The sequence below is a fragment of the Scleropages formosus genome, chromosome 23, assembly GCF_900964775.1.
Source record: "Scleropages formosus chromosome 23, fSclFor1.1, whole genome shotgun sequence".
Classification (NCBI taxonomy): domain Eukaryota; kingdom Metazoa; phylum Chordata; class Actinopteri; order Osteoglossiformes; family Osteoglossidae; genus Scleropages; species Scleropages formosus.
Genome location: NC_041828.1, coordinates 18,466,312 through 18,573,047, shown reverse-complemented (window position 1 = coordinate 18,573,047; position 106,736 = coordinate 18,466,312). Strand labels below are relative to the sequence as shown.

The 106,736-nt window shown below is 42.9% G+C and overlaps 2 protein-coding genes across 2 annotated transcripts; both read right to left on the bottom strand.

The window, feature by feature from the left end:
• Window positions 1-4,535: 4,535 nt before the first annotated feature.
• LOC108919315 (collagen alpha-1(XIV) chain-like) lies at window positions 4,536-75,753 on the bottom strand. Its single transcript, XM_018727229.2, has 48 exons — window positions 75,499-75,753; window positions 73,417-73,533; window positions 70,420-70,536; window positions 67,001-67,144; window positions 64,528-64,617; window positions 54,084-54,239; window positions 53,559-53,678; window positions 53,081-53,245; window positions 52,546-52,707; window positions 52,240-52,397; window positions 50,909-51,038; window positions 49,500-49,645; window positions 47,396-47,525; window positions 46,905-47,044; window positions 45,827-45,953; window positions 44,390-44,529; window positions 43,071-43,203; window positions 42,941-42,976; window positions 41,803-41,945; window positions 39,526-39,655; window positions 38,935-39,057; window positions 38,677-38,826; window positions 36,853-36,969; window positions 34,593-34,739; window positions 33,414-33,488; window positions 32,672-32,811; window positions 32,362-32,485; window positions 31,786-31,929; window positions 31,517-31,681; window positions 31,364-31,402; window positions 29,740-29,878; window positions 29,290-29,432; window positions 28,352-28,461; window positions 22,515-22,673; window positions 21,925-22,002; window positions 20,297-20,383; window positions 18,439-18,492; window positions 16,626-16,721; window positions 15,720-15,773; window positions 14,627-14,680; window positions 12,929-12,982; window positions 12,563-12,634; window positions 11,088-11,123; window positions 10,628-10,694; window positions 10,338-10,526; window positions 9,185-9,262; window positions 7,254-7,409; window positions 4,536-5,588 (listed from the first exon to the last, which is right to left on the bottom strand). The coding sequence occupies exons 2-48, from the start codon at window positions 73,484-73,486 to the stop codon at window positions 5,305-5,307; spliced, it is 5,571 nt and encodes a 1,856-aa protein (XP_018582745.1). The 5' UTR covers window positions 73,487-73,533; window positions 75,499-75,753; the 3' UTR covers window positions 4,536-5,304.
• A 5,957-nt stretch (window positions 75,754-81,710) lies between these two features.
• Window positions 81,711-88,616, bottom strand: LOC108919285 (DEP domain-containing mTOR-interacting protein-like). Its single transcript, XM_018727156.2, has 5 exons — window positions 88,566-88,616; window positions 85,811-85,921; window positions 84,003-84,073; window positions 83,805-83,909; window positions 81,711-81,888 (listed from the first exon to the last, which is right to left on the bottom strand). The coding sequence occupies exons 2-5, from the start codon at window positions 85,896-85,898 to the stop codon at window positions 81,760-81,762; spliced, it is 393 nt and encodes a 130-aa protein (XP_018582672.1). The 5' UTR covers window positions 85,899-85,921; window positions 88,566-88,616; the 3' UTR covers window positions 81,711-81,759.
• Window positions 88,617-106,736: the final 18,120 nt, after the last annotated feature.

Here is a 106,736-nt window from a genome sequence, read left to right as displayed (position 1 = left end):
GCGGAGACACAAACTGGCCAACAGCGCCCTCTGCTGCTCGCCTCTTGTACGGAAACGCCTCTCCCGCATTGCTTTCCATGGAATATCTATCTACCTTACATGTATTCGAATATTCAGCAGACGCCTTTCTCCAAAGCGACGTATGAACCAGTATGCATCACATGAGACGCTGCATAAAAGTTTATCCATTAATCGACAATTTCTAATCACAAAGTTATTAAACAAACATTTACCTGTTTATCAAGCACTTAAGAGATCATGGGAGAAGTGAGTTCCAAGGAGGTGTCTTTGAAGACCCTTCTTAAATGTAGAGGGACTCAGCAGTTCTGAGTGAGAGGGGGAGGTCATGTCACCACATCGGAACCGGAGAGGAAAACATGCCTGGTTTTGATTTTGGACCTTTTCTGTGTGTGACCACTAAGCGGGGGGAGGTGGATTCGCAGTGCGGTTGGTCAAAACTTTAAGGTTCTGCACATCAGCAATTAACTGAGCGATGATGGAACAGTGATCAGTGACCTGCTTTAAAAGATTCAACTCCACTTGGAGTTGATTTATTGTATGATCCTAATTTTTGAAATTATTCTCATAGTGAAAAAGTGTATCAATTAGCACATACTGATTACTTAATATCGATTCTGTTGACTTTTCTGTTGAACAATTTACCGATTAATTACATTATATAGTAAGAGGCATTCGATTTGCATTCCTCTGGTGTATCTTAGTTTATTGACATTATTCCCTACTGTCTTGTAGGGACCCAGCAGCATGCTGGTGTGCAGGTAATGCATTAATAATATCGTTCTTTGCTGTTTCATGACAGCAGTAAATCCCTGTAACATCCCCCCATACCCCCTTCTACTCACTGGGCAAGTGTGTCTCCCTGGTGCATGTACAGTCCACAGGTGGCCAGGCGTTATTACAACATATCACAGGCAGTGGAGGGGCGCTAACTTAATCAGACAAAAAAGCAACATTAATCTACAAAGTGAGTAATTCAGCAAAACCAAAAAAAAAAAAAAAAACTAATAGAAGCATTGCATAGCCCCTTATTGTTCCATAGTTCAATCCCATTCTCTCCAAAAAGTCTACCGAAATCCCTTGGAGCTTCATTGGCCGCACCTGGTACTCGTCTCCTTCCAGGGTACAGCTGACAATACAGCAGGCAGGGCGATGGACTGAACTCTGAGTGTGGACACATCTACTCTTCAGCACCATGTATGGCGCCACAGTGGCACAGCGCCTGGGTGGTGCGAGAGGATGTCGGTTCGATCCCTGCTCAGTCTGTGTGGAGTTTGCATGTTCTCCCCTTGTCTGAGTGGGTTTCCTCCGGGTGCTCTGGTTTCCTCCCACAGTCCAAAGACATGCTGTTCAGGTCCACTCATAGTGTGTGAGTGACACAAAGTGTGTGTGTTCCACTGATGTATGGATGAGTGACCCAGTGTAAGCAGTGTATCTAGCAGCATAAGTCGCCACGGTGAATAAGGTGTGTGGGTTGATAACACTACATAGTATCCATTGTAAGTCGTTTTGGAGAAAAGTGTCTGCTAAATAACTAAATGTAAATATATGTTCGGACGAGACCTTCAGTGAGACCCTAGTCCCAGCATGCTCTGTGGTCTAACCAGATATGAGCCTTGGCACCTAGTAGTGCTTTGGGGGCCAAGGGCCCTGCAGGGTTGTCCAAAAGCCCCCCCCCCAAGGGTACATGGACAAGTTCCAGTGCAGTCAAAAACCCTGGGGCAGTGGGGCAGTTCTGGGCAGGGGGCACAGGCTGCTGCACGGCTCCCTCGGAAGAGAACCACCAGCAGCGAGCCCTTTGCGGCCGAAGGAGCCGCTCGCTGCGAATCACAGCTGCTGCAAGAAGTTAAGGTCCTGCAGTTCTGGCAGAAGAACAGTGGAGGGTGTGAAGACACTGTCTTCAGAAAGCTGCTTCGCTGCAAGTATTTCATGAACCTGCACCACTAGCATCAGTGAGGTCCATTAATGATAATATCACTGGGCATTTTATATTGTTTATGACCTTTTTTTTTTTTTTTAAAGGATACCATTTAATTGTTCACTTTCTAGTTTTCAAACTGATAGTATAGGAGAGCTCAGGGGAGAAATACAGTGAGACCCTGTTTTTATCTTATGAGTGATATGATTGTGCAACGCCTTGTTGGAAAAATGGCTCTGGAATGAGCTTCGAAATGAGCTTGGACAACTTTTTAGGGGACGATGGAAACATCTGCCTCGCGGTACCAGTCTGTGAAGGGAGACGTTTTTTTTCTTGATCTGACCTGAATGCTTGTAATTGTAGATTTAATCATGACATGACATGCCTGCAAAGAAACAAGAATGTTCCAGAAATCGGCTCAGGGACCTTTTGTTAAATCACAGCACTATGGTGTGACTGACTGAAAGAGAGAGAGAGACACCAAAAGGTGGAGGACATGGTGCATTTTTCCCAGTGTAATTAGAGGTTTAGGGCTGAACATTTCGTGGCCCTCGATACTGAACAGAACATTCTAGATGCCTGTCACGTATTTGTTATCTGAGGTCCGTCGAACTGGCCTCGTACAGGACGTTCATCCCAAGTTTCTCATTAAACCCGCACTGCAAAACTTTCTGCTGCAGCCTTAAAGCCTTGAGACCAAACGTTTTTCTCCTTATTTCCACAAATCCGCTATTATTCTAATTTCCAGAATGCCAGTCAGGAGTGCAACACACGTGAAAAACGGAGAAACCTTCCTCGCGTTTTGCACACCTCTGTACCCGAGAACAGTCCCTCGTTACGTTCCGAATCCTGTTTTTATACTCGCATTTCTTTCTCTTTGCCATTATCTTTGGAAGGCACAGACGGCACCCAAATGGTAAATTCCCCCAAAACGCACAGCGATATGTCCGAGTGCCTGTGATTCAGATCCGTTCCAGGCCTTAATTTCTCCAGTGTCATATTCATAATTGTACGCACACACAGCGGCGTGTTAAGAACCCCTCAGATTTGGCTTGATCTTCTGCGGATGTTCGTTTGAACTGAATGGAGAAGGAAAGAGGCGCAGAGCACAGGTGACTCCCCACCTCTCACTGGGCACGTAGCGCTTTCCGAAGTGTTTCCATCACGCATTTTATTAGAACCGGCTCCGGTGGGGCAGGCTCTGCGGTAAAAATGCACACAAGTTTTTATTTTTTCGTAAAGTTTTCCACCGGTGTCACTCACTCGTCGTCCTCGATTTTTTTAGAGGGTGACAGATGACGTTCAACGTAAGCCCATCACACCTGATGAATTCTTGATACAGCGGACAGCTTGGCTGAGAAATCCCGTGTCGGCTGGCCTGCTTCGCCAAGTCGGCCACATCTGGATCCGGTTTTTTGCCAAAATGAATATTTGTACACACGAGTCCGCCTAAAGAGCGTAGCAACCTGTACAAGATGCTGAGCTCATGGACCACGAGGGCTGAATTATAATCAGGTGACCCCAGGCAATCGCCCAGGGGTTGGCGAAATTTAGGGGCACCAAATTTTACTGCTAAAACTGGAAAACAAATTATCTTAGGAAAAAAAAACAAAAAACCTTGCTTAATAATAAACAGTTTTATCAGTAAAGTGAAGATCTACCATTTTACAGTTTATCGTGATATAGGCGCCTTTGAACCCAAAGGTCACAGGTTCAAATCCCACCCCTGGCTGTAGTACCCTTGAGCAAGATGCTTACCCTAAATTGCTCCAGTAAAAATGACCCAATTGTATAACGGCTAAGTAACTGTAGGTAGATTAAGATTGTGAGTCACTTTGGAGAAAAGCATCAACTAAATGAATAAATGTAACCATATGACACATCACTGCTCTATTGGAACTTTGTAGGTGAAATTTTCAATGACTCAAACTGTCCTCTGCATAGTGAATAAGTGAATAGTGTTCATCTACCTTTTCCCTTAAGTATCTTCAGTGCCAAACATAAGTTTAGTTTTCAGCCGTTAAAGCATAAACTTGTGTTTTTTGCATATATCATGCTCAGAAACGTATTACTGTAATTACAGAAAAATTTGTCTATAAATTCAGGTTTCACCAACTAGTTATCTGCCTCATTTCAGTGTGACACCTGATTTTGTGGTGGTGTTTGTGGCTGGAAGAACATGTCAGATCCCAGATGTATAACTGGGTAAATAATTGTAAGTACTTAATGCTGCGCAGTGGGTTGGACCGGGTCCTGTTCTCCGGTGGGTCTGGGGTTCGAGTCCCGCTTGGGGTGCCTTGCGACAGACTGGCATCCTGTCCTGGGTGTGCCCCCTCCCCCCTCCAGCTTTACGCCCTGTGTTGCTGGTTTAAGATCCGGTTTGCCGTGACCCTGCTTGTAAGTTGCTCTGGAGCAAAGGGTCAGATAGATGAATAAATGTAAATGTACATATAGTAGCATCACAAAACAAAGAGCAGCCAGAATGTCTCAAAGACAACAACTAAAATGTGTAAATTACATTTTATTTGTAACAAAACAGTTATAGAGTACATAATAATTTACTGTTTTAAGATGTTTAGACACAAGATGTTCCACTGAGGTCAGTTCTGCAACATTAATTCTTCTACATCACAGGTCTCAGTATATAACACGCAACGTGTGTTCAACTGGCGACCTCAAAACTAATTTCGCCGTTACGCCCATTGTTTGCTTCAGTTCTTTTTCCTCTCAAGAAGCCCTATAGACCTAGTACTGTTTCTTCTCTACTGTGCATATTACTCATCATATAAAATATCGATTATAACAAAATACATGCTATAATGTTCTTATTAGTCATGAATTTGATATTACGCTTATTTGGATGCTCTTCTTTTTAAATGCAGGTATGCTTGAGCTGTAATGTGTCATTTTTGTTGAATTGAAAAAAATATCCCAATTAAGAATATCTCAAAAATAAAACCTCAGGAAATGAAAAACAAGTTGCCATGGCAGCAGCCAAGCACTGAGGGATTCTTTTTTTTTTTTTTTTTTTTAAATAAAATTACACAAACTGTACAAATGCTCCTTGCTGGTCACTTACAAAAGATAACTACACGTCGAGGAACAAGACATCACCCGTTTACACATTCGGAGTTCACGCTGCTTCCGTCATGTCATGCACCTCGAGAAAGGAATTACGCACGATGTCTCGTAGATATTGTCTTCTGTACTCAACCACAAGCAGCTCCTTCCCACACCCTCCCAAATTTTCCCACTGAAAGCAATTCCGGCACTTTCCTGTCCTCCCAGGCAAGACCATGGGAGAGTTTACAGAAATCGTTTTCTCGGTCGCGCTGCGATTCCCAGCCCCGTGTGGGTTCATCAGTACTTCAGTTGGGGGTCTCTCCCATCCCGGCTTTGCTGTCCAAACTTTTCCTCTGCCTCACGGCGCCAGGGTTTCTCTTCCTCCTCGAGAGGCTCCTGGCGAAGCGGTTGACGCCGGGTGACCTCACCTCAATGGCGTCGTCCGTGGGCAAAGGTTGGGGCCCAACGGGGCGAGGGATGGGGTAGTTGGGCTGGTAGTACTGGTGAGAATAGCCCCTGTATCCCTCGTACGGGTCGTCCTCCTCCTCTTCGTTGCCGTATGTCTGGTAGGACTCGGGGGGCAGTGGTACTATGGGAACATCGTGGTCAGTTGGGCCACCTTCACATTGACCGTACAACCACCACCGCCAAGTAGAGCGACCGGGTTAGTGACAGACAGAGAGGAGTAGAGACACAAAGGGACAATGTTAATGACCACACTGGAGCGGTGAGCAACTCGAGGACGGTGACGCGTTCCACCTGCCCTGTACAGCACCGGTCATTCTGTCAGACGGGTCAGTCTGTTTCTGACAGTTATGGACACCTAGACCCCCAGCAGACAGACTTGTATCAGTCAGTCAGATGCTGGGTTACATTGAGAATATTTATTTACAGACATCGCGAACCCTGTACGGATATGCGGGTGCTCATTCCCGGGAGAATTTCTCAGAATGCGGGTCGAGGTGTTCGTAGAAGAGTGCGCTCGGCTTTCCTCGCACCGCGTGTGGGCGGTGGGCGGGGCCATCGCCCGACTCCCTCGCTGTTGCGCGAGCAGCTGCTGTTGCTCAGCAGTCACTCCGATGGGGTTGTTGCTCATCGGACAGGAAAGCGCAGCACACGTCAGCGATCGCAGACAACGTGGCGCCAACATGCTACTCGGGTGTTAACAAGGGTGCGAGGCTCGCTGTCAGCCAATCACAGCCACCAACAGTGACAGAATACCACAGTGCTATGGCGCAGGCTCTGGCTGGCAGCTCTAACGCTCAGCCCTGCCTGGGTATTTCTGCAACTGTCACATCACACACATGCGCATGCATGTCAGGCTTCGTTCACACACAACATTTAGCGTTTACTTAATTATTACAAAAATACAGAGGGGTCTTGTTGAAGCAGCACTGTTTCCCAAAGTGCTAATTTCGAGAACTTTCCGGGTGGCCAAAATTGTTCCCGCCCCATCACGGCCACTGCACATGGCATTTATTAAAACAAGCCAAATGAGCATAACAGTTATCAAGTTTCATTTATTTAGAGATATCCTAATTTGTTAGTATCAAGACACCAATAAATGAAGGCATCTGTAAAACATTTAGAGATATTTGGAGATATCTTTAAATGATGACATTATTTTAATACATATGAAATACTGTATATGACTAATCAATATATTTATTAAGGGTTAGTGAAGTAATAGTAGTAGTTCTGGCAAAACAAACTGGAAGTATTGGCCACACTGGAAATTTGCTTCAAAACAGACATCTGCATCTTTATAATATTTCTGTTTTAAGGCACTGCTGCTGACAACAGACACGGGGGTCTCTGTAAAACACGAAAATGAATTTATTAGCCATCTCTGCTGCATTATTACTCCAGGGAAATTAAATTTTCCGTACTCGACGGATTCCAAGAGGTTGTAATGAGTTTAAAAATGGTGGAAAAAAAGGCTGCATTGAAGCATTTACGTGCCTCCCGTGTCCACTGTCTGCTCTGTGTCTCAGAAGAGTAAAATGAGGTGAAGACATTCATTTTACTACATTGGAAGGAATGCGATTCAAAGACAAGGGACAGAGAAACTAGAAAGAATGAGCACATTAAGACGTAGACATTTTCAGGGTTAGCAGGTAAAAGTTTTTCTGTAAGCCGCAGGTTCTATGTAGCAATGCACAAGGAATGATGCGAAAAGTCATTTTCAAGTAGTGTACACGAAGGTGTGGTGTTTGGAATCTACAGTCAGATGCAGGGGGCGAGTGATCACTACCTCCACCATTGTAGCCCAGGCATGAGTTCTGGTCACAGTAGCCAGGTGGTCCAGCAGGACCGGTGGGGCCAGGGATGCCGGGTCGTCCAGGTGTCCCTGGGTTGCCCGGCCTTCCGGCTGATCCCTGGCTGCCAGGTCGACCTTCTCCAGGCGGTCCTGTTGGGGAATGTCAGTCAACGACTCTGAAGCTGAGCGGGCCAAAGCCATGCGATTCAACAACAAGCTGACATGACCCAAGTGTTCAACTAATAGAACCAATCAAACTTTGTTATCAAGTCCATGCATCATGACACCTGGACAGTACTGGGCTAAAACAGGATGATCAAGTTCTGCAGCATTAGCACCACTAGTGGTCCAGGGCTTTACACTGTCCATTGCTTGTACACTAGCAATGGGCGTGGGAGGTTGGAAAGGAAGGTTTCCTCTGGCCGCGTACTGGAAACAATGACTGGTTTCTTTCCAGAAGAGAACGGGAGTGGTGCTGCTATTCAAACAAACAGGAGGCTCTCGCTCCAGGTTGACTTACAGTTTACCAAAGTCTACATCTGCCTTATGAAGGTACTGTAGTTTGTTAAAAACCCTTCGTAAGGCAAATTCTCAGAAATCAAAGATACAATACTTGGTTACAACTGCAAAATTTTTTAGTCATTCCTGAGTCCCAAAATTGACACCCACTTAGGGTAAAATATCACCAAATCTCATTGAAATAGACTAATTTAAAACATTAATTATCATAACGCAATATAATAGCACAGTTTCCCTTCATTAATTATTCTTTAATACTGTATGTCTGGCTACTTGCTATCGTTCGGCTCTTTCGTATCTATTGCGCAACATGTTCTGAAAACTTAGAAACAAAACATACATACATTTGACAGACAAAGTTTATCAACCTTTATGCAAATCAAAAAAGAACAGTGAAGAAAAAATAAAGCAATGAAAACAATGCAAATGAATTCACGTTCCCTGTGGTTTGGATAGATCAAACGGTGCCCATAATTACCAATATAACAACGGATGAAACTACTAAACAAGGGCTAATGGAGGGTGAGAAGTTAATGCAGTACGAGCCAAACTATAACTGTGAAGAAGACCGCATGGGGCCTCTGGTCTCCTGCCGCTCAACAATCGGGTGGCATGTGAAAACCGAATTGGCTCTTTGTAAATATGAGGAAGTGTTTTGAAAATTGAAGCGGGGGTATTAAAGAAACCATTTGTACGTTCTCGTGAATCCGAACACTCGGCTCTCGGGACATGACTGTACACTGCATGCTAAGCACTTTTCTGTGACACCACAAGCTCAGAGCTTCAGCCTTATTGAAAGCATAATTTCTGTAGACGGCATACATGCAAATATTCTTTTTAGAGATATTGATGAACACAATAATTTCTTCGTCATCAGGGTATCCAGAGGCTCAAAATGCATTTTTTAAAGTCCTCAGACCTTCATCTTCTGCCAGATTTCAAATTAATCCCATGGTATCACGATTCTAATTTTACTGAATCAATAAGAGGCATAAGGGGCGGAACAGACTACAGGGCCTAAAGATGGCAATTTTAAATTTAAAAAACATACCCTTACGACAAAAAAATCCCTATGGTGTACAATAAGTGGAAATAGGACTTTTTATCCATGTATGTCATCACAATTCAACTAAACAGCATTTTTTCTTTTCAAACTCCTATATGCCCAGATAATATGAAAGGATATTCCTGCAGTTTGTGTGGAGCAGTAGCTACAAACGGCCGTGCAATAATGCCACAGTGCAATTCTACTGCTGCACTCTGGTTTAGCTCCTAAATTGTTCTCCTCCTGATGAAATCTGTTCTGACTGATGAAATTTGCTCCTATTGCCACACACTGTTCAAATCGCTTACCTCAGTTTCTTTGTGCTGCACTGCGATTTCAAAAGGGAATAAAGCATTTTTACCTGGGGGTCCCTGAGGTCCTCTCGGCCCCTGAATCCCGACCCCTTGGCTTCCCTTCTCGCCCTTCTCTCCGGGCAAACCTAGTAGGAGAGATGTCCAGTAAGCAGGGCACAATGTGATGTCCGAAGCAGTACAGATTCTGAATTTTCTCTAACAGGGTTACTAAAATAGACCAGTGACCATAAATCAGCCCGGGAGACACACCTTCACGCCCACAGGCTGTTTTCAGAAAGGCCGTGCGAGATCAATTACTTCCCTAAGTGCACGGCAGAGCAGGATATAGATTTTTTAGTGGGTTTCGGTCGGCACCGCAGGAAACTACACTTCTAAGTACAACAGGTCTGTGTGTGGCGGTGCTCTGTCCTCTGAAAAAGATTCCTCTGGAAGACAGAACGGCATCAAAGCGAAGCATAAGGGGAATGGCCCCGCAGGCTACGTTCACTTCGACAAGTCAAATCAAGCCTTTACGAGGCAGAGCTGTCTAGATGCACATTAAGTCATGAAAATTAAGTTTGGCTTCCATTTTTAAAATAATTTCTCATTGCACTCCTGATACATAATACTTTCAAAAGGGTACAATTTGAACATGAAAAGAATGTTTCATGTCATTTTCCAAATCCTCTAGTTTACAACAGTAGCGTATAAGAACACAGGTGCACAGTAACACCAGACTGCCAGACTCCACAAACACTCAGTAGTTACGGTGACCTCTATTGAGATTAAATGTTAATGATTATTCTAAAGCGGTGATTTTTCACAAGAACAATGGCACAAGTAGATAGTGTGGTCAAAGCATTCACCTTGCAATCTGATGATCAGTGGGTTGAATCTCACTCCTGCTACAGCACCCATGATATTTTGAATTGGTACAGTAAGAATGTCTTGCTGTATAAATAGGCACATAAATGTGAGCAGCCTGTTGTTGATGGAGCCCTAACATTCTACATGTCTTTGGGCAAAGACATCAGACAAATGATGGCTAATCTGAAATAAATTTTAAAATTTTCCATTCTTTGTATGGTCCAGAAAAGCTTATTCTAAATCCTGGGTAAGAACAGCTTAGTCTAACCTCCGAAGATAGACTGCTATTGCAAACCTCTTTGTGTTATGATGACGATAATTTCACATCAGATGAGTTGCAACCATGTAGTGTACCTCTCTCCCCTGGCCGCCCGTTCTCCCCGTTGCTCCCAGGGAAGCCTGGTCTGCCAGGAGGACCCTGCTCTCCTTGGGATCCTCGGGGGCCCGGTCGACCTGGCTCTCCAGGGGACCCTGGGACAGTGCGCACGGACACTGGCTGGCTGGGAATGTGGTTGAGAATGGAGCTGTAGCGAGCCATGTGACCTGGGGGAGAAGATACAAGCATCCCGTGGTCACGCACTGTCCAACAGGATTAATGAAAGGGCACGGCTGAATTTTCAGGCAGCCAGGTGGACGTGACTCACTCTGAATGAGCTGTTCGCACACCTGCCGAGCAATGGCCTGCACAGCTGCTTGAGACTGCACGTCACCCTTAAAAACAAACAACAGCCACTGAGATCGACAGTCTTCTGGCGTTGGGTACCAGACTGGCTGGTGCTCCTTACTAATTACACCAAATAATTACACTCTTCCATTAATATTATGCTCTGTAATTAACTAGAGGTGCGGAACAGCGGTTCCTACAATAGACCTAAGAGCATCCTGGTGACAGAAGCAAAAGCCAGCTCTGTCTGCATTGTTTATTCATACTTTATATTCCAATTATAAATCTTAAAAGGATGTGTTCGAGCACATGAGAGCTGCACGCTGAATAAAAAAGATGGTAGATCCAGAAAGTGCTGTGTGAGGTTGTTGGAAAGCTGTCTTCTTACACTTCCTATACAATGGAGTTATACAACATGTAGCATTGAGGACCAGACTTACTCTTTCACCCTTTTCACCTCTGGCACCGGGGGGACCCTGCATGACACAACGCACAGTCATTGTAGGGTATAAACACACACATCAAAATGCACCCGAAACACTGTTCTGCATTCCTAGCATTTTAAAATACCTCTTTGAAACATAAAGAAACTCTGGTAAATCCTCTGCAGTAGGGTCAATGAGTTTTACATCATACTTTCTTTTTTTTCTACACACAGTACGGAACAGGCACGCAATTCATTTACATTTATTCATGGTCATTTAATTCATGAATTAATTCTCAGTAAAGACTGCACAGTCACCGTGTAACGTGGTTTCTAGCACCTAGGAGTTGGTGGACTTTCTTTGCTGATTGAATCATGTTTAGCAGCTACTAGAGGGTTATTTGACCCCATCTATAAGTAGCTACAGATCAAGTATTTATGATAAATGAAAGAAGTGCGTTATAGTCATCCTGAGATATGCCCATTCCGGTGACAGCAGCTTGATTTTGAATAACTGAGCAGCACAAGACATTTATATTTACACTGATTCATTTAGAAGATGCTTTTCTCCAAAGCGACTGAAAATGATTAACTAGTACTTAGGAGACACCTTTATCCAAGGCGACTTACAGTGCTAGATACGCTACACTAAACATTGCAGAGTTATGCACCTATTTGAACGATGAACCTCGGTGCAGCAAGTGGTAGGCAACAAACTAGGTTTACTTGAGTCACATGTCTGCAGCTATGTCTTTCTCTTTCTGTAATGCATAAATTGTACTTTTGCTGAGATGTACGTTGCTTTGGACAAAAGCGTATGTTAAATGAATAAATGTAAATGTAAATGTATTCAGTGATCTGCACAACACATAGAGACATGTTCACACACTACAGGCAATTTGGTGTCAACAATTTGCCCGAAACACATGTTTGGACTGTGAGAGGAAACCCACACAAACCCAGGGGGAACATGCGAACTGCACACAGACTGAGCAGGGGTTGAACCCATGTCCAGCCGCTCAGCCCAGGTGCTGAGAGACACCATGTCAATGTGTTCATGAAGAATAAATTTGCAGTATTTTCACTGATACATATTGGCTCTGCTGTTCTGGTTTTGCATTAAAGTTTGAGTTAATACACAGACACCAAGTATAATATGTATGTATGTTTTGCTTGAGGGCATTTGTTAAGTGAACGGTATATAATACCTACAAAGAGTTGAATAATAATTTCATCAAGTGCAATGCTTTTTAGAAGACCCTAGAGACTATAAAATGGCAATAAGTATTTATTTACAATGTAACACATTTTTCTGGGTATTAGCAAAGGATCATTTTATACATGTCCTGGTATGCAGATGACTTAAACACAGTTCTTCAATATGTTATATTGTAACATTGCCCTGAAACTAATTATGTCTTTTAACAACATTACTGACATTGTGACTATAAATAACCAGGGAGAATTAAAAAAAAAAGATCTTTGACTCACAGGTGGTCCTTGGTCACCGAGTGCTCCGGGTGGCCCGCTTGGACCAGGCAGTCCAGGAGCTCCAGGCGGGCCCTGTCGATGTCGATTCACACAGAAGCTTAGACATTCCATGAAGATGATGCTGTAGAGCTCTCCTTGGTGAAACACTTTGTAAATACAACACAGATACTTTCTTTTCTTGACGTGTCCTACAGCAGGTTCCAGTAAATGGGTTTGTGTTTATAAAGACCTTGGATCAGGCAAGTAATCAGAATGTTTGGATTAAGTATATTGTAAGAAAGTAGAGCTGGCTTTCATTGCCCTTTCATTGCCCTTCCATTATCTTGACCCTTCCATCACCCGATACACCACTCTTTGGACACTTACAATGGTTCCGGTGGGGCCTGGCCGCCCAGCTGGACCATCTTTGCCTGGCAGTCCCTGCGGCGAGGAAACAAACAACATGTTTCTTCTATTATGCTTACTGGAAGTAAACCATAAAGCAGCATCAATCCTTGCTGCTTCACAAGATCAGGGGATTTCATGGAAACATCCAGCCTGAATGCAAATCCTTGCATTATTTACATACAGTATGATTCTCTCAGTACGCACATACAGAAGCTTCATTTGAAGCTTAGGTTAATTTTTCAAATGTTTTTTGTTCCTCAGTGCAACATCTTTCACATATCTTTTCATAGCTGATGGGTTAAACTTCTGTAAAACACAGATTTAATATCATTCTTCAGTCAAAAAACGGTTTGTAGATCTGGTGGTATTTCTGATGGCTAATCATTGTTCATAAAATGCTCGCACTAGGTTTTATAGTGCTAAAATTCTCCATTATGGGGATAAAGTTGGAAAACCAAGCAGTAAAACAGAGGACTCCAGCTAAGTCTTACTGTGTTTAAGGAGAAAATTGCTTTTTTGCACTCTGTACTCTGGCTGAGAAGTGATAGATCACTGCCAAAGCCAGACTCCATTCCCAGGGCCTAGCTGGCTTTTATCTGCAATTTCGGGTAACGCGTTCCTCCTTACAGATGGCAGACTAGCAATTACTGCAGCAGAGCCGATTCAGAGAGTTGCCCGGGGGCTCGGCCCCAAACGGTTTGCAATGCCGTGATTCATTTACTTGCACAGATACAGGCTCCAGCTTCCAATTCCATCAATGTTGTATTCATTCCACCAATGTTCTACCCATTAAAGACGTGGGGCATCCTGGTTCGTATCGCTGGTCCCTGCGGCGCACCTTGGCCTTCTCTCTCTCTCAGTGGAGTGTGATTGATCACTGTCATTTGAAGTGAACCACACACAGTGTGACAAAGGTAGACGTCTCCACACACGCTACTGAGGGAATGCGACAGGAGCAGCAGTGACCATGACTGCAGAAAGCGCTGAAGTAAAGCGTGCACACGCACACATGTGCAGTACACATTCCATTGTGGAACATCACACACCAGTGACTACACCTACTTACCACCCTAACACATGTACCTATTCGTTAAGCATGTAGTTGCCATGACTCAACTATTTAAGGCCCTACTTCCTGTGGATGGTGAGACAGAGAAGAACCGGAGACCATGAATTTGGGAGTCTGAATCTCAGTCTGCCGTTCTCATTCCGATTCCCTTCTCCCCAACACCTCGACAGACCTAGGGTTTCCAGAATAAAAACTGCTGAATGCAGAATCCCTGAGTCATTGTTCTCTTTCGCCTGGCGAACCAGTCCGTTTGTCACTCAAAGGAATGAGGAAGTCCTTGGAGAACTTTCATTTACTTAAAGACTTACAAGCCAAGAATAAAGGTGCAGAGATCCAACCGAAAGAACCAACTTTTTGCAAAAGATAACTTGTGTCGGCTCACTAAACTCAACAAAAGGGCAGAAATAAAGGCATTTTCAGACTGGAATTGTATGCAGCGAATAAGAAAGATAAACAGTGAAGAGCATTAAAAACAAAACTGGGAGCCAGACAGCAGATTGGAATATTGTACACAGTACGGCCTCTTACGCCCACTGTTATTGGAATAAAGCGACAGGAAAGAAACGAAAGAAGAGAAAAATGTAAAATGAAAGTAAAGGAGGACTTACCCTTTGTCCTGCTGGACCGTCACGTCCTGGTGAGCCAGAAGCACCGGGTACACCCTGAAAAACCGCCACCACCCTCAGGAAAGTGCTTTACACAGGAATTCAAATCCAAAAACTATTTGACTGAGCGCATTCAATTTTTCTCGCTTATGTCTAACATCATGAGAGAAAACTGAGCAACATTTCATTCGTATTAAAAAGTTTCCTCTTCATTTTACAAGATATTTGAACAATAATGTCTTTCTGCATTTATTACCCTCTGGTTGTCGTGTATCGTCCCCGCATTTTTTGCAAACACAGCATTTATGGCGAAGAATAACAATTCCCAAGGGACAGTCATTTATTTTGGATTTACCAGAACACTGGGCTGATTTTAGTGTTCGTTTCAAAGACAAAAAAGCTAAATGGCTGTGTTTTGATGTAAACTATAATGCTAATTTTGACACCCTTCTGCAGCACAGAAATCATAAAAGGAAAATTTTATGCCCAGAACTGATTGGCTAGGCAGCAGAAGATACGATGCTTTTGTGGGCAATATGAGAGCTTCGCTTCAAACGGTTTAATAAGAGACAACCACACACAGACACACACTGAGCTCCTGATTCCACTGCTTACCAGCAAATAAAAGATTCATTACTGAGGATGTATGAACCCCCCCACACACAGACTCACACTCTATGGAAGCATATAGACTGTACCACTGATAGCAGGAATTCACCAGAAACAACCCAATTACAGAGCCAACACACACACACACACACACACACACACACACACACACACACACACACACACACCCACCCTGTGTCTAACTCCAGTGCTTACAAAGGATTTAAACACTTTAATTACAGCATCAACACACGTCAGGGATTAAGAGTTTCAGCATGTAACATGTCTAATTATAAATTTATATTACAGCTTTCAGTCACCGGGCAGCTGAAATGGACCGGAAAGTAAGAGCAGTTAATCAGACCCTCCCTGTGTACCTTGGGAAGGAGCGCAAGGCTTAGACATTGTCCTGTGGGAGCATATTGTTATTCCGGGTATTTAATTTCCAGATTTAGAGCAGAGACAAAAAAGTAATGTGTAGGATTACCTGAGTCCCCTGAGGGCCCACATCACCCTTGACACCTTTCTCTCCAGGTGGGCCCTGCAACGGAGGAGCACACATGAACCGTTAGGTCACCAGTTCCGTGAAACAACTCAGCCGCCGCACTAGAGGGCAGTACACGCATGTCTGTTGCTAGGCAGCATTTTAGAGGCTCTCTTTTGTAAGCAGCCCTATTTCTTTCAAGCAGAGCAGTTTTCTCTTAATACATTTATTAATTTAGCACACACACTTTTCTCCAAAGTGACTTTGTTAAGCTACCCACAGTTATTTACCTGGATTTTTTTTTTTTTACTGTATCAGTCCAGAGTTAAGTACTTTCTTCAATGATAGGAGAGCAGGAATAGGAATTTGAACCTGCAACCTCGCAGTCCAAGGCAGCCACTCTAACCACTATGCCACCTGTGTTTAAATTGCTCCAACTGTTTCTGTCACCAGAGTCGGTGTATTTATCACCACTGGAGCTGTGCACCCAATCTCCTTTCTGCTCCATAAACGGGCATGGGCAAAAACAGTGGTTTTGGACTAAGTGACTGTACTTCGAGTTGCGAATCTGTGTCTCTGTCTGTTGTGAAATGGACTTTTGTTTACTCTGAGCAGCGTATCACTTTGGAGATAAGTGTCTGCTAAATGAATAAATATAAACATAAATGTAAATGCGGTGTACCAGTAACCAGGATTACTTAACACAGAATAATATTTGCTGAAACAGCCCCTGAAGCACAGATCATCCTGGGGACATACATGCAAACAAATATTCATATTGCAGGTGCTGCATGTCCCCAGAGTGTTGCAAATATGTTATGATGCATTATGATGGCGTGGAGGATGTTGAGTTCCTAACTGTGATTTGGTCCCTATAGCAGTTCTGAAATCTGCTGCGCAGAACAGTACCTTTGGTCCCTGGATGGACAGCCCACTTGGGCCTTGGGGTCCGGGGAGGCCTTGAGGACCCGGTGGCCCAGGATCACCTAATGAACCTTGGGGACCCTACCAGACAGGGGAGAACAAGTGGAAACTGTATTAGAATCCATACCAAGAAGCCTCACATGAAAATAAAGTTAAGAGAAATCCATTTCCTGCGATGTGGTGATAAAGAAGAGGAATTTTGAGCATTACACAAAAGTTGGAAAAAATAGTAGACTATTCTGTCCATCATTTCCAGAGATACACCTGCTGTTAATGAGTTACTCATGACAAGACCGATGTGGTCTGATCTCATCACTTTCAATAGTCTTTCACTTTCATTGTTCTCTTAAACTAAGTATATGTCAATGAGAAAGCCTATTAATCACTGCAAGTAAAAAATGATTCAATAGTATACGTAAATAAAAGTAAAAATAGCAGATATTTCTTCAAGCCACACTTCTTCCATAACATAACATACTTCCTCTCCATCACTTTGACAATCTCAGCTAATCACAATCATTGATTATGGTAAATATAAATCACAGCTGAAAGAGCAGAATCAATAATATTACTGAGATTTATGTGACATTTCAATTCTGCAAAGCAGCTTACAGTGATTTATCAATTCAAACAGCAGGGTTATTTTTACAGGAGCAATTCAGTGTAAGTACACAGTTTAAGGGTACTACAGCAGCAGGTGGGATTCAAATCCAGGTGTTTTCAGCACAGGACAGCAGCTATAAACCACTACACTATCTATTGCCTCTTACCTACTTTTAGAGATAAACTATGAACATGTAACTATTAACTCAATAATATAAATCATGTCAAAAGATTTATTAAAATGAATACCCATACACTAGTGTAAATAAAGCCTAGTCCCGCAATCAAGTGAAGATCCTCTAGTGTCAAACAACTCTCCATTAGGACAAGTGATTATCTACAAAAAAATTAATGACTGAAAATATAACATGAAGAGACAAGCCAGAAATAATATATACATATATCATTTCTATATATATATATATATATATATATATATATATATATATATATATATATAGATTTTTCAAATAATTTTTTATGAAACATAGTGTTATCATCATGAGTAACAACTGTCATGTTGACAGGCTGACTGGAGACAGACAGGTAAGAAGTGGCCCCAACTGCGAGTAGTTTTATTCTTTCGACAGGGTTTGTCAGGCAAGACAAACTCGAAGGTCAGGTACAGGCAAAGGTCTACGAGGTGCAACCGTCACTATCCAGGCAAGACGATACTCCATGGTCGACGAGGAAAACAGGCGAGGGTCGGAAACCAGGAACAAGAGAACAAAGCAGGATGCGAAGAGCAAGACGAGAACGCCGAGACTGCCAAACCACAAGGGCGTTTGCAAGAATCCGCATCGTGGTGTGGACACGGAGCTCCTTATATCCCGGGTGTCATCAATTAGTCGCAGGTGTTGCCGCTCCGCTTGTTCCCGGGGGCGCGACAACAATAGCTTCTCTTTCGGTAATTCAAATGAATTCTGTTTGGCATATGTTTTGTCCTGGAACCGACTACTTTTTCCAGAAGAAATTCTGGTAATTCGGTTCCCTCACAATGGAATTTTGCCTAACTGCGTCATTTCACAGAACAAACGAACAGTGCTGTGTGAGGGGATGGGTGTATATGTGTTAAGCATTGCATGTAGTCTGGCACTTGTGTAAGACCAGTTCTCATTTCAAAGCCATATTTTAGGCCCACCACTGCACCACCTGGTACAGTCTGAGCACTGACAGCAAAGTGAAAGACACTTACCACCGGACCTGGTTCTCCTCGCTCTCCTCTCGCACCTCGGATGCCTGGTCCGCCCTGTCCCCATACACACACGCATGGTCATGCGCAGCAGTTTTCAGTGAAACACAAGCAGCAAGTGTTGTGTGTTCAGTCCTGCAGAGATCCTGTAATTGGAATCTCAGTACCGCAGTTTACTCACAAGCAAAAATTAGAAAAGAGCACGTGTGGGCTGGGTTGGTTTTGCTGTTTTTGCCATAATTAATCCATTGCTTACCGGACACTTTTATCCAAAAGTGATTTATCAAACGGTATTTCATGATTTATACCAACTAGGCATTTTATTGGGGACAATCATGCTCAAGTATGCAATAGCAGCTAGCAGAGATAATTACATAAACATCATAACATATTATCTTTTAATTTCCTTATTTATTTAGTGTTTTTTATCTTTGCTTATTGATTTAGTGGTTGCTTTTATTAAACAGCACTTAAACAGCTCTCAGTATTGACGCATTACTGTTATGTTTCTCTGCAATGGACTGGCGTCCCGTCCAGGGTGTATCCCCCCTCCCCATCCCTTCTGTCTTGTGCCCAATGTCTCCGGGATAGGCTCTGGCTCGCCGCGACCCCACTCGGGACAAACGGTTCTTGCTTGTTATGTTTCTGATAAATAGTTGATACAATGGATTATTCTGTGCTATGGAGTATCATAGGGTAAAAATACACTGTAAGTTAGAAACTGCACATAAATACACTGACTCATTTCTAATAACAGTGTCCATTACTGTGCATTATAGATTTCTGATGTTGGTGTAGGTGCAGAAACACATTTATCCATTTATATAGCCTCTTTTTTCACATGGTGTTCTTTGCTCATGGGTGTCAACATGTATTCGTTCCTGACTGCGAAATGGGACCTGGTTTTATGGGCCCGGTGACTCCGCTTTCTTCGCTGCCTTTAATCTGACCATAAAGGGCTGAAGGAAGCGCCTGGCACTTTACTCAAGGAGGTACTCAAAAGAGCTTGAGGAAGACAGTTACTAATCAAGACATATAAAGCCAAATACCTGTTTTTAGACAACCATACGTCCTAAAATTAAAAATGTTCAGATAATTGACGTGTTATTCATAGGCATTTTTTCATCTTAATATTCACAAATTAGGGGGGTGCGGTGGCGCAGTGGGTTGGCCCACAGTCCTGCTCTCCGGTGGGTCTGGGGTTTGAGTCCCGCTTGGGGTGCCTTGCGATGGACTGGCGTCCTGTCCTGGGTGTGTCCCCTCCCCCTCTGGCCTTACGCCCTGTGTTACCGGGTTGGCTCCGGTTCCCTGTGACCCCATATGGGACAAGCGGTTCTGAAAATGTGTGTGTGTGTGTGTGTATTCACAAATTTTCTGCAGGGGAAATAAGCAATTTATGGATATCAGTAATGGATAATCCAAACATCTGACAGGCACAAAAAACACGTGCAACTGGAGCTAGCAGTGAATATTAAATGCTAGAGGTGAGGAAATATACAGTATAACTGTTGAATGAAAGGGGGCAGAGAAATAAATCAATACACATATACTAAGTTTCTCTATGCTGATGCTTACACCGCTTGCCTTATGCTGTTGTGAAGGATTCCTGCCTTTCTCAGCGATCACAATAAAAACCTTCTTGGTCTGGACCATTTTTTACGCTGAAAAAACACCAGTTTTCTCTCCCCTTTCTCATTCTCACCGCTTCATAGGGGAGTTCATCATTTCGTTCATGTTCCCTGTCTGACACAATCCTGAACTAAATCGAAAGCTATTTCTATCACAGTTCTATATTCGCGACAGCTCCGTTGCATATGACTGCCTTTTAGATCATCTGTTCATCTTTCAGAAGGTTTCTTACCGGGGATCCCGGGGGTCCGGGTGGCCCTTTACTGTCCTGGGAGCAGGTACAGGCATGAGGTAAAGCGGGGCAGTCCTCCTCCACCCTCTGAAAGAAATATCACATTTCGACATAATTTATCATGATTGATTACTACAAATTTCTGCTCAAGACACCCCCACAAGTACAGTAAACACTGGTCTGAGACTATACACATTGAAAGCATCAAGGTAACACAAACGATCCCATGGTCTATAAGGGGAAGGCAAACAATTTTTTATGGCCATTTCTACGGCCAAAAAAAAAAAAAATCATAGAAATGGCGACGCTATTATTAAAAAAATGCTAAATAAATGTAGACCTTTCAGAATGACAAAGTCAGATATATACACAACATCTGAGCTTCTTATTTATTTATTAACTTTTTATTACACCAGTATTAGTAATACTGAACTCACAAAGCTATTTCACCTCATGAAAAATTACACATTATGCTGCACATTACACACACACACACATTTTCAGAACCGCTTATCCCATACGGGGTCACGGGGAACCGGAGCCTACCCGGCAACACAGGGCGTAAGGCCGGAGGGGGAGGGGACACACCCAGGACGGGACGCCAGTCCGCCGCAAGGCACCCCAAGCGGGACTCAAACCCCAGACCCACCAGAGAGGAGGACTGTGGCTCAACCCACTGCACCACCGCACCCCCTTGCTATGGCAAATATGAAATACCTAATAATAAAGCAAACAACAAAAGCAGTGAAAATGAAAGTGTGGATAAATACTCCACCAATCCACACTCGTAGGGCAATCCACACATTTTCTGAGATATTTATAACATAATAATTTTGTTGAACTAAAACGAGTTGGCTGCACATTTTTACGAAATCTCCACTTACAACCACCGGCCAACGCGTTGCCCAAAGCTGCTCTATAATTACAGCCCACAAATATGACGACGGTACAACCTTGACTACATGCCCAGCATCCTCCTAACTGGATGGACAGTTTGAAAACACAACTAAAACCAGAAAGCCTGAAAGAATCGGAAACAAAATGTCTTGTTCTGTCAGTAATAAGGTAAAACCTACTGTCCCCTCACTTATCGTATGCACAAGAAGTGGTTCATGTGCAGGCTGCCTGCTACCGAGCTCTCATGAGTGAGGGAGTGTGTGTGTGTGTGTGTGTGTGTGTGTGTGTGTGTGTGTGTGTGTGTGTGTGAGAGAGAGAGAGAGAGAGAGAGTTCTGCCGGGAAGCTCTTGTCAACCTCAGGGTATCATCATCATCCTTCCAGCAGCATAGCAGAGCACCACCCTGGAGCCTCAGGCACTAAAATAAGTCCGGCCTATCTGCGAAGGAACAAACCACATATCTTCCATCCATCTGTCCCTCCGTCCATTCTCTAATCCGCCGATCCAGCGGAGGGTCAAACCAGCAATTTTGTACCAAAAATAAAGGGCAGCAGATGGACGGAATTGCATCCGGAGTGTTGGAAGCCTTCCAGTAGACGCACAGCAGAGCAATGGGACGACTGCGGGACACTGAAAATTCAGTCCATTTTACTTAGCTGTCTCTACTGTAGACAACGTCGTACAGTTATGAAAATAGTTCAGCTATGGAGACGAAGAGACGCCCGCTCTTACCAGGCCCGGGAGTTCACAGCACTTATCTCGGCTGGGCCATGAGTTGCTGCACACAATGTCGAACATCTGGAGCTGGAACTGCACACAAACACACGGCTGAAACACACTCGTGTGAACGGTTAATATCCACAGCATATTGGAATACACACAGTCGGCAACTGAAAAGAAACACGTTGAGTAACTGACCACGTTGTGGATGGTTATCACAGCTGCACATCTTTTAGTGGTCACTGAAATTAACACTTCCAATATCAATATTAATGACCAGCTTCTATAATACTAATTACTAATGACATGATTATCACAGTTTCAGATGCTTTGTGGTCACTGAAATGAATGCTTTTAAGAGCAATATCTAATATCAATACTAATTACTTACTATTAATACTAATTACTAATGACATGTACATCTTGGTTTCAGATACTTTAGCGGTCACCGGACAAAATACTTCTAATATCAATACTAATCACTACAGGCTACAAATACTAATTACTAATGACATATTTTTCAAAGCTGCAGGAGGCTCAGTGGTCCCTGAAGTTCACTCTCCGGGATGAGGTTTCACGCGGAGGATCTGGCGCAGACTCACAGGAGCAGAGTTGTCCCTGGTGCCCCGCGAGCGGACCATCCTGCCCAGGACCTCCTGCCCATCCGCACTGACGTTGCCTGCCGCGCTGATGGGCTTCTCGCCTACTTGCTTGCAATCCACAAACGCCTTGGCTGTGATCTTGCTGATGGCCACGTGCAGCTGCGGGAAGGACGAGAGGCCTCGATCTTGTACTATACCTGCACGTTACCTAGGTGAAGTTCCCTGTTACGGGTGCCAGGGAAATAAACACTAAGCGTGTCATGTCCAGTTACATCGGTGAGACTTGGAGAGAGATGGAGAGGGAACGTGTGTCTCATTCTGGCACCAAGCAGAACAGGAGATAATGATGAAGATGACGATGAGAACATCGCAGCAGCCTCTTTCACACCACAGCAGCTCTGCAGCTACACACACGCTTACCTCCATGTCATCCGCAGAACGAAGCACACTGCGTCTGTAATGTTTAGTGCATTCTCTAAAATCCAACGTAAAAGTGTTGTGTGGAACAAATGAGTAATTTGCAATTTAGCATCACTTTCCACTATGTGCGGAACATTGTTTACCATACCATGATTTACCATGGGAACTGGGCTGTGGAGACAATTTGCTGGATTTCTCCATGGGCTGTGAATAAATGTGAGACCTGCGTTTCCTTCCTCACCCAGGTGAAACCAAACACATCAACAAGTCAGCTGGGTGCAAAGTGTGTCCTTCAAAATCTCCCAGTTCTGCCGTAGAAATAAATATCGCCCCGCCTCTGTGACATTTTGGGAACAGTAAAAAAAAAACAAAAAAAAAATAGAAAAAGCTGTCATTTCACAACTTCAGAAGAAACCCTGACCAAAATGAGTGCTTTTCTTGCCACTAACTCTGTAAAGAATTCAGCAGTGTGAGGGGCCTGTGCTCCTCTGAACGCTACCATCTCAGTAAGCCTGGGCGAGCGGCAGTTGGAAACATTTCTTAACTGCGTTTAACACAGCAGGAAATACACAGGAATAAACACCGTACCGCGGTTTTAACTCGGCACCTTCGGCTCAGAAGTGCTGGAAAGAAGGAGGTGGAGAGCAGCCACTTAGGTCCCTCGCTACAATGTTGACGTAGCAGTAATTTCGACAGCAGGTGGTACAGCACTTACAGGTGCCACCTTTGAACTCAGAGGTTGCAGATTCAAGTCCCCCCCACCTGCTGTAGTGCGCTCGAGCGAGCGGTGATGATGATTCTGGGGGCCCGCAAATGAAAGACTTAAAAATATCGCTGCGATTTCCCTGAAAATCCAACAGGATTCCAGGTTGCAAACGGAATTCTTCAAAGTTCCGATGCAATTTTGTTCGCGGTTTAAAAAAAATTGTTTCAATAAATGCACACACACACACACATTTTCAGAACCGCTTGTCCCTTACAGGGTCACGGGGAACTGGAGCCTACCCGGCAACACAGGGCGTAAGGCCGGAGGGGGAGGGGACACACCCATGGACGGGACGCCAGTCCGCCGCAAGGCACCCCAAGCGGGACTTGAACCCCAGACCCACCGGAGAGCAGGACTGCAGTCCAACCCACTGCGCCACCGCACCCCTCAATAAATGCATTTCATTCAAAAAGTTAGGGGGAGCAATATTCTTCTGGGGGCCCAGGATTCCCCTAGAAATGTTCCAGCCACTGAAATTGCTCTCATTACCCAGCTATATACACAGGTTCAGTGAGTACAATGTATCCCCCTACTACATTTGTTCCCGTGTTGTATTATGTGTCTGGGGTGTAAATTATCACTGGTGCAAAATAGTTTTGTATTAATATGGAGAGGGTTATGGCTTTGTAAGCTGATGCGTTTTTTTGTTCTCGTATTGTTTTTTTTTTGGTGTTTATTGGACAGGAAAGTGTCATTTAAAGATTAGCCAATCAGTGGTGATTGGGGAAAAGGCTTGTGATCTTCCGGGGAAGGGAGTTCCGAGGAGAGTTCGAGAAGAGTCGAGTAAGAGAAGGAGAGTTTCCCGAATCACACGGAACGGTGAGTAACAACAGTATTTCCTCACGGTGGACAAATGAGCTCCAACAAGTGTGCCAACGAGATGGTACCATTGACTGTAATAAAAACCCCGGGTATTAAAATATTCACTTTCTGTAGTTGAGAGTACTATAATGTTTAAAGGTGGGAATTACTAGTTTTTATATTAAATGTTCTTTGCTTTTGTATTTAACTCGGATGTTGTGATATTCCTTTATGTGTGTTTGTAATGTTCTCTGGGAAAGAAAAAAGGGCTGAGGTTACTAAGTGTGACGCATGGGAGGTCTAATCTCGCAATATAACAGTATAGCTTTACACTTCGCTAACTGGGCCTCTCCTCACCCTATCAAGAGTCATACACCTCGAACTGGAAAGCAACAGTAGATGCATCCCAAATTTATATGTTGTAGACACCACCAATTCACCTCCCACGCGATGGGGTTTTCAGAGGTACGGTGAGACAACCCCGGAAAAAATCAGAATTGAGCAGGTGGGCTACAACAGGTCGCTTAACACTGTAAGTCACTTCGGAGAAAAGTGTCAGTTAAATGAACAATAAAATATACTTCACCTGCATACTCATATTCTCATATTAATGCCTTCTGCCATTTTCTGTAGTACTCATCTAGGACACTTGGCACAAAATGTAAAAGTTACTGTACTGTACTCTATTACTGAAGAGTCAAGACAAGCTGTGTTTTGCATCAACAGACTGAACATGAACGCATGACAAGCTCAGTTTTATTGTTTAGTCTGTTACTTGCTACTGTTTATTTATTTTCTGGGTATAACTTTGCACTTTGATATCACATTTCATGTTAAACCGCTGTGTGTGAATTTCCCTGCAGAGATGAATAAAGTATTATCTTTATTATTCTGTAGCATTCTTTATTGATATTTATTTACAGTGTGTAACTGATACTTTTCTCCAAAATGACTTACAGTGTTAAGCTACTTAAAGATTTTACCATTTGTACAGCTGGGTAACTTTTATTGGAGCGATTCATGGTGTCACGCCCTCCACCTCAGCGCAATGACGGACACCTGCAGCTGATCAGGGAACGAATGTATAAAAGGAAAGCGCGGAACGCACACATATGTGGAACCTTGTTCAGCCTCGCTATTCACTCGCGCTTCTTGTATTAGATCTCCTGCTCCTCGTCAACAACTTCTTGGTTTACCAGAACTTCTCGCCCGTCTACTGGATTACGGTTCTCGGATTCGACTTTCGGATTTCGTTTGCCCTTCGGTGACCGTTTTCCCTGTTTCCCTGACCATGTCTCTTGGATTGCCCCATGAGTAATTTTCCTGTGCTCCACACTTGGGTCCGAGGCATCCGCCTCGGCGGAACACCGTGACACATGGTAAGTACCTAACAGCAGGAGGTGGGATTTAAAGCTCCTCCTTCAAGTTCTTCAAACCACTATACCTCTGCTGGCCCAGCACAAAGCCACATGCTTCTTTGAGACCATGCTCACTGTAGTGTGAAGGGCACCCTGTGCTGCCCCTATCTCGCCCGGGGCCAAGCCTCATTGTGTGGCTGAAGTGGAGTTTGTCTTGGGGGCTCCCTGCGTGGTTGGAGGCGGCAACATCGTAGATGACGACAACCTGGATTTCTTGACGTCATAGTCTTTAAAGAGCACCGGTAACTCTAAGCTGCTGAGAGAACATCCAGCTTAATGAGTTGGCTGAAGGGGTGAGGTTGAGCTGAGCCAAGTTCTCCCTGTCTTCCTCAAATTAGTCCCCGCGTGTTGGAAACTCTCCCTGCCGATCGAACCTCGGAGCTGACAAGTGAATGTGTACTTGAAGGGTTTTCAGTGTGAATTCACTGGAGAGTGGAGCTGAAGAGCCTTTTCAAGGGGCAGTTATTCAGTCATTCAGCCTGTCAGCAAGTGCCTTTATCCAAAGTGACGTGGTGTACTTTACTCCAATTACACACTTTTCTAACACGGCGATTTTCAACCTTATTTCACGGATGGCACCATCGAGTACGTCCTGTCCTGTGTCAGCCTGCTCAGTTCTCTGCTGCCGCATCACATTTTCACAAGAACACTTAGTCAATAGTGCATTAATGAGTGATAAAGTGACTCGTTAGGTCTCAGATGAGACAAACACATCAACTGACAAAAACTGATCACGTTGTTGACGGCAGACAACTATAAACAAAGATCCAGATGTAAAGCAGACAGTGACTATTATATTTGTTTACTTTAATTTATTCATTAATCATGTATGTGAATCAGTGTAAAAGAAAGCCCATGTGTCCAAGAAAATTATTACATCCCTGATACAGTACTTAATACATAGCTAGGTCATTTATAACCATAATACTGTTGTCTTCATCATTATCTCCTATTCTGCTTTATTTCTGGCAGCTTTGAATAAGTGAAACATATCAACTGATCAACCAGTCATGTGGACGACTATAAACAAAGAAAAGGATGTAAAGCAGACGATCACTACTGCATTTGTTTAATCACGTATGTGTATCAGTGTAACAGGAATGGCATCAATTAAAAAAAATTATTATGAACTCTACTGCTGATGATCATAATTAAGATGACCAATCCAAGGCAAAATTACTGACAACGCTGTGGTGCCCTGGGTGAAAACTGCTGTTCTAATGTATGTACGGTTCTGATTCTAGCAAAGGTCTAGAATTAGTACAATTAGTACATCTAAAGGGTCCGTGTACGTTGCGCTCGTCTTTTCAAATTCATTTGAAAAACAAATTATGAATTAACTATGTTTAAAAACCATTTCTTGCTCAAAATGTAAAATATTTAAAATATGCCTCATTTATACTTTCTTGCCATTTTATTTTTGGACTTTGAGTTATTTTGTTTTGTGGTATTCCTGAACAACCCGGATGTAAACTAACTGAAACCGCGCATAATCCATCGGTGGCTTCATCACACATGCTGGCTTCGCTCCGAATTATTCATAAATTAATTCGGATCGCTACGTGCTTTTCAAAAGCAGCACGAGACTGACACTAAGGGAGGATTTATTTATTTTTCAGGTGGTATTTCTTAAGAATCTCATTACTAATTAAGTGCAGTTGTTAAAAGTACCGTGAAGTTCTAGGTTCTAGTTCTAGGTTAGAGTACTTGTTAGACTGGAAATATTGTGCACTTTAGAGCATTCATCAAAGTTGGTATTGTGAGATTTTGATTTCTACACTTTGTGTGATTAAACAAAAAGAGAAAATTAATGAACAAGTCCTTTTCTTTTTCGTGTGTGCTCAGAAACAAAAAAAAGCCGTTTTTTTTCATTTTTCTGCTTTCAATATTAAATCAAAAAATGAAAAAAAATGAATGAAGGCATCGTAATTCACATTTTGTTTTTCAATTTCGAGTCAAAAAACAAATGAATGCAACGTACACGGACCCTAAAGTCACAGTGACCAACATTGGTCCAAAGCCTTGTTTAGTCTATAAAACAGCAGATACCATCAGCGGGCAAAAAGTTTCTGTGGATCAGGGTTTTAATAAACATTTTATTCATTTAGCTCACTCTTTTCTCCAAAGTGACTTATAATGCTAAGCTACCTACTATTATTCACCCACTTATATTGCTAGGTAGCTACCAGGTTCTCTCCAGTAGTCAATAAACCAGTTGAGTTTATGTGCGATGACGTGAGGAAAAGAAAGTGGAATCTGAGAAGAGGAAACTTGTCAGGGGGCCAAATGAAACAAACCATCAATGCCAAGTTGCATTATGGTCAACAATATAACCATCAGTAGTAGAACTACTTTATTAATGTGTCAGTGCAACCTGACAAAAACACTGTTTACATGAATGCTGCTTTGGGTTCTTCAGAAGAAAGACTGACCTTGTGGAAGCTGCCATGAAAGATCTTCCTGATATCTGGTCCCTCAAAAGTTACTGTCTGAAAGTCTCCTTTGTAGTCGTAGTTGAAGAACGTCAGGGTTTTCCCTCCGTCTGAGGATGGACAGAGGCCGGTGCTTTTCGGTTACCGCAGTTCATGGTTTTTCACTTTATCTCACCAAAGTGTATTTATTCATTTAGCTGACACTTTTCTCCAAAGTGACTTACAACATTCAGGTACCTACAATTACCTGTTTATAAAGCTGGTTAATTTTTACTGAAACAACTGAAGGAAGTATCTTGCTCAAAGGTACTGCAGCAGGAAGTGGGATTTGAACCTGTCACTTCTAAGTTCACTAGCAGCAGCTCTGTACTGCCTCAGAGATCCCCTGAACAAGGTACTTGGATTGCTCCAGTAAAAATTACCCAGCTGTATAAAGGGGTAAATTACTGTAAGTACCTGAACGCTGCAAGTCGCTTTGGAGAAAAGTGTCAGCTATGTGAATAAATGTATTAGTATATTACCTGCTACCCAGCAGCTTATCACTGTTAGTAACCTGGCAAAGAACAATACCATGTCTATTTCAGTTTCAGGTGCTTTTTCATATTGACTGATTTCATTAAAAAAAAAAAAAAAAAAAAAAAAAAAAAAATCAGTTATATGTAAAAATAAGGAGAGAAATGAAAATGAATTGTTATGCATGCATGACTGAACCTACCACACAATATGAATGGTGCGCAGCAACTTGATAGGGTACATGTTCTTCTGAATTGATAAAAAAGCTTCTTCAATAGTATGAATCTGAACCTTATGGTATCATTTTACATTTTTCTTGTTCATTTCTCCAATAACAAACAGGTTCAAAACTTTGATCTGTCCGGCCTCCGATAAGCAGCCTTTCCAGCGTCTGACGAAACAAACACACAAGATCCAGTACTCACTATCCAGGATGAGGCCAACCAGAGGTTCATTGTCTTTGTTGAGAATCTCCCACAATGCAAAGGGCTCCTGCGGTGTGTCTGGCAGCAGACGGAACAGCACAGTGATGGTGTAATCAGACGGCAAGCCTTCTGGGTGGAGATACCTGGGGCGTGAGAGAGGCAAGAACAGGAGGCTGTTGTGAAACAGTACACCACCATATAAGACCTTCCCCGCAGGACACATTGTAGGAAGCCTCCATCCATCCTCTTCCAGAAGAGCCATTAATCTGTCATCAGCCCACAGGTTATTGCCTTTCCCACATAAACATAAATGTGTCTGGTGTCCCGCCTGCAGCTCTGGCTTCTGGCGAAGAATAAATGACCACCTTATGAGGAACCATAAACACATTATTGGCTGTCAAATGAAAGAGTTATGTTTTTGGTCGCAGGGGTCAGCAGCGCTCTACACACTTGGTGGGCTGAGAGACGAGGGCGTCCTTGTGCAGGCCGTAGCTGGCGAAGCTGTTGAACGTCCCGGGCTCCATGGACACCCCATCCATGCTTCCGTACTGCTCCTCCGTCAGCCCAAACAGGTCCATCATCCTGAAGCCTAGGGGGCAAAGGACACCGTGATGGATGTGATGTGCTCATGAGTGTGGTCACTGATGAAATGATTTGCCATAATTGTATTTTTTTCTGTCTTTCTGTTCTTTTTTTCCTCGAGTTGTTATTCCCTTAAGGTACAATAAATCGTTTGCAATTTCAATGCAATTCAATTCAGCTCAATTCAATTCAACTCATTATTGTCATTATACAAGTATAATGAAATTCAATTTCTGCAGCTCCCAGAATGTAATGCAACATACAAATACAGAATTCATGGTACCGAAGAATACAAAGCAATAAAAGAATAAAAAACAGAACAAGCAGTTGAGTAAATGTAAGTGAAGGTTCACACCACTGCTCATACAACACATATCCTGGATAGTGCAAGTGCGCAAAGAGTTCAATAAAAAAGTAACAAAAAATAAATAAATAAATAAAAATACCCAGTACAAAACAATATAATAAACCCAAGGTAATGCATTTCTTTTTTTATTCTCCCAGAGGTAATCTGAAGTGTTGTCCCAGTTAACAGGCACTCAGGGAGAGGGGGCTGTGACAGCAGTGCTACTGTGTTTATCTCATTGTTAAAGAGAAACCAAAGTAACACCTGAAAGTGTCCTGTTCTCACATTCTCCAGCGTTAAAAGTTTAGTACGCTGTAAAACATGGTCCTCACCGCAGATATTAAACTAGGATAATAATAATCATAATTCTAGGGCTGTATGGATACCAGTGAGATTCCCGTTTCGTCTGTAATCCACAGGCTTGTATTAATGTCACTTCTGATGGTTGTTGTATACCTGTTGTAAGATTATTATTTTACATTATTAGGACATGTTTTCCTCTTTTTAAAGAGTGTTGGGGGTTATCACCTTAGATGGGTTATTAGCTTGTTTGACAGTTTAACCTGAAGTGTGCATGTTACATGGGTCTTTCTATTTGTTTTATCACCTTTTCTGTAGTCTTTGGTGGAAAATGTTAATTAAGAGTGAAATGTTTCCCAAAGAATCAGTGTAAAATGTAAATTGTCATTATTAAAGAGAAGAAAAAGCAAGCAAAATGATGTCTCTTTCTCACTGCTATATACAGGTTTACACACGATCTATACAAGGTGCACACTACTGATGTAAATGTACTGGAAACAGGGACATTCAGTGCAGAACAGACTGAGAACAAAAATTTAAAAAAGGTACAAAATTCAGGCTGTTGCAATAACAAGTTCAATGAAAAAAGCTAAAAAAATGCATGTTCTGAAATGGGTCTAATTTATTTTTATTGCCATTAATATTACTGATACAACTAAAAAAATCACAATGAATTTTAAGAATGATAAGGATCATCACTGTGCACTTTAACCTATCTGAGCGTAAGCAGCTCCACGTTGTAAGCCATTTTGGATAAGACTGTAAATGAATAAATACAAATACAATCTTAGTCACTGTGCACTTTGGATGCAAGGTTTCTATGGACCAAATTTTACAACTTCTCACCTGCTAAGGTGCTCCCCTTCATCAGGACTGATGGACAAGCTAAAATACAAAAGAAGACAGAGTTCAAAACCTACAAAGCAATGTCTCATAATAAACAGCAGAATTAATCGATGAGGATTAAAAGAAAAAAAATTGCTGGACTGAAAGACTCACTGGCGGTAGCTGCCTCGCAGACAAAGGTCACCAGCTTCTCCTCGATCTTCTTGAAGGCATCCAGGTCATCCACAAAGAACACATGCCTCTCACTGGGCTTGCTGGCGATGCTCACCAGTTCCCCATAGTCCGCGTCAGCAAAGCCAATGGCGAAGATGATATAGCCTGTGGGGCACATGTGTCAAGGAGATGTGCAGAGGGCCACAGCAGATACCCAACGCATACCCAACCCAACGCCGATATGGTGTGATCACTGCTTGATAACATACCCTCCATCTGCATCTCTTTGGAGATCATGTTGACGTCATCCTGGGACCGGCCGTCTGTGAGCACCACCAGAACTTTTGGGATCCCTCTCCTCGTGCCCCCTTCCACTGTGAAAATTGACTCCTTCACATGCTTTATAGCCCGACCTATGGAACAGCAGAGCAAAGGAAGAAGCAAAAAATAAGAATGACAAAGAGTTGAGTCTTTTTTAATTCCTCAGGGACTCTACAGTTGCACATGGAGATACTGTATATTCAGATTAAGTGACCCTGGTTTCTTCAGAAATTCTGTCAGAAGTGATCATCTTTGCCTCACACTTAGCTAGTACTTCAACTACAAGCTGAGCACAGAACACATCATTCAACATTTAAATTAATGTTCATGTGATATTACAGCAAATAAAAGTTTTATTATTTTGGTTTTTACTTAGACTCTATTCTTCATAATTAAGTCTACACTCGATTTTGAATGTCACACTGACAGATGTGGATGCTCACTATGTAGGACTGCATGTGATACGTGTCTTCATTAAGGAACAATAAAACAGACACAGTGTCTGGAGAGGGTTCAGCTCTTGCCTGTCTTGGTGTTTCCTCCTTTGTATGAGATGCTCTGAATGGCAGCCAGCAGCGTCTCCTTTTCTTTGTAGGAGTTGAGCTTAAACTCTGTCCGGGCATCATCACTAAACTGAGCGATGGCCACCTGGCAGGAGGTGGAAAGGCCATCATGTTGAAGGGTTTGTTTTAGCTGCCTTTGGGCCCAGCCCGGAAAAGCAGCGCTGTACAAACCATAATTTCTTGCATTTACTCACCTCCCAAAGTTTCAGCAAACACTGTCTCCGGCGTCCCATTTAACGGACTCATTTCACAATCAATTTCGAAATCTCACCTGAGTGCCGTCTGGGCCAATCTGGTCCAGAGCTCCGGTGGTGCTGTGGAGGAAGCGGATGATTTTCTGGAAGTTGTCGTCCCCGATACTCCAGGACCCATCCACCAAGAAGACCAGGTCGGCCTTGGCTGCTTTGCACACTGCAAGTAGAGGGACAGATTGCAAACTCAAGGTTGCTGGAAAGCAAACCTCAGGATGAGAGGAAAGCTGTCATCACAGCTGCCACATTACTGGAGAAGCTAATGAATAGTTTACCAGCTGTCTCTGCCTGTTGTCCAGCAAAGTCAAAGTAATGATTAAGGGTGTTTAAGTATATGATTTTTATTTCAATGCAACACTGTTCACCAAAGGACCTGTAATTGAACCGATCACATTTCCCATACTGACAATCGAGGAAATATTCTCATCTGTCATTTACTGTAAGAAACATCAGGTTGTCTTTTATTAAAACAGCGAAGACAAAACAAATAAATGTATATACAAGCAAGTAAATAAATACATACTGTACATTAATACCTGGTAAATGTCTATCAAACTGTAACTGGGTATATTTATTCATTAACATTCATATGGTATTTATGTGATTCTGTTCTATGTAGTTAACAAATTTATGTACTATAAATCAATTGAAAAAATGTTACAGTAAAACATTAATTTTTACCAGTATGGAAGAAGGTTCCCTATAAATATTAGCATAGCACAGCTGGAGCATTAGACACCCAGTGAGGTTCTGTTCCTTTACCTTCTTTCGCAGAGGGGATGGTGGATTGAGTTGTGGTTGTTGGTGGCAGTGTCGGGGGCTCTGTCGGAACAGGAACTACACAGCCAGCGAACAACCTTAAATCATTATTTCACCAAAATATTTTCACCTACATGTCTACTACAATATGGACACTTCACAACAGTGGGGTGGTAGTGTGGTGGGTTGTGGGAATGTGTGGGAGGTGGTGGTGGGAAACTACTTAAGAGGACTTGTACTTCATATTATCAACATCTAAATAACACATTTGCAAAGATACATACATTTCTGAGGCTATTCTTTTATTTTTAATCACATTTTATTAAATGTTCTTATTTGTAGAATTTTTGCAGTGAAAATGGCCAGCGTTTCTATTATCTGCCACTAGTTGGCAGTACAAAGCACTCAAAGGAGGAGGAATTGGTCGAGTACTTGGTTTTTCAAACTTTCGTTCAGACTTCTACTCCCAGATGTGCGCAAGTTGAAGTACAGCTGTATAGTTACTGCATGTGCGATAAATATGCTAACCACTTCATAAAGGTGTTCTTCACAAGTGACTCCCAGTGATTTTAGTCAGTGTGTGACTGAATATTCCGAAATTAAAATTTTATTAGTACAAAGATGATGATGAACTCCTTGACTCATCCCCTTTATGAAAAATGAGTATATTTGATGCAAGAGAGTGGCTGTTGAGCCATTTAGTATGCAAACTTTTGACATAACTCACAACATCACTCATTCAGCAAGACAGGGCTGATCCTGTATTTTACTGTTGCATGTTTTCTGCTGAAAGCAGAAAAAATACTGAAACTGTAGCAGTAAATCAGAAGTTGTTAAAATGTATGACTGGTAGAAATTATTTGCTCAACATCACAATTTGCCAGAGGGCATTTGGAGCAATTTAGACAGGCTTTAGATTTAATTCGTGTCAAAACAAGGCAATAAATCAGGGTTTATGCCACTCTTATGTATAAGAATTTTCATGCAAACAGAATGCCCAGTTATGGGAAATGACAGTTTCACCGTAACCACCATGAAGCATCAGGAACTTCTGAGAGACAAATCCACCCTTTTCCACTATTCACAGTTTTCTTCTGCTTTCAGTAGATGATACTTTAAACTGGACAGAGCCCTGTGTAAACATGTGGACTGCAGAAGAGGGGAGATTGGAAGGGTACGAACGTGTTTTGTCTATGACGGTGACAGCGGGGCCCTCGAGGTCCTGCAGCTGGGCATAGACGCTGATCTTGTACTGGGTGTTGGGGGAGAGGTTGTAGAAGCAGTGCTGGGAAGCCCCACCCCCAAGGGTCACTTCCTGTTTGTGTCCATCTGAAATTTATCAAATAGTGAGCACTTTCGGGTTTAACTTACTCTATTCTGAATAATGAGATCTACATTTAGTGTTGAATATCACACTGGCAGCTGTGATTCCTCACACTCTTTTTGGGGGTCCATTTTCAAAATCCTAGCAGATAATAACATGAGGTGGTACTTGGGACCAAAATGAAAGCATGTTTCAGGCCTGCACTGTAATAATTGTTAGAATTCTACGTATATTTTCAAAAAACCTCTGCTCACAACACATATGCCTCTTACATCTATATATTTCATTTTGCACTGCGGTGTAAGTTTGACTTTTCATATAACTAGCCATTCAGGACAAAGACAAGGTTGGCTCGAATCCACAACCTCAAATAAAAGACTTCTCGGAGTCACTTTTTTCCTTCTTTATCATTTCTGAGCAGTCATAATAAAACATAATTACTGTCATTCTTACTATAAATATATCCTGCCCCAAATGAGTCATTAAGTCTGTAATTTTCCATCTCTTTACTTCAAACCCTCAAAGTAGGTGTTAGACTCTGCACATTTCAGCCAGGCCTGTCTTTGAAATTGTGTACACAAATACATAAACACACACGCAAAGAGACGGAAATGAGTTTTAAGACCACAAAGGAAAAAAAGGAATAAAGACAAAATGCCATGCTACACACACACACACACACACACACACACACACACACACACACACACACACACACAAAGGCTTGCATGGCACTGGCAGGATGTGGGAGATCTGGATTTGAGGGCTTGGAGATTTCAAGCCTTAGTAGATGGGCTTTAAGGGCTCAGTGGAGGCTGCAGGTCAATGACAATGGCAGTGAAACAGGAGTCACTCTGACCACCTTCTGAATTATAACACGACACAGAAACAATAAGCTGTCAGGAGCTCTCTAATAAAAATAAAGCTGTTCTTCAAAGATTTAAAATTTCTCATTTAAACTAAACAGGACAGACAAATGGGGAGATACTGGATATAATATCTGGATATGCAGGTAATCCTCAATTTACAACATTTTGGTTATGACGAACTGGATTTACCACAGTAGACCCATTAACCTTATTATATTAGTTTTGAGTACTGACGTTTGGTTGTAATGTCTGATGGCGGTTGCTTCATCTCCCGTACAATACCACGTTGTTATTCATTTTGCTTGTTTGTTTATTAGTTTCTCATGCGACAGAATATGTGAGTAATGACTGGTTCCATATGTTGCTTTAGAGGAAATTGTATGGTTTGTGAAAAACAGAAGTAGTTCAGGTGCAAAAATAAATGAATCCCAAGTTGCCCCAACCCCAAGTAGGTAAGTAGAATTAGGTGTGTAAATCACAATCATTTATTCATTCTATACATTTAAGATATAAGATTTAGATTTATAGGTTTATTTTAATATTTAATGCAAGAATAAAGACCATCCCAATAGGGTTAATGTTCTTTCAAGCAGAACTGTAATTATAATACTGTACTGTATTTATATTTTTACTATAATATCCATATACATAATGCAGATAATAATATAACAGGTAATATAAATAATACTATGATAACAATCTATTTCAAAAGTGTACATTTTATATATAATGTTATATAAAAAATACCTATATACTAATCTATCAATATTAGAATTATTTCAACAGGTAATGTGTGAAAATTTGTGTAAAACGTGACAAAGCCCTATTGCACAGCACTCCACTCAAATATGTTAATTGTTGATATATCCTCATGGCTTATATAAGGGGGTTTTTGGCTAAAAAGCAAAGTCAACTTATGACGGGGTCATCAGAACAGAACTTGGTCATAAACTGAGGACCACTAGTACATACACAGTACCACGAACCACAGAGCAAATCTGTTGCTCAGTAAAATATAAGTAGGAGTTTTCATTCTCTCCCACCCATGCAATGTAACATGTGGAAACAGTTTCATGCAAACAATAAAAAGTGGAACTTATACAACAGCAGGCGTGACCCATCTGACCCGTGAACTCTCAACCCTATCATTTGACCAGCCGCAGCCTTCACTGCAAGCCAACATTTTCACTGCTTTGCCACAAGAAGCCTTGCCCTGGGTGACCCAAAAGCTGAGGGAAGGACGACTCACTGAGCAGGGATTCGATGACGACCCGGTAGAGGTTGGCGTGGCGATGGGCCTGCCACTGAGCACACATGCTTTTCATGCGCACCTGGTAGCTGCCGAGGTTCGACACGCCCAGATACACTGGAAGAGATGAAAATCCGAGCATATGAAAAAATGCTACTAGTCATCATAGTGAAATTATGATGGAAATGACTATTATTACTACTCAAACTCAGTGCAATGGGAGAACAGTCATACAATGATTAACAATAAACCAAAATGTAAGGCTAGTTAATCCTGCTTTTAATCTCGTTTTTAAATAAAACACCCAGAACATAATAACATAGCAGCTGAAACCATGTGAATTGGTGCCCACATGATAGTTAATATCCATATACTGTGATACAGACACTCTCTGCTTGCTTGTTCAGTAAAGAATGGATGCACATAAATAGCTGCAGCTGTTTCCAGCAGGTTTATAGGATGCACATGGGTTTGGTCCCATATATTGTCTTTTCAAAAACAGTAATAACTGAGACACGGAAACTTCTGACAGCAACATGTCTCTATCTGATTCAGTCTCCTATGCTTCAGCAACCTCAGCGAAACGCTGTTTTTCAGCTCCAGCCCTGAAAGCATCAGCAAAAATAGGGAATTATACACAGGGACTCTGACAAAGTGCAATCAGCTCAGCCATAAATTAGATGGCTCTGGAAGAAATACATTTTATGATTGTACAACACAAACCCACTATTTGAATAAATGTAAATGAACTCACATGCTTAATTCTCAATTAAAATAGACCATACACTATATTTCTACACTTAGCATTTATGCATAAGGGAATTTAATCTTAGGTTATACAATCTGTGAAAGAATGACAATACCTGACTAGGGTATAGTTTATATAGAAAATACAGAGATTTTTAATATGTGTTTTTAACTAGAAGCCGAACACTTAGAAAACTGGGACTCGATCCGGTCTCTGTCTGGAAGGAGACTGACCTCAGGGTCACCACGGCACGGGAAAAAGATGGGACATTCCCTGTCAGAGGAAGGGAGCCTCAGTTGACATGAACGTAAGGTGAAAACGTACATTCTCTTAATTTGCTCAGTGACTGTGCTCCTTCCTGCTTCAAGGCAGGCGGCATCACTGATACAGCCCTACATCCGACCGGCAGATTTGTCAACACAATCTGGCTTGTCTCTTACAATAACACGACAAAGATGCTGTGACGAATTGGCGACTTCACTGATGCTTCATCTGATGCCTTTATGGGAATGGGGTCTCGCACAGTCCATGTGGGTTTCATAAGGTGATATAACAGATCATGTTGAAAGCATAACAGAAGCAATCTTGAGCATTTACTCATTTTGCAGACATTTTTCTCCAAGCCCACTTGCAGTCTTAACTTGCTTACAGTTATTCACCTGCTTATACGGAGCTGCGAATTTTCACTCTCAGCATTTCAGAGTAAATAGGCTTAAGAGCACTACAACAGGAGACCAGATTTGAACCTCTAACCTCACTGCCCAGAAGCCATCACTTTTACCACTACACTACTTACATATGTGAACCACCTCTAAAAAGCAGTAAATAACAAATTAAGGGGAGAAAAAATTTACCTGATGTTTCTGCCTCAGCTGAAAGTAATACTTGTTTTTATATAGAATTATGCTCCATGTTAATCAAATTATTGACCTTTTAAGATTTCACAAATATAAGAATAATATCACCCTGATTCAGTCAAAGCAAGAAGCAGAATGTCTTTATAATACATGCACATTTCCCTTTATGATAATTGTGAAGTGCTGACTGGTTATGGGCTCAGCGCCCCGCTTGCTTACGCGTCTTCGCTTTGCCGACAAGTGCCTCGCTGGAGCCGGTGGTGTAGGACGAGATGACCTTGACGCTGTACTCGGTCCCACTCAGCAAGTTCAGGATCAACATAGAGTTGACATCATCCCCCACAAAGGTCTCCAGGGCAGGACCTGGAGCTGTGAGGACATACCATCAGACTCCTACACATGGGAATGTGGACATAATATCATTAAGGAAGTAGGCGAGTGACAGCTGCTTCACTGCAGGTGCGTATAGGTGGGTACCTGAGACCGGCTGGTACACGATCCTGTAGCCCATGGTCGGCGAGGGGGGCGTGTCCCATGTGATGCGGAAACGGTTGTACCATTCATCCGATACTCTCAGATTCTTGGGCGCTATGAGAGGCACTGCACGTCCGAAGGGACGTGTGAAAACGCGGACGGCAACACGGGTGCAGATATAAGGAGGCAGAGAGAGACAGAGATGGTTGTAAAGAAACTTACGACAAATCTACAGCCCTTTAACATAATGAGTAACGGAAAAACACACCAATATTTCGCCAGGGTTTCCTTGGCGTTACATCTCTGGCACACAGCTGGAATTTACTTAATTTAAAAAGTGTTGTCAGTTAGAATGTGCTTGAAGCAAAATTCAGTCATTTTGAGCAGCAAGCGTTTTGTGTAGCTATATTTTTTAACTGTAATGCAAATAACTGTGGTATGCACAGAATAAGCCACCCCAGGATGTGTTTAGAAAATAACATGCACTGGGGGTTCAGGAAGGGTGGGGTAAAGCCTGCATCTCGATCCATTAAAGCATTATTAAGGAAAGCTTTCGGGACCGCGACATGATGGCAATGGAAACGGCACGCTTACAGGTGCGGCTCACGCGGGACATGCTCGGCCCCTCCCCGCTGGCGTACACAGGGGTGACGGTGACCTTGTACTCGGTGTCGGACAGTAGGGGTTGCAGCAGCAGGTTGTTCTGCCAACCAGGAACTATGACCTGAAACAGGACGTCTCCAGAGGTCAGACTCAGAGACCAAAACATATTTCTTTGCATCTCCAATGTATTAAGAGGTCTTAAGATCTTTCTTGCAGTGGAGACACAGAGCTAGAAACCGCAGGTTTGACACAAAAATAACAAAATGTTTGTGACATCCTTGGGTGACACACATAACTAACCCTTATAAGCTCGTAGGAAAACTCACACCAGCAGCTGACTTGCTGTATATGTCTAACTGACCCACATTTTACCTTGACCAGTGCATCGCAACAGACGTGTGGTAATCAGCAGGTAAACACATTTATTCTGTGTGCGTTCTCTGTTATTTGACAGCCGAAAAGCACTTTCAGTGTGGGATTTTACCATTTCTGATCGCATGTCTAAGCACATCTTACTTTAATTTGTATAAATTCTTTGTAGAAGGCACATCAAAGCTCAACATGGATGAGTAAGGGAATCTGAATAGAAATGTACTTTTACATACACACATGGTGTATCATACTGTCATTAATTACAATTTTTCTTCTTCTTCTTCTTCTTGTTATTACACACACACACACACACACATTTTCAGAACCGCTTGTCCCTTACGGGGTCACGGGGAACCGGAGCCTACCCGGCAACACAGGGCGTAAGGCCGGAGGGGGAAGGGGAGACACCTAGGACGGGACGCCAGTCCGCCACAAGGCACCCCAAACGGGACTCGAACCCAAGCCCCACTGGAGAGCAGGACTGCGGTCCAACCCACTGCGCCCTTCTTGTTATTATTTATTATTAAAAATACATACACACACTGGCTGAAACTGCTTGTCCCCCCCTTGGGACAAGTGGTTCCAGCCAGCGTGTGTATGTATTTATTATATTTATTTTTTTTAGAAGCTCTAATGAAAGATATAAAGATTAGGGAGCTTCTATGTCGGAAATTATGTGGAATGTGCGGAGCTGTTCCTGAAACTTGTGGTGCTGAAATGTGTTATAGCGGTAAAACATATAGTGAAATGAAACACATTATCTGTCTTGCAGAAAAGAAAAACATACAATATGAATCAATAACATTGTACTGGAGGTTGCGCACGCACGCACACACAGAAACCACTTCTCCCACACTAGGTCACAGCAAACTGGAGCCTAACCCGGCAATACAGGGTTCAAGGCTGGAGGGGGAGGGGACACACCCAGGACGGGATGCCGGTCCATCACAAGGCACCCGAAGCAGGACTCGAACCCCAGACCCACCAGAGAGCAGGACCTGGCCAGGCCTGCTGCACCACTGCACCCCACTGCGCCCCACTGGAGGTTGCAAACATGCATAATAGGATTTTTCTTCAGCTTTCCCACAGTACTAGAGCACATTTTAGCATGGCAGAAACATGTGGTGTGTGTGAAAGTCAGGTTTTATTATCAAGCTCTGATGTATTTAATCTTTTTCTTTCAGTTAAAACAAGGTGACAAGAAAAATGTAATGAAGAATGCAATGGGATCTCATTGCCCCAGGCATCATACTGGGTGATCTTCTCCAGTTGGAAAAACATTTTGATAAGGATGTACAAACTGTGCGGGGGGTGCGTTGGCGCAGTGGGTTGGACCGCAGTCCTGCTCTCTGGTGGGTCTGGGGTTCGAGTCCCGCTTGGGGTACCTTGCGACGGACTGGCGTCCCGTCCTGGGTGTGTCCCCTTCCCCCTCCGGCCTTACGCCCTGTGTTGCCGGGTAGGCTCCCGTTCCCCGTGACCCCGTATGGGACAAGCGGGTCTGAAAATGTGTGTGTGTGTGTGTACAAACTGTTTCCAGTGTTGACAGCTGAGTCTTCAGCAATTATCCTACTATGTTTCCAGTAAAGAAAAAAACAGAATGGACCTATACATGGTACTATAATAAAACCTCTTGTGAACCTTAGAAATACAGGGTTACACAAAATCTTAAAATTAATATCAACAAAAAACTAAAAATGAAACGTTTTGCAGAAGTACTACATGTACGACTCAGTATTGCCGCACACGCCAAATGAATTTTCTTGTTATGGTTTATTAACAGGTACATTTTCTGCTGTGTGGAAAAGCAATAACTCATGTCATCACCGGAAATAGAGCTTGGAATCCATGATACGCAGTTCACCCGCATGCTGACACCACAGTCTGACAGCTGCTTACCGACTCCTCGGCACGGTCACCTCTGGCAGTGACGTAGGAAATGCGGTACTGTCGCACATTGGGGTCTTGGAGTTGCCAGGACACCTGGAGGCTGAAGGTGGTTTCCTCACCAATGAGCAGGTTCTTCACAGCCTGGCGCACCACTAGGGGACAGGCATACCGCACTGTTACCACTCAAATACAGTGACCACATACTGTACAGGACACCATTCAGAGGTACAGCATGCAGTACAGGGGCCACGAAGAAGCAATACCCTCCAGTCGCATATAATGAGTACACACCAGAAGTACAGTACAGGTGGTCCTCCACTTGTGAGGGGGTTCTATTCCAAAAACCCAGTAATATCCAACTTTAATTACACACATTACTCATGTTAATACTAATACATAATACTAATTGCAGCACAGTGATTACAAAATAAAAAACAGTACAGGTAATGATTTATGAAAACTAACTATGACTGGATAGTATTTATTAATGAATATTGATTTCTCACTTGATTGCTTACTAGCAAAAGAAATATAATATGGATTTGGAAGCATGTATTTTTCATTAGTTTCACACATTATATGTGTTAAAGTAGTAATAATAATAATAATAATGTAAATACAGTACATTATTACTATACTGAGGGGATCTGGTGGCACAGCGGGTTTGGCCGGGTCCTGCTCTCTGGTGGGTCTGGGGTTTGGGTTTTGCTTGGGGTGCCCTGTGACGGACTTGTTCCCGCTCAGGGTGTGTCCTCTCCCCTTCCAGTCCTGCTCCCCGTGTTGCCGGGTTAGGCTCCGGTTCGCTGCGACCCCACTTGGGACAAGTGGTTTCAGTCTGTGTGTGTGTGTGTGTGTATTACTATATCTTCACACTGTACTTTTATCACTTTTGTTGGTATAAATCTATTGTCTTTTTTTTTTTTTCTTTTTAGCACCACTTTTTTGCTTGCTAGCTATTTTAAATTGAAAAATTCTAAGTCCGGGTGCTTTTAAGTCGTATATGTCATAAGTTGAGGAAAATGTGTACCCAAAGTAGCCCTATCTATCAGTCAAAGAGAGACCTAGCAATCAACAGGTTAATTTTTATACCACCATCAATGTGAACACCAATCTTCAGTTAAAAAAGTTAAAAAACAGTGGGCTTTACCTGCTGTTGTGGTTGCAATGGTTGTTGTCCTTTCCACTGGAACAAAAAGCGATAAAGATTCGTGTCAAATCGATTTTGATCAATATTTGTTTTGATTTAGCTAATCCCCGTAAGAGTTGGGTTTTCTTACTTGTCGACTCAAAGGTGGCCACTGCATCACTCTCTTTCTCGTCACTGTAGATGGCAGCCAGGGACACCTCGTACTCTGTCAGCGGCCGAAGGTCACTCAGCAGGATGGTGTCCACGTTGCCATTCAAAAGCATCTTCAGCAGAAAAACACAAGTGTGCAATCACATGCAATGCAATGTTAATTTTTGAAACAGCACGAAGCAGGTCAAATATCTTTCATCCGTCTGAAATTTTAAAGACACTTGCCAACATCCAAGTTATGAATTTTTGAAGAAAGACACTTCCTAATTTGTTTGTTTTCAGCTACACTTTCTTGATCATTCTCTTTTCTAAAATTCAGCTTGCATTTATATGGCTGAAAAACACACGCAAGGAGTCAATGGAAGGCACAGATTCACAAAGCTGTGCAGTAGTGATTCATCCAGGTTGTTTTTAAAAATAAAAATGTAATTTATTTTTTTTAAAAAAAAAAATCACATTTCAGAAAAAGCAACCAGTGAATAAATGGAGGTATGTGTCTATTATTACACTTTATTCATGGTTAGGATTAGACCAAACACTGACAAATCACGTTTATGTGATGAATCGTTTTCTTCCTTGTGGCCAGCAAAATACAGTTGGGATTTCGAGTGAAACATTTTTTAACGCTTTCTCCACTTGGCAGTTTTTTCTTTACTCCAGCATTTCATTCTCCTGTGGCACCTGAAGTGCAGAAGTAACACGGGAAGTAACACTGTGAACAGGAGATGGTGAACATTTTTAAAGAAGACATAAGTTTAATGTTGCTTCATGTTAAAAACAAAGTAATCTGGTGTCCCGTCCACATTATATCCTGCTTCACACCCGATGATTACATAGTATAGATAACACTAAGACTGTGCATTGTATGAGCGTTTGGTGAAAGTAAAACCAGTGAATGTTAAATTCATTACATAATTTCATTATCTGATGTTCTAATAAAACCGAACCTGTGAATAAATTGAGGGATTAACATGTGCTTCTAAAATTTTACTGATTGTGATATTGTGGTTGGACTTGAACGATTCCAAGTTATGAACAGACTCCCTGTCCCAGTTGTGTTCAAAAGCTGAGGTACAAGTGTCCATTTTGGGTAGCAAATGAATCATACCTTGTCAATGGAGTGAGTAATTCCTTGTCAACAAGTGGCTGATGTCCATTGTTGCACAGATTGTTATGTTCCCAAGTTCTACATGCTGGATACTATACAAATCAAACTTCCTGAGAACTACACTTGCATCCCTGTAGTCCACGAGTGTAGTTTTTTAAACTGTGTTCTACCATCACTCGAGCAGTTCTGACCTCTTTCGACTCCCCTCCTTTGACAGGTGTCCAGGACAGCCTGTACAGCACAATGTCCGAGGCAGCGTGTGTCCAGCTAACCCGGAAGCTGTCTGTTGACACATCGCTGATTCTGAGGTCCAGGGGTTCTGGAACCAGCTCTGAATGAGACACACATAGTCATCAATGATGGGTTTAAGCCAGGGTTCACTGTTGCGCTATAGCACAATATCTGACCACAAGAACGCAAGAATGTGACAAGTGCATAACGGAACCATACTGAACTCTGTCATTTAGCCCAGGCAATGTATAATCTGAAGCATAATGTATAATTCCCTATACTTCCCTATGACATAAATCAAGATGAAGACACTTGCAGGAATTCTCCTCAATCCCTGATGCATAGTATCCATGGACTGCCAGCGACACAGCCCCAATTCACGTTTTTTTGGAGTCTCAATAATGAGCGGCAACAAAACTTAAGAAAAGGGTTTGTTACAGTTGAGCAGAATGTAATATGATACAAAGCATAAGTAAATATCACATCGAGAATAACGTAACAGAGAGTCACTAAAGAAAAACTAAGAGTAAATCATAATAACATAATAAAGAATAAATAATGATGAAATTTTAAAAAAGTAACAGATGGTGAGAGGCTCCAAGCAGCCCATGGGTGACAGCCCTCAGTTCTTTGACTCTAGCACACTGTGAACCAGTAACTGCAGGCACGTGCGCTGCTTAGCTACCGTTTCTACAAATCGCCTGATTTTCTCAGCCACTTCTGTCTGGTCACTTTTCCGTTCAAAAGGGTTTGAAGGAGGCTTTGGGATTACCTGAATGTGTAGAAGGCAGACTGGATGCCAGCGAGGTGGGGCCATGTACTGACCGGGAAAGCCGATCATTAACACCTACACAACACCTGAACTCTACTCTGTCTCCTATTTCAGGTTCGGTGAAGCAAAACCAAAGGCTGGGAGACGGTCCTCACTGGTGACAATGTTTTCGGGGACAGAGTGTAAAGTTATGCTCCTTAGTTAAAACGTATACTCTCTCTTACATCTCTATTACATCACTCTGTGCTAACCGAAGGTGCTTAATTGAAAATAAGTTGCACAGCAACAACTTACATGTTTAACGTATAATGTCTGGAAAATCATGCAAAATTTCACAGTATTACATGTAACCAGCTATTGCTTTAGTGCAGGGCTGGCATTAGTCATCACAGGGCACAATCTGGACCTTTTTGGCAGGGCATCCAGGACTTCATATTATTTCAGATTAGCTATAAAGAGTACATGCTATCACATTATACTGAAAAGAAAACAATGTCAACATTTCTTAGCTCATACTTTGAGATAAAATGTGATGAAAACAAAAGCATAAAACGTCTGAGTTTAAGCACCCACAACAAAGCAAAGCAAAGTGACAACAAGGTATGAAGTAAGGACCCACACTTACTGGTAGTGAAGCTGCCTGTGTGGGGCTCAGCTTGACCGTCGTCATAGAGGGCAAAGATGGCCACCGTGTACTCCGTCTGGGATGTCAGGTTCCGCAGCTGTAGGGTAGTGACCGGACCCACCTCCACCTGGGTCACACCACAATGGGCACAACTTCAGTCAAAGCACTCCTTCTCATGCCAGCATTGAAGGAGCAATGAAGGAGGGATCAAACACTCTCACAAGAGTGATGCACGTCATTATTAGTATTATTGCTCATTTGTGTATCTTATAATATTTAATAAAAAAAAAAAAAATAAAAAAAAAAAAAATTGGTGTGGGTATACCGGGGGCGCGGTGGCGCAGTGGGTTGGACCTGGTCCTGCTCTTCAGTGGGTCTGGGGTTCAAGTCCCGCTTGGGGTGCTTTGCGACGGACTGGCGTCCCGTCCTGGGTGTGTCCCCTCCCTCTCCAGCCTTACGCCCTGTGTTACGGGGTAGGCTCCGGTTCCCCGCGACCCCGTATGGGACAAGCGGTTCCGAAAATGTGTGTGTGGTGTGGGTATTGGGATTTGTCTATCCTGTGTCTTATGCACCTACTTGAACGATGAACCTCGGTGCAGCAAGCGGTAGGGAACAAACTAGGTTTGCTTGAGACTTTCATGTCTGCAGCTATGTCTCCTTCTCTCAATGTAATGTATAAATTGTTCTTTTGCTGAGATGTACGTCGCTTTGGACAAAAGCGTCTGCTAAATAAATAAATGTAAATGTATTACAACTGCAATAACAATAAAAATTAAAGATAAATACTGTACTACTAGATAGTAGTAGATTACACTTTTCTTCAAACTAGTGCTTTCAGTTATTGACCCATTAATAGCCTGGGTAATTTTTACAGGAGAAATGTATGGTCAGTGCCTTGATCAAGGGTACTACAGCAGGAGGTGGGATTCAAACCTGAATCTTTGAAAATGCCTTTTTCAAGAGCACTAAAACCTTAATCCGTATGATTATATGTTTGGCCGTTGACGGTGGTGTGGCTTCCGGCTTCGCTTGGTTGGGCAGTGAAGAGTGTGTGGCAATGCGTGTGCTATGAGCGCACCTCTTTGGGTTGAATCCCGTTGGTCTTCACGTACATTATGCGGTAACCCTTGACCTTTCTGGATGCGGCCTCCCAGGTCAGCCTGGCGGAGCTGTGGTCGACATCTAAGAACCGAAGGTTCCTCGGTGGAAGAAGGGGCTCTGCGGACAGACAACTGTAAAGGTCAAAGTCTTGCACTTTCTAGCCTTTTTAAAAATTTGTTGCCTGACATCCATAACTATACGCAGACAAGAAATGCTTCTTCTCTTATCAAAAAGCAATAAGAAGCAAAGAAAATAATCCCAGTTGAGCACAAAATAATAATTACATAACAGAACAATAAACAATTAATCCAGGCTATCTAGAAAAATCTACCGGTAAGTCTTAGTGGTACGTTTTAAAATAGAAAACAATAAACCTGGGTTATAAAGTGGGATGATATATTAATAAAAGCTTGAGAGTCCCACTCTCTGAGCAAACATGTGACTTGGCTGGAAGAGGAAAACACTCACCTGTGGTTTTCTGACTGGTCATGGGATCGCTGGCCTCCTCCCCATACATGGCATACACAGTCACGGTGTACTCTGTGGCAGGGCTGAGTCCCTCCAACTCAATCTCATTCACAGACCCCTCAACCTTCACCTGTGAAGGAATAGGGGGTGTGGGGTCACATGGAGCAAAAAGGCCTTTGACCTTAAAGCAAAACTCGTTTTATTCAAACAAATACCAATATACATTACTAATGAGCTGTGCTTTGTTATCAAAACCAAGTAAATTGAGGTACTTGATTTTTAAAAGCAATGAAGGCGCTCCTGAAGTTACAACATGTGCAACTTATAACCACCCATATTTCTGACAGCCATCAGCTCAACCGTATAATATTTTTAAGTCCTGATGTGTGGAGGCAACATCTAGGGATGACCTCTCCATCTGCCCATATCTGTTATTGTGCCCAACGGTGATGGCGTTTCGTTTACAAAACTTTTCATATGATTTCCTTCAAGTTACAAGTTATAAAAATTAACCTGTTGGTTGCTGGACCTCTCTTTGACTGATAGGTAGGGCTACTTTGGGTACAGATTGTCCTCCACTTATGACAAATGTGATTTACAAGCACCTGGACTTATGACGGGCATCCCATTAACATTATTATATTATTTTAGAGTCCCGATGTTAGATCGTAGGGTCTAACACCGGCCTCTCCATCTGCTGTACAATACCATTGGCAGTCAGTCAGTGTTCAGGTGTTTAGCAGTAGCTGTTAACGTTACAAAACTTTTTGTGATTCAGGTCAAATGACTTTATTTTAATAGCTAGCAAGCAAAAATAAAAAACAGAACAACAGATTTAAAAAAATGAAAGTGTAAATAACAGTGCAGAACGAAAATATAGTTATTATACTGTACTGCATTTACATTATTACGGTTGTATACTGGCGACCCCGTATGGGACAAGCGGTTCAGAAAGTGCGCGCATAGTTTAAGAAGTAATTGATGAAATTACTGAAAAAAGTACTAACAAATCTCTATTATACAACAAAGCACTTGTGGATGTTAATTGCTTATATACTCCTATGCTTCACACACACACATTGTCTGAAACCGCTTGTCCCAAGCAAGGTCACGGCAAGCCAGAGCCTAACCTGGCAACACAGGGTACAAGGCTGAGTGGGTGGGGACACACCCAGGATGGGATGCCAGTCTGTCACAAGGCACCCCAAGCGGGACTTGAACCCCAGACCCGCCAGAGAACAGGCACAGACCAAACCTGCCGCACCACCACACCCCCTCCTATACTTCATGTAAGACTATTTTATTTACAGTGAGATCATTGGATTGGACCACTGTTATCAATCAAGGACTACCTGTCCTGTGCATGAGTGCACGAGGAAAGGTAGCTCTGCTTTCTCAAAGTGAAGCCTCCTGCAACCAGAACAGCCATCACTTTCACCACTATGGATATGCTCATGGGAGGGGTTTCATAGTTGCCTTCAAAGCAACTTACATTTACATATTCAGCAGACACTTTTCTCCAAAGCAACTTCCAGTGAACTCTATATAGTGTTATCAGCCCATACACCTCATTCACCAAGGTGACTTACACTGCTAGATACACTACTTACAATGGGTCACTCATCCATACATCAGTGGAACACACACACACACACACACACACACACACACACACACACACACACACACACACACTCTCTCTCTCTGTCACTCACACACTATGGGTGAACCTGAAGAGGATGTCTTTGGACTATGGGAGGAAACCAGAGCACCCAGAGGAAACCCACATAGACATGGGGAGAAATGCAAACTCCACACAGACTGAGTGGGGACTAAACCAATATCCTCTTGCACCATCCAGGCACTGTGAGACAACAGCACTACTCAGTGTGCCACCCTTACAACTACTTACCTATTCAAACAGCTAGATAATTTTACTGGAGCAATTTAAGCTAAGTACCCTGCACAGGGGTACCATAGGAATGGGTGAGAGCTGAACCAGCAACTCTTAGAACCAAAGGCCACAGCACTAACCACTACACCATCAGCTGCCCCTAGACCTCAGCCCAGGATTTTCCACTGCTGCCTCCATCTCCCTCCTCACCTCCTTTTCATCGGCAGAGCCGTCGTCACTCAGGGGGGCGTACAGGATCATGTACCCGGACGCACCTTCCACTCCGTTCCAGCTTGCCCGCATGCTGTTGTGGGTCACGTCGTACAGCTCCAGGTTGTTCACCATGGGTAGGGCCACTGAGACACACACACACAGAGCTGGGACTGAGGTCCTCATTAAGGACATACATTCCTGTTCCTGTAACGGGTTTGCACAGCCTCCTGGAAACTGAGATATCGCTGCTTTTACACTCAGTGGTCCTGCTGACATTTCAAAATCGCTGTACAGTCAAGGTTGAGATACATCCATTCAAGTTATGAGAATTTCACTTTATGAGGGGTTTTACATTTATTCATTCAGCACATGCTTTTCCCCCAGAGTGACTTACCGTATATATCGGACACCTTTATCCAAGGTGACTCACTGTGTTAAATACATTACAGTACACTACCTACATGTCTTTGGACACAAACAACATGGACAGGGGTAAACATGGGGGTTATTTGTATCCACATTTATTCCATGTATTTTGGTGTTTTTACAGCTCATCATAAATTATTACAATTTTTTTACAAACATGTTTCGTATATGTTTTATTAATTTTAGTGTAAGTACTACTTTATTATAGCATATCTCATCTCGAGGTTCATGTGGTGAGTGGGTTAGACAGTTTTTGGCTTATGCGTGATGTCAGCAGCAGCACAATTTAACACACACACACACACACACACACACACACACACACACACACACACACACACACACACACAATACAGGCAATGGGAGGAAATGGGGAAACCCACACACTGTTAAGTGCAACAGTACATGATGGCCATGAAAGATCTGAATCAGACAGTTAAACAGTACTTTACAGTAATTATTGAAAGGAAAAATAATTACCTTGTTATGTTAGGATAACTGATATTAACTACTGACCCGAATTCATCCATTTTAAAGGGATCTGGTCATATTTTAGCAGAAATGTTTGTCACTTCTATGGCTCAGGATCACGTGAAAATCTTTGCCATTAAAAATAATAATTAATTACATCTTCAAGTTATGAGATTTCACCTTATGAAGGATTTTTCAGGAACACAATGCCTTCACAAGGAGGGGGGGAGACTACCAGAAATGTGTTACAACAGATGTTTGAAAACACATTTATGATGTCATACTGTATGTCACACATGATCATCAAATAAAGTCAGATTAAAAAAATCGACACATTAAAAAACGGAATAATGCAACTCTTTTTGATCCCAGTGGGTCTCTGGAAAAACTATATGTGTGAACACAGCCATTGTCTCCTGAACAATGCACCTGCGATACAGCATAGTCGCCTTAGGCTCCTTGCCCCAGGGAGGTGACAATGTTAAGAGGCTGGGTTAGAGTGCACTCACGGGTGGTCTCCCTCCCCCTGAGGGCTTCGCTGGCTGACGACGTGTACACAGCAAACACAGCGATCTGGTACTCCGTCAGCGAGTTCAGGTAGCTCAGCACCACCGAATTCTCACTGCCATCCACCACTACCTAGAATAGACAAACATACAGTGTGAACAGGTTCCAGCAGTGGCCAGCAGAATGAGCAAGAGCAACACTTTTTAAAAAAAATATTACTGTATTTATATGGCTTTTATGCTGTAAGACTATTAGTATTCAGCTGGTGAAATGTTCCAAGCTGGTGTTCCAATTACAAAAATTACACCAACTGGTCCACCTGGGTTTTTTTTACTTCACACTCCAAGATAGGCCCATTCCAGTCCAGAGGATTTGACTTTACACGGAGCTTCCTTTAATTTAAATTTCAGCTTCCAATGTGTTTTTTTTTTTGCATTTATGAGGACTAAATTTAGATCTTGTGGTTCCCAACAGCTGGGCAGCATCAGACATTTACATTTATTCACTTTGCAGATGCTTTTCTCCAAAGTGACATACAGTGATTGTTAACTACAGTTTAGCTGACACACGTATTAAAGGTGATGTACAGTGTTAGATATGTTGCAATAAACCCCTATTATCATTCACACATTTGCACCATACAGCAATGTAACATGCACACACACATAAACACTAAGGGAAAACTGGAGTCATCAGTTCCCCTGAAACACGTCATACGACTCTAGCATGGTGTCATACTTACGTACATTTGGTTTGTAAGTGTATATTGTGTTATGGCTAAACAGTTGCCATACAGTTATACAGTATTATACAGTAATTAATAAAGGCAAACTGCCTTGTTATGATAACTACTATCTCTTCAATGAATTGTGTCCATTTGATTGGATTTGTAGGGGGTGCGGTGGCGCAGTAGGTTGGACCAGGTTCTTCTCTCTGGTGGGTCTGGGGTTCAAGTCCCACTTAGGGTGCCTTGCAGTGGACTGGCGTCCCGTCCTGGGTGTGTCCCCTCCCCCTCCAGCCTTACGCCCTGAGTTGCCGGGTAGGCTCCGGTTCCCCGCGACCTCGTATGGAATAAGTGGTTCAGAAAATGTGTGTGTGTGATTGGATTTGGTGATATTTTACCATAAATGAATGTTCATTCTGGGGCTCAGGAATGCATAAAAATTTTTACCTTTGAAAGCAATGGTAATTTTGTCTTTGAGTTATGAGAATTCACCTCATGAAGGGTTTCTTAGCTACATGTTACCTCTGTAAGGCAAAGGAAGCCTACTTTCAGCACCACTTTCCCACTGAGAAACTATGGTGCAGTGCTGTGACATTTTGTGGAGCTCACCTCATCTGGCTGGCCCCCTCTGGTCGGGTAGTAAACAACACGGTACTTCTCCACTGTCCCGGGCGGATGAGTCCAGGACACGCGAAAACTCCTGGCAGTCACCTCGGATGTTACCAGGTCCTGAGGGGATGCAACCATTGTCTGACCACCTGAGTCTCCTGCAAACAGAAATAATTGTTATGTCAATTGTCATTTTATGAAGTGCCGCAAATAATTCATCAGTCTGCTCAATAATAAAATCTCACTCAATTCTGCGAAGTGGAGCACACACGATCCCTTCTCCTGCAGCTTCTAGCAAGGCCTCACCTTTGATCTCCATGTCTTGCTGCTCGACTCGCTCGCACAGTGCCCTCGTGAGGCTGTCTATGATGGTGCCCATGGCACTGAAGTCGGCAACGTTGTAGACATGCGTGTCCTCGGGCGGCGAGGCGATGGCCTTCAGTTCGTTTTCGTCAGCGTTCTTCACACCTTGGCTCAGGAAACACGAAAGGTCACAACAAGTCTCCTCCTCTCTCGCATACTGGAGCTCGACAACTTTGCAGCTCACTTTTTCCCTTGGCATTACTTCTGATTCTTAAAAAAAATCTGATAACTCAACATGAAGAGTGGCTTTTTTCCTCAGTAAAGATTTTAGGAGTTATTTTTACAACTACTGTATTTCCAAAACACTCGTCTTTGTCACTGCAGACTTCTCACAAAATGAGAACCTCACACAGAGGACTGTGTTCCAACATATCCTGTCTAATTTTTTCAAAATGTTGTTTATGCCACATATAAATGGAAGAATTTAAAACACAAAGTGAAGGCATGTGAATGAGTTTTGAGCTGTGGCTCTTCATACCAATAGAGAAAACCTCAATGCCGGCCTCCCGTAGACTCTGTGCGGGAGGGATGACATCATCCTGTGACTTGCCGTCGGTGATCAGGATGGCAATTTTGGGAACACCCGGCCTGGCTCCAGACTCGGGCTTGAAGCTGTACTCCAGGATGTTGTTCAGAGCGAGACCTGAAGACGAATGAGCACGCTTTGATCCGAGCAGCTTTGGACAGTCCCACCTAGAATGTCCCCATGGCCTTAATGGATGCACACAGGCCCTGGTCCAGCACCCAAAGTGTCCTCTACTGGTCTTCAGGAACTACAGAGTGTGTGAATGTAGCCTCAGTCCTCCAAAAAAGGATGTTTGTAAATGCTCTGGCTCCTGCTCCTCTCAGTGGTGGTGTGCAGCTTTAATAGTTTGGCATTCCCCTCCCAGGGACATCAGAACTCACAGCTGCTAATGATAAATTGTTAGTATACTCAACATAAAATATCATAGTACCTGTCAGTGTGTTTCCTCCCTTGTAAGGCAAGTTCTTCACTGCATCAATCACAGCATCTTTGGTGGTGTAAGCATTGAGGTGCCACTCAGTCCTGGGGTCACCGCTATACTGGGTCAGTCCTAGACAGGCAAGGTCACTATTACTTGTACATGTCCTGTATTCATTTAGTTGGAACTTTTCTACAAATCAACTTACAATGCTGATTTATGTACACTGATTTACTAATTTTTACCACTAGGTAATATTTACTGGAGCAATTTAGGGCAAATACCTTGTTCAAGGGTACTACAGCAGGATCTGATATTCGGATCTGAAAGTGGCAACTCTAGACACTGTGCTACATTGAATTTGGAGTTCCATAGAACTTTAGGGATGGTGTGATAATTAGCTTGGTCCTGAAGATGCTGACATTGAAAACGATGGTGGGAGCAGTGGTTTGACACATCAGTGAAGGTACTGAAAAGAACGATGAAAAGGATGGAATAGTAGTAGCAAGATCAATAGTAATGGGTGACCTCGCTCACCTATCCGTGTCTTGTCGAATCCCACGTTGAAGGCGCTCACCAAATTCTCCAGGAAAGTGCGGACCAAGCGGAAGTTTATCCTGCCGATGCTCCACGAGCCATCGACGAGGATGACAATGTCTGCGATGGCTGGAGTTTTACACTCAAACTGCTCAGCTGCAACAAAGCAAAGAGAGCAGTGTTATCACACCAAAGAAGCAGAGTCTTGACATATGCTGTATTATTAAAACAATGTCATTAACACTTTGATGTGCAGATTTGGGTCCAAGACATTTCAGTTGAAGAATAACAAGTGACCTATAAAGGGCATTTTCAAAGGAAAAACACTAAACTTTTTCACTTGTTGAACTGCTTAGAAAATATTCTTTATTAAAACGATGGGACAAAATTCATTAAATTCAAACAGAAAAAAATACCAGAAAGATCTCTGAAAAAGAAGAACCTGAAAGGCACAAAACTGAATGTCATTCAGTAGATGTATTTAGGTTTTTGTTGGCCTTTTGGAGGAAGCGAGAGAACAGCCCTTTTGTGCCAGAAGCCATAAAGTACTTTGATGTGACGTGAACGGTTGGGAAGCTGTCCAGATACAGGAGGTGCTGGGAGAGCAGAGCGAAGGGTGACCTTTGTTGAGAAGCCAACACTTTGGGGTAACAGGAGCAAATACGCATCGCCACATTGGAATGAATGTGTGTTTCAACCCAGAAAAAAGGACTGCAGGGTTTGTGAGGAGGGAGCTGGGTAGTTTTGTTGTAAAACCCTCCAGAGATGTGAGATGGAAATGATTGCAGTGTGTAGAGGATTTCTTTCCGTTTCCAGGGCCTGTGCTCCGGTTCCTGGAGCCCCTGGGCAAGAATCAGTTTAGCACCCTGTAGACTTTTATCTCGACATTAACAAAGGTACACATACATATATAGAGAACAAATTAAAACTGTTTTTATTTTATATACATAGACTATGTAAGGATCATGAAGAAGGGAAAATAAAAATTGAATTTATAAGCAACATGCTATTTCTTATGTAATTATTCATGATAACATGTATATGAACAATACATGTGCACATAACCCAAATGTATAATTTAACAAATCAAAACGAAATCAAAACTATTTTCACGACTGAAGCCGATTAAGGGAACAGATAGATATACATTATTTGCAGTGTAGAGTGACAGTTTGTTTCATAGAAAATGTCACCTACAAAGTTAGAACATTTCAAAGACATGGGGTGCTGACATGTCACACCATGTTTGCATCATACATAAGGATTCAGTTTTCTAATAAAACTGAATATTATTAAGCAAGGTTTTAAATTAGATTAATATTTATTTCCAAGATTACAATGTATTTTTCTGCTTTTGTAGCAAAATTTGTCCCTAGGAAATTGCCCAGGTTTTGTTCATTATAAACTCGGCCCTGCCTGTTTCTGAAAATCGTCTGTTCAGCTTCTCCAAGAGCAACAGTCTCTTCCTGCTCTCGGTCCCTTTGGTTATTGTAGACGAGCTGGATAAGGCAGAAAGTCCTAAAATAGATATATGATATGTTCTGATAACTCACGCACAGTGCCTGTGTTAAAAGTCAGATGTAGCCCACAAAAAGGATGGTGTGTGCAGCATGAGAAATGGAAATCTGTTTCTTTCAAGCAGATGCCCGACATCCTTTGTCTTCAGCATCTGCCCAGGGTGACGTTAATTTTACCCCATAATACTGCCTAAATGCAAAACCAGTCTAAGAAACAGGAACATTCATTCTCGTTCTAATATTCAAAAAACGGTAAGATCACAAACAGGTGGTGTCCAATGAGTGCATTATAACTACATTTAGCATCTTCACGGTCCTGATGGTGGAAAAAATGCGTGGAGTATGATTTCCACTCTGACATTACAAGACAAACTGAACCATCATGACAGGCAGCATCCGGCCTACACGCCTTTGACTTGACTGCTCAGCATTCAGCTGGCATTCTGGTCGCCTTCAGATGAGTTTCCGGTTTAGTCGTGGTCAGTCAGCACATGCATGCAGCACTTCTCAGGTGGTAAAACACGGCAGTTTCCGTGGATTTCGGCATGCCGACTCTCATCATGCTGTTGGACAGGAGAAATATCTTCGTGGAGCTTTCTAGTTTTCCTATACGTCCTGACTGGGGAGGGGGAAGAGAAACATGAGTAACATACTGTATGCTTTCGTATCAAAGGACACAGACAATACAATTAAAGAAACCCCACATTGTTCATTATTAATCAGTCAGCATAACCGTAATATGTGCATCACTTTGCCTGTTTTATCCCCAAAAATCACAATTTTCTCGAAAAATAAGCAGAAATTCACCACACACACACACACACACACATTTTCAGAACCGCTTGTCCCATACGGGGTTGCGGGGAACCGGAGCCTACCCGCTAACACAGGGCGTAAGGCCGGAGGGGGAGGGGACACATCCAGGACGGGACGCCAGTCTGTCACAAGGCACCCCAAGCGGGACTCGAACCCCAGACCCACCGGAGAGCAGGACCGTGGCCCAACCCACTGCGCCACCACGCCCCCCAGAAATTCACCCATCTATCCAATTTCAATAGCCACTTGCCCTGAATAGGGTCTCGGCGAACTGGAGCCTAACCTGGAAGAATTGAGCTGAGGTGGGGTACACTATGGACAGGGTGTCAGTCCACTGCAGGGTAGCCACACACAGCCACCAAGGAGAATTTAGCATCACCAATTTACCTGAACTGGATGTCTTTGGACTATAGGAGGAAACCTACAGAGACATGGTGAAAACACACAAACTCCACACAGACTGGGCAGACCGATCGAACCCACGTGCTCTCACATTAAACATGCGCTGTGAGGCGGTAGCAATACTTGCTCCACCATCATGCCACAGGCTGAAACTGACCAAAGTATTTAGTCTCGGCTGTTGCTTATGTCACCGTTAACATTATAGTTTGCAGAAGAAGAGGGTGTCAGACCGCCAGTGCAAAGGTGCAGGAAGCTCACTGAACACTAAAGGAAGCACTTGACTGCAGTTCTTCTGACCAAAGACTGTGCTACCAAATATTGAGTCTGGGGTGTCACTGATTTTTGTCAACGCCATTCATTTTTATTTTCAGATGTAAGAAGATATATTAAGTTCTAAATGAAAAACAAAGCCAGATATGCAAAAAATGTAAACATAATACTTTCATCGCCATATAAAATGAAACTGGGTCTGTTCAAACACTGTTTTTCTCCTTTTAAATTTCATAAACTTAATAAAATTTTAATGCAAATGGATTCGGACTTAGGTTTTTGTTTTCTAAAAAGCCCGTCTTCCTGTTTTTATTCATTGTATTACATCATATTCCTTTCCAAGAATGCTTCTAAAAGCCCGGTAAGCAGGACGGTGAAGTTCAAGCTCAACTTGCAACTTTGAAGATGATGTTTTGGACTTCTAAGGCAATGAAGCACAATGAAAATGCCACCTTTGTGAGTGCTGTGAAAATCCTGAATGTAAATCAGCCGGAGCCATTCAGAAAGCAGAATGTCAGTGGATATAGTTCACACTCGGCCAAACTCGGGGAAATAAATCGTCGCTTCCTTCGGCTGCAGTGCCGAAAAATGCCCAGAGAGAGAGAAGAAAGAAAAAAAAAAAAAAAAAAAAAAGAAAACTCTCCTCACATTCTTGCATGGCACAACACAGAGGCACATTTGTCCTGCTTCCACATCCTAGAAACTAGGAAGCGGTTTTACTGAGTTTATTGGAACCTGATGTCTTGAGGACTCATGGATTTAGTCACAAGTCCTTTTAAGTCAGGAGATGAACATCTTGGAATTGTTCTCTACTGGGCCAAGCTGGAATGGTACTGTAAGTCTATCATGTATCCTCATTGGAAATCACCTATCAGCACATGAAATTCTCATCCCTGCTGCTCCACACAGCTTTAAAAATGGCACTTCCTAATGTTCACACTCTTTGTGATGCTTTTCCTCCACTTAAGGACTGTCTGCCTCACTTGGATGGCACTTCATGGTATTTTTCCCTGCTTTCTTCTCAACAGCATTGCTTGATTTATAAAGAACCTCAAGTAACTTTTATGTCATATTCTGGCATGATTAAAAGTCAACAAGACCTGTGAAGGCTGTAGAAGCTTATGTTGGAGTAATGTCACTGGTTGACCCAGCAAAGCCACAACAATAACCAAGTTTCCATAGCGCTGTGACATTGTCATCATCACTTCACATCAACACAATGATATTTTACTTTTCATATTTACACTCTCTAGCAGCACAACTGATCTTAAATCATTGGGTGGACTGTCTGTTGAGCAGTCTGCTTAAGCTATACCTGTTTCTATATTTGCTGAAAGATGCATATTTCTTGATCTAATCTATGTAGATCTCGTCCCCCACATCACGTCGATGCTGGTCATCTATAAAATAAAATTCCTTTGTAATTTAAAATCTACAAATTAGTACAAAGCTGTAGTGAAAATTAAGTAATATAGCAAAGGAATTATTTAATATGAAAAATGTAATTTCATTATGCTGAGGTTCTCACACTAAGTCAGACACATATATACTATTAACCTTTGATTGCGACTTTGCTAAAAGTGACTTTGAATTTACGAACAAATTGAGTTATGAACAGACCTCTCTCCACAGGTGTCTCTGTAACATGAGGAGCTACTGCATCTGAAAACTTGTGCGAATTAGATTCAAAACAAGACAAACCCTACGACACAATCTCTAATACCTAAAAAAATTAGGATTAGTGGAATTACTGTCACGCGGAACACAGGGAGCCGGGACAGCTGAACCCAAGTGCAGCATTGTTCGTCTAAAGTTGAGGGAAGAGGCAAGTTCTCAGAGCCAGGGACAGGCGAAGGGTTGGTCGAGCGGCGAACAGGACAGGAACGAGGATCCATGGACGTGGTCGGAAAACGAAGCAAGGAGTCAAAAACCGGAGATCGTGAACAGAGAATAGAGTAAGTGTGTGTGCGAAGTAACGCGAGGAAGGGCGGTTGTCCCAAACGAGATTCCGCAACGGTATGGGAGCTGAAGAGGGTCTTTATAGGGTGAGCAATTACTCAGGAGCTAGTGCAGAGTCAGGTGTTGTGGCTTGTGTTGTGGGCGTGGATGTGACAATTACCAATGAAAAAGAGTACAGTAAGCACGTAATTAATAAGCAATATATTCCAAAACAGACAGCTGAGATAATTCTTCCTGTTTATACCAGCATCACTAAATTTTCTTCAAATGCCTCTTCCAATACTCCACCAAATCAAAAAGTCAGACTATATGAACCATAAGCAAAATCCAAGTTATTGCATTTAATCTTAATGCACATGATTACAAAAGAGTAAAAACAATTTTATTGCCTCCTTTTGTTAAATTATTTTCAGGGCGTGACAACATATTTTGAATCCTGTGCTTTAAATGAAAATCTTATATAGCACCAAACCTTAAATCGTACAAAATACTGTCAAACTGCAGATAATGACGACCAGCTGCCTTTAATGAGGCAATTGAGATATTGCATAAAGCAGCTTGTTTGACAGTAAGAAGTGGAAAGGAGAGGCATTGAAAGTAGAAACACAACACATTGTGGGTGATGAAGGCTCCTGTAGGTTCAGTACGGTATTTTTGCGGCCCCTTTGAAAGGATTGTAGGCTTCCCTCTTTGCTCTGTTGTGGCCTTTATTAAAGTGAACTAAGCCATATTTAGTGTTATTTGATTTCTGTATAGTAGCAAACCCAGGACCAGCCTCTCTACCCTGCACCAGGGATGGTACCTCTAGCCTTCAAAAATAAGGAAGACTCTACATCAGAGGTTGTATAGCTTTGTTTCAACACGTTCATTTGCATACTTAGCTGACATTATTCACCAATGCAACTAAAAATGTTAAGCTACCTGCAATTATTTACACAGCTGAGTAATTTTTACTACAGCAATTCAGAGTAAGTACTTTGCTCAAGGGCATTACAACAGATGAGACTTGAACCTGTGAATCCAAAGGTAATAGCAGCAACCACTATGCTATTAGCTGTTTTATTATGTCAAAATATAATCTAAAAAAACAGGTTTTCTTTTGTTTTCAATACAACGCAAGGGCATGTATTCTTGGTACCTAATCTGAAAAAATCTTGAGACCCCACCAAAATGGTCTTTACTGGGCTCCGCTATTACAAAGGTCTGGCCTGAAGAAATCTTTATGGTGTTTGCTGCTCCTGCTTTCCACAGACTCAATCCAAGCCACGAGACGACCTGCAGTCCATCGGTTGTCTCACATACATGGACATGGGGTGAATGGCAGCTGCCAGATGAGAACATGATGCTTTCTTATCCCATAGGCCATATGTCAAACTGCCTTTCACTCTTTGAAAAGAGGGGCTCACATGATGCAGTTTGTCTCACAATCTAACAATCTAATGACCTGAGAAACTCTTCATAGAGCTCTGAGTTAAGTTTGAAATGACAGCGCTTCCTGTGCAAGGCTGACCCCGCAGGGGCAGGGGCAACCTGGACGGCCTGGGCCCACCTGAACGCCCTCCAGGATCTGCAATATACAGACAGGGATTTGAGAGGGAGACCATTGGACAACTCGCAGGTATTTGACAAGTGTGGGCAAATACCTGTGCTAGGGAGCCACGCATGTGCATCAATCCGGCCCCTGTCTGCACATGCTTGCCCGTGCACATGTACACTTTACACTGTTGACACACTGGCACTCCAGAGAAACACACCTAAGACACCACACCCAGAACGAAGGAAATCCTTATTAATTCCAAACTTAATGTTACTCATTTCATAGGCTACAGTCTAAAATGTTGATGGACAGTACTTTTTAATTATGCTTTTAATGAACAATTTAATATTAATTGAATGTATTTATTGTTATAGTAATTTATTAATTATATTTTACTCTTACTTTTTATCTTTATAACAATTTATTTTCTATTTTGTCCTGATCTCTGATGGGTCTGGGATTTGAATCCTGCTTGGGGTACCTTGCGACGGACTGGCATCCCGTCCTGGGTCTGTCCCCTCCCCCTAAAACCTTGTGCCCTGTGTTGCCGGTTTAGGCCATGGTTTGCCGCGACCCACTTGGGACAAGCGGTTTCAGTCAATGAATGTGTGTGTGTCTCTTTTCTATTTTGTAAAGCACTTTGAGCTGCAAAATATGTATGGAGGTGCTATATAAATTAAACTGCTGTTATCATTTCATGATTATTATAGGTGGAGCATGGAATTCACTCTGAGACTTTAACATACACTTGAAAGCTGCTGGAAAGTTCTCATTCAGCTGGTTTTACGCAGAGACCAGAATGCCCTACCTCTGTGCACAGAAACCAAGTTCCCCATCATCTTCAACAATATTTCACTTTGGGGTTTTATTGGGGTCATGCAGGTTAAAGAGCAATTAGAAAGCACTAAGCACTATTGAGGACCATCCATAATTTTAAACATAACTTATGCATCATTTATAAACTGCTCTTTCTCACAGCCAGTAAGAGACAAGAGACAGTGGGTTCCATTAAAATCAAAATATAATCATATGTGGAAATACAGTATAATATAAAAATAATAAAATAATTAAGCAAGTGCACAGCTAGGAACTGCCTTGTAATATCATTAGTAACAGTCATTTTAGTCATACGGAGTCATTTATGCAGTTAATTGCCTGTTTTAATTAGAATTTGTAATTGTCTGCTTTGTTATTTTTTATTATGTGTTATTTGTTTGTTCATTTTGTCTGGGTGTAACAGTGTTCCTTGAAGTCATGTACCATATGCCAAGCAGTCCTGGGGATTAATAAAGTACCACACACACACACACACACACACACACACACACACACACAGAACCGCTTGTCCCATACGGGGTCACGGGGAACCGGAGCCTAACCCAGCAACTCAGGGCATAAGGCCGGAGGGGGAGGGTACACACCCAGGACAGGACGCCAGTCCGTCACAAGGCACCCCAAGCGGGACTTGAACCCCAGACCCACTAGAGAGCAGGACTGTGGTCCAACCCACTGCGCCACCGCACCCCCACCAATAAAGTACCATTCTATCCTATTTACATTATAGGAATACAAAGTGCATATATGGAAGAATGCACTTTTTCTTTTACATGGCAAAGACATTTTGTAGCTCCTAATTTTGAGATATAAGATCCCTCTTTCTTTGTCTAATATTACAGTTAATTTTACAGTGTATAAATAAATCCGATGTGATAAACGAGAAATACAACATACAGAACGGCCAACAGGATTCCCTGTGAGTCAACAGGCCTATATGTAAAGGAAATAGTTATTTTTGAAAACTTCCATGTCTCCAACCTCTATGTTTTTAAATGTTTGTACACTGAAAATATTTACACTAATTTACACTAATGTTGTCATGTTTCAGGCCTTATCAGTATTAGCCTGTGCTAACTGTCGGCCCTTTCTGCAGAATGCAGTCTCGTGAAATGTACACAAAAGACTGTGTTTCACTTTTTTCTTGGACATGCTGTGCGTTTGCATGTGTGCGTTAAGCCGACACTGGCTAGAGCTCTGGATGATGGCTTCTCTCAGTTCACCTCGCCTGAACTGTTTCAAAATAACGAAAGTCTTGCATGAAAAAAACAGCACACCCATAATTCTTCTGCAGAAAAGGATATCTTCCTTCAGACAAATGTGACGTATCCTTCCTTCCTACCGCTCTTTCACACCCTCAGCTTGTGGAAGACTTCCATTGGAAGCATCTCTGCAACAACAGTGATCAGTGCTTTGCTGACAAACATGACCCACTTCCCCTCTGGCTCTTGAACAATGAAAGTGGGCCTCACCCCTTTTTTGGCCTTTTCTGGTCAATGCACAAGTGAAAAAGGGGTAAGCGACAGATGTGGCCTCTAACCTTTTAGTGCAGGTCCAGACAAAGGACATGAGATGGTGTTTTAACAGACTTTGTGCTTCGAACTTGTCACACATGACACAGGAATGCTCCTCCTTTGGGTAACATCTCACACATCCTGAGGCCTGGACAGCTCCCAGTCACTGAGAGAAATTCTACAACAGAATTCTACAGGATGTTTGTCTGAGATCTAAAACCCAGAACACGCTGGGTCGTGCAACATGGCAACGATCTAAAACACAGGAGGAAACCAACAACAACAACAACAATTCACACAGAAGAAACTCAGGATATTAGAATGATCTTAGTTCTGGCCTCAGTCCTCGTTGACATGCTGTGGTGTGATGTGAAGCAGGTCGTTCAATGAAGACATCGCGAAATATGCATGAATTAGATGAGCTTTGTACAGAGGAATGGGCCAAAAGACCTCTTAACTACTGCACAGGTCTGATCAGCAGATACAGAAAGTGTTTGCTTGAGGTCATTATTAAATAAAGGAAGTTCATATACTTGTTTCATGTATGACCTTCATTGTCTAAACTATTTGTTTAATAAAGATGGAAGCTAACTCACAGCACCCACTTCCATTGTTTCCAAGGCAAGGGAAGAACAGAAGCAGGTCTCCACCATCTACTTTCCTGCATGTCTACTGGGACAAACACACAGCTTCCACACACCCTGAGCTCTACTTGAACCCAACAACTACTGATTTTTCCATCATCTTTTTCCATCACCAGCTCATGTCACTCATCATTTCACTTCACTCCTCCCTCCCTTGCATTGAAATATGTTTGTCTATTCATTCACTTGCTAACCTTTATTTTTCGACCCATTTGTATGTTTGTTTACTTATATGTGTATGTTTGTACGTATATGTTGTGTGTATGTACTGTGTGCTGATGCAACCAAAATGAATTTCCCTCTGGAAATAATAATGCTCCATCCATCCATCCATCCATCCATCCATCCATCCATCCATCCATCCCCAGTGCAAGCACTTGAGTTCAAAGCTTATAAGCCACACTAAATCTCAGTGTCCTCACTTCATGTTACAGCAATTCTACCAAGAAAAATTTAACGATGATCACTTACCTTGACTGTTCTGTACCCTTCTGTTCTTAACAGCATATTCATCTCTCAGATACCCAGTCTCCTCGAGACAGACAATTACGGCCACAGATCCATTCCAGACTCGATCTTGAAAGGTTGGAGATCGTTATCTTCTCAGAAGGATGTGGGCCTGTTCTGAACCACGTGCCCCTGTACTGACGTGACGGCTGGGGCCAACCAGGGTGCACACCACCAGGGTCAGTAAACGAAACTGAAGAGTGCTTTTCATTGAGAAATGCAGAAACCAGACGAGCAAATTGGCGCTCAACAATCTTCCTCGGGACTGGAAGGAAGTTTTGATCAAACGATATTCCGCCCTTCCGTACACGACTGCAGTGAAGATGGGTTTCTAATTATGCCGTGAAAATTAAGAGCCTTGGCCTCCTCAAGATTGCACAAAGCACTCACAGCCGCCCACCACCATGATCCCTGTTGAACGGCAGGTGACACTTGCCATCATACCTCCAGATATCTCGTTGCTCTCCTCAACCACACTCGTGTCCTTCATTCCCTGCGGTGCGACGGCTTCGCTACCCGGCTCTCGGTGCTGCACTGAAATGGACCGAAAACAGAAGGCTGAATGAATTAGAATTATTTTGATATATAGCTGGCAATTTACTAAGTGTAGAGATGAAAAGGATCTTTACCGTGATATGTACAGAACATTTCAAAGTGAAAACCTACATATACTCTGGTCTCGCCCACGGAAGCAAAGAGGGAAATACCACTGACTTTAGTGTTAATTGAAATTTACTTGCTTTAACAGCATTGCTCAGATTATCAGAGTACATTCATTATATTGACCATTTACTCGACAGGTCTTCCCTCGTTGTTTAGTTCTTCACACTGTTAGTGCCCATTTCAGTTTCCCCAAGAAGTGAATGCAATATATCGTGGACACTGGTGCGGTAAGCAGTGCTGCTGCCTCACAGCTCCTGGGTAAATCTGTCTGTGTGGAGTCTGCGGGTTCTTCCCAGGTTTGCAAGGGTTTCGTCCCACAGTGCAAACATGTGTGTGACTGATTGTATATATTGCATGACTCTGTTGTGGGGCTGGGCTGATAACTGTAAGTACCATAGTGTAGTGTATCCAGCACTGTAAATAACCTTGAAGAAAAACTGCAACTAAACAAGTACCAGGTGGGGTGGGGTTTGAGCTGTTGGCTCTGGGCTCAGAGGTCACAGGTTCATATCTGTCCTCGTGTTGTAGTACCCCTGAACAAGTCAATTACCCTGATTTCATGTAAAAGTTACCCACTCATATACATAGTTAAATCACTGTATTATCAGCAGCTATGTTAAAAAAAAACTGTAAGCTGGTAAATGTAATCATAGTAGATGTGATGAGGGTATGGTTCAGCTGCCCTTCACTTCATGCGGATAGGCCTTGTCTATTTCCTGCTGGTGAGCTGGAACCCAAAGACTTCAATTTTGTGGAATTACGACCCAACAGCTGAGAGATGTTGGTGACTTTGTATCTGTGTTTCTCAAACTAAGCTGTACTGGATACTGGATTATCCTGGAAACAAAAAACAAAGCTCTGCAGAGAAGTAATCACAGGACAAGGTGCATCATGGCATGCCAATTACGGCTTTGAAGAGCGACCCAATGAAACACAGCGCTCCCTGTCATTAGGGATCAGCCAAACCACTTCCTGTGGGACTCACCTACTTAGATCTCCTGAATTCTCGGGGCTGTCAACACATATGCATAACTGCACCGTGAAGGGCATCTTGTCACCACCGATCGCATTTATCAAGTAAAAGCACTGACATATGGAAAGCAGCTGTGCTGCTGCACACCTTTAGCCCTGTGCACATCACTTTCCTGCATAACCTCCTTGTCTGGGCTTATGGACTGATCACGCAAGTGGAGACTGTGCTTCTACATAACTTCAGGATCTGATCTGAAATTATGGGATGCCCCTGTCAAAGGTGATACAATTTGCCCCTGAGGCATCAACCAAGCATGCAGAGACACAGAGGTGGGAGTGATACCACACTGACTTAATTATCTAACCCTTTTCCCCAAAGTGACTGACACTGATTTACCCCTTTATACAAGTGAGTACTTTGTTTTTACAAGAACAATTCCAGCAAGTGCCTTACTGAAGGGCACTACAATATGAGTTGGGACTTCAACTTGCAACCTTTCAGTCTAAAGGCTAACCACTATGCCACCTGTTAAGTTTGGAATAAAAGGAAAAGTTATGTGCAAAGCAAACAGAAGGAACATAACCCTTTGCACCCATTTGTTAACAAAACTGGGAGATTAAAATGACAGCAACTACAGACACATTTATGACATGATTTTTTTAAAACTAAACATCTTACAATCCACAGCTGAGAAATCATCAAGTAGAAGACTGCACAGAGAGCTCCATGGCAGAATACCATCAATTCACCTGCATAATTACACATACTTCACAAATCAATAAAAAAAACACAAGCTGCTCATGGAACATGGATAATAAAGCTAGCAAACTTTTTATATAAGTTAGAGTAGCTGTTAAAAAATCTTATGACTTCTCTGAAAGACTTGGGACAAAGGCAGCAAGGGTGAAAGCATACAAAGACCTTGAAAAATACACTACCTATAAAAGCACAGGACAGCTGCTGTATTTTTACTTAAACCACATGAACACTGCTGAGCTCAGATCATGCAAAAAAAAAGTCTGCCATAGAAACTGAAAGGCTTGTTTGCAACTGCACATGGAAATTCATTTTGAAGAAGAAAAAACAAAACTTTCTTGATACTTGTGAAGTTAATCCTTAATGGTGTTTTCCAGCTATGGCTGTAATGATATGTATAATTCGATTTCATCGTCAGGTAATTTCAGTGTTCCTTTCAGGAAATCACATTTTTTCTTTTTTTTTTGCTGCTAGGTTCTACAGTGATGAATGTGATGGGTTTTACGTGATGAGTGATTTACATACCTGCATAATAGCCTTCCAGGGGTTTACTGCGCTGGCTACCACTCACTGCAATGACTTTTACTCTGTATTTCATGCTGGGATTGAAATGCTCTATTACTGCTTTGCTCTCCGCCTTGGACATGTGCAACTCCTTTTCCTTGCCATCTGTAATTGAGGTAAAACAATTATATATATGCTTGGGCTGGTAAAGTTATAAATAATTCATCACATTCAGAATCAAGCTTAGCGCAGTGGTGTGTTGCAGAGGTGTGGGATTATGGCTGCTGGGGGATCCTGTTTGGTTTAGTATTGATGATATTGGAGGATTGTTGCAGGTGGTGAATTATGATTACGATTAAATAGGGGGCTGTGGAACAAGATTACCCACAAGGACAACTCCCCTCGACAGTGGACTGGCACCAACTCATGGCAGTAAAGCAAAGCATAAAGCAAACAGCAGAACGCTGGTGAAACACAAGCTAATTCTCCCTCTTTTTAAACCTAATTTCTTGTTAATTTAATATATGAAAACATTTTAGAGTGTCTTTTGTTACCAGCAAAGATCAGATAGAAGCCCAGCTATTGGACACCTGTCCTGGCCTCATACAAGGAGGACAGGGAGTGGCGTTATACTTCTTCATTTTAACCCGTCTCCTGCTCCTTTAATCACCGTCCTGCTAATTACACTTTAGGAGGACATCTTGCAGAAATGTGCTGGATTTCTACACTTCCTAGAACTTCTACAATTTTCTACGGATTTGCAAAATTATCAGAATACAAATACTTCCAGTTTTGCGCAATGGCTCAATATGTTGTGTAAAGACAGGAAAAAAAAACTGACACTTGTGTTTCGCATTCACAAAATCTTTTCTGACTCCTTATATTCTGCACCTATAGTGTTGGTGAAGTGTTCTGTAAATCCAAATGCTCCCGCTGCTCTTTCTGCACCGATAATTGGCCGATCGCAGTGTCTGGAGGGAAGGAAATGTGCTTTATCAGCACTGCTTTGACTGCGCAGGAAAGGAGGATTTAGCTCCATGGGAACAGAGAGGTAGCTAATTCAATACAGAAAAGTGGGATTAAGGGGATTAAATGAAGATATAACACAACTATAACACAAACTAAGGGGTCATGCAGTGACTCGTAATAAACTGCAAGCTCTGAATACAAATGAACAGGGTCTGGCCCGATTCAGCATCTACATACTGGTCGAAAAAGAAACTGCTAAGATTTGTGCGAAAATGTGGACTCACAGGTCAACCTGAGAAAGGAAGTTCTGCTTTTTCTTATTACGTAGGACGATAGTTCAGCATGTCAGAACAAGAAGAACATATACAAAAGTCTAAAAATTCCTGGACATAAGATGTAATAATAAAAATAAGAAAAAATATGCACTAACACTGAGCTGCAAAAGGCTCTCGGTTCTGGCCTCAGTGGGGTTCCAGTGCATTCCCTTGTCTCTCAGCACTGCTGAATCCCTCTCAACAGCCAAGAAAAGTCTCAGAACACCTCATTTGTATCCACTTTTCTCCCGATCTCCAATCTGCTCCAGAAACTTTAACCACATTACGTGTTAAAAATGCGCTCCACAAAAATTCTACAGTCATTCGGAATATGGAAACGTAATGCAGAACCACCAATGAAGCCATAGGTGACTTCTACCCATGATGCACAGAGACATCCAGGTGGTGACTGTACCCTAATCAAATGCCTCTCACATCAATTTATAGGGTTCCCATAAAACAGAGAGCACTGCAGAAGAGAAGCAACCATGACCTCCCTAGTTTGAGGCAGTGACTCAGTAACCCTTAAAATATCAGTTACTGTCAGATGTTGGTGATTTATGCCCACAAAATACACAGTATAATTTCCAGTCATACAACACATTTAACAAAATCAGAATGCAAAATGAAAGTAAATACAGTATGTGAAAGTGAAAATTCTTTATGTGGTTTGCCATTTTGCTGGCACATACAGGAGACGTTTATTTTACTTATGAGTTATCACATACTGAAATGTGTACTTCCGTGAGGGCAACAGTTAAGGCAACCCGAAATGCAATTTGTAAAGCAATGAAACAGCATGTTCTGTAAAGAAGACCGTGGGAAAGTTAGCTGTTAGATATACATGCAATGGGAGCACCGAATCCAGATTACCACATAGCACGGCTTATATACATACGGTATTCGTTCATACGTAGACTGAGGAAGACAACACACACACTATTTCAGCGTTGACGCGCTGCACATCAAATAAATAAGAAGTATGATTACATGACTGCTGGTCCATTTGCATTTCTCTAAAGCAACATAACTCAGAGTGAACAAAAGTGTATTTCGCTAACAGATAGAGGGAAATAGATGAAGACACACGATTCTCCAAGTATGGTCAGTCTGTCTGATGTCACTATGTAAAGTAGCATTTATTACATGTGTAGCTGCATTCACAATTGGTGGAGTATAAAATTTTAAAACCAGAAACATTAACGATAACATTACATATGTTGCAATGTGTAGAAGTGGTAGGAAACACAAAGGTCTTTTTGACAAATGATATAATGTAATCTTGGGGAGTAGACAGAAGATCCAAGGAGAAGTGGGTTCGAAAGAGATGTGTTTTGAGACCCTTCTTAAATGTTGCAAGAGATTTAGCAGTTTTGAGTCACAGAGCAAGATCAATTCACCACACCTCTAGCCAGATAATGCAGATCAAATTTATGGATATGAGAGCAGGACAAAAGTGGATCTGAAAGAGATGCGTTTTGAAACCCTTTCTGAGCACCGAGAGGCATTCTGCACTGTCTGAAATAGGAGAGGGTATGTTCCGTGGCAGCCCTGCACCCTCCCCTCCCGCGACAGGTGAACATGGCCAAGCGATATCTGTTCATCGCAAGCAAAGGCCCCCAGACACCTGTTGGCAAACAGCTGTCTGACACTTAATGCTTTGCTTTTGAAGAAGGGATCAGCTGGCAGATTATGCCTGTATGTTGTCTGCCCTCAGATCTTCGAGCGGAGCTCCCACCTCAGCCCACCCCTTTATTCTCTGCTAAAGTTTGTTTTCACATTTGACTTAAAAGTACAGTACAAAAAAAAGTACAGCGCTTCTCATCATTCCCTATTTTGAGATTAACGCTTTAGCAAGAATATGGGGGGTGCGGTGGGTTGGACCACAGTCCTGCTGTCCAGTGGGTCTGGGGTTCGAGTCCCGCTTGGGGTGCCTTGTGATGGACTGGCGTCCTGTCCTGGGTGTGTCCCCCTCCCCCTTCGGCCTTACGCCCTGTGTTGCCGGGTTAGACTCCGTGACCCCGTGTGGGATGAGCGGTTCTGAAAGCGTGTGTGCGCTTTGGCAAGAATAATTTTTTTTGATTGTTGACCTTCAAGGTCTATCCACGCATGTGTGAACTTTAGGTAACTGGAAAAAAGAACAAAGATCCGACATACCTGGTTCTGTGTTATAAATAATTACATAGCTGTCAAAATCTCCTCTTGGCTCTTTCCACGATACAAGCAATTTTCCCAAACTCGGTACTTTAAAACGTAACCTTCGTGGAGGTGAAACTGGATAAAGAAAGATAACAAAGAAGATTTTCTTGTTAATGTTGAATCCTACAGTAGACAGCAAGCTGATGATATCACTGACTCATCACACATTTTTCCTCTGATTATCAAACATCAGTATGGTTAGTGGCACAAAGGCTGGAACTCAATCACTTGGTAATTTTGTCCTCTCTGGTTTTGTTAATGTAAAAGTGCCTCTTTATGAAGTATTTGCGTCTTGTGATGGGAAGTCGATAAGCATTTTGATTGTTTTCCAGCCAAAATGTGACAAAAACAGCAATTCCCTCTGGACTTTAACAATTGTAGAACAACAGCACAGCACTGTGATGGAAACAGAAGCAAACACATGCCACAGATGTTACAGAGGTTGAAAGCCACATCCTTTTTCTGTTCCTTGAATAACAAATCAAAGGCAGCTTCGTGAGCCAAAGTCGATTCTTTTATATTTCCTGAGTGCGCAAAAAGCATCTTGTTTATTCTCAGGAAATAGTTATGGTCACAGGGGCTGAATGGACTGCCTTTCGGACAGTGGGTTTTGAACAGTGAATGAAGAATGTGACTTTCTTCTAGACAAGAGACACAACAAGCGAGAGGGATACTGGAATAGTGTCGCAAACATCTATTCCTGTTGCTAGTAAACTCGCAGGGTCGACATCTAGAGCAGGAGAGGCACACCACACACACCATTCCTGTCATCTACATCAGTGAGCCATGTAGACGCAACGAGGCCCGACTCTAGTGCATTCCCATTCCATACTCAGGCAGTTTGACTCACACATAAGAGAATAAATAAGCAAAAATAAGATACCGACAGTTTCACAAACCATCAAGTTTGTGTCTTTCTTATGCAGATAAGAAATCTAGTGCCAGTGCATTCTTTACATACCTACACTTTTACCCTAATAAACCAGAACACTACATCTACAGTATAGCATGATGTCTACAATAAAAAGCAGTGCAGGTATGTAAATAGTAGACAGGTTGGCACATCTAAAGGATTAAACATCTTCTTAGGAAATTCAGTATATGCAGATAGGTAAATGATAAAAGCATACAGTAGTGTACCAAAACTCACCAATCTGAAATAAGAGATGGAAACTCAAGATCTCTCTTCTCGGGGGAGAACTGACTCCCAATTCAGTCAGGGAATGCCTGCATGAGTGTGTAAGTGTGTGTGTGTGTGTGTGTGTGTGTGTCCAGGGAAGGGATGCAGTGTTTTGGAGAACTTGTACAATCCATGAACACAATAAAACAACCTATTATTGATCAATCATTTACATCAAAGAATTTTATCAAATCACATTGTTATTTTGTGGGAAAATGGTTTTTAGAACCAAACAATGAGAATAAAAATGTGAAACTGATATCAGTGGCACAAGAGTCATTATACAGGAAAAAATCCCTTTCTGGCAACAGACAAATCAAGCAAAATCTCTCATCAGATTATTTAAGGACTTTTCTTCAGATCTCATGGTTGCTTATTTGTGCTTAATAATATTAAATAATACTAATTAAGTATTATTTCATGCACATTCAGTATGAAAAAAACAAAATGTTTGAGATCAGCACACAAAACATACATACTGATGATAATGCATCCATTTATTCATAACAGTTAACCACTAATACAGGGTTTCAGTGGCCCAGAGACTATCCCAGAAACATAGGTTGTGAGGTAAGGATCACCTTGGATGGGGCACCAGTCCATTGGAGAGCAATCACACACACTCTCTAAGTGCAACTTGGAGTCACCAGTCCACCTGAAACACACATCCAAACTCTACAGAGAGCCAGATTTCTTTTAAGCAAGATTTGAACCCACGTCCAAACCCTTAACCCAGGAAGTGTTAGCCACCTTTTCTATCTGCTGGGATGCCATACATGCAGAAGACAGTCATTGTCATAAGCAGTGCTGATGTTTAATACTGACGTCCTCCATGTCAAGCAAACTTTCTGATCTTATTGTAAGTTTTTTTTTCCTTCAAATGTTTTTTCCGGCATCTTCCTTCCTGGCAAAATATTACTAATCCACGTTAATTAAAATACAATAACAATTGACCATGAGTGTGATGGAATAGAGAAGGTGAATCATGCCGTCTATGTGGAACTGGGCCATAGACAGGCTAAGACAGATCTCCGCCTGCCTCTGGGGAAGGATTCTCAGCTGTCCCAGAGTGTCTTATCCCAACCAAGGGCCTAAGGGTAAACACTCCTCAAGCACCTGCTAAAAGCCCTTGGAAAGGGAGGGGCTGGCAAACACCTCGCTTTGTTTGACATGAAGGCTAGGTGTTACCAGAAAGGTCACTGTCTGAGCATGATAAGGCAGGTGTGATGTGAGTCCTTCTTATTTCACAGACAATGGAATCCTTCTCAGTTGTTCTCCCAACAATAGAGGCTGGCGTGTCCTGTGTCCTTCCAAATGACATTGAGCAGAACCCGACAGACAAAATGAAAGACATCACAGATATGATGGCACATTGTAGGCGAACCAAAACACATCATGCACTGTTAAAAGGAAGCAGCAGCTCAGGAGGAACCAATGTTTGGTACAATGAACATTCAAAAGGGGCTCGATGGATTGTTTTTCCTTTCTTTATTAAACGGTATCGACTTTTTTCCAGAAGAATATTTTGTGTCACAAATTCCTCAAGTTGTTTTCTGAACACCAGCTGGCATTGCTGCAGCACCCATTGCAGAGACAATTTCATGACCGTTTCTTTTAACAGTGCGTTGCACCTTGAGCGCAGCTGCATGATGTTCCATCAGGAGATAAACGAGGAACACCGAAACAGCAACACAACAGAAATGACTGGACCAAACTTGCACATCAAAGTGGTGCGAAGGGGGAAGTGACTGGAGAAGAGCTAATGTGACACTTACCTTGACCCTGGGCTGGCACGGTAAAAAGTGCAGCCAGAGCCAGAAGGAGAAGTGGAGAATACGTCTTCATCCTGAACCTTGAGACTGACAGTTGCCCCAACTTTGTGATCAAGAAGCCTGGAAGAATAGTTCAAATGAAGAGAAAATCTGAGTGGCAAGGAGACGGGTGTATGAAAGAATAACGAAAAAGACTACGATGAGTACTGATCACAGTAATGACCAGTGTCCATCTGCTAAAACCAGTTACGATCTTTTTCAAAGTTCTTAATTATGCTGATTTTTTTGCGTTATGATTAAAGTTTACTGATTACAAAAATACCACTAGTTCTTCTAAAGTGTCAGTTTTAGTTTGAAACTTTATAGCCACTGAAAGATTATAGAAGGAACCATAACATTCAAAAAAGTACCAAAGCATTCCAGAAAGCATCAGATCTCAAAAGGTTTCTGTTGCATTGAGTAATATATCTAACACTGGATGGAATAAAGAGGTATGAGCTCCAACACTAGATGTGGTGTAAGATAATTAAAATAAATACACACATACAAGAAGGCAACAGATCTTATTTAACCCTTAGGTTGTGTAGGAGATGGCACTCTATTTTTGGTGTTCCAGTCCAAAATTGGGAGGCGCATTACAATTGTTTATAAAGCAAATATAAAAACAGATCATCACCTAATGCTGTGTTACACCTTTTATTCAACGCAATTCTTAGTCATAGTCACTTGTTCTTCACTTCTTTTTGGAATTTATAGTCCATTTACCTGAAATGATACCACTCCTGTGTGTGTGTACTGCTGAATTTGCTTTTCAACTCTTTGCTCTTTATCATAGTCTCACCCATTTATTTCCTACACCCACATGTGAACACACACATCACAGATGTACAATGTGTTAATAAAATAGGTAAAATTAAACCAAAGTGCAACATGTGTTCAGGTATCTAGTGTGGAGGATCTCATGGAGTCTTATGATGCTCAGATGAAAGAAAAACGGTATTTTCGACAAGTAAAAGTAGAAATTGGGTCAAATTTCACTGGCGCACAACGTGATGATTTATTTTAGTGAAATAGATTAACATTTAACTTAAAGGTATAGGCTATATATACTGTTTACAGAACTGCACTAAATCACATTTGCCTTTTAATCACATTTTTATTTCAGGGAAATTAGGAGCGATGTATTTACTTTGAACTGTCAGTGTCACGTGGGATAATATTAATCTCTTTCACACTTATGAACTGTTTTTGGAAACTGCATGTTGTCTCATCAGGATTTTATTTTTGAGGCAGTCCAAATCCATGCAAGAGACTGTGCAGCGCGTCTGACACGTTTCTCCCGCCGTTTTTACTGAGGAAATGGGATTACAGTGCAGCACAGCGGAGGAGCGCAGCGATCGCGCAGCTCGACGCCACGAACGACCGTTTTCTGCGCTCTGCCGCCGCAGCGCAACACAACAAACGCAACAGAAGCGTCGAGCGGCCACAGTTACTGTATTCCGAAGGCAGCGCCAGCCCACACACATATTTACCTTCCACATAATAAGTAGCCAACAATTTATTTATTATATTATTTTTACTGAATTTTAAAAGTCTTCGCATACACTGCACCGCACGTATGATATGATGACGCACGTCAAGTTCAGCAATGATGAACTGATTCGATTCATCATCAATGCGTCTCAAATGCATTGTTATTAATACCCGACAAACTAAACTATATTTAATGATTAATCTATATAAATTCAATAACATTTTTTTTTACATTTATATAAGCACAATCTTATATATATATATAATATATGCTGACCATGATATTTATTTCATGATTTACCAGTTTAATTATGTATTATGTAAACGATCATTGCCCACACACGCGGTAAATGGCTAGTCGGTAAGTAACCGAACCCATTCTCTGAGTCCTGGCTGAGTTTTTTGTCCGCGCGGCTGTAAAACTCAAAGTTTCCCCACTTGGACAGTCTAAGTTCTCCTGTTTTCTGCCCCTATCGTTCGTCATTTTTTTCCCCGAGAGTTTTAAACGCCCTGACGTGAGGAACTCAGGAAGTGAGAGGGAAACGTACCTACCTTTAAACTCATGTATCCTCTGTTCGCCTGTCGCGCGCTGCGCTCGGCTCGGGACGCTGAGCACGAGACGTCGAACCTGCACTTGGTACCGCTGTCAGCGGAACTGGAACCGTGTCTCACGCACTCAGTCGCCCGTTCACGCGTTCATCCCTCGAGCTACTCATTCCTTCGCGTCACTTTCATCTATCTCTCTCCCGCTCGCTCTCACGCACACACGTTCACGCGCTGTCTCGCGCACCCATCCCTCGAGCTACTCCTTGCTTCGCGAGTGAGAGAGAGAGAGGCGCGCGACACCACCAGGGCGCTCGTTTCTACCTGACGTTGAACTCCATCAGAATCTGAGCTGAGGAAGCGCCTCTGGTTACAGCTTCAGTAATTTATGGCTCTATTTGTCACTGCATGAGGGTTTTTTAATGTAATTTAATATTTCTTGAGGACGTTTGGTGATTTACTGTTTTAAAAAAAAAACAACAACACGCACATTCGGTTGAAAGGTTCAAACGGACGCAAAAGCAGCACTGGATAAGCGCAGTTTCGGGCGGGTGACGTCACAGCCTGGGAAAAAGTAACTGCTCTCATTCTTAAAAACAAAAAACGGCACAAATTCGGATTTTTCTAAGAACAGCACAAACGAAACATGAGGGATTTTTTTTTTTTGTTTCAGCTGTTTGTTGCAGGTTCACAGAGCTCCTCCAGTGCACATTTATCAATATCAGGCGTGTTGCTCCGCATGATTCATGTAACTCTACCCGGCAAATTCGTAAATAAAAAATTAAAAAAGCTAAATAATAATTCCTTATTCTCTACGCATCCTACATTTGTTAAAATCGTTACAGCATAGCTTAACTACTAATAAAATGGGTGTGTCACCTGGCAGATGTGAGTCCACACAGCACACGTCCTTCTCCAAGGACACAGGTGGTACGAGTCAGTACACTGACAGATAATATTGTTTTAATCATTTTTAATGACTTTACAGATTCTAAAACAAAGAGTTCTTTGCCTTTCAGCTCTTCAGTTAAAGAGGACCTTTGAACACTTTTCCTTGGACCTTCTTCATACCTGGCAGGTGATCTCTCAACTACTCTGAATCAGGTCAGAAATGATGAAGTGATGACTTTAAGGTCTGGGGGGAGGGGGGATGGTGCGCTCATGTAGGGTGCAATAGAGCCATATATCAAACTTTGTGGGGGAGCACACTGCAGAGAATTTGAATGAATGAATGAATGAACGAACAAACAAACAATTAAATGGAGGAATGAATATATGGGTGGATGGATGAATGAATGGATGTATGACAGAACAAATGAATGAAAGGATAAATGATAGGAGGAGTGCGGTCATGTAGGGTGTAATGGTGCCATATGTCAACTCTGTGGGGAAGCACACTGCACATAATTTAAATGAATGAATGAACAAACGAACAATTAAATGGAGGAATGAACATATGGATGGATGAATGGATGAATAATAGAACAAATGAATGAAAGGAGAAATTATAGCAGGAATGCGGTCATGTAGGATGTAATGAAGCCATATGTCAGCTCTGTGGGGAGCACACTACACAGAATTTAAATGAATGAATGAACAAACGAGCTATTAAATGGAGGAATGAATGAATGGATGCATGGACAAATGAAAGAACAAATGAATGAAAGCGGATGCCGGTCATCATGCTTTTGATGAGAAGAGTCTGCAAGTTCCAGTAACCGTCCTTCCCTAAAACATGTTCATACCCAACTCAGAAATGTCCAGCCCTTGCTGTGCAGCATGCTGCTAATGCCTCAGCCCCCTTTTGAACTGCAGTTTCTATTTTTGTTTTAACTTGCAGTTTGTATAGCAGCTTTTCACAAGACCCAGTGAAATAACTGATCCATCTGAAATGGTTTAACAAGAACACATAGCCTTGCAGTAGAATTTTCCCTGCAATTTCAGTTTATTTTGTGCAGAATTCTGAACCACTCTCTCATCTGAAATTGTGCAACACACACATTTTCAGGACCGCTTGTCCCATACAGGGTCACGGGGAACCGGAGCCTACCCAGCAACACAGAGCATAAGGCTGGAGGGGGAAGGGGACACACCCAGGACAGGACGCCAGTCCGTCACAAGGCACCCCAAGCGGGACTTGAACCCCAGACCCACCAGACAGCAGGACTGTGGTCCAACCCACTGCGCCACCGCACCCCCTGTGCACCACACACCATTTTCTAATTATTCTTAATACAGTAAAGTCCTTTGTAAGCCTCCCAGGACATACAGTATATGCACTGTAGAACGTTACAGATGTAACAGCCTGCAGTCGCACCCTGAGATTCGACTTTGCAATGAATTTGATTTAATACTTGTATTTTGTCTTAGGGGGCGCGGTGATGCAGCGGGTTTGGTCGGATCCCGCTCTCTGGTGGGTCAAGGGCTTGAGTTATGTTTGTGGTGCCCTGTGACGGACTGGCGTCCCGTCCTTGGTATGTCCACCTCCGCCCAGCCTTGGGTCCTGTGTCGCTGGGTTAGGCTTGGGTTCACCTTGACCCTGCTCGGGACAAGCGGTTTCAGACTGTGTGTGTGTGTGTGTGTGTGTCTGTTTTGTCTTACGGGTAATTTCTTCACAATTAAAACAAATATTCTGTACAAGTAATTACTTCATGTTGATAAACGTTTCTTAAGCTGCACTTTGCAAACTTAGATTTTACACCACATGTTGGATTTATTTTCATTTTCTGAGAGTCCTAAAGTCCTAAACCATAGGTCTCCTCCTGTAAACAACACTCTCTTTGTCTGCACTCTGTTCGTTTTCTGTCTTGCTGCTTACTTGCATGTTTTTTAAGGAGCAGGTAAGTTCTATTTGCCCCCCCCACAAGCTGATGTATGATCATCAAGTTGTGTAAAATCTTGGATATGGAGCCATTTAAACTGCCACTGTCCAGAGAAGAGCTGGACAGTGGCAATTTAAATGGCTCCATATCTGAAATAAGAAGCATGGAAATACTATGAAATGTTTAAGTTGACTCTTTCAGGAGAGGCATTCGACCGTGATATCTCAAGTGGTGTATAACTAACTACCTGATGATCTATCTGTATGATGACTGACATATAAGGCTTGGAATGTCCCTTTAGGAATTGGGATTTTCTGGTGAACACGTCTCTACAGGCACTTGGGGGTTAGTGAGGAATGCAGCCGAGCTGTGTCAGAAAAGGGGTCAAAGCTGTAATAGAAATGGTAAATGATTTATTTTCAGTGACTCTCATATCTGTGCGCCTTGCTTGCTTGCGATACCTGGGTTAAAAAGTGGAAATACAGTTTACTAACTTGCCGCTGAGGTCGAGAGCTCCACAAATCCCTCGAATGCAGAAGCAACAAGCATCATGATTCCACTTTCATAGGATTATAATGACCTTTGAATAATTTGATTGCAAAACTGTCACCACTAGTGGTACAAACAACGAATCACTTATAATATAACACTGTAAAGTATTATACTACATACAAATTGGTGCTTTTGCCTTCAGATCCAAAGTTGCAGGTTCCAGTCTTACCTACTGCTGTAGTACAATTGAGCAAGGTGCTTGTCTTAAATTGCTGCAGTAAAAGTTACCCAGCTGTATAAATGAGTAAATATTTGCAGGTAGCCACATACTGTAAGTTGTTTTGGAGAAAAACACCAACAAAACAAAGAGATTTTAATTATACTGTATAATAATTGAAACTTTATTCATCCCAGAGAGAAGTTTGCTTTGGATGCAGCAGCATACAATGTACAACAGATACACATACAGCACATAAGTGCATACGTAAGCACGTAAAGTCACCAAACATACAAATGAGCATAAAAAAATGATAACGATAATAATAATCATAATCTCAGTTGACAGGTGTTATAGAATAAAGGAAGAGTTATTTTAACACTTGGAAAAAAATGACTTAGAAATAATGTTAATGTAACCTTAGTTTCCTTAATTTGTACATACATGCTCATCTTTTGTAGAGAATTCAAACTGCATTTAAAATTGACATTATAAGTGCAATTTTAATGTTCTGCAGAGAAAGATTATCCTTTATGTAACACTGCCATCTACTGGAGATTTTATCAGATAGCAGGGAATTGAGGGATTTTATTCTGTGCTGTGTAATAAATTTTATTAGTAACTGCTTGGGTTAATGCAGGGTTGTAGTGGTCCTGAGTGTAGTCCAGAAGCACAGGGTGTGAGACAGGTTACACCCTAGGTGGGACACTACTTCATGGCAGGACAATCATACACAGACCCACTGACACACACCTTTGTACCATGTAAACCCTTCAGAGTAAGCAGGTCCCTGAAACACACATCTTTAGACTGCAGGAGGAAACTGGGGCACCCAGAAGAAGGCGAAATAAAGACTGGAGGATCATACGAACTCTGGCCGAGCTAAATGTGAACTCATGCTTAAATGCGCTCCTCCAGTGCTGGCCCCAAGCCCTCAAATAAAAAGAAGAGGCTTGGGCATGGGACACACACCCCTAAACCATAAAAATTCAGCTTGCTACAGACACACCAGCAGAAGTGATACCAAAGGCCTCAGGCCTGGTTGGCACGGATTTGGCAAACTACGGCTGGTGACTTATATCCCACCCAAGGTGATGGGCAAAACTAACTAACTAGTTAACCAACCAACCGCAGAGCCAGAGCACAGTGGGGGAGGACAGTGTCCTCACGCAACAAAATTTGTCATGAATATTACTTTCAGCAAATAACCAGTTGGTGACGCTGTAAACATAGATACAATGATGTGTTTGTCCTCAGAATCTCTGCATTCTCAGTCCGCTGCTCTGGTGACGGTTACCGTGGTAGCAGGCTGAGCAGGGGGGCCCAGACCTCCCTTTCCCCCAGCAACAGTCCCAACTCCTCATGGTGATACAGTGATAATGAACTTCGCAGGAGCTGGAATGTATTCTAGCAGCAGTGGACAATTCAAGACACCGAGGTAAGCTTAAAGCTTTGGTGTATCAGCATGGTAAACTCTGGTCAGGTTTTCTGGACCAGAGTGTCTCATGCTGAAAGACCTGAAAGACCCAGTGATGCTTTTTCCATCACTGATAATGAATCCTAGGGCATCACAAAATGTGTAAATTAAAAATCTACACCATCTGATTTTCAAAAGTAAAAAAATATATTTGCAAAATATCTGCTTAATGGTGCAGATTTATTATGATGAAATGGTGCTGGAAAAGAACAAAAATTGATTCAAACTTTTATTAAAAGTTAATGAATCACTGTTTATTACTCCAGAGAAATATGATGTTTTATTGAAGGGCAACTGGTAGTGCACTGCTTAGAGATACTGCCTTTGGATCCGATGCTTGCAGGTTCAAATCAAACCTCTGGCTATAGTTCTCTTGAGCAAGGTACTTACCCTAAAATTACCCAGCTGTATAAATGGGTAAGTAACTTTATGCTGTAAATAGCTTCTGGAAAAAAGCATCAGCTAAATGAATACATGTAAATTTTGTACCTTGACAATAGTTTCAGACCTTTAAACAACCATTTCTGACGCTTAATGTACTGCAACCTACAGCTGTGAGCTAATTGTTTTCAAACACCTGATATGCATTCATTCATTCGCTGCAGAAAGAATAAATCGTTGACTATGGGACCACACTCTTCAGGCACCGCCTTCCCAGGTACTTATATTAAATGGTAGAGGTAGAAAAAAGGGATTCAGGGTTTCAGGCCAAAAGGACAGCTGTGCTGTCATTGTATGTCACTTTATGTACCTCTCATGTTCACCGTCTCTCCAAGAACTGAGGACACTTCCCCCAAGGCGCAGGTGAAGAATGAGGGCTGCTAAAGAGTTATACTGCATGCCAGCATTACCTACCCATGTCCCTCGTTAGACATAAACGTTGAATTATGAACGCTGAAATGTTAAAAATGTTTTTGTTTGAACACTACAATATGCTGCCCACTCACAGCAAATGTCAGATTCCATTTATCTTTGATGGTACTATTGACTTGTAACCATTGCTTCTTCTTGCAAGACCACCATTACTGCTGCTAAAAAGATAGACCATAGTGTTTCAGATGAACTGTCTCCAGGTTTTGATTTCTGTCACTGATTAGCCTGTCCTGCGCAACGCAGACTAGGGGTGAACACAAGACCTTTACGTTGCCCTGTGCTGGAGTGGACATTGTAGGGCCAGCATCCCTGAATGACAGCGTGAGATTGGTGGGTGTATGCAGCCCAGTAACTATGGATGGCCAGGGCACCAGATCTGTCTCATTGGCTCAGAGGCTTGACTCCTCCATGACTTCCATGACCATGGTTCGAGGGCCAGTCAGAATGAGGTTGCTGACTTTCCTGTAGTCCAGAGTTAGGACGTTCATCCCATTGATGGAAAGGACAAATTGACAAACCTACAAGAAAGATTTTCCCGTCAGAATATTTTTTATACTACCCTTGTTTACTCTTATTCCCCAAAAATAGTTGGTGTAAGATCACAGAGCACTACTTCACATCACAATTTCAAAGGAATTGCATGCTTTCAGTAAGCAGAACTTATGATCACACCCCTTAACGTAAAGAAGTACCAAATGTGACCCATGAAATTTTAAGAAAATAAAAGACTCTGCTTTTAATGGAAAGGAAAAATGAGTTATTGCATGGATTTTCTCCACTAGTATAAACATGGCTTGAAGAAATATGCCAAAGAAAGGTGGCACGTGTTCTTCATTACAAATCAGACAGAGGCTGATGTGAATACTGAAGTGTCATAATTAAAATGAATGTCACAATACTGTGGGGGGGTTGCGGCGGGTTTGGCCAGGTCCTGCTCTCTGGCGGGTCTGGAGTTTGAGTCCTGCTTGGGGTGCCTTGTGATGGACTGATGTCCCGTCCTGGGTATGTCCCCTCCCCTGCCAGCCTTACACCCTGTGTTGCCAGGTTAGGCTCCGGTTCACCGCAACCCCACTTGGGACAAGCAGCATCAGCCAATGTGCGCGTGCGTGTGTGTGTGTCACAATGTTGAACGCACTCTCAACGAAAATGTAAATGGGGCAGCGGGTGACATAGTGGTTACAACTGCTGCCTTCTACTTAAAGGACCAAGGATCGAATCTCCACTTGCTGTAGCTCTCCTGAGCAAAGTCACTTGCCCTGAATTGCTTGAATAATGTACTGAGCTGTGGAAATGGATAAATCACTGTGAATAGTTTAAAGTTATGTCACCCCATCTGTGATACCAGCACTCCGTTTTGATAAGAGCTGATGAGTACATGCAAACCTATGTGAACCACAGCATCACCTGATTAGTGTCTAGTGATGTTGTTTTAAGTGGCTGTAAGTTGACTGCAATTTTTTTTTTTTTTTTTTAAATCTAGAATCTAGACTTGGACCCATAGAGGTTTTTTTTCTCCCTTGACTTTTGGTTCTGAGTTTTTTTTTGTTTTGTTCCTCCGTGGCCACTTGGCTTACTTACAGCTGTAATAAGTACATCGTTATTGTAGTAATTCAATGTGTCGCTGTGCGAGAAGAGTTATAAAAACAAATTCAACTGAATTAGAATAAGACACCCACTCTTACCACTATATTATGTTCGGCCCCAGTTTATTCATCTCTGACTCTCCAGAGTGCTATTCAGTTTATTTTTATGAAGTGCCCTTCTCACCAGAGTGACCTGGAACACTGAACAAAGTAACTGTGAATGATCCCATATTACAGGGTACGATAAGCAGCAGTTAAAGTTCACTATTAGGAGAAGCCAGCTGGCAGCTGAGGAGAGGAAAACAAAAACTCCCTCAGTAAAGAAAGAGAGAAAAATAAACCTGAGGGGTCTGAGTACCAGTGGCTGCCCAGCCTCCTGGGCATTGTACTGCAGTGACAGGGGATCCGTGTGGACATGTCTGATACAAAAAAGATCTGTGCAACTGTCAAGACTGAGCTACAGCGTAAGGAAGCTAAATCTGTGCCCAGTCCCAAGGTTGCTGATCCCATCGATCGAGGTATTCAGTCGTCATACATCCAGTGCTCTGAGTTAGTTGTGACTTCTGTGCCACCACAAGGTACCAATAACATACTTTCACACAATACTTAGATGCAACCAAAATGGGATGAGGTGAAACAAATGCACAACAACGCAAGTCTGATAGAAAAGGGATGGAAAAAATGAGACTGTGTGCACATCCACTGCATCTGTTAACTGCAGAACACACAGCGGTACTTGGTTGGTTGGGTTGATTGTTAGTTTTGTTCTTGTTTCTTGGCTTTTTTGGGCCAAACTAAGTTGAGCAGCCACTGATCTGGTGCTGTGCTCTTTACAGCGATGCGCCTCTCACCTTCAAACCTGCTGCAGCCGCCGGGCCGCTTGGGTCCACGGCCTGAATGTGACACGGTTTGTCGCCCCTCACCACAAAGCCCCAGCCCACCGCGTCGCCCACAATCTGCAAAATGAGAACCAGGGGCTGAATCTAATGTTTTTTTACGCAGGATGTGTGTGTTGGGACTCAGGGCTGATTTTGGGAACAGGAACCTACAGTGAAGGTCTTCTTTATGTAAGGGCTTCCAGGCCTCTGGAGCTCCTCTGCTGTCACTGGTTTCTTCAAGACTGCAAGTGGAAGGACTCAGGTTAGCACCACCTTCAAGCTGGTAACTGCCTGACAGGTGTATTTGCATCTTGTTGGATTGCAGGATTTTGTTTTCATACCCAATAAGAAAGTTACATGTCATAAGTGTTTTTTGGGAATGGGAACCTACAGTATTTCTACAATTTGGAGTTAATGTGTTCATAACTTTTCCTTTTTAACCCAAATGTACCCATTTACATTGTCACAGAGCACACTGAACAGAACTCCAACTTCTTTTTACTTTGCTGACATCCTCCCAAAGCTTTTCACAAATAGAAATGACCTGAAATATGAAAATATTGGTAAGAGTGAGATAGTTTTTCTTTGGCACCACCCCATTGCAGTGTACAGCCAGAAAACCAAAACAATATAGACCTATAATTATAACCTCACGTCCATTCATCCATGTAATTCTCATATGACATAATAAAAATAAATGAATGCGTGAAAATGTAAATGTAAATATTAATAAATCTCAGTTTCAAACTGTACAAATTAAACCGTTATATGAAATGGACTTAATTGTGGGTCAGTACACAGAAGGACTTGTGTGGGACACAAAACATGTTCTCGTAAGTAATTCAGTGATAAATTATGATAATATCTATTTTTTTATGATAATCAATCTTCATCACTAAAGAACAGAAAGTCCCTGATGATGAATGTACAACATATGATTCAGCAGCTGCTGCAGATGTGCACCTAGGCACGGGACAATGTTAGCTGAGGCTATAGAAAAGAAATGACCTTCTCTCAATACTGCTGCTAAAAGCAGTTTCAGTTTTTCTTTGGTGAAAAAATCCAGCTCAGCGGTACAGCATGTACCCCAGATGCTGCAAGGAAGGGAAATCCAAGTATATAACTAACTTCATAAGTGTTGTCACAGCTGCAATTTTGCTCCACTCTTTATAGTTATGGGATATGCAATTTATGACCACTCGGACGCATAATAGCTGTCCCATCAACATTATTAAATTATTTTCAAGCTCCGATGCTTGGTCATGGCATACAAGGACGACCTCTCCATCTGCTGTACGGTAACATCGACTGGCCGCATGTCTGTCGTCGTTTGGGTCTCAGTCAGTGTTTGGGTGTCCACCGGCAATTATGCTTTATTTACTAAACTTTTTCTCTCTGATTCCCTCCAGGTCACTCATTTTAAATCGCTAGCAGCTGAGAAAATGTGTTTTCTTGTGTTCAAGAAAATAAATGTATAAGCCAACAGATTTAGAAATGAAAGTGAAAATAGTGGTGCGGCATGAAAATATAATTATACAATGCTACTGTACTTATTCTACATGAGTATTATTTTAACATGAATAATGTGTGAATACTGAAAAAAATATTACAAAGGCTTATTCTGCAATGTAACATTAATGCATGTTAATTGCTTATATATCCTCCCGGTTCACATAATACAGCATAAGGGGATTTGCAATTTACGACAGACGACTTATGATGGGTTTTTGGAATGGAATCCCACCCTAGGTCAAGGACCACCTGTATGGTAGCTGTAAAGTGCTGAAATTTCCCTAAGTTGCTCTGAAGTCTTGCTTGATGGACTGAATACAATTTTTTCCCTTGGAATTACCAGTGGAAGAGACACCTTGGAGCTGCCCTACTGTAGTGGTCTATAGACCTTCCCCTCCCTGTGTGTGGCGGGTCTCTAACCACAGCACCCCTCCTGGCAGTGGTGCCCTTGCTGAGGAGACTCCCACCTGACTTGGGGTTGCACAGCACCGAAGAGCTGTTGCCATAGAAACCACTGGTGCTGCTGCTGCTACTGCGACGGGCTCCCGACACCATCTTCACCTCCTTACTGGGACTGACTGAAGGAAGGAGAGGGAGAGTTACACACCAGACAACACATCTTCTCCACACCAGGCTTGACTGTGAGCGATGTACACACCTTTGTGCAGGAGTCTGCCATGAATGAATGTGATCTCAAGACAGTGCACAAAATTGACTTCCCAGAACCATGTTTGACACCCATGACAAGCTGCACACACCTGCAGATCACGTTCCCCTGCTCAATCGCCTTTTTAAACCTTCAAAAGTGGTAGGAAAGGGTCCATCAACTGAGACAGACAGACACGAGATGGGAATGTGACTGAGAAGCCATCCCTGAACCTGCAAGCTGGACACCAAGAGTCACCATGTGCTGTAAAGATCACCAATGAAGGACTACAGTTTCACACTGACCAGACCCTGCCATCCATACTGAAGCCAAACAGACCCAGTAGGGAATGTGGTGTTGAACTAGGGGCCTTATTTACCATTTGTTTACACAATAAGAGGCATGCTACACTGTGGAACATCATGTTTTCAGAACAGTTCTGTTTAATTCTTTAGCTATATGACTGCATTACTGCTTATTTCCAGAAGACTATGAGGCTAAATGAGCAAGAAAAACTGTTACAGTGGCATTCCAGCACCACGGTAACACTGCGTACGCACAACAGATAATCCATTTGCACACTGTTTCACGAACCCACTAGTCCAAGTCACGTACAGTTTTACTTATAATGGAAGCCACTATAATTATACAGAACCAACAGTGAAAACGGGTCAAGTAAACTGTTGCTGGAAGAATCAATATAAGATGAGGAATAATGGAACAAAATGTGATTCATACCCAGCAAACTAAGAGGCAAGTGGGTTACAATCCAAACAATATTTCTGGTCTCCAAAATTTTAGGGTAATCATAGAGGAAAGTGAAATTCAAACAAGGTTTTAACTTTACATTTATTTAGCTGATTTTTTCTCCAAAGCAACTTCCAATGAACTCTATGTATTGTTATCACCAACACACCAAGGTGACTTACACTGCTAGATACACTACTTACACTGGGTCGCTTATCCATACATCAGCAGAACACACTCTCTTTGTCACTCACACTCTACGGGGGAACCTGAACAGCATGTCTTTGGAGTGTGGGAGGAAACCAGAGCACCCAAAGACTCACACTGCTAGATACACTACTTACACTGGATCACTCATCCATACATCAGTGAAACACACTCTCTGTGTCACTCACACACTATGGGTAAACCTGTCATTGGACTGTGGGAGGAAACCCTTGCAAACATGGGGAGAACATGCAAACTCCACACAGACTGAGCGGGGGTCGAACCCACCCAGGTGCTGTGAGACAGCAGCGCTACTCGCTGTGCCACCGTGCTGCCTTTTTTCAGTTGCATCATGGAGACATACAAATTTCAGCTGTTTGACACCATTCATAACACACATTTCGAGATGCACCTGGATGGATCATCAGTGATGTGACCTGGGATCACTGGGTGTTATGGTTCGTTCAACATCAGACACACTCAGCTGGTTGACCTGAGTAGGTGTGAAGAGACACCGACCTGCATTTAAGTAGCTCCACCTCAGACCATTGGGTCTCCCGATCCAAGGCCATCTGGATGCCCTCTGCTCAGCTTCAGTAACAGGTTTAATAGCCGTCCTCCTTTATGATACCCAATACCTTGCAAGTCCTGTACAAAGACTTCACTGCAAAGCCCCTGCAGCCTACCTGGGGTACACACACAATGCTTCTCCACAATTTGAGGAACTATCCCAACTTCTCAAACCTTGTTCTTGTGAAAGATCCATAATCAATCTCACTTTTATTCTGAAATAGTGATTCTTCCACACCTTTCCTTTTTCATCCCCAGTGGTCACCACGCAAAAAAAAAAAAAATCAGCTTAAAGTCAAATATTAAATAAAACCTCCTTAACTGCTGTAGTTCCACATCAACCTGATTTGCCTTAAAGATATACTGATATCTCAAACACATTTTCTTTTTTAATCTGTTATTTTTGCTGCTTTAGAAGTTATTTGATAGCTGTAATGGTGAAGTTTTTTTCTTAAAGAATTGATCACATCTTTTATCTTTTACATAATTTTTTCATATGGTTAATGTCTGTGTTTGCTGCTATGGGTGACAGTGTTCTTTTTTCCATTTGACACACTCACATTCTTTTCCACAGAGGCAATGCAAGAGTTAGTAAACAATCTGTTGAATGGATAATAATGAATAATTTCATTGACACTGGAGCAAATATGTTGGGTCCATGTTCTGTTAATTCACAAGTAAATTAAACTGAAATGAAATAATTCTTTCCATACTGCAGGCTTGAAAAGGCAGTTCATTTACAATCACAGACTAAAAACAGTTCAATCAGACCATATCAGCCAATACATGCATTTAAAAAGAGATAATGGCCATAAATGCTTTATGACGCACATGCCATGTCATCCTAATAATAATCTCTCTATAAAGAATTCCATCCGGTCCTCTCCCTTCACCAGCCTTTGAACCCTACGACTCTAAATGGAATTAACGGTCTTCTTGAAACTAATAAAAGTTAAATTCCCTGAGGATTTCCCAGTAAAGTGCACCAGTCTGTCTTACACGGAGCACTTTCTGACGTCTCTCCTCGTACAATAGGTGTGGAAAGTACTTACGAGCTCTGCGAGGACCCTTGATCCAGCTTTGGTAAAGAGCACGGCAGCCTGACCTCCCCTCAGAGACACCTTGTTGACTGTGTTGCCAGAAGCCGTCCAGTGTAAACAATAAACTCAGAGCAAACACCAGGGGCGGGAGTGGGAGGGCATCATTTACTTGTTGCCTGGATATTCAGGGGTTCCAGATAACAGACGCAAAAGGACAATGACTTCTTTAACGCAACGGGGGAGGTCCTGGGTTTTTCCTCTTGGCTGGGGAAACGCCTTGCGGCTGGCCGGCGCCGTGAAGCTGGGCGAGGAGGCCATCCGGAACAAGGTGACGGAGATAAACTGCCCTATAGGAAAGGCAAAGCTGTCCGGACAGAAAAACAAAACGTGACGAAACTGCGGAAGCTTCCTGATGGACAGATTCCATCGGCCCGCCCCTGCCCTAATGTCCGAATGCACTGCCGAGGGCAAGCTGCCCCCAACTTTGGAGGACTTTTTGAGCAGCTGGTCTGAAGACTTGAGAGCCGAACGCGACGGGGAGGGTTTGATGGGAGCAGCGTAGCTCCCTGCAACTGGGATTCTCTGGGTTTCTATTTTTCTGTAATATTAGGCCAGTTAGTTTTAGGTTTGTCTTTGTTCTCTGTTCCCATTTAGGTTGGTTTTGTTTCCAAATAAACCCTGTTTGTTGGACAAGCATGCTGCCCTGTGTGGTCGCTGCCGCCCCACGACCGGCCGCACGCTATAGCTCTCCATTCTTCTTTAAACAAGTTTTTCCTCCGCTCATATATATTCATCTTTCTGTATGACGTGTAACTATTTTCATCAGATTCTTGTTACCATAGTTAAACTGTATTCTGTGCAAATGAAATTAAATTGACGCCGAACGATGAGTAAAGACTAGTGGTTAATGCTTAGCTTATATATAAATACTGCAATGAACAGACAAAATGCACAGCTCATTATTGATATGTTTATCACAGATGAAGATGAACAGACATGACTCACTAAAATGTGACTAACACCCACATGCAATTAATCGGCATGACATTCTTAGGTAGGTGCTTTTATGACTCTTGAAGCAGCATGTTGGTTTACATATACTGAGTATGTATATACAGTATATATATATATATATATATATAGTGTATATACATAAACTAATTTTATACATGTAATTATATATTATATAACTATTATGTTTGGACAACTGTATCCTGAACAAAAATTATGGCACACGTGAAAAGATAAGTAGCAGGAGAAAAAGAAATGATGTTACGCAACTGCCTGTAACCTCCAGAAGAACGACACGTATAATCTGTTGTTCATACTGTTTTAAGATATACTGTAAATATGAATGTACATCTGTGTCCAAGCTATTAAGAACTTCTAAAGCAGTTTTGACTGTTAAAAAAAAGAAACATTTAATCTGTATGATAACTCAGCTGATTTCTGGACATGTTTTTGGATAGTTGCCTTGTTGGTCATTGGTCATTTTATACCTGTGGATGTATTCAAAGTATTTTGCTGCTTCTGTTCTTATGTAAAGGGGGGTGCTGTGGTGCAGCGGGTTTGACTGGGTCCTGCTCTCTGGTGGGTCTGGGTTTGAGTCCTCGTTGGGGTGCCTTGCAATGGACTGGCGTCCCGTCCTGGGTGTGTCCCCTCCCCCTCCATCCTTGTGCCCTGTGTTGCTGGGTTAGACTCTGGTTTGCTGCGACCCTGCTTAGGCTAAGTGGTGTGTGTGTGTGTTATGTAGCTGTGACACAGTGTTCTAAACCTCAAATTCAGGGTTACTGAATAAGGATCTTTCCTTGTGGCTAAACATACTGATAAGCAAATTTAACCTTTAATGAAAAACATTTGTGAAGAATGTTCTCAAAGTAAACAAAAACACACACACACAAGGCACATAGTGATGAAAAGTGATTACATTGTTTCACTGTGTCATGTTAGTCGCAAAAGATTTCAACCCTAATGGCATTCATTAGGGTGAGGGGGCGTGGTGGTGCAGTGGGTTGGACCACAGTCCTGCTCTCTGGTGGGTCTGGGGTTCGAGTCCCGCTTGGGGTGCCTTGCAACAGACTGGCATCCTGTCCTGGGTGTGTCCCCTGCCCATCCGGCCTTACGCCCTGTGTTGCCGGGTTAGACTCCGGTTCCCCGTGACCCCGTATGGGACAAGCGGTTCTGAAAATGTGTGTGTGTGTGTGGCATTCATTAGCAGTTAAAGATAAATGAATTTCTAAAATGCAAAAAACCAAACAAAAACCTGGGGTCGGTCTGATCTGTTTTAAAGAAAGTGAAAAAGAATTGGTGTGAAGTTAATGCACAGCAACAGGGGAAGGTCGGTGTGCAGGGCAGGGAGTTGGTGCTCCTGCTGCTCGCGTTCTGCTTGTGTAGACAGAAGGGGCTACCATGTTGTCCAAGATGATCTGGCCACAGCTGGCCACTAGTTCCCATCGCTACCAGAACTTCACCCTGGAAAAGAGCCCTTACTGGACACTATGAAAGGATCAGGAGACGGAAAGACCTATCGACAAGGCCTGATCATTCACTACACCCCAAACTGCTACGCTCCTCCACCTCTGCCCACTTGGTGGTCAATTCAATTCAGTCCACACACACACGTTGACTGAAACCGCTCATCCCAAGCAGGGTTGCAGCAAGCCAGAGCCTAACCCGGCAACTCAGGGCACAAGGCTGGAGGGGGCGGGGACGCACCCAGGACGGGATGCCAGTCCATCACAAGGCACCCCAAGCAGGACTCAAACCCCAGACCTAACAGAGAGCAGGACCCAGCCAAAACTGCTGCGCCACTGCGCCCCATCAGTTCAGTTCAATTCAATTCAGTCCAGTTCAATTCAATGCGATTCAGTTTCATTCAGTTCAATTCAATTTATTTTTATTGAGTGCTCTTGTCACAATAACACAGAGCACTGAACAAATGCATAAGACAAAGAAAGAAATAAGACAGTTGACGATATGCTAGAGTAATATATTTTCCCTGCATTTATTAAAGCTATTGTTTTGTCTACTGGCCACGGGGAAAAGAACGAGAAAACTGTCAACTCCAGAAAGTCAAGGGAGGAACAAACCTGTGGGGGTCCAAGTGCCGGTGGCTGCCCCCCCCCCCCCCCAGGCTTTCTAGATTAAAAAATAAAAAATAAATCAGTTTACCACTTATAATAAGATTGTACCTGAGTGTTAACTTGATTTTCAGTGTGGAAAGGCCGTTCTCGGCGCACATGAGCCTGACGGGGGCAGAAGCACCAGAACGTAAGCCTGCAGAAAAGAGCGTGGGCTCTATGTTCATCAGACCACTGAGCAAGACCTTGTATTACACATGACCCCTCAGCTACTTAACAGTGGGAATGATGACTCTTTAGAAGTCAGACACCATAAAATCAGCAATTCCAACAAATACAATCTGAGAAAGGAGCTAAACCAGAATCGAAGGTTACAGTCCTGAGGCTGAACCTTCTCTGGGTGTCATAGAACTACAGCCTGTGTAGACGGAAGCGAAGACATCATGTGCTTTGTCCGGTGCACAGCTGTGTACACAATACGGGAGACGTCAGTCAACACGTCCACCTGTTAAATCTGTGTGACTAATGGCAACAGATGCTGACAAGGAGATGCCCCGTGCACCTTGAGTCGTGTGCAAGTCAAGAGTCTTGAACGATTTTTTTTTTTAAAAAAACTTTTTTTCTATAGTATAACTGGTTCTTGTAAATTTTGACTTAGTTTTTTTCATATTGATTGCTTTTTTTAATTATCTTTCTCCATATAACTGCCCTTGGTTGTCATACGTCTTGTCTGTTGTTGTGTGTCATACTGATATACTGTAAGTAAATTTCCATGCAGCAGATGAACTCAACCAACTTGCTTCACCTACTGACCCACCTGCACCTGCATCTGCCACCACTCACAATAAACACAGTGGCTGAAACGAATCAACCCGAGATGAAACCCCTTCAAGGTAGTGGAATTTCAGCAACACCAGGCAGCGGCACTTGATATGGAAGTTGGATAAGACTTACAATACAGATGCTCCTTGACTTATGGTGATTCGACTAATGATTTTTTTCGACTTTACGATGGCGAGCTGGTAATAAAGGATGGTGCGGTGGCACAGTGGGTTGGACCAGGTCCGGCTCTCCAGTGGGTCTGGGGTTCAAGTCCCGCTTGGGGTGCCTTGCGATGGACTGACGTCCTGTCCTGGGTGTGTCCTCTCCCCCTTCAGCCTTATGCCCCGTGTTGCTGGGTTAGGCTCCAGTTCCATGCAACCCTCCATGGGACAAGCGGCTCAGATGGTGTAAGTGAGTAAGCTGGTGATAGACATTCAGTATAAACCGTGGTTTGAATTTCGATTTTTTCCTGATCAAGTGATATGCGGTGCGATCTCCCAGTCTGTCACGAGAGGTGTGTATTAGGTCTATTAAATGCATTTTCAGCTTATGATATTTTTAACTTAGGATAGTTTTTGTGGAACGTAACCTCATCGTAAATCGGGAACCAGCTGTACATAAATCCTGAAAGAGATTTTTTCCATCGCTTTGTGTTGTTACCTGGCTGTTTACAGAGCAGTTCTTAATAAGAGATGAACCGCATGCTTGTCTTTAAATTACATCTCAAAATAATGGCTCAGGTCAAAAAAATCACTGCGGTTGCCATTATCAGGGCAGGCAGATGCTGGGAACTTGTCCGTAATTGCGCTGACTTTGTCTCCGAAAAACAAAGCAAAATCATCAGCAGTGAGAGAAGACGGAGGAGGAGGCGGCGGAGGACAGAGAAGGGATGAGAAGATGGCGAAGAGTCTGTGAGGTTTAATTGCAGACTGTATTTTGTTGTGGCAGAAGGTGGATTTAGCTGGAGATACTGGAGAGTGGAAGGTTGCTAAGGGATCCTTGTAAACATGCAGATCCGTGCGAGTCTTTGATTTTCGCCATCGTTGCTCTGCAGCCCGGAGCTTGGTCCCGTTGGTACGTAGTACATCGGGCAGCCAGGGGGTGGAACCGGAGTGTGCTGGTCTGGAAGTTAGGGGGCGGATGGAGTCTAGAGAGGAAGACACTAGTAGCGTTGCCAGTTGACAGATCTTAGAATTGCGCAGCAGAAGGGAGAGAGGATAGTGTGGCAGAGGCAAGGCAGGAGGGTGAGAGAGATTTTAGGTTGTGACGGAAGGTGACAGTGGGAGCAGAAGCAGGAGAGGGCTTAACAGTGGGGCAGGGGTGGAAGGAGATGAAGAAATGATCGGAGACATGCAGAGGAGTAACAGACGGGGACAGGACAGCCACAGTTACGGGAGACGACAAGGGCAAGGCGATTGCCGGCTTTGCGAGTAGCAACGGGGAGAGATCGAAGGACTGTAGGAGCGACAGAAGGCCGCTTGCACGAATGTCCTCGACACCCAGGAGAATCAGTGGAGTGTTGTCCCATGGAAGAGGGCAAAAAACAAGATCTCAAGGTCATCATGGTAGTATCGTGATAGTAGTATAATATTATCCCACCTTTTTTTTTATATATATTTAAATGTTGTGGTTAATCTGAGCAATCTCTGGTACAAGAATAAAATTTACATTTCCATCTTATTATCTTATTATCAGAATCAGAACGAGCTTTATTGCCAAGTATGTTCACACATACAAGGAATTTGTCATTATTATCTTATTATAGTAATTACTTGATAATAATTCTATAATAGTATAATGTATAAATACATTCTATACTGTCTGTGTTTTTCACTGTCAAGTTCGAATGGATGGCTGTTTAATGGAGCGACTTTATAGTACATTACTGCCTCTGTTTTTATCCGGCGCACCTCAATACCACGCAGGGAGTGTGTCTTTTTTTTCTCAGAGCGTTACAAATACAGGAAGACCTCCGCACACGCAAGCACCTCCGTAACCAGAGCAACCACATAGACGGGTGCCGGCCCAGCCGGTCGGTTTCCCTGCGTCACAAACGCCGTAAACTCGGGGACACTGAGCGCTTGCAGTCATGGGGACATTCTGGGGACCTTTTCTCAGACAAGTGAAAGACCTGAGAAAGGTGGCTGCGAAAGCACCCAACGCTCGTTGCACCAACACATTCCTCTCCTTTTTCCAATAACTCCCAAACTGTAATGAAAAGGGGTAAATAACCATGTGTTCTAAACACACTTGCTTTCAAAACCTGGTAAAATGCAGAATCCAATGGTAGGAGAAGTTTATGGACTGGTGGTGTGAAAAGGTCTATATCGCTAACAAAATCTTTATGAAGGAAATTCATGACACAAACCAGCATACTAGTCAAGGTACATATTATCCATTGGACAAGTCATCTACAAATGAAGGATGTCCTCAAAGGCAAGAGCAGGATGATTTATTTACATATTTAACAGATGCTTTTCTCCAAAGGGCTCCCGGTGAACTCTGTAGTGTTATCAGCCCCCACACCTTATTCACCAAGGTGATTTACACTGCTAGATACACTACTTACAATAGGTCACTCAGCAGCAGAACACACTCTCTTTGTCACTCACACACTATGGGGGAACCTGAACAGCATATCTTTGGAGTGTGGGAGGAAACCAGAGCACCCAAACACTTACACTGCTAGATAGACTACTTACACTGGGTCACTCATTGATGCATCAGTAGAACACACACACACACACACACACACACACACACACACACACACACACACACACACACTATGGGGAACCTGAAGAGCATGTCTTTGGACTGTGGGAGGAAACCAGAGCACCCAGAGGAAACCCACACAGATTGAGCAGGGATCAAACCCAGATCCTCTCACACCACCCAGGTGCTGTGAGACATCAGCACTACTCACTGTGCCATCATGCCCCTTGCCTACGCAGCAGAACTCAGGTTCAAATCACTTTAGAGGTTTTGTCTCAGTTAGTGACATTAATGGTTAAGTCTAAAAGCCTCCGGATTGTAATGACCTTCCCACTAAAACTGCTACATCACGTAATTGTTTTTAACTGAACAGTTTGGACCAGAGGCTGAAAGGCAAACAGGACCCTGCAGCTTCCTCACACAGGGATCACATCTGATGCGGTAAACCCAATATGTGCAGGCTGCTATTTATGTTTATTTGTTTTAATTCATTCCCTTACATTAAATGCTTATAATTCATATTCTAGACCATTGCTCTTTTTCCACCATACAACATTAATATTGGTATTACTGAAACAAACTGCAAAAAAGTTCCAAATGTAATAAAAACCTGTTAAAATAGAGCAATCTAACTACAAACCTTTAAGTACACCTGAGTTTTCCTTTAAGTCCCCTGAACCACAGGTGAACATTTTCTTTTAACAGTTATTGACTAACAATAATTAGCAATATTTTTTTACCTTATCCTTTACCCTGATGCATGTAAGTTATATTACATATACACAGATGAACCTTGGCTTCGTTATCCATCAGGATGGTAATATTCATAATAGAAGAAATACATCAGGCAGCTCCTGGTGCAGTGGTTAGAGATAATGTATTTGCACCTGAAGGTTGTAGGTTCAGCTCTGACTTTTGGCTGAAGTACCCTAAACTGGTCCAGTGAGTACACACACACATTTTCTGAACCGCTTGTCCCATACAGGGTCACGGGGAGCCAGAGCCTACCCGGCAACACAGGGCGTAAGGCCGGAGGGGGAGGGGGACACACCCAGGACGGGACGCCAGTCCGTCACAAGGCACCCCAAGCGGGACTCGAACCCCAGACCCACTGGAAAGCAGGACCCGGTCCAACCCACTGCGCCACTGCACCCCCCTGTCCAGTGAGTAAACAGTTGTAAATACCTTAGTGTTGTAAGCTGCTTTGGAGTAAAGTCTTCTCAATTAATTGGAGTAATGGTGGTAAAATCCTTCTTTGCTGTGTCTCATGGTGAGGACCAGCAGTAGCAGTAAACCTTTAAAAACTACTGAACATACTTACGAACTTGTTACAATATCTGCATTTTTGTTCCCCCAGCGGGGGTGCGATGGTGCAGTGGGTTGGACTGGGTCCTGTTCTCCAGTGGGTCTGGGGTTCGAGTCCCTCTTGGGGTGCCTTGTGATGGACTGGTGTCCCCTCCGGCCTTCCGCCCTGTGTTGCCGGGTAGGCGCCGGTTTCCCGCGACCCCGTATGGGACAAGCGGCTCTGAAAATGTGTGTGTGTGTGTGTGTATGTGTGTTCCCCCAGCACTTGTTCTCATTTTTTTTCTGTTTTGTTCTATTTGTGCTTGTATAATATTTATTTTTGTTCTGCGCTTCTGTTGTTAAAAATGTAATATTTTTGGGAAAGACTCAGTTTTTCACCTGTCCTCTAAGATGGTGTACAGCAACCATCCTAACTGATTGTCTGCAACCCACATTCACAAACTTTAACTCTATATACAGTAGTAGTTGTTCATATATAGTTGGAGCCCCCCCACCCCCACCACACACACACACACACACACACACAAACACAAACTCACACAAATAGGTCACAGTGTGGTGCTTCTGCAGTGGGGCGGCATGGTGGCACAGTGCCTGAGTGGTGCTAGAGGATGTGGGTTTGATCCCTACTCAGTCTGTGTGTAGTTTGTATGTTCTCCCTGTGTCTGAGTGGGTTTCCTCCAGGTGCTCTGGTTTCCTCCCACACCCCAAAGACATGCTGTTCAAGCTCACCCATAGTGTGTGTGTGTGTGTGTGTGTGTGTGTGTGAGTGATGCAGAGAGTGTGTTCCACTGATGTATGGATGAGTGACCCGTTGTTAGTAGTGTATCTAGGAGTGTAAGTCACCTTGGTGAATAAGGTGTGTGGCCTGATAGCACTGCATAGAGTTCATTGGGAGCTGCTTTGAAGAAAAGTGTCTGTTAAATAAATAAATGTAAATGTAATGACTTATGGGGGGGGGTGCAGCAGGTTTGGCTGGGACCTGCTGTTTGGCGGATCTGGGGTTCGAGTCCTGCTTGGGGTGCCTTGCAGCAGACTGGCGTCCTGTCGGCGATGTGTCCCTTCCGCCTTTGGCCTCGTGCCCTGTGTTGCCGGGTTAGCCTCCGGTTCACCATGACCCCACTAGGGGCAAGCAGTTGTAGAAACTGGCTGTGTGTGTGTGTGTGTGTGTGTGTTGCGCAGAGCTACAAAGAGAAATTAAGTTTTGTTTCCCCTGTATGTCTAACACACCTATAGATGGAATTACAATAAAGAAATGTATAATATGCAGTGTAATATAATTCCAGTACATCTGAACTGGAGGTGAAGGACAACCACTTGCATTCCGACCAACTTGCTTCTCAACATGGTTCCATAAGTTCTGTTAAAAAACCTCTACAACCACTGTCTTATTCCCTTTTGCAAAGAGGGGAGCTGAAACCATGCTGCACAGGCACATCCCCTGACACGAGATGCTTAACAGAAGAGCAGATACTTACGAAACCAGGCTGTGAACACTGACTCTGTGCTGTACCACAGTAAGGAAGCAGTAGGGGGCAACAGAGCTCTACATTAGAACCTGTAGTTCACTGCCAGTGTTCATCCATCCATCCATCCATCCATCCATCCATCCATCCATCCAACAGTCCGTCCGTCCGTCCATCCATTCATCCACCCATCCATCCATTCATCCATCCATCCATCCATCCATCCATCCATCCATTCATCCATCCATCCATCTATCCATCCATCCATCAAACAACATCACCCACTTGTCCAGAGCTGGTCCTAGTGGCTCTCACCTACCTGGAAACTTGGATCACGAGGCAGGGTGTTGCGTGAGGCATACGTGTACTTGTGAACTCTTGCACTGCAAATGCCCGTCAGCACAGGGGTAAAAAAGACATATTTATTTATGTTAGTGGGGTAAAAGTAAACGGGGAATCGGTGTTCAGCAATATTCACTGCTTGTGCATCCAGATCAAGCAGTTTGTAAGAGCTGAGTGTTATTTGCCTGAACATTTACCCATTTCCTTGTAAAAACTCTCACAGCTCAAAAATGTAGCAAAGACGGGCCCAGCGTGTGGAAATCCAAGCCTGCAATACTGATCTGTAATATCTGCTCTGGTGCATAGCATTATTATCGCGGGAAGAGAAAATCGATCTCTAACAGCATGTTTCTGACATTCTGATAGCTCCTCTAATTTAAGTGCATTAACACGTAGCATCAATGACTCCGCGAACAACAAATTTAATTTTCGGTGACACGCCGCCAGGAGAGCGAGGTGTCCGTCAGCATTGTTCCTTGCAGCACAGATGACCATTGTGCCCGACTGGCAGGGCTTCAGCATCATGTGAGCGCCAGCGCTGCCAGTTATTCTTTGGCAGGACTGGATGCTGTGCTGAAATTCGTGGATCACATGATGCGGCCAGTTCTCCTCTAACAAAATCACCGTAAGCAGCAGGAATCCTTGGCTCATTTCCGGCGGCGAGCGTTAAGAAACTCAGCCCGAACTGACCCAGTTCTGCTCAAGCTGTGCGTTGGCTTTCGTCTCCGAGGTGAGCAAGTGAAACGCTGTGAAAAGCTCCACGTGGATCTCTCCTCCCAATGGCATCACTGAACCTGTGGGCACATGGCTGAAGAGAAACCAGAATATTCTGTGGGGACTTCTCCGCTGGAGTAAAACTTACTATTGTCCCTGAATTTGTGTGGTAAGAAGGATGGCCCCTGGTGGAGTGTATGAACCGTTTTACAATTTTGTTAATATAACCAACGTCAACTGCTTATCCCAAGCAGGGTCGCAGCGAGCTGGAGCCTATCCCGGAAACACAGGGTGCGTGGCTAAAGGGGGGAGGAGAGACACCCTGGACAGGACGCCAGTCCATCACAAGGCACCCCAAGCAAGACTCAAACCCTGGATCCGCCACAGAGCAGGCAGCGGCCAAACCCGCTGTGCCACCACACCCCCTGTTTTATTAATACGTTTACTCTTTATTTCGTTATTATTTCTTATTTGTGATTATTCTTTATTATATTATTCATCATATTATATTCGTTTATGTCCGTTTTTGTTTTACCCCGTGATATCGTACTATGCTTTTTCTTTCCTTTGGGGAGTACATGGCTGTGACGTGCCCTGCTGGGAACATTTGGAAAGTGCCTCTCTTACTGGAAAACTCCACTTACTGGGACTGGATGCAGAAGACCTTGGATGGTCCTTATTTTGGGTACAAGTAGTCGAAGGAATTTCGGGGAGTATAAACATGCAGACAAGAAACATGTCGGCCTGTAGGTCTATGATGGATAACATCCGGTGAGAAGTGCAATATGTCACGCGGAACACAGGGAGCCGAGACGGCTGAACCCAAGTGCAGCGTTGTTCGTTAGACGTTGAGGGAAGAGGCAAGGTCTCAAAACCAGGGACAGGCGAAGGGTCGGTCGATCGGCGAGCAGGACAGGAACGAGGATCCATGGACGTGGTCGGAGAATGAAGCAAGGAGTCAAAAAAAACCGGAGATCGTGGACAGAGCAAGAGTGCAGTAATACGAGGAAGGGCGGTTGTCCCAAATGAGATTCCGCAACGGTACTGGAGCTGAAGAGGGTCTTTATAGAGTGAGCGATTACTCATGAGCTAGTGCGGAGTCAGGTGTTGTTGCTTGTGTCATGGGCGTGGACGTGGACGTGACACAATACACTTCAATACATTTTCATGCTTCATTAGGCCTCAATACTGAGACTCCAAAGAACCACAAATAGTCTGAAAAACATCAATATCTGTTATATTTATTCCTTCATTGCTTAATATTGTACTTCTATTTTTTATTTGCACTTTTATGTGATGCGTTGGAAAAAATAAGGGATCGAGGAGCTGCAGATGAGCCACAACACCCTGGTCTAGATCCAGCGTTGCTTTATTGGGATTTCGTTTTTACGCCGTGTTGTCAATACTCCTGCCGGGCGACTGTGAACACCCAGGTGTGTTCACGAGGTGTTCCGGCTCACTACAGGGAGGGGCTGTCTTTCTCAGCAATGTGCTGAATGAGGAAGAGAGACAGTACTGTTCGGTTTGGGTATAAAACGTCCCTTTTTGCCCCCATCTGGGCCATTTAACTGCTTGGTTAATAAGGGAATATCTCTCCGGTTTGGTCCTAGGGGCTACATATAGCTTCTACCTCACATATTCTTTATTGCGATCAGTTTCCTCCCAGGGGGGTGTGGTGGCACAGTGGATTGGACCAGGTCCTGGTCTCCGGTGGGTCTGGGGTCTGAGTCCCATTTGAGGTGCCTTATGACGGACTGGTGTCGCGTCCTGGGTGTGTCCCCTCCCCCTCCGGCCTTACGCCCTGTGTTGCTGGGTTAGGCTCCGGCTCCCCGTGACCCCGTATGGGATAAGTGGTTTCGGATGATGTGTGTGAGTTTCCCCCTATTTTTTCCATATCTAATTGCTGTCTCACACACATACTGTCCCTCAAGTCTTCTGGGAGCCAGAGGCAGCTGCTTCGTATTTCTCCGACGATGTCCCCTCCGACTCTGTGACACAGCTGGCATGGAACACAAGGGCCAGGCGCTGATGCGCAATGCAGCTCGTCTCTCAGCGCCAGCAGCCGCAAACTCGGAGGATTTGATGGATTGATCGGGGTTGTGTGGAGTGATACCCCTGTGGGGCAGATCCCTTCCCTGCCCCACCCTCCCCAGCAGAACAAAGCCCATTTTATTCTGTTGCAAGCATTAGTGGGAACATTGTGCTATGGCAGGATTTACCGTTTGCAGTTAGGAACGTTACTGGGAGTTTTACCATGTTTACCTTGTCATTCACCATTATTTGTTTAGCAGACACCTTCCTCCGAAGCGACGTACATCTCAGGGAAAAGTAGAAGTGCATTAAATCAACAGAAGGACATAACAGACAGACTTACAGGAGTGTTACTTTGAACATGTCTTAATGGTACCATTATTCTGTTACCGGCAATGCGTTTCGTCAAAAATGCCAACGATAACAAGTGCTGACAGTGGTTGGTTTACTCTATTTATTGACAGCTTTTGCAGTTGTTTTCATGTTGAGAGCTCTAAGACAAGTGGGTGGCAGTGATACTATATAAAAATAGAAAAGTTGAACTGAACTGATTGGTTCCTGGGGATAGGGGTGTTACAGCGCTGGAAGATGACCATTATATACTTCCCTACACCACAAATTGAAAAGTACATAAAATATACGAGCGTCAGATGGACATTTTTTCCTTGATGATGGCGAGACAGACTGTGCAGCTTGGCTGCGTAGGAGAAGCTGGAGGCGCCTGTTGGCAAGACACACCTTTTCAAACTTCCATGCGGCAACTTTCTGCTGCCTCCACCCCCCCGCACCCACACCCCCACTGCTTTCTTGACCACCCAGCTTCCCCAGGGGTGAGCCCACAGTTTCCTCCCAGAGCTCTGGTGGTTTTGACATGTGGGCAGAAGTTCCCACTTTTCCAAACAAATGCAAAATGAAGCACTGCCCATAAAAAGGTAATTCCACGAGAAGATGCAAACATTACTGTGCTACATGTACTGATGTTCCGGTTCCGATATTTTTAACACGGTAATGATGTACACTAAGGAGGGTGCGGTGGCGCAGTGGTGCAGTGGGTTGCACTGGGTCCTGGTCTCCAGTGGGTCTGGGGTTCAAGTCCTGCTTGGGGTGCCTTGTGATGGACTGGCATCCTGTCCTGGGTGTGTCCCCTCCCCCTCCAGCCTTATGCCCTGAGTTGCGGGGTTAGGCTCTGGCTCCCTGCAACTCTATATGAGACAAGCGGTTCAGAATGATACACACTTCCTGCCTGACTGTGTTGGAAGAGTGTGTTGAACGGGCCCCCCAACTTTATTTTCAGGAGTCACCCAGAATTTTCGGTAAGCACCATGTGTAACTGCAACCAACAGCAAATTTCAAATCCTGCTTCCGTTCTAAGATTGTTTTGGCCACTGGTACATTCCAAATCCTACAGCTTTGCACATTGAACCAAAAGGTTACGCCCACACCACATTTTCACTTCCAACTCTAGAATCCGGCACATACGTTTCTACATCAGCTTTACAGCCCCACACAGACACTGTCTGAACCGCTTGTCCCATTTGGGGGTCGCGGGGAGCCGGAGCCTAACCCGGCAACACAGGGCATAAGGCTGGAGGGGGAGGGGACACACCCAGGACAGGACGCCAGCCCATTGCAAGGCACCCCAAGCAAGACTTGAACCCCAGACCTGCCGGAGAGCGGGACCCAGTCCAACCCACTGCACCCCCCGCTTCACAGCCAAGCATCTTCAACTGCCCTCGGTCTAAGTGTCGCAGGTGCGACAGACCCGATGTAAAAGCCATCATGAAGACTACGTGTCGAAGGTATACACTGGGGACAGCGCAGTGTTATAAGATGCACTGGTGCATCACTGTTCATTGAACATGTTCTTTCCTGGTGCTGCTACCTTTAGTTTATTCTGCTTTACAGATTTTACGGTTAAAAGTGACACCGGATCTAACTTCTGAGGTTGCTCCTTGCAGTGATGCCATGATTACATAATAGAGCATTTATTGAATTTGCCCGAAAAACCCACTATTTTAATCAAGGTCACTTACCACCGCACTTCAGCTGAGCTCAGCCTGCTTGTGCCGAGGGTTTGCTGCGATACCCGTTGGAAAAGCGCAGATTGTGTTTGAACGCTGACTGAAGATTCACTCTGTCCAAATATTGGTGGAGCACTACCGTGTTTGCGGTTGATGGAGCAGACCCGTCGCCCACTCGTTCCCAAATATTCCACTAACAGCCTTGAGAGAGAACGGGGGTTGAGCAAGCTTTCAGTTTGCATTTGTGACACCCCAGATGACTCAGTAAACAGCAGGCAGTGCTTCTGTATACTATACACCGAAGGGCTTGCTCATGTTTTGCTTAAGCACTTTCCCTGCCTTTACCTCTCGCACCCAAGCGTCTAAGACTTGCTCATTGTGGCTGTTCTGACTTCGGAAGAAAAAAAAAAGATTTTTGTAATATAGCTTTACAGTGAAGGTGTGCAGTGGTAGGGGGCGTGTGGTGGCGTAGTGGGTTGGACCGGGTCCTGCTCTCCGGTGGGTCTGGGGTTCGAATCCTGCTTGGGGTGCCTTGCGATGGACTGGTGTCCTCTCCCCCTCCGGCCTTACGCCCTGTGTTGCCGGGTAGGCTCCAGTTCCCTGCGACCCCGTATGAGACAAGCGGTTTCAGAAAGTGTGTGTGCAGTGGTATAGGAAACATATGTAATTTCTATTGTTTTTTTTTTAATGCAGAATTAGTTTGCTGTATATGTATTTCAATACTTCACTTGCATTGACATTTAATAGCAAATTGTATGTATTGTTCCTGACTGAATCACACTGTTTTGTAGAAATACAACAAAAAGAGCTTGATTTTGTGAAATTTTCTAGTCATTTTATGTCTATTATAAAATATATTACACACATATTATCTGAAACTGCTTGTCCCGAGTGGTGTCGCGGAGAGCCGGAGCCTAACCTGGCAACGCAGGGCGCAAGGCTGGAGAGAGAGGGGACACACCCAGGACAGGATGCCAGTCTGTTGCAAGGCACCGCAAGCAGGACTCGAACCCCAGACCCACTGGAGAGCAGGACCCGGTGCAGCCCACTGTGTCACTGTGCCTCCCCCCCCAAAATGTATTACTGAATACTTTAATAAAATATGTCCTCAGCATATTGTGTCATTGTCTTTCATACATTTTCATACATTTCATACATCGGCTGCGGTGATGCAAGTTCAGTCGTATCGTATCGTATCATATAAATTCAATGCCCCCAGCACACACACACACACACACACAGAGAAAGACAGGACAACAAATTAGACTGAAGTTTGTCTTATAATAAATTAGACCAAAACCCACCGTTCAATAATGATCAAAACTTTAATTTCAGCTATTTCATATTTCATAACAAAGCTTGTTGTTATATAAGAGAATCTCTTTTTCTGACACCGGCCTGATTAACAGACCTGTAATGCAAAAACGCCAATTGTTATTGACTTTAGATGAAAGATCTAAAGGATATTTGAGCAAGGGTTACACAACAAAAAAAGCTGAATTGAGCAGAAATACTTTTATTACTGAGATTCAGTGGTTTCATGTTGTACTTTTTACTTGGCCTTATGATGACTTTCCTTTAAGGAAACACACCCCAATTTTTCAACACTGAGAGTGTTTTTAAAGGAGGTCTTTTCCTTTTTTCTTTTTGAATTAAACATGAGATTTTAACATCAGCGGAAGGTATGGTGGGGTGGTGAGTTCAGCCAGTTGCTGCTGTGTGGTGGGGCTGGGGATTGAGTCCTGCTTCGGGTGCCCTCCGATGGACTGGTGTCCGGTCCTGGGTGTGTCCCCTCTCCCTTTGGCCCTGCACCCTGTATTGCCAGGTAAGGCTCCAGCCTGCTGTGACCCTGCTTGGGACAAATGGTTGTTGATGATGGACAGATGACTTTTAACATGAGTAATACAGAGAAAAATACAATTTTTTTTCTGGCAAGTTATTTAAACAGAATTGCTGGACCATGAAAAGGGGAGATTCTTGAGGATGGAAAAGTGGATCTGTGAGCATGGGGAAGTGCACTTCAAGAACATGAGGAAGACTAAGTGGGTGCTTGTAACAAACACCCTGGCATGTATGTATCAACCCTCACTATTTTTATTTCCATCACTATGTTGACTTGTCCTGTGTTATGTTCCAAATGTCAAATGCAAGGAAACTTTTGTACCAGACAAATACTGCATTTATGATGTTTGGACACTCTTCAGTGATCCTTGGAAGCATGTAAACCACCAGGGTACAATTCTTTAAAGCCCATATTTGTGCAATGAAATCTTTATTAAATCAAATCTGGTCCTTTCTTTTACAGGAGAATGAGATATGTCCAAGTTTTAAGAATCTGCTACCTGAAAAATAACCAAAGGAGAATTAGTACACTGCAAAAATAAGTCAAAAGTATTATGGCAATAAATCACAACTGATACTAATAAAAAGAGGATAATGTTTAGTTAGGACAGTTCAATGTGCCATGCTACTCTCTAAAGAGTTAAGTGGTGATAAAATAAATGGGAGAAAATTATGACCAGAGAGAACCTTTACAGAAGTGTGTGTTCTTTAAAAATAAAGCACAGAGCAATAAGAAATATCACACAGGGTGTATGGAAGAACATCTCACGTTTCCAAGGAGATGCAAACTTACTCTATGGCAGATGATACCCATATTCTGACAAGACAAAAAAAAAAAAGAAAATTGCAGCAAACTGAAATAAAAGGGAAACCTTTGCTGTAAAAACTATAAAATTCAACTTGTTTGGAAAAGACCATCTGTGTCATTCTGCAGATTTTCCAAAAAATGTTTTCTGGAAAAATTACTTAATTGATCTAATCTGCCCCGAGTGAATGAGAATGCGTGTTGCCCTGCAATGAACTGGCATCCCATCCTGCGTGTACCCTGCCTCATGCCCATTCTTATGGGATAGGTTCCCATCCATGGTGACCCTGCACTGGATAAATGGTTCTTGATGAGCAATAAGCAATGAGCAATAGGGGGCATGAATGAATGGTCATTTGGTCTCAGCCAGATGTGCTTCACCTTATACATACTACCATTCGAATGACTACATTCCAGCTGCAAAATGTGTTTTGGGGTGATATTGAGAGCTACTTTTGCGCTTATGAATGTGGACATCTGATTTTTTCAGGGGGATTTCATAATCATCTTAAGTCTAGTTAGCATGTCACACTCTACCCGAGGTCTTCAGAGATTGTGATTTACAACCTGTATGGATAACACAGCACTGACCATGTTTCTATAATTTGTTTGTTGCCCAGATTTACCCTGAAATCCACTCTTTGCTCAACTTGGTCCTGCATTTTTATGCACCTCATTAAAATGCATTTCATTAAATTAATGTAACCAGTGGTGCACTGATTCTGATGTAACAATTGTTCATATGCATCAATCGCGCTAAAGAAATACGTGCATAAACCCTTCCCTTTAAAAGAGAAAGGTGTGAATTTGATTGCAGAAATTTCATTGCACCGATGCCATATTTGCAGAGCTATATTTGGGCTTCATGTACACTGTTATAGTGTTTCTAAAGCTGCGTCGAAGTACACTAACTGTACCACTATGCCCATCACATCTTCATACACCACAGCACTTAGTGCAGCATAGCAACACATTTCAAAGCATTGGCCTGTCCACATTTTCCACATTGGTGTTTTAAACAATCTTTTCTATAACATTAT

Excerpts from the sequence above, each read along its gene's own strand:
- LOC108919285 (XM_018727156.2), bottom strand. The coding sequence starts at position 85,898 with ATGGTGTCGGGAGCCCGTCGCAGTAGCAGCAGCAGCACCAGTGGTTTC. Across the intron at positions 83,910-84,002 it reads ACATAAAGAAGACCTTCACT|ATTGTGGGCGACGCGGTGGG; the intron begins GTAGGTTCCTGT and ends CTCATTTTGCAG. Across the intron at positions 81,889-83,804 it reads CGGCTGCAGCAGGTTTGAAG|GTTTGTCAATTTGTCCTTTC; the intron begins GTGAGAGGCGCA and ends TCTTTCTTGTAG.
- LOC108919315 (XM_018727229.2), bottom strand. The coding sequence starts at position 73,486 with ATGAAGACGTATTCTCCACTTCTCCTTCTGGCTCTGGCTGCACTTTTT. Across the intron at positions 67,145-70,419 it reads TATTTATAACACAGAACCAG|ATGGCAAGGAAAAGGAGTTG; the intron begins GTATGTCGGATC and ends CCTCAATTACAG. Across the intron at positions 43,204-44,389 it reads AAGGAGGGGAGTCGAAAGAG|ATGCTTTTGAATGGCAACGT; the intron begins GTCAGAACTGCT and ends TTTCTGCTGAAG.